Source organism: Micrasema longulum, unplaced genomic scaffold (genome assembly GCF_059751315.1).
Source record: "Micrasema longulum isolate JH-2025_06_02 unplaced genomic scaffold, ASM5975131v1 h1tg000948l, whole genome shotgun sequence".
In the NCBI taxonomy this organism is placed as follows: domain Eukaryota; kingdom Metazoa; phylum Arthropoda; class Insecta; order Trichoptera; family Brachycentridae; genus Micrasema; species Micrasema longulum.
Window position 1 is genome coordinate 99 of NW_028278139.1, and position 144,179 is coordinate 144,277.

The 144,179-nt window shown below is 32.6% G+C and overlaps 2 protein-coding genes across 2 annotated transcripts in view; one reads left to right on the forward strand and one right to left on the reverse strand.

Annotated features, from left to right (window-relative positions):
- Positions 1-2,601: 2,601 nt before the first annotated feature.
- Positions 2,602-86,761, forward strand: LOC148277964 (uncharacterized). The gene is made up of 37 exons (XM_088232108.1): positions 2,602-2,916; positions 6,292-6,455; positions 10,718-10,858; positions 10,941-11,146; positions 11,527-11,734; positions 11,835-12,056; positions 13,020-13,120; positions 13,915-14,083; positions 17,616-17,785; positions 25,553-25,773; positions 25,974-26,137; positions 27,371-27,502; positions 27,588-27,793; positions 35,612-35,837; positions 36,636-36,854; positions 38,142-38,239; positions 40,377-40,545; positions 44,809-44,984; positions 53,532-53,758; positions 54,961-55,124; positions 55,411-55,542; positions 55,654-55,859; positions 56,206-56,431; positions 57,072-57,293; positions 58,533-58,630; positions 59,582-59,750; positions 61,707-61,873; positions 69,230-69,471; positions 72,481-72,644; positions 73,737-73,880; positions 74,603-74,802; positions 77,468-77,702; positions 80,119-80,340; positions 81,090-81,190; positions 83,070-83,238; positions 85,227-85,408; positions 86,104-86,761. Exons 1-36 carry the CDS (start codon positions 2,699-2,701, stop codon positions 85,394-85,396), a joined length of 6,468 nt encoding a protein of 2,155 aa, XP_088088234.1. The 5' UTR covers positions 2,602-2,698; the 3' UTR covers positions 85,397-85,408; positions 86,104-86,761.
- A 1,797-nt stretch (positions 86,762-88,558) lies between these two features.
- Positions 88,559-144,179, reverse strand: part of LOC148277965 (cytochrome P450 9e2-like) — a 133,307-nt gene continuing 77,686 nt past the window's right edge. Inside the window, exons 2-9 of the mRNA XM_088232103.1 lie at positions 109,454-109,617; positions 105,920-106,054; positions 99,729-99,937; positions 99,340-99,562; positions 96,436-96,657; positions 95,164-95,264; positions 92,538-92,706; positions 88,559-89,032 (exon numbers count right to left, since the gene is read on the reverse strand). Of these exons, the coding sequence (XP_088088229.1) occupies positions 88,854-89,032; positions 92,538-92,706; positions 95,164-95,264; positions 96,436-96,657; positions 99,340-99,562; positions 99,729-99,937; positions 105,920-106,054; positions 109,454-109,617 (1,402 nt within the window). The 3' untranslated portion in view covers positions 88,559-88,853. The remainder of the gene's footprint in view (positions 89,033-92,537; positions 92,707-95,163; positions 95,265-96,435; positions 96,658-99,339; positions 99,563-99,728; positions 99,938-105,919; positions 106,055-109,453; positions 109,618-144,179) is intronic.

Consider the following 144,179-nt stretch of genomic DNA (forward strand, 5'->3'; position numbering starts at 1 on the left):
TCTCTGGAGTTGAAAAATTGATATCGTCGTGTTGATGATGAAAATAACTGAGCCACTAAAATATATTTTGGTAAAAGTGACTTTTAATATTCATGTTTTTTGTAGGTATTTCTTGACAAAACTCTGTTGTAAATGATTTTAATTAAAACGTCAATAAATTCCTCGATTTCCAAGTTCTTTGTTGTATTTGACCAAAGACTTTACATAGTATTTGACGTCCATGTATACAGCGGAACTATAGAACAATTATACGCAAGCAGCATATAATAAATTAAGGGTCACGTATAATAATTCATAAAGGCAATTATTCGGACTGCCTAGGTACTGCAGTGCCTCCGAAATGTCCACAACTGGACGGGTAAACATCTTCGCTGCCCTACTTCGCCAAAGTGCCTGGAGCCTGTGGTAACGCCTGAAAAGCTCCAATAACGCGCTTCTCCAAGCCACTGCAGGGTGGATCCATTCACCTTGTTTGAGCGATGGCGTGATATGTGAAGACCACCATAAGTGATTTAAATATATCATTCTGTTTTATATGGTAGAATTGGCTATGCATTGGCAGAATTGGTAGAATTGGCTAGCCATTTTTATGAAATAATAAAAATAGTACTTTCGTTTAAATAGGCATCTTAAACTGGTAAATTGCGAACAAAAATTTTCAGCTTTCGCACATTTTTTTACAAGGTTTCTGGAAGGTAGGAACATTTATATATTTATTTATATAAAAAATCACATAAGCAAAATTCCAGACAAATATCATAATATTTCTTTGAAATGTCGATTTACAATACAAAAAAGAAATAAGTACATTTTTAAGTCGAATTAAATTCTGACATAACTGACAGTATTTAATCCGAACGGCTAGATGAAGTAGCTAAATGCTGCCCTATTAACATATAAGAGCATCGAGCCGTAAAAGCATTGCCACCATAAAAGATGAATTTAGTTATTATATTTTTCCAAGTTTTTTTACTAGTTTTTTCTGGAGCGTACGTATCGAGATGTCAAAAGAGCCGACTTTGTAATACCTCGGTAGATAAATACATACGAAAGTTTAGCATACCGTATTGGTAATTTTCAAAAGTCATCTGAAAATCATGTTAGGACAAGCATTTTTTTCTTTGATTGGTTTTTTTATTATTTTATAATCACTTTGAAGATATGATTTTTATCACATTAGCTTATTCAACATATGAATGAGGAAATTTAAATTGAGTGAGGAACGAAGAGATTTTTTTAAATTATGACGTCGAAATGACCGAGGTAGATAGAGATGGTAGAAAATTAGTATACCGTCTCGGTATGTACCGATGGTGATAGCTTTTGTAATTGCCCCCTGACCCCAGACATTCTTATCTACCAAAACCTTGTAAAAAAATATGTAAATGTTGTTAACAATTTATTAGTCTTGAAAATGCCTACTTAGGCGAAAGCGTTATATGGATGAATAAAACAAATAAAAATTCATTCTTCGGCCTCGTGGTGTAATGGTCAGCGCGTTTGCCGACCATGCAAGAGATCTCGGGTTCGATTCGCGACATGGTTGATATTAAATATGTATTTTAAATGTTGTTTTTCTTCTTCTTTCTTCTTATTTTCATCATCCGCTCCGAAGTGGAGCATGTGGACATCACCAGTTACCTCCAGGAAAACCTATCGCCCGCAAACATTTTCGTCTCTTTCCACGTCAGTCCAGCGCCTCTTAATTCCGCCGAATAAAGTCAAAAGATCATTATCGACGACCTTCCAGGACGGCGTGAGCCGCACGTTTAAAGAAGAGGCAACTTGCGGTTAGGTTCTCCCGAGGCATGCGCAGTACGTGTCCAAGCCAAGTCCACCGCCGCATCCTCAAGACGCTCGTTATAGGAGGCTGCTGCGTCCGTTCTCGGACTTCAATGTTAGTTTTAAAATCGAACCACCTTATATCTAATATTCTTCTCAAGCACTTACTCTCAAAATTCAGAAGTTTGGGCTTTGGTAAGGATGTTTTTACCCTAGAATATTTCATAGTCCCTGGACTGGTACCTGAAGCGTAAGGCTGATCCTCTTAACCTTCATGTAATAAAAATGATCAAGATACGCTGCAATTAGTGTACCGATGCAGTGCCTTATGCACCATTAGGTGCAGAAAGGTAATGATGAGGAGGAAAAAACTCAATCAAGAAATGTTACCGATATGTTTATCACAATCCTAAATGATTTTTTAGTTGATAAGTTACAAAAAAAATATTTTTACGTTTTAGTATCGACATTTTAGTCAGCACGGTTAATCAAACATTTCAAAAGATTCATTTGAAACATTACCAATATATTTTACATTGTTTATTAATTTAAAACTTAAATACGAGTTCAAACATGTTTAACGAAAAACATATTTTTTGATATTACAGCTTATTAAAGTAAGGTTTTTCTTTAAAAATATGTCATATTTTTTTTATACGTACTAATATAAATATGCTAAAATTTCACAATTAATCGATGGTTTAAAGCTTCAGTATTTAATTGATTGAATATATATCGATCAAATACCTGTTTAGTAAATAAACCGCTAATCTGTCAGACAGATTATGACGCAAATGATACTGGATAAAAACGTAATTTTAGACGTGAACAGTCGTCCCAGAAAAGCGGTTTCAGCGCCTCGGTAGTTGATTGGCAGTCCTGAATACAAACAGTTTGATTAAGGATAGCTGTGAAGATGGTTTCATTTGGATTTTGGGATTTTGCAATATTACTAGTTTCTCTTCTGTGCATCGTTACCTATTATTTTTCGAGGAAACATGATTATTTCAAAAATTTAGGATTGAAATATGCGAAAGGATATCCCATAGTGGGTAATATGTTGTGGGTTTACCTTCAAAAACAACATATGATGGATTTATTGCAAAACGTGTACGACGAGTTCCCCGAAGAAAGGTTGGTGCTTTTTTTAATTTTATTCAATAAATATGACTCGGGGTGCAAAGCCAATTTAAAAAGAATAAAAATATCTTTTTATTTATTCGGAAAAATAGCAGCGATTTTTACAGAAAGTGCAAACAGAATATTTCTTTATTGTTTATTTTTAAAAAACACACCTATGTACATTAGTTGATTACAAAGATACTATTTCTAGTGACACAACCAATAATATAACAATATTTGAAACATAAATTATAAAAAAAAGTTTTTCCATGATGGATGATATGAATTCTTTATTTATTACTAGATACTATTATCTTTGTACCCAGTAACTAAAATTAGTTATGATTAAATATATTTTATCGAAACATAATAAATCGCAATGAATACAATGACAAGTGGTATAATGAAATGCACATTTATAAATTTTACATTATAAGAATAACAGCTTTTTTAAAATCAATGAATTAAGGGAAAATAACAATTAAAAATATTTTAAAAATTAATATTGATACCAAGAAAATAATTAAAAAACAGCAAAACAAAAAAAAAAATACAAATTAAGCACACAAAAACGAAGGAGTTTAGTGCTACAAGAAATTTGGTATAATTGTTTTTCTTACATGCGCGTGGTAAAAATTAGAGCGTTTACTGTACTGGTTTATGATACTTTATTGTACTGCGAAATTTCTCAAAAATGTATAAAAAAATAATGAAAATGTTTTTCATATAAATGAACTACTTTGAAACGTCACAAGCTCGTATAGACAATAAACATTCACAGCGTTGTTACGTGTAATAGATTTTCGGTTTCTGAACTTTGTTTAACCAAAGACAATTCGCGGCGTCACACAGTGGTTGGGACGCCAAATCTGGCTAGAAATCGCTTGTGTGTTTAAGAAATGTGACTTTTCGTAGGAATTAAATTCAATTTTTTGCCTAACGAGAAGTTTATATTAAAACCAACTTATTTTAAATGTTTAGCTGCTTGTTTTGTCTTTTTTTTTGACGTCAACATACGATTTTTTTTTTGCCTTGAATGTCATCCTTTTTTAAATGCTCTAAAATTAATATAATTTCCTTAGCTTTTTGTAAAACCGTTGTCTTTTAATTAAAATTTAATTTTACACATACAATTAAAGTAAATACTTATCTTACTTATAAGTCACAATTAAAAAAATCATGAATCAAAAATATTTTCAGTCCCTTATTTTTTTTCTACAGAAACCGAATGATTTCATAATGAAATTTAAATTATAGTATCAAAAATTATGGGATTTTCTTAAAAACTTTATTAGAATCCATAAAGGGAAATTCGTACTATATTTAATGGAAACAATTCCTAGAAAATTTAAACCATCTATAATGATCATTAGGCGTGCGGTTCAGATATGAGTAATCAGTGTATAATAAGACAAACAAAGGATTCATAAGGAAAAAAAATATATATATGAATAAAAATAGATTAACAATTATGCATTCATTTTAACAAACACATAACTGGTAACAAGACAGATATAACAAAAATACAAAGACAACAAAATAAAATTCTAAACTAACATACAACCTATATAACACCAGACAACAACAACACTATCATATTGAAGAAGCAAAGACAAACACAGGACAGTCAAAAATACTACAAAATGGACTTAAACACTACAACGACTTACCTTACTACTTGAAAACTTTTACCGGAGACAAATTTAAAATCAATCTGAAAAAGCACACGATGACTGGACTAACTAGAATAGACGAGACATAAAATGACTAGACAATATAAAATTTCTAATGTAACCGTAACGGGTTTTTTAAAATTGTAAATAAATAAAAAAAAATAAAAAAATATGCCATTATTGCTCTCAGAATTATGTGTAATTAGGGGTAAGAGTTAATAACCAATCGAACGACCGATTCACGGAATCACATTAGGAATTTCTCCTAGTTAAAAATGCGCATTTATATTTATTAAACAGTTATTATGCGTTTTTCAATAAAATTTGATAAAATAAAACAATAAATGAAATCAACCGAGTTAATTTAAATTATAAAAATCAACAAAAAACAAAGTAAAAAACACATTTGTTGCAACAAGGAGAAAAAAAAAATTGAGAAGGGACATGCAAGTCTAGGCATTTACTTTTCCATTTTTTACTTTAAAAAAGTGAACAGATGGAAGAGTTGAGGAAACGTGAATGTTTGAAGATAGGCAGAATAGTGAGTGTTACACAGTGTGTAAATTGGCCTCTGAAACTAACCAATGACAGGCTATAAGCCCTGTAAATGCCAAGACTTCCATGTTCTCTTTTCAAAATGTTTTGCAACAGTGTAACAATTTTAGATCTCAATAACTCCCTAGGGAGGATATCCAGCCTGTCTACAAACATTTGGACATATTCAAAACATTGTAAAAAAAAAATACATTTCAACTGCACACAATTCAAATCGATCTTTTTTGGTTTCTTGAAACACCTCTAAAACTTGGGCTAAAACATTGTTGTTTCTTGCTGTAACCGGACTAGAGAGCCAAACGTCGAACAAAATCCTTTAGAGATTGAGTAGTCTGACAGGAAAACAAGAAATATCAACCGCCGTGGCGCATAGTGGCAGTTTTTTTTAATAGTTGTCAGATTAAAAAACCTTGGAAAATAATATTTGATAAAAATAAACGCGGAGTCTTGCGGAGAAAAAACTGCAGGTCAAAGAAAACTTTATGAACAATTTTTCTTTATTATAAAAATAGTACTTCTGGTTTTAATGACTTTATTTTTTTAAGTATTGTAAAATTGCTATAAAAATCTGAAATTATTAATATCATACCTTCATTTGACATATCCATTTTAAAATTTAGCTGTTTTTATCTATACTTTTGATATAAAAGCGTTATGAACTCGGGTTAGCGAACGCGACCAAAACAACATAGAAAAATTCGTGAATTTTAAAGCAACTTTGGTACTGCCCCTACAGATAAATAGTACTGTTAAGTAAATTTTTTATTTGTTTTCTGGAGGTCTGGACATTTTTTAATAGGTTTTTTTTAACATAATATGTATTTTTTAAATATTTTGAAAATTTATGAACGTCTAGTCAGATTTGACTTTCCAACCACTGTGCGCCCGTGACGCGTCACGGGCGGAGTAATTTCAAATTTACAAAACTTAATTAATTTTGTAATGTTTATGTCTAATTGTCGATTTGCGCTATAACAATACAGAGTCGTTTCGTAATTTGGCTAGCCATTCTAGTCAGTACGTACATATTCTAGCTAAAATGACAATACGGCTGCGCCATTTATATTCAGGACATTGGGATTAAATCCAATAAAATAAATAAATACATACGAGTACGTTATCAAAATGATATCGTTTGAACAAATATTTTTTATTTTAGATACGCGGGAATGTTCAATTTAGTTTCGCCAGCTCTGATGATTAGGGACCCAGAATTACTAAGAAAAATAATGGTAAAAGACTTCGATCACTTTGTGGATCATATCCCGTTTGCTGATGAAGAAGCTGATCCCCTGTCAGCCAAAATGGTATTTGCCATGCAAGGTATATTTAAAATTTCGATTTTATGAAAAAAGTTAAATAATTTGACCAAGAATGCATTGTCAGATACGGAATGACATTAAATATGTACAAAATGTTCAAAACGCACTTGTCAAATCGATTGCACCAACTTTTGTATACAATCAGAGACATAATACTTCAGTTGTGTGTACAGAACGATATGTTTTACCAGTTAAAGGTATTTTACGGAGTAAAATTATTTTCCAACCAATGTTCTGTTAATTGCATTAAAATTAATTTAAACACAATTATATAACATGATTTTCATCTGTTGAAAATCTCTTTGTTCCAAAATTAAAAAAAACATATAGACAGCAAACGTTAGATTATACTGCTTTTAAATTTTTCATATGCAGTAACTTGAAAACATGTCTTAATTAAAATAAAAATATGCTTTAATTACGAAAGTGGTTAGAAAACAGACTGTTTCTTTATTGATTCAATATTTTTTATAGATCGTTAAGTACATTTTCCCCCCTTTATCTTTATGTATTTTAGATTTTAATTAGGTAATTTTAATTTTATTTTTTTAATTCAAAAATTCAAATTTTTTTTTTGTTCTGTTTTATTTTTCTTGATTTGGTTGCATTTACGAGAACCCAATATCATTCTCATAAAGTGTTGAAATCATTATATTTATGTGTGTTTATTAATCAATTTAATTGCATTTCTTTTATCTCTCTTATTTTATTTTTTAAATTTATTTTAAAACATTTTATCTGGTTTTGTTGAGTTTTTTGTTTTTCTTAAAACTGTTTTTTTTTTCAAAGCATCAAGTTAATGCAAATTAAATATGTGTACATTATTTGACGTGTAATTAATATTATTTTAACTCTTTTATACAAAAAAAAAATAAAGGTAGTGTCAGAGCACCCGATGATAAACAATTTTTAAATAGTTAATCGGGAAAAATATGTTTAATACTTTTTGTATTGTGTTAATATTGTAATAACATATTCATTTTATTGATTAAAGACTCTCTATACCATAGACTCTTTACTACGAGTAATAAAAACTCTATTTAAAAATACATGTAAAGGCATCTCAAAACCTAATTGAATTTTGAATTTCGAATAATTTTCGTTGTGTCAAACGTGGAACGCGATAGTTGTCATCGGCAAAGTTTAAGGTTAAGTCATGCAGAATTTTTAATTTGAGCAACGCATAGGAATTTTAAAAATCAATCCCAAAATGGTGAGAACATTAGAGAAACGTTTCGAAAATGTGGCACATTTTTTGGTCATCATTATCCACCACCTCGAGCCGCTGGCTGTGGAGAATTTAATTCATAAATTTGAAAATGTTGACTCCGTTCAGAATGTTAAAGTCATAGAATTAAGAATAGTCCAGAAACTGCATACGCACATCAAACAGAAGGTGACTCAACTACTCATAAATGAGTAGGTTTACGTTTTGACCCATTTGTTTCTTTGTAGACGTCGCTCAGTACGCAACTCCTGATTCGAATTTAACCATGTCGTGTTGTGTCCTTTTAAAGTGTAGAAATACTGCTAGGATCTTAAAGAAACATGATTCAATCACATTTCATGTGTATTTATCAAATGAATGTGTTTGTCACAAATGCATCACTTAAAAATTGAATTATTTTTCCATCTGTCAGACTGTCGAAGAAACAAAATGAACATTTCGTTAGTGTTGCCAGGATAGTAAAAATTTGAACCCTACTTTGCTTATATAATAAGAGAAATAATAAAAATTGAACCTCGGATTAAACAACGCCGTGGTGGACATTTGGCCGACATTATCTTTAAAACATAAATTATTATTTAACATGATATAATAATATCCGTTTTATGTAAAATAAAATTTGTTTTATATTTTAAGTTCAACGTTCATTAATTCGACTAGTCTTACTAAATGACACTTTACTTATCTACTCTGTTGTGTCAATCAATGTTTCCGAGAGCACAATACAATTTTAGAAAAATTAACAAATTGTTTTATTTTTACCTTACATTTGTGTTATGGTTATATTCTTCGCGATCTGGCAATATTACTCGGTGACTTCAAGTATGCACGCGGGGAAATTGTGTCTAAGTGGGGGAATTATTGGACACAGTCCGATGTATTCAAATATAATTCTACGTTCCTTCTGGACTATTCTTAATTCTATGGTTAAAGTAGGTGGCCGTCCTTGTTTGGGTCGATCGCTTGAAAACATTCCGGCAGTTAGAGAAAGTGTACACGAACACCCATCCACTTCCATTCATCGTCATTGTCTAAAATTAAACGTCTCCAGAAGCTCTTTGCAACTAATATTGGCTAAAGATCTGCACATGCAGGCTCACAAGATTCAATTGACACAACATCTAAAGTCAACAGACCATGCGCAGTGTCAAACATTTGTCAATTGGATAATGGAGCAACAACAAGTCGCACGTCGATGCGCACTTCCAACTGATGGGTTCGTCAATAAACATAACTCTAAAATTTGGGGGGCCGGAAACCCAAGAGAGATCCATTAATAGCCTAAGCATCCACTTAATCTTTAATATTTAAAACGAATTTTGGAAAAACCTTAAATTTTATCTCAAAATTGAAAAATATTTTGCCTTAAAAGGAATATAAATTTATTATTTAAATAACAACACATTATCTCTCATAAATCATTTTTTTAAATAGGCGAAAATTACCTTAAAATGGATTGTTTTTTATATCTCACCACATTATACGAGCAACATAGGGTAATAAGTAAAAAGAGTCAGGAAACCTTTTAAAATATTCAATAGAAGTCCCGTCGTTTTTGATTTGAACATTTATTTAAATATCTGTTATTACAGTTTTAGCTTACGGGGCTTACAGTTTAAGCTCGGATTAAATTACTTGGAAAGCAATTCGCCAAATTAGGTAACATAGTTCAGCTGGATACTGGATACATATCATCATCATTCCATGTTCACTCTCTAGTTGGAGCATGCGGTGTCCTCAAAGAGCCGCCATGCTTTTTTATTAGCTGCTAGCTCCTATGTGTCCTAAGTAGGCAGAAAAGTGAATGTTACACAGTGTGTAAAGTGGCCACTTAAACTAGCCGATGACAAATCATAAGTTCTTTAAAGACCTCCAAAAAAGGCTTCCATATTCTCTACAGCTTAATATTTAATATATTGACCGCCTACACAACTGATATGTTAAATTACTTAGGTTGTAATACACGTTTTTATTTTTATTTCATCATTATATTGGGTAGTTGCCTTTAAGTCGGCCTCGTGAAGTAATCGTCAGTACGTTTACCTTCCATGCAAGAGTTTTCGGGTTCGATTCCTGACATGGTTGATATGAAATCTTTATTTTAAAGGGTGTTTTCACATTAGAAAATTTCATAGTCCCTGGACTGGTACCTTAAATTTCATAGTTCCCTCCGGAAGACAGACAAAGCAAAAGCAGACCAAAATTAAGATGGCTGGATAATGTGGAATGTGACATTAGAGTGATTGGCCTGACGAACTGGATTGGAAGAGCCGCGGGGTGCAGGGACGAATGGAGACGAATTCTGGAGAAGGCCAGGGCCCACAACGGGCTATAGCACCACTGATGATGATGGACTGGTACCTGAAGCGTAAGACTGATCATCTTACCTTCATGCAACAAAAATGATCAAAATACTCTACGATTGGTGTACCAATTCAGTGCTCTATGCACCATCAGGTGCGGAAAGAGAGGGATGATGTAGAGTTTGCCTTTAATCGTTTTTATTTGAGATTTTTTAAAAGATGGCCAAGTATTTACGAAACAATTCTTCTCTACAATTTTTACTTAATGCGGGATTTTTTTTTTTTAAAGAAATATTAACGTTCTTATGATTTACCCAAATATTTAATTTTGAGGGCCAATTTCAACGAGTTGTAAATAACTCACTATTAGAAAATGGAATCAAGTTGGGGTAAAGTGAGATTCGAACCACGGAACTTTAGTTCGTGAGTCCTAGACATTAGCCACAGGACCACAACCCGATCGGTAAATCATAACTTTGTCTAGTAGTCGACTCATGCCACCTACGAGGTGTTCGAGATATTTTGCTCCATGGAAAAATCAAACGAATTGACTAGAACAGGCGAAGGGTCGGATGCTATTAAGAATCACAAGTAATGCTCATTACTAGTTTATATATTTTTAATAGCTTATTGGTAGTTTTTTAGACCTGCATTTCAAATGTGATATTTTGTTTTCCATGTGGACTTTCTGATGTGTAAACTGATAACTTAACAATTCTATAAAATTTTTAGGAGAAACGTGGAAAGCAATGAGAAGTACATTATCTCCAGCATTTACCAGTTCCAAAATGCGTGCCATGTTACCTTTTATGCAAGAATGTGTTGACAACTTAGTAGCAGATTTCAACACCCAAATTGACAATTTAAACAACGGTACTGAACACAACTTTTAATAAATTATAACTACAAATTAATGCGAACGGTTTTTTTTAACAATTGTACGTTTTTTTTAAAGGTAAAGACTACTTGGAAATAGAAGTAAAGGATCCGTATACAAGGTACACGAATGACGTGATTGCGTCCTGCGCATTTGGAATCAAAATTAATTCATTGGCGGAAAAGGATAATACATTTTACATGATGGCCAAAGACACCACAATTTTTAGTGCTTTGGATTTCTTAAAATTCGTCATGTTTCTTGTATCTCCAGCTTTCATGAGAGTAATGTATTTTTCTTATTACATTTTTTGATCATTTTACACCCTACGTTAATTACACCAAAAAATAACTTAAATATTATCTGCTGATATTGTCTTAAAACGCATTCGACTAGGTGTAATAAATTTAAAAAAAGTTATTTTGTCTAATTTCAGCTATGTATGCAGTATTATTTTTGATTAGTTACATATATGAAATAATAACGCAAAATTTTTGGATTAGTTTTTATTTTTTGTCCTAAAAGCAGGTAGATTATCTCGAAACCGATGGATATGACAATTTTATGCAGCGGTGATAACTTGAAACTTGCATCATAAAAACACCCGTTATTTCATCTTCATGAACACAGTTTGCATATTTTACGACAGTATGTTAATTTTCAGCTTTTCAAGATTCAACTAGGCCGATCCAATGTGACTAACTTCTTTAGAAACCTTTTTAATAGCAACATGAAAGAAAGGATAGATCACAATATTATAAGACAAGACATGATACATATTCTGATGTTGGCTAAGCAAGGTAAACTAGAAGATGATTCCAACTCCAATGACTTGGAGAAGTCCGATTTAGGTAGAAAGGTGAAGAAAACAGGTAAATTGGGATGATAAATTATGTAACAAATGAAGTTTAAAAAAGATTTTGTTTTCTTTGAAAATGTCTCGGTACAGAATATTTTAGCTTTTTTTTTTAGAATGGAATGATGATGACATAATGGCTCAAGCACTTGTTTTCTTATTTGCTGGGTTTGAGTCTTCTGCTAATCTTATAAGTTTTATGAGTTATGAATTGGCAGTGAATCCCGATGTACAGCGGAGACTCCAAGAAGAAATCGATGAATCATTAAAATCGACCAATGGTGTTGTTGATTATCACGAAATACACAATTTGAAGTACCTGGACATGGTTATTTCAGGTGAGATACTGATTATAAACGTTTACAATTTACCCAAGAAGTGAACTCAATCGCCCTTTTTAAATCGGTGGCGCGTAAACTTTTAATCCCCCTCAATTATTTTTTAGAACCAGTGCGCACCAAAATATCTTTCAGAGGACTTTATTATCCTTACTGATCATAGTAAATCGTTTTGCTCTTTCAGGAGAAAACATTTTTGATTTCCATTCCTCGTCATACGAGTACTACATCCCTCTTTAGCAATTATTTTTCTGTTGCTTTAAACCTGGCGCCTTTGCCAGACTTACAAATGTGCTATCTCTTCATTGTTCGTCTTTAAGAAACGCCTTATACACATTTCCTTAAAACCTGTAATTTCCCTTTGTCTGTTCCTTTCTCTCTAGGATCCTCTATTAATTGCTCTATGCATTAATTTTCCTTTTATGTAAAAAATAACAATATCAGTTAAATCAATAATCAGGGATGATTGAACACTAACAGTCAAAAATCCTCATTTTCGTCTAGTTGACATTCTGAAGGCTTGTGATCAAACAAAAAAATGGTTATAAGGTAAAAACAAACACGGTATCTTACAGAGTAATTTTTTTCTTTCAGATGACGTATGTATTATAACCTTAACCATTTTGTTTTACCTTAGATGCTCTTTTTTAAATTTGAATATAAACAGGCAAAACTTACAACACTCAATATTTAAATTGTTTTGTTAATAGATCTTCATGTACATAAAAAAATATGAATATACACTCGTTTATTTACATACCAAATAAAAAATAATCTTAAAAACGAACAAATTTTTCACTCATCTGTTTTTGGTTTGCATAAAGATATTGTTTTTAGTTAAGAGTCCGCAATAGTTATTACGAGTTTATTCTTTACTAAAATTTTAAACAAATGAAACCTAGGATATTATGAATTTCATTGTGTTCTTCGAATCTTATGATAATTTTCATTTTCATGTTTTAGAAACGTTGCGACTTTGGCCCGGAGTTAGTAATCTAGACCGAATTTGTGTAAAACCATACGAATTTCCTCCCCAGAATGACAGTGAGGGCAAAACCTATAAGGTAAAAATTAAAATCGAAAATGATGTAAAATACTTAGAGAACAACAAAAAGAAGCCGGAGAATACATTATTTTTCAATTAAGTCTGTAATTATATTGACTCTCACTAGCCTTATATTTGAGTTACGGTGTAACTAGCCTCAGACTTTGAAACAAAACAACAATATTATTTATTCAATCAGTTTTATTTTCATACCATCAAATAGATACAATAAATTTGAAATTAACCTACACGGTGCAACTACTGCACATAAGAACTGTGTTCGTCACAAATGGCTCTATTGCAGCCCTTGCCGAAGTATTTCGTCATGCGACGTTTTTGGCAGGGCAATAGCTCCAAAATTTTCGTTTGTTCAGTAGTTCTACTTGTAAGTTGACTACAGCCTTCTTGAAAATCTTCAATTATATTAATAAAAAAGGATTAAAATTTAAAGAAGTTAAAACCTTTCGTCGGTCAGACGATGATTCCGTGATATATCACAATCTAATTAGCGTACGTTCGCAATCAATGCTCGCGGGCGACTAATTTCACTATTAAGGACGGTACTACAAGTGGGCAGTGGGTAAAACAGCAAAAGCGCGGGGTGCTCGTAGTCTATTGGACGAATGGTTTGTGGTCCAGGGTTATGAGTGGATTAATGAAAACCAAAACAGCGGAAGGTCTAAATTTGTGTAACACTAATGGTGCATGAGAATCACCTCAGGTCATGATTGTTCAAACTGAAAAAGACATCAAAGAACAATAAAATAGAAAAATGCGTCATTAAATGTTGTTTGAGCGTTATTTTTATTGCAGGTACAAGTTGGAGATCAAATATTTATCCCAACAAATCAAATCCACCGAGATCCTCAGTACCACGAAAATCCAGATAAATTTGATCCAGAAAGATTCTCGGATGCTAATAAACCGCTGATGAAGCCGTTTACGTATTTTCCCTTTGGTGCTGGACCCAGGCAATGTCTTGGTTAGTATAAATAAACTATTGAAAATTGTTTTACTCCTTTTTTGCCAGTCACAAGCGCCGCGCCGCACAGTGTTTTGACCCATACAAGCTACAAGATAAAAAGTCACTTTTGAATTCTTAAACGATGACGTCATGGGGGCATTACCAGATAGTTAGTGTGACGATTGTAAACCTAATTGGGGTGATTAATGCTTAGGGTGATTCATACCAGAATATGAAAATCGGATAATTGGTTTTTGAAAGCCTAATTACATTTATTTGCATTTTGGCGTCCGACGTGTAAAGGTTGTTTATCAAGTTTAAAGTTTTTTATTTCGATTTTTAAAAAAATGGAAGCTATTTAGGAAGGTATGTTGTATAGTTTTTTTTCTAATATTTTAATGTATTTCATTTAGGTATTTAAAAAAAACAATAATTTAACTTATGTATTTTTCAGTAGTTAAAAAAATATCAATTTCTAACTTCTCGAGAATTTATCTCGGAGAGTATATCAAAGTAGCAAAATATTATTTTTATTTTTCAATAGACTAATTTATTTTTAATTCATTACAGTTTCGATATTTTACCGCACGAAGTTGCATCTATCTTATTTTGTTATTTTACAGGTACCAGATACGAGATTTCCAGGCAAGAATTGTACGTGATGTGGAAGAGTTTGACGAAGAAAGAAAGGCTTCAAGAAGTGTTAAATATTATTATTAGTAAATTCGAAGTCGGTGAACTTGGTGCAAGTGGTGAAAAACTGTTAAAAAATCAAATTAAGCTCATTTGTTTAAATATAAGCAGAAAATGGACCGAATCTGGCTATAAACTAGATAGATTTGTTAAAAAAAAAAATTAGTGGCTCGACGGTAGTGAAAATATTTTGATATGTGAAAACTTTCGACAAAGTCCTTCAGTAGACATTAATGAACCATCTACGTCTACTGGAAGGCCCGCAAAGGATTTTGGGGCATGCAGTGATCTGTGCAAAAGGACAAAAGTGCGTGATTTAGTGAGTACGAAGACATCTGAAGAACTTTCGTTTGCCACGCAGGTATTTATTCGAGCATCAGGAAAACGCACAGTTGCCGATCTCCTAAAGAAAATTTTGAAAACTACTCCCAATGAAGTAGCAAAAATACGTAGGGAACGTCAACAAGTAAACAAACAGCGGGCATTGACAATTGAGGAAGCGCTAAGTTTATACGTTGACTGTAAATTATCTTCGTATTCCTATAAAGTTATGCGTAAAAATGCCATTAAAACCGGCCACAACATATATCCGGCATTTTATAGTTTAAGAAAAGCAAAAGAAGCATGTTGCCTGAGCGAGGAATTTGTCAAAATAACGGAAACTAGTGCAGAAATCCAGCTACAAGCGATTTTAAATCATACGGTGTAACGATTGCTAAATGTAGAATCAGAAGTCTTAAAAGAAAGAGTTCCTTCAGGTTCTGTACTGACTCTTATATGCAAGTGCGGTGGAGATGGAAGCTCGGGACATAGTAATTATAAACAGAAATTTTACACAGAGCATGCAAAAGATGAATTTTTATTTATTATGTCATTCGTTCCAATACAACTAAGGCTTAATGATGACCCTAATATAGTAATTTGGCAAAATTTAAGCCCTTCCTCAACCTCTTATTGTCGTCCTATTAAATTGATTTTCGCCAAAGAAACTGATATTCTTACTAAGTCTGAAATCGAAAAACTTCAAGATGCAATTGAAAAACTTGAAAATTTTAATGTTAATATTGGAGGTGTAGTATTGTCCATAAAATTTAAAATGCTTTTAACAATGGTAGATGGTACAATTTGCAACGTTTTGGCTAAAAATAAGTCAACCATGTCCTGTTATATTTGTGGCGCCAAACCCAGTGAAATGAACTCTATTAGTATTAATAGAGTTTCTTGGCAAGAATTTTATTCCTTTGGCTTATCTACATTACATGCTCTTTTTATATTTCTCAAAATACATCTATTTGAAAATCACTTATAACAAATGTTTTATTTAAAAACCTTTAAGTTTTATCATCATCATACCATATCCGCTCCCTATGTGGGGCATATGGATTCCATAATCTGCCTCCGGCCAAGCGATCGACCTCCCGTACATCCTCCCAAGTCAAGTCCACATACCGCAACTCTGACGCAAACTGCCCACAAATTGTCAACAGTGGACGACCAGGACGCCGAGAACCTGATGCCTTGTAACATAGGCAAGCATGGTTAAGGCTCTCGGAAGGCATACGTAGTACATGGCCTTGCCAGCCAAAACGCCTTGGATGGCAGTAGATACCAAGGGTTGCTGTGTCCGTTGCCTCCCTTCTTCTTGTTCCTTACAATGTCAAACTTATAAGTTTATTTAAACCCTTTGAGTTTTCATGTTTAACATAATAAGATCAGCTGTAAAATAGTTATTCTGACAAAACAAGTGAAGGCAGATTAGTTCTCTCGGGTGAAATCTTTATTTTATGCCTAAGTATCTAATATAATTTTCAATGATTTATTTTATAGGTTGACCGATTTATCAGTCAATAGAATTAAAGTAATAATTTCAATTATTTATGATCCTTAAATACATTATTGGATGCAGAAAATTTATTTCTTTTATTAACGTATATTAACAAAATGTGACATGTTTTTTTTAAAACGAATTATTATTACATATTTAATAAAAAAAAACTCTTTTTAGGATTAAATGAATCGCATACGTGAGTTAAAAGTACATTCAGAATTTTTAGTTTCTAGCTTGTATGAAACGAAACACTGTGCGCCGTCGCGTAGTTTGTTATTATTATTATTATAGATAACTTATTTGTTATTATTATTATTATAGATAACATACGGCGCCATTTTCGTAATATTATTATATGGGCGCTTTACATAGTGATTCAAGAGTAAATGTATTTTTTATTGAAGGTTTTAAATTTGTAACTCAATTAAAACAATTTATTTTGTTGCACATGCTACGGATTTATTCAAATGATTTAGAGAACAAGTGGGCTTATAGTTTTTTTCCAAATCATCACTTCACTTTTACAGCCTCGCACCTCTGCTGAGAGAGCATTCTATGCCATAGGGCCTGCGACCGCAAATGCGCGTTCACAAAATTTAGTGCGCTGTTTGCGTAGAGGTATAATAACTTTTCGTTCCGCCGTAAACGTAGCTGATCTAAGCGTGAGACGCCTGTCAACTAGTTCATCTGGAATGCATAGTTCCCTTAGATATTCCAGAGCAGAGTTGTTCAGTGATTTATACATAAGTCAACAGAGTTTGTATTCGAAACTGTGGAAAACGGAGCTAGTGTAGTTCCCGAAGTAGTGGATTGATATGACTGAACTTAAATATTCCAAAAATAAGTCTCGCTGTAAATCGCTAAACTCGCTAAACTCGCTGCTTCAATACAGATTGTAGGCGAGTCATTTGGTTAGACGGCCAAGGACCTGATATTGGTCTATTTCTGTTCTTATAAATTACAGTATTTACTATCGCATTTTATATTTAAAAAAAACAATATCCCCACAATCTATTTTATCTGTTTTAGCCTCAAGATTTGCATTGATGGAATCCAAAGTATTGATGGTGAATCTACTATCAAAGTTTGATTTTATCCGCATTCCCAAAACGCCCGTTCCAATGAAATTAGAAATTCATGTTTTTAACATGATAGCAGAAGGTGGATTTTGGGTTGGCCTACAGAAAAGGAATAACCACGCTAAATGAATTTACCGACCTTAAAAATATGTTTAAATAATTAGGTAGGTCATTGCTATAAATACATATATACTGTCACTTTGACTAAGAATGTACATAAAAATTATTACAAAAATAAAATCAAAATAAAACCCAATAAATGTCATTTCACATATTTTGTGTAGTTCCTCAATTGAATATACAGGGCGTTCTTTAAACCCTATCACATCCGAAACCACGATGATCAGTATGGGCAAGAAGACATATTGGCACATAAAAATATTTTTTTAGAACGACTAAAAACCAATGGTTGCTTACTCCTGCAAGGGAGAAACGGGGAGGGAGGAGTGGGGAGCCTGATACACTGTCAACCGCACGGCCGTGCTCCCCTCGCTTCTCCCCTGCAGAAGTAAGCAACCATTTGGTTTTTTTTTATTTTTTATTTTTTTTAAATTATTTTTTTCTAAATATTTTTTTAAATATGCTAATATGTCTTTTGGCCCATACTGATCATCGTGGTTTCAGATGTGACAGGGTTTAAAGAACACTCTGTATACTCATGTAAAAATATATGTTTTCTAGTATTTTTCTTTGCTGAATTACCTTATGAAATAAAATAAAATAAAATAAATAATTATTTTCATTTATAATATACTTACATTAAATTTTATATCGAGTAATAACATTTTTTGTTTTATTTATACTATTGACAGATACCATGTACTTAGTTCAACGTACATAAACAATACATTTTAGGATTATATTATGAGTATGTTCAAAAGTTTGTAGACTAATATGGAAATTTCATAATCTTAAGGTATCATCCAAAGACACTTTTATCTCAACCTAAATGGAGTAATTTTCGGGTAATTAGGATATCTAGGCATTTAAAGACATTTTGGCCTGACATCGGATGGTATAAGTCAGTGTTTCTTAACCGTATTGAAAGAATCTACCCCTTTACCACAGTAAAATTATCCAGCGCCGTAAAATTATCAAACTTTCGATCGTGTTAATTAAATCTACATACGGTCGGCGATTACCAAGACGGTATGCTTAATGATTGTCTGTAATTTTCTAACCAAGGATCACAAAGCCGGCTCCTTTAACGTCTCGATAAGTACACTCAGGAAGATAGTAAAACAGATGAAAAAAATAGGAATCAGGTAATTAAAGGAAAAATTGCTGAGTGGAATATTTTTTTTGTCATTTTTAATGCGTACATATAATTTACAATTTGTCGGCCTCGTGGTGTAATGGTCAGCGCGTTTGCCTACCACGCAAGAGATCTCGGGTTCGATCCTCAACATGGTAAACATGAAACATTGATTAAAAAAGGTGTTTTTACACTAGAATATTTCATAGTTGCTGGACTGGGACCTCATGTAACAAAAATGATCAAGATACACTGCGATTGGGGTACCAATGCAGTGTCCTATGCTCTATTACGTGCGGAAAGAGAATGATGATGAAATTTACATACGAGGATACGCTCAAATTTAAGCAATTGCAAAGCATTGCTGGGGCCAACTTGTATTAAATAATACTAACGCAAGGCGAATCAAAGTTAGTAGGACAATGATATAATTTTTAGGTTACACATTGAACTTGACTGCGTTGATAATTGACCTCGACCGTACGATGCTTGGCACATAATATTTCTCAAAGGTTTTGAAATAAACTAAACAATATTTAAGGGCGCAAAAACACAAACAAGGCACACTGTGGGCGTTACTACTGGCGTATCGTAAAGTATTCATCATCATTCCCTTTCCGCACCTTATAGTGCATAAGGCACTGCAGCGGTAAACTAATCGCAGTGAATTTTGATAATTATTTTTTTTGTTACATGAAGGTGATGATCAGTCTTACGCTTCAGGTACCAGTCCAGGGACTATACAATATTGTGGTGTGATAAATATTTCATTTTAACCATGTTGGGAAACGAACCCGAGACCTCTTGCATGGTAGGCAAACGCGCTGACCATTACACCATGAGGCCGACAAATTATAAATTATATGTACGCATTAAAAATGACAATAAATTTATTCCACTGAGCAATTTTTTCTTTAATTACCTAATTCCTAATTTTTTTATCTTTCTGAGATTTGCATTTTTTTTTTTGTTAATATGAGAAAGAAATAAGTAAAATTTGAAGTCGAATTGAATTCTGACATAAATGCCAGTGTTGTCAGTGATGCACAGATAATGTTGCCACTCTCAACATATTAATTATTATATTTTTTCCATCCGTTTTACTATCTTCCTGAGTGTACTTATCGAGACGTTAAAGGAGCCAGCTTTGTTATCCTTCGTTAGAAAAATACAGACAATCGTTAAGCATACCGTCTTGGTAATCGTCTGAAGTCATATGAAAATCATGTCAAGCGAGCATTTTTTACTTGAATTGGGATTCAATATGTCCATGAACTTGTGATTTTCTCAAACTGAACAGTTTGGGTTTGTAGGAAGAAATTGCCTTAAGGCAATAATGCTAGCTGTTATATCTATATAAATTGTATATGTATATGAATTGTAAAATAAATAAACAGATTTACTTGAGTTTATAACCGCTTTGAAGTGGATACTTTTCATCACAGAAGCCTTACTTTAACTATATATGAATGACAACCATTTTAAATTTAAATGAATTAAGGAACGCGGACCAAATTTTTGGGGTCATTTATTGGTTGGATTTGATCATATGACGTCAAGATGACAAGTCGGTAGAACATACTGAGGTAAGTAGAGATAGTACAGAAGTTGAGTGTGTAGAAATAAGTAGTTGAAGGTTTGGTTGGAGTACCTACCCCAGTTAGGGATTGACAGAGAAGACACGAGGTTGCTGTTTAATGCGTATTTATTACATGGCGAATAAGATACAGCACTTGGTTGTGTAGCGCGAGCGTAGCGGCGATGATGGGTTGAAGTAACTGCACTTAAACTACATGATGGAGCTGAGCAAACTGCACTTATCTTGTTGGTCTGACTGAACGAGCTGACTGACGTTGGCTGCGTCCTGTGGTCTCTTTGTTGACCATATTCCTTTGTAGTTCATTTCTTCATAGTAGGGACGATGTAAATGTACTGCAAGGTGATGATCCCGTCTTTATGTGCAATATTGCTAGAGTTGCAATATAAGTTGAATTGGATTCGAGTTATTGTTTATCATTTGTCAAACTCAAAAATATTCCAACCGTTGTGTAAATTTGATTATTCACTCTTTTCAAAAACGTGCTCTACAAAAATCTCAGTTTCACTTTTCTATGGCTGGCTGCTTTTTGCAAACTGCATAAAATTTATCTACAATGTAAAATTAAGTTTTCTGTATGAAAAATAGAAGATGTTTACATTTTTTTTTGTAAATATGTTCAATTACAGGTTACAAAAATATATATATATATTACAAAAAATAACATACCCCAAACTCTATGAGGCCAAGAGCCGTATGTTGAGTTGGGATACAACAAAATAGAAAGTAAAAGCATGTGAATTAATCAATAAAATAAAAAAATATAAATTAATACAGAAATATATCTTTCAATAAACATACATTGAAGTATATAACTAGAGTAATCATGAGCGTTTAAAATGTGTTCCTCAACGTACGGTCAGTTGGCATATGTTTAATAGAACGGACTTAAGTCTGTTGCGAGTGTTCACCGGCTACTTTTCTCCTCGATATTACTAAAATGCCCATATGTACGCTAAGATACTGCGCAAATCGATCTGGAAAAGCGTATAACCTTTCACCGGCAAGTAATGTTTTTATTTTAATCAATACTTGTTTGAAATAGCTATTTTAAGGTCAGAAAACGTCTTATTAATATGTTACAATTCATGAGTTATGAGAATGTGTATTTGACTTCAATTTTTTATCGATTGTTGCGTGGTATGGTCGATAATTCTAAGAATCTGAGGAGCATTGGTTTGCATGTTCCTGTTTAGATGTAGTTAAGTCTATTAGGAACCTCGGAGTTATTATGTACTGTAAACTTTTTGTTAACTTACCTTAAATGAACACATTGTTACTATGATTAACAATTCATTAAAACTCTTGGGTTTTGTTAGCAGGACATCTAGTGACTTTACTAATATGTTTATGGTAAAAACACTATGTTGATCACTTGTTCGTCTTCTTTTAGAATATGCATCTGTGATCTGGTCTCCCTTCTATAAAGGCCAGATAAATCATATCAAATCGGTGCAACATCGTTTGCTAAGGAATGTAGCATGGATGATTGGCCTCGAGAGGGGAGACTACACTTACGGAGAAATGGAGTCAATGTTAAAAATCTCAACTCTACAAAAACGTAGAAATAACATTGACTCCTTATTTATGTTAAATTTGCTGAATGGCTTAATTGATGTACCATCGTTACTGGAACAAGTGGCATTCAATGTTCCAATCCGCCGGTTGCAAAATAATAATGTGCTGTTCTTTGATCAACACAGCACAAACTATAGCTTGCATGCACCAATGTCCCGATTGTGTCGTATTGTAAACTCAAGACAAGATTTGGACTTTTCAAGAAAATCACCAAGATAGACCGAACCATGTCTTGAGGTAGTATTTTTTTAAAATTTTTATCCTAACTTCAATTTTATTTAGTTTTGTTTGATTTTTTTAGTGCCTGTATTTATTTAAAAAAAATGTATTTACCACCGTTAAAATGGACTGCATAAGTCCGTCAAATATATAAATAAATAATAATAAATAATTACCTAAGACAGCGTCAGCATAGATTGTTTCATATTCTGATATACAGGAGCACCCTGCCTATTTGGAAGGACTACCGCTATGCTGAACAACATCGCTCTGGACGTTGATCTGTTCCATGTATCCGAAAGGGTTTACTGGAGCAGGATTCTCCTACTATTTTGACAAGAGTCTCTTTTTGTATTTTTTGTCTTTTTATAATATGCACGTCTTCAATTTTAGTTTGTAATGTATGTATTATTTCAAATAAAATTATTTAAAAACCACCAGAGAGATGGGATATTGCAAAAATATTATCAGATTGTTGTTCGGGCGTTCAAGCTATAACTGATACTCGGTCGGTAAATCCATTAATTGTTGATATCCAGAGTGAAATTAAACATCTAAAAATAAGAGGGATGATCATTCAAATATGCTAGATAAGAGGACATGCTGGTATCGTAGGAAATGAGAGAGCGGATGAACGAGCAAGAGCCGCAACTTGTAAAAGAACGGCACCTTTCTTCTCGGAATTTCCCCTTAGCTTTGCTAAACGCTGTATAAAACAAAACACGCAGCAGCGTTGGGAGGATCATTACCCCACTTCTTCTACAGGTAAAATCACTAAAATGTTTTTCCCAACGCTGGCTGATGCAGCAAACTTCCGCCATCATCACCAAAGTACTTTCGAAACGACTCAAATTTTTACCGGACACGGAGCTATGAAAATTAATCTATATAGGCTTAAGTTAAGGAATGATGACTATTGTCCATGTGATGATATGTATTTCTTCACAGAGTATCGAACATTAGTTATTTCCGTGCCCATTTTTCAGTTAGCATCGCCATAATCTTGAAGCAGAATGCAGGAAAGATGGAATATCCTTAACAGATATCCACACTGTAGTTAAAAGTAGTTATCACGCGCCATTGTTCTTGAACTTTGCAACAATGGTGATTGGACTCATAAAGGTAATAAACCAAAATCAGTGATCGGACATCCCATTTCCAAGCAAACAAAAACGATTTTTTTCTTGTACATGACATGTAAGGCTACTAAATACAGGGGTCCAAATATATATAAAATTTTATTTTAAATGAATTGAATCGAAAAAAATATTGAATATTGTATACACGCAATATTTGATCTACTAAAATTTGATCGCACTCCAAAATCTTTTTTTTTTAATCTTTGAGAGCCATTGAACGATTGCGTAATCTTTCTAGATCGTTGTAAGTGTAGGTACCAAATGCATGTGTATATACGGAACATGGGAGTGGCCATGTATGTATATTACAAGTATTAGTATTAGTCATTCCGTGTTTGTCGGATCTAATCGTTGTGTTAGTGTTTTGTAAAGAAATATTATTATTTATTTTTGCTATTCTAAACTAAACATAGGAAATATAATGTGAGTATCCAGTGATATTAACCTAGTTTCAAAAATAATTTATAAAATCTTTATCAAACTTTTGTTTAGTTTATAAAGTTTGGAATTAATTCGGCGCATTAACATGTATATATTAACATCCATATTGCTGTTGTATTTATTGTAAAACTTATACACTTAATGACATCTTGCTTAAAACAAATTGTTTTTTTTTTAAATATTTAATCAGAATACACAGTCAAACATAATAAGAACAATATTTTGAATTTGTCCAAATTTTTGTATACAAGGACTGGATTCAACTCCCTGGGGAGCTGTTTATATTAACATATTACAACGTGCAGCTAAAAATATCTCCATTAATACTGAGTCAATTATAATTTTTGCAAGTATATTTTATAAATAAATTTGAGGTATGGTTTTTTTAACAAGTTGGCATATAAAAAAGGAATTTTATTTGGTAAGGCGAAGAGAACAACGGAAACCAATATTTTGTAAAAGGTACACGGCAAATCAACCATATTATTTAGAATTTAAAAAAAAAAAAAAATCACATGGAAGCATTAAGATATAATAAAGAGATAACACTCCATAGAAATCCGAGCTAAAAAGTCGTCCCCAAAGGACAGGGATTTACCAGCGGAGATAGCAAATATCGTCACGCCATATCACGTCGACTTTGGCAAGCAAAATAAGTAGTACAGTAAAAAGCACGGACTGTTTACATCGGCCTACTGTAAGTTCTATTCAGTATTCAGTATGTCACTCCCTTCCGCATACGCGTCATCTTTGTTTGTCGTTTCGCTTTTCTCCAGACTAACTGAGCAGGACGGAGACAGCAGATAACTCACAAATTGTAACATATTAAAAAGACGTTTTTTGATTTTAAAATACCTATTTTAAACAAGTATTGATTAAGACAAGAACATTACTGGCCGGTGAAAAGTTAAACCATCGCTTTTCCAGATCAATTTGTGCAGTATCTTAGCGTATCTAATATATGCATTTTAGTAATTTCGAAGAGAAAAGAAGCCGGCGAACGCTCGCACAGACTAAAGTCCGTTCTATTAAAAATAGACCGAAGCCGGACTATTGACAGAGATCAACAGACATTCCGTCCTACTTTGAGAGCGTTCGGCATGTTCTTTGGGTTTGATATACTTAATTTAATCTCCAAAGTTAAAAATTGAAGGAATATAGATGAATTATTGATAAAATTGAAGGAATATAGATGTTTAAATATGAGCGGAATGGTGAATGTTACACAGTGTGTAAAGTGGAAACTTATACCAGCCAATGACAGATCATAAGCCCTTTTTAGTTTACAACGCCATAATCTTGAAGCAGAATGAAGGAAAGATGGAATATCCTTAACATATATCCACACTGTAGTTAAAAGTAGTTATCACGCGCCATTTTTCTTGAACTTTGCAACAATGGTGATTAGACTCATAAAGGTAATAAATTAAAATCAGATATCGAACATCCCATTTTCAAAACAATCAAAACTACTTTTTCCGAGTACCTTAGCCTTGTACACGACACGTAAGGCTACTAAATACCAAATATATATATTTTTTAAAAGAAGCCCTGTAGACGCCTAGACTTCTATAGTACCTTCTCTAAAATGTTCTTCATCTCTGTTGTTTTATGTTAATATCTTTTTAAGTATATATTTTTTTCTTTTTTAGAAATGAGAGATGGCTTTTTGCTGTATGGGAGTCGGATGTTTGCTGCTTGGCATTTTGGTAGCATTATTTGTCTATGGAAAATGGCAAAATCGACATTTCAAACGTAAAGGAGTTCCCAATGTGGAACCAGCATTGCCATTCTTTGGTATTGGAGTATCTTGTTTGTTTCAAATAGAACATGTTACCGATCTTATGCAACGACTGTATAACCAATTCCCCAATGAAAAGTAAATAATTTTACGATATTTGCTTTTTAATTGTCTATTTTTTTTAGTAAAATGACAAGTTAAAGTTAAGTGCACCTTCTTTTTCTTCAGCTTTATTCTCTCCACTGCTGGATTAAGGCCTCTTCCAAACGTCTCCATTCATTCCTATCAAATCCGTATTTTATGTAATAACCGTATTGAATCTTTGATTTCAATTACAGGTATTTTGGATCATTTGATGGACCTATACCGGTGATTATTCTAAAGGATTTAGAATTAATTAAACAACTTTTAGCTAAGGAATTCGACACATTTCATTCACACAGATCATTTGTTGATGAAGACACTGATCCTATGTACGGAAGAATGCTACTATCTTTAACAGGTAAATGATCAAAGATTTCACTATAGTTTTCTTGAACGTACTTAAATTAATTCGTTAACCCTACAATGCCCGATGTAGGCGATCTGCTGCATACCAATAATCGGTGTAAAAAAGTAATTCCAAAGATGTTTGTTACTCGGCGACTGGTTTATTATATTGTATACCTACTAGCCATTATAATTTATTTTTAAAAGTCGCCACCGAGGGCCCTGATTACAATGGAAGGTTAACATTTATCTTGAATTTTATGAACACAGTTAAATTAAGTTTTCTGTATGAGAAATAAAGCGTGTATACAGATTTTTTTCTAACCATGTTCAATTATAAAGATGTTTCTTTTTTGGGTGATACCGTGTGTGTTGGATTTGGTATGACGTTTCGGCTACCAGTGCAGAAGCCACCTTCAGGGTAAACTGAGTGTTTTGTATAAAAAAGTATATGTTTAAGTACTAGTAATTTGTACCGTGTCACAGTCGGCAGTAGACACATTTCTATTAGATTTTGATGTAGTACTGAGAACCATGTTGAGTTTAATTTAAGCACGTCGTCATTGTTTATGTTATTTGGGTGTCTGTGTATTTCAATTGCCCCTTTTATTCTTCGTACACTGTACTTACTGGGTTTATATCAAAATTTTGGATCGAAGGTGAAAAAATATCTGGTGTTTATATCCGCTATTGCGGATTTGTCAGGGTACCCAAGTTTACACGCTCTGTTGTGTTCGTTAATCCTTTTCTTTGCTGTGCGCCCTGTTTGACGTATGTACACTTTATCACATCCTTGGCAACTTAGTTTATAAACAGCTTCCGTTTCCAGGGGATTCTTATCTTTTGGGTTTAATAAATGGTTCTTAATTTTTCCAACAAACGATGTCCCAATATTATGTTTCTTCAGCACTTTGGCTATCCTGTCAGCTGTCAGTAACATTCTGTACATATGGGAGGTATGCAGTTCCTCTGGTAATATCTTCTTCCTTGTTCTTCTTTCTAACACACACGATATAACCCAATATAAAAGTGACCGTGAAAACTTTCGCTTCTACGTATGATCAATTATAGTTTACCGAAGGAGATACTTTGAATTTTCCTACGGTTTTTTACATAAATAAAGTTTTTAAATTATGCCGTTAGTAATCGCGGCGCAGATATGCACTGCGGGGTACGAATAGAAAAATGATAATGGAGATTAAATGGTGAAAACGTCGCATTTTAATTTCTTTATTAATGCTTTTAGATGACAAATGGAGAGATATGAGACCAACGTTAAGTCCTGCATTTACTGGTTCCAAGATGAAAAACATGTTTGGATTTGTAGAGGAATGTGCACAACAAATGGCCAATCATTACATTTTAAAATGCGCCTCAGGTTTCTAAACAAATACATATATTTTGGTTTTCTATTTAGAGGAGATTGCGTTGATTGAAACAGACTAAAGGTACTTATTTTTCAGGTAATCTGAATGTGGATATTGAAGCGAAGGATGTATTTTCCCACTACACTAACGATGTCATTGCAACAGCTGTTTTCGGACTAAAAGTTGATTCCCTAGAAAACCCTGATTGCGAATTCTACAAAATGAGCAAAAATGCAACAGACTTTAGTGGAACACAACTTCTCAAGTTCTTTGGTTATGCTCTTTGCCCCAAACTTATGACAGTATGTATTTAAACTCTTAAAAGACTGTGGTAAATAATTCCTTTACGCCCAGTAATGTAACGTTGTATATTTATTTATTTATCAATTTACATGGCACGTAGGGCATTTTACTTTACAAAAAAATACAAATTGTGTTGAAATAAACACTTCAAATAATATACTCATAATAAAAAAAAGCATAAAAAGTTTATATATACATATTAAAACACAATGGTTACATTCAATGAACACGCTTACATGATATTATGTTTAAAAAATTCATTAAAAGGAACATAAAAATTATAAATCACGAAAAATGTTTTTTTTTTAAATTTATTTAAAAAAAAAGACAAGTAGGTTTATCTTTAATCATTAGTACATTAAACAAAAAAACTTAAAAGATTACAAAATGTAATAATACTAAGTTTAAGAAAAAAATGTTCGTTTAAAAGTTAAAAATAAGAACCCAAAAAACATATAAAATATATTACACACATAACGACGTTAAAGACTACATAAATATGCTTAAAAGCAAAAACCTAAAAATTATCAACCGAAAAACTGACAAAGAATACACCAGAAAAAACCAACGAGGACAAAATTCAATAATAGATCATGTAATAACAAATATAAAACCAAAAGAGAAAATAGAAGTTTACCTTACCGACACCCCACTAAGTGACCACAGACAAATAGACATACAATTGAAAATACCACCAAACAATCCTAAAAAAAGCCTACAAAAGTATGCCTCTAAAAAAATTGACTATGCAAAACTTAAAGAAAACATAACAAAAATAACAAATCATCTCAACATTGAAAGTTTTAAGGAACTACAAGAAATAATTCAAGAAGAAACGAGAAAAAACACAAAAATCACCATTAAAAACTATACAACTTCAACTAAAGAAGGCTGGATGACAAAATTAAAACAAGAGACCAACTGTATAAAAAAATGCAATACTTTCCATCATTTACCCAACAATTTAAAATTCTGCAAGCAGAAGTTAGAAACAACATAAAAAGAACAAAAAAAAAACACTTTGCTAGTCGCATAAATGAAACTAATGGGAACAGTTACAAAATATAGAAAAGAAATTAAAAACATTACCCAAAAAAATGATACCAAAAAAACTAACATATCTAAATTAAAAAAAGAAAATGGTGAAGAGACTCAGAATGCAAAAGAAATAGCCGATATAATAAACAACTATTACACAAACATCGGAAAAGAACTAGCAAGCGCTATAGTAAATCAAAATACAACCAAAACAAATTTTAGAAAAATAGAATATGACGCAGAAATTTACTTAAGATATACGAGCAACAAAGAAATCAGCAAAATAATAAACGGGCTCAAAGACAACACATCACCTGGCCATGACGAAATAAAAGTTGTTACAGTCAAAAAAATAAAGGAAGAAATAACCACGACAATTGTGAAATTAATAAATAAACATATAGCAAACGGAAGCTTTCCAGAAGTAATGAAATTAGCAAGAATAACACCAATTTACAAAGGAGGAGAAAAAAACTTAGCTTCTAACTACAGACCCATTGCAAACTTAACCATTCTAAGTAAAATATTTGAAAAAGTGCTACACAATCGATTATACCAACACCTCGAAAACCTTAATTTTATTGCAAAAGACCAACATGGATTTCAAAAAAGAAAGGGTACCTCCACAGCAATGACATCAGTTTGCAACTTTATACAAACCAAAATTGATAAAGGAAATACAGTGACTGCACTCATACTTGACTTCAAGAAGGCATTTGATACAGTCCACATAGATACCCTTCTAGATAAACTACAACATACAGGAGTTAAGGGACAAGCTCTCAAAATATTTAAAAACTATCTACAAGGAAGAAAACAGTTTACGAAAATTGAAGAACACAAAAGTGAAATAACAACAATGCAATTTGGAGTACCTCAGGGATCAATATTAGGACCATTGTTTTATATAATATACATTAACGACATAATACACAGTGACATAATGGGAAAAAAAACAATCTATTCGGACGACTTAGGAATTTTATATGAAAACAAAAATGACATTGAAACCACTAAAACCATCAACAATGACGTGCATTAGAATGGACAAACAAAAACTTCTTAACACTAAATGCCAAGAAATGCAATATAATACATTTCTAAACACAAAAGAAGAACCATAACATGAACATAAAAATAAACAACGAAACTCTTAAAGAACTAGAACATGTGACTTACCTAGGACTCACAATGGACAGACAATTAAAATGGACAAAACACATAGACGGACTCACTAAAGTAATGGCATCACTACATAGCCTCTTCTACAAAATTATAGATTTTATATCAAGAAAGGAAAAAATTATGATGTACGAAGCCTATGTCAAAAGTAAATTGAGTTACATGATCGCCTTTTGGGGAACTGGTAACAAGACAGCCATAACAAGAATACAAAGACAACAAAATAAAATTCTTAAACTAACATACAACCTACCCTACCTGACCTCTACGACTGAACTGTACAAAAAAACACACCAGTTTGACATAAACTACTTGACCAAAATTGAGACCTTAAAAATTGTGCACAAAATAACACTGGGAAACATACAAGACGACGACATAATATTAGCCAAAAATGCTGACATACACAAATATAACACCAGACAACAACAACACTATCATATTGAAAAAGCAAAGAGAAACACGGGACAGTCAAAAATACTACATAATGGACTGAAACACTACTACGTCTTACCTTACTACTTGAAAACTTTTAATGGAGACAAATTTAAAATCAATCTGAAAAAGCACATGATGACTGAACTAACTAGACTAGACGAGACATAAAATGACTAGACAATATTAAATTTCTAATGTAACCCTAACGGGTTTTTTAAAATTGTAAATAAATAAATAAAAAATTCACAAAAATATACAAAAGGTAAGTAAGTAGAATATTTTAAAGTTCAGATATTTGAACAAAAAATATGGAGGTTTACTGTTTAATAATTCCTTTCCCATAATATGTAAAAATAAACGGATAATTTAACCCTGTTGTAGCAAAATAAATTAAAAATCTTAAATTCGCCGGTTATCTCAAATGCGTACTCCCCCAATCACTGTCAATAACCGACTGAATTTAAAAACTTTAAATATCACAGCGCTGTTATTACGATTTATATATTTTTTTTTTAATTGCCCTAGTTAAATACTCAAATAACAAATAAAAAAAATCAAAATCACTAAACTTCTTTATTGACCTTACTGCACCCGATAACACCGGTATATATATATTTTTTAAATTGTAGACAGGGTGTTTACATAACTACTTTCACTTCATTCAACAAATATATAATATAGCGTGACAAGTAAAATGTAATGTAAAATTTAATACGTGTGACGTCTTTTTTTATTTTATATCTGGCGAATCTATTATTAAAACCGTTCATAAAAATTATCAGCTCGTCTTTTTTGTAAAAAATGCTGGCTCAAATGGCTAATATATAATGTGAGTAAACCATTCAATTTATACATAATATTATGTCATCGACGGCATAATAAAACAACTTGTATGAAAATTTTAAGCAAATTACTAATCCCAAAGCAATATTTTATAAATACGATTATTTTTTTCTACGTTTATTTTACATAAAACGAAGTTTTTGGAAAATTTAATCGAAATTCAACTTTTCAGATATTTTACTTTATCGTAAATAGTAAAAAATTAATTTAATATTGATAATGTATTAATTAAATATTTAGTATTTAATAATTTGCCAAAATCTTATTTTTCTTATTCATGGCATTCGCTCTTTCGTGAGCAAAATTTTCTTTGTATTTCATATAAAATATTATTAGCCTGTTACGATCCCCGGAGAACACCTAAAGTACTAACATTTGATTTAGTATACGGTATGTAAATATTTTTTTATAGTTATCGTAATCAGAAAATAATAATTTTATGAAGAGTTGTAATTAATTTACAAAGAACTTTCGTCATTTTCTGTTAACAACCGTGTAAGAAAAGTATACTAAGAAAATAATAAATGCTGAATAGGTTTCCTTGAATAAAAATTAATTATGAATTTAAAAAAAAAAGTAAGAAAGTAAGTAAGTAAGTAAAGTAAGAAAAAGGTTAAGCAGGGTGTATGTGAACGGAAGAAAAAATTGAAGGATGAAGAAGGAATGAAAATGACACACAATTTCCATGAAAACATTAAAGTTTTCTGGAAAGCTGTGAAAAACTCCAGGAGTAGCAGTGAAAGCGGAGGCATGACAGTTGTTAAAGATAAGGATGGAAAAATGGTGACTAGTGAGAGTGGAATAAAAGAGAGATGGAAGGAATACTTTGAGGAAGTTTATGAATCGCACTCTGGTAACTCGGGCGGTGCCGATGTATCGACATTATCCGAGGTGTGTCTGAACGCAAATGATGAGGTAAGTCAGATTAGTATGAAAGAAATTATCAGCGTTGTCAAATGTATGCGGAATGGTAAAGCGCAAGGGTATGACTGTATTGCAGCAGAGTTTATTAAGTCGGGTGGCAAATTAATTCTCACATGGCTACATAAACTTTTTAACTTGTGTCTCAAGGAGGAAAGGACTCCACCTGATTGGAGGAGGGCAGTTGTTATGCCGTTATACAAGGGAAAGGGTTCTAAGGTGGAGTGTGGGAATTACAGAGCTATCAGTCTTCTGAGCGCTGTCGGCAAAATGTATGGAAGAATACTGATAGAAAGAGTAAGAAACGTGACCAAGGAGAAAGTATGGGATGTACAGAGTGGATTTATGAATGGTAGAGGATGTATGGATCAAATATTTGCATTACGCAATATGACAGAAAAGTTTTTGGCGAAAAACCAGAAGCTTTTTTGCGCTTTTGTTGATTTGCAAAAAGCATTTGATCGAGTTGATAGGAAAAAATTATGGATGGTTCTATCGGAGTATGGAGTGAGTGACAACCTTGTCCGCGCTATTGCTTCCTTGTACAAAGATAGTGTAGCGTGTGTAAGGGTAAATGGGTCATTAACTTCCTGGTTTGACATCCCTAAAGGAGTCAAACAGGGATGTGTTATGTCACCGTGGTTATTCAACATATACATGGATAAATGTATGAGAGAATTGAAAAGTATGGATGTGGGAGCGAAAATGAGTAATCTTACTGTCAGTTGCCTTCTGTACGCCGATGACGCAGTCCTCCTAGCTGACAGCGAAGAGGAACTGCAATCCTTGGTTACAAAGGTTTACGAAGTGTGCAAGGAGAGTGATTTGCTAATGAATGTGCAAAAGTCGAACGTCATGGTCTTTGAAAGAAATGTAACTATGACTGAATGTAAGATTGTAGTAAATGGAGATAGTTTGAAACAGGTCGAAGAATTTGTATATCTGGGTAGTATGTTTACTAGAGATGGAAATATGGACAAGGATATTGAAAGGAGGGTTAGTGCCGGTAACAGAGTTAATGGTGCCTTAAAGTCTGTCGTAGCAAATAAGTGTCTATCGCAAGAGGCTAAATTAGCAGTTCATAATGGAGTTCTGGTACCAACCCTAATGTATGGAAGCGAAGCATGGAGTTGGAAAAAAAGGGACGAAAGTAGACTGAATGCTGTTGAAATGCGATCCCTCAGGCGAATGTGCGGAAAAACAATGTATGATAGGTGCCCTAATGTCGAAATTAGAGCAGAATGCAAGGCTGAGTTAAGCATTATCGACAAAATTAAGAAAGGTCTTTTGCGATGGTTCGGTCATGTGGAGCGAATGAATGATGAAAGAACGGCTAAAAAGATTTATGATGCGAATGTGTCTGGTTGTAGAAGTCGAGAAAGGCCGAGAAAGACATGGCATGATCAAGTACAACAAATTCTTGAAAGTGGTCATGTGAAAAGTCGGAATAATCGACGTGCGTGCATGAGAAGATGTATGAATGTGAAGGAAGCAAAGGAAGTGTGCCAGGACAGAGTGGTGTGGCGTTCTATCCTCTCTGCCTACCCCTCTGGGGAAATGGCGTGATGGTTAGTTAGTTAGTTAGTTAGTTAGTTAAAAAAAAACCGTTTACTCGATACTTCTTCTAGCGTTGCCTTATCAGGTTTCCCCGACGTTGGCGATCACCACAGCAAAAACATCTCGGTCCTGAGCTATTTCGCAGCCAGGATAACTGCTTATTGGATGTATTCGCCATAGTGATTCCTGGGACAAGATGACCAGAGAGGTTTTCCGTTGCGTTCTCTGATGGATTTTTTTGTCAGGGTTGCCTTCCCTTAGCTAGTTGGTTCTGGTTTGGAGGCACCAGAAACTCGTCTTTCATCCCCTCGTTATCTGCTGTGATCATATCTTGTGAGTGTGATCCCATTGCCCATTGTCCGCGACGTGGACGCTAACGAGTTGGACTAATCAGTAGTGTTGCCGGTGAAATGCAACTGGGCGTTCGCAGCATTTTATAGAATCACACCTCCCAGCAAGACGTAACTCATTGCGACCCTACTGACGCATGACGGTTCGAACCCCTCAAGGCATTAAAATACTTTGAAAAATCGTATCGCAGATTGTTTACTAGCATATAATATTATACAAGTAAAAGAGCGATGTAGGGAAATGTAAAAACGGATAGTATATCTTCTTCGACGTTCTGGCGAATGTCGGTAAGCCTAAAATAGTCAGGTTTGAGTTTAATAAGCCATTCATAGAATAAAATCATGCTCTTTGAAATGGTAAAAGTCACCAAGGTATTGTTAAAAAAAAGTTGTTGAATTCGAAATTATTTTTTGTTAGTAAAAACAGTGGTATTACTTTCAATACAATATCAACGTGTCACTAAAGGCAAACAGAATTTATTGACAGTTAAGGTAGATTTAATATGTTTTTAAGTATAACAGTTTTATTTGTATAATAAAACATGAAACAATAAAAACGTTAAAAAATATTTATTTTTATAAAATTTATTTTTAACCAGAAAATTTAATAATTATTAAAATATTCCTGATCGCGCCACTTGCCCGTTAGCAGTTGCACGCTCAAAAATTGCTGATTCGCGGGATGCGTTATCCTTTGTTCACTTTGCTACAGAACCCTAAATACAATGATTGAAATTCCTACCTTATTCTGGGTTCTGGCACCTCTATTGCTGGTACTTCTGTCGCGGCAGTCAGGATCAGATCCTACCTTGATGTCAGAGAGAAGGAGCACTTGACGAGTTATACACACAGTAGATTTAATACTGATTGATGGCAAAATATATTTTTGCAATCGCGATGACAAAATGAGAAATCACTTGTACACACGGTCGGTTTAATCGTTGTTCTGGCGCTGGAACAATATAGGTACCCACGGTAGGAAAAATGCAACATCTTAACCAGGGTCCCGTAGGTAGTAAACAAATCCAAACGCCTCATCTTAGCAAATGTGCTATATATATCAATGTGTGCACATAGATTCAATGTGGCGTAACCAATTTCTATTCTGTCAAAAACTCTTTATAGCTTTCATTGTCCAGATAATAAACAAGAAAAAGTCACTTTATTTTTTTTTAGCCCCCTTGCCACATTAAAAACCTTACAGATATTTCTAAATGTATCCGAAAGAAAAAAATACTAAGGGAATTTACTAAAAATACATGCACACATTATGTTTTAGAAATAAAACCTGCAAAATGCAAAATTCTGATTTATCCATGGTATTCAAATTTTAAAATTGCGATTTCTTAAAGTTTTTTGGGTTAGTGACTTACCTGATTAAAGCATAAAAGAAATACATGTATTATATTCTTTACCAATGGTAAAAAGAGCTTACGGTGTATGTGAAATTGAAAACGGTCTATTGATTTGTTTTTTTGTCTATTTAAGTGGGCAGAGATACCTCTAATCCGTAAAGAAGTGAGAACATATTTCTCTGATATAGTCCTGGGAGCAATGTCGGAGAGGGATAAGCACGGAATAGTCCGCCACGATATGATCCATCTTCTGATGGAAGCCAAGAAAGGTTCCTTGAAGCACGAATCTCCAGTGGGAGAGCATGCTGGCTTCGCCACTGTGGAAGAATCCAAAATTGGGACAAGGAAAGTGGAAAGAAGTAAGTGCCATTTTCCATTGTATTTGCTTTGAAATGTGTAGAACTGATTTGAAAAGATCTGTAAACAAAAACCTAAAATCGATTAAAATTAGTACTAAAAAAACTAATTCAACAACATAAAAAAAAATTTGCGACCACGATATATAATATTTCATTAGAAATATAATCAAACATAATGACGTACATAGGTATACATAGGATTAAAGTATTTATTAGTTGTTAACGTAAGTTGTTTCTGTTTTTATCCAAATTTTAATTCGAGCACCAAAACTAAAAAAAAACTGGTAACGGTTATACGTCGTTAGAAAAAAAAAGAAGATATTGTTTTTTTTTTTACGTTACATGTTTTATTTTATTCGATAACAAGCCTTCAAATGGAATGTCAAGTAGACGTGATGAAGCATTTTCGACAGCTTATTCTGTTCGCGTTCAATTAAGAAAATAAAGTTGCTAAAGATGCTCGAGGGAGAAGATGCTGTGAATTATCGACTAATTTGTTGGAATGAAATAGAATACATTTTTGACATTTTTTTTGGCGTTGACATAAGTTGCGTCTTTTAGTTTTCAAATGATGATGACAAGATGACACAAAAAAAATACTTCAACGGCAACTCAAAAATATAAAATTTCATGGCGGATTGTAATTTTTAGTGAATAAATTATTTAGGATTGCTATTAATCAGCTCTCATGAAAGTCGGTGAGCATGTACATTTCCATTGACTATTTTTAATATTATTTTTGAATATTCCATATGTATTTTCTTTATATTTGTAGTTTCCCCCTTATTTTTCTTTCAGAATGGACTGATGATGACCTAGTAGCACAAACGGTAGTATTTTTGATCGGCGGAGTCGAAACAACATCTAGCATGCTTACCTTTCTAATATACGAGCTGGCCAGGAATCCCGATGTTCAGCAAAAATTGCACGAAGAGATAGACAACTTCCAAAGCAAAACTGGGGCTCTCACGTATCATGATTTGCCCAAGCTAAAGTATCTCGACATGGTTGTTTCTGGTAAGAAAATATATTGCCGATTCCTTACAGTCGTCAAATTATAAATTATTTAACAATATCTTGAACAATAAACAAAACATCGGAATATTTACCTTGTATGTTGACTTTTTTCAATTCAACATCATTGCCACATTGTAAATTTTTCATAAACATTTTTTATTGAGGTGATGTTTAACAATTTGTTAGTCCTCATTAAACAGTTCTTGACCCTGGCCCATGAGCGCAAAGAGTGGAAGATTTATTATGCGCAAAGAGATCTTAAGAGACCACGGAGCTCGATTAGCTAGATGAGCTAGATTTTTAAGAAGAGAAAAACAACAATTTATATTTAATACTTTTTTTTTACATTTTTTCTGATTGTTTGTTATTTTTAGTACTATTTTGAAACAAATTCCTTATCCGGGCGGACAAAAAATACAGTTGTATGTACGAAATAGAACCTGATTCCGGTACTCGTGTTTAAATTTGGGATACATCCGCCTTGTAGTGAAGAAATTGGCGCATTCGCCTACCGTACCTAAGGTCCCGAGTTCAATTTCTGGGAAGGTTGGCATGAAATATTGACTTTTAGGGTGATTTTACGGTATAATTTTCACTGTCCCTAGACAATTAGAAGCATACAATCATTCATGTAACATATTATCAATATACACAGCATTTGGTTTACACAATGCAACGTAGACGATGTGTTAGGTGTATTGTCGTAGAAAACAGGCCATTTAAAATTCAAAATGAACTTTTTCAAGGTACACTTAACCAATGAAAAAAAGAAGCTTGTGAAAGCTTAGAAACTGGTTGGTAGAAAAAAATTAAAATAAGTGGTTAAAATCAAAGTTTTTTTTATTTAATTTTTTATAATGAACAACTACGAAATTAGTGCTTCAAATATAAAATTTATATCAAAATAAAGTTTTTTTTTTAAGTCGAGCATTACAACATGCAAACAATTAGATGTCATGGTTCTTAAAAAATACGTTTCTGTCCATTTTCTTTTAAACTGTCGGGATTCGATTCCGCTAAAAAAAAAACATATATATTTGGGGTTCCAAAGCCAAAAAAAAATTAGAAATACCGCCGTAGACTGTGAAACGGCAATAGCAATGACTGTGACACAAAAACACATGACGATGCACATATATATACAAAAATTAGTCGTATCTTGATGATGGACACTGAAATGCGATCATCGGTAAAAAGTAATACAACACAAAGCATAAATAACTCCTAAACTAATCGTGCATCTGGACGACCGTCTAAATCTAAGAAATTTAAACGTTTATTTTTCAGAATCTTTAAGACTGTGGCCATCTGTAGGAATCATAGATAGAGTGGCTTCCAAAAACTATACATTACCACCTTCTTCAGAATCCAATCCAATTTATGAGGTATTTACATAAAAAAATATTACCTTTATAGCTTGAATGTCACCATGATTAAATTTATTTATCTTTTATACATTTTTAACTTTGGAGATTAAATTAAGTATATCAAACCCAAAGAATATGCCGAACGCTCTCAAAGTGGAATGGAAAATCTGTTAATGCCTGTCAATATAGTCCGGCTTCTCGTGAATGAGTTTTCTGTGGATTCCTCTTATTAAAGCAAATGCGGAAATCCTTAACAAGGCCACAGCCGATTATTCTACCAGATCCTCACACTATAGTTAGAGAAATTAGAAGGAACATACCTTTTGCAGTTAACATAAGCCTTGTACAAATTAAGCAAGGAAAAAAATAAGCAACTCCTTTTTTTTTAAATAAAGAAAAACCCGAAGAGCAATAAAGAGAAATGGTATAAGAATGAATGAGGAAGTTCAGCCCTAAGGGAAATTGGATTCGAAAAATGTTTTCTTAAGGGCAGTAAAAATTCATTCAGAGCATTCAACTCTACTGCAAAGTTTCTTAGAAAAGCATGAAAAAAATAATAAAAAATATTTTGATGAAATCGCACTACTTTGAACAACGTCATTATTTCATGTGAATCAACCAATATAAAGGGAGTTGTGAAAAATTTCCGGTTTACGGTGCGTCAACGGACCAATCGCCAGAACTGACCGAGAAGAAGTGGAAGAGAACTTGAAACGTCACACGCTGGTAATTTCAGAAATACGAAACTTTAAAAAACCATAGCGCTGATAATACGTCTATTAATAAATAATAATATATATAAAAAGCCACCGAACTTTCTCATTGTTTTTATAACACCTAAAAAATGCGATCATCCCAATGAGAAAATGGCATTTTGCGATGTTACAATGTGCGAGTATAAACACCATAATAATTGAAATTACAAACATATTTTTATGCTCTTAAGACTTTTAAATATAAATTAAATAAAACATGAGTACATAAACAACATGCAATTAAAGAATAACAATAAATGGAATTAAAAGAGTCTAAACTTGTTGCAACAGAGAGAGAAACATTTAAAGGGTGGAAACACTGGGTAAAATTCACCATTCCGTCTATGTTTAAACATTCACGTTTCCTCAACTCTTCCATCTGTTGACTTTCATTTTTCTTCTTCTTTCTGCTGATTCATCCAGCTGAACCAATTCACCTACAAGGCAACGCCTGAAAACAATTTTTCTATATTTATAGTTCTTGTTATACCAGTTAGCATTTGGACATACTCAATACATTTTTGATTAAACTAACTGGTAATATTTATTTATTTATTTATTTCAGTTACAAACAGTCAACAATTATTAAATAACATAATAAAGATCAGGTTCAAAGACAGACCAGCGAAGTTTCTAAATAAAAATCATACATATAAAATTGTGGTAGAACAAAAGGGTGTGTTAGTGTGTATTTGAATGAGAGTAAGTGTAGAGTTGTGAGGGTGCTTATTTGTCTGGAAGTGTGTTCAGGTGTGTGTAAGCGTAAGCACCAATAAATAGCAAGTGGGAGCGTATCGCAGTCAGAAAGAATGAGTCTTAATTTATTTTCAATTAAATTAAGGGTCATGTTAAATAATACATCAATAGATTAAAATAATAATAGTTTGAGCAAGAACGATAGAGAAAAGAGTGTGTTGCATAGTTAGTGCTACAAACTGGCACATGGAATTAATACTTATTTCTTGTCACGCGAAAGGGGATAACAAAATTAATTTTGGAGAGTAGGTTAAGAGAGTTTACTTTATTATTTAGATAAAGTGCGTCTATTTTCAAGGGAGAAAAATCCATTTTGTTAAGAAGTTTGGTATAAGAAGAATAGTATAAAAATTAAATTATTGTTGTTATTAATTTACATATTATATTTTATTCCTTGCTTTACTGTGAGCAATAAAATTAATTTGTGCATTTTTTCTACATACGAATATCAAATTCTTTCGAATAAAATCATCATCGCCTAATTTTGAGGAATTTGTATATTTTATATTTCCCTTTCATCATAAAAATAATAATGGAAGACGTGTGTGGCGGTTCGTCCTCTCTGCTTACAATTACAAGGAAACAGCATGATGGTGGTAGTAGTAGTAGCAATATTTATAATATACAGTTTTTTTATTTTTCAGATTCAACGCAATGAATCAGTGTGGGTCCCAATATTTAATATCCACCGTGACCCCAGGTATTTCCCTAACCCTACGAAGTTCGACCCCGAAAGGTTTTCAGAGGAGAACAAAGCATCGATACAGCCAACGTCATATCTTCCTTTTGGGATTGGACCGCGAAATTGCATTGGTATATTTTTAATGTAAATTATAATATTTTCGCGGTTTTGAAAAATACATATTTGCTTAACATATTACAACAGAGATGAAGAACATTTAAGAGAAGGTAATATAGAAGTCCAGGCATCTACAGGGCTTATGACCTGTCAATGGCTGGTTTAAGTGGTAACTTTACACACTGTGTAACATTCACCATTCTGCCTATATTTGAACATCCATATTCCTTCAATTCTTTCATTTGTTGATGTTTGTGAAGTTTAAGAGCTGAAACCTTTATTTATGCAGGTGAGATTCATCTAATTGAATTATTTCACCTGCATACTAGGCAACGTCTGAAAATGTTATTTTTTCAATTTCTATACTTCTTCATGGACCAGGTAATTTATCAACAATATTTTGAGTTTGTCCAAATTTGTGTAGACAAGAACTGGATTCAACTCCCTGGGGAGCTGTTTATATTAACATATTACAACAGAGATGAAGAACATTTAAAAGAAGGTAATATAGAAGTCTAGGCATCTACAGGGCCTATGACCTGTCAATGGCTGGTTTAAGTGGCCACTTTACACACTGTGTAACATTCACCATTCTGCCTATATTTGAACATCTATATTCCTTCAATTCTTTCATCTGTTGATGTTTGTGAAGCTAAAGAGCTGAAACCTTTATTTATGCAGGTGAGATTCATCTAATTGAATTATTTCACCTACATACTAGGCAACGCCTGAAAATGTTATTTCCCACTTAAACCAGCCATTGACAGGTCATAAGCCCTGTAGATGCCTGGACTTCTATATTACCTTCTCTTAAATGTTCTTCATCTCTGTTGTAATATGTTAATATAAACAGCTCCCCAGGGAGTTGAATCCAGTCCTAGTCTACAAAAATTTGGACAAACTCAAAACATTGTTGATACTTATTTGCGTTTATTGACAAAAGAAGTTTCGGTTTTGACCAGTTTCGATGAATATCTGAAACGAGTTTTTTGTCAGAATTTTCAGTTTGGCTGAAACCTGCAGTCGGGATGAATCAAATCACGTTCGGCTGTTTGGGTGGAAAATAAACACAATTAGAGATATTGGATTGTTGTCTATTTAAATAAGTAGTTTTATTTTATTTTATTTTATTTTATTTTATTTTATTTTATTTTTATTTTGCACCACAACAGGCCAGGAGGCCCAATTACAGTGGTGAATTACATCACAGAACACCCAGGCTTGAGAAAAATCCCATTTTAATTATTGTGTTCTCACCGGGAATCGAACCCGGAACCTTCCGTGCGTGAGTCAAGCGTCTTGACCACTACACTACGGAGGCCGCCGAGTTATTGTAATTGCCAGCGTTATGCTCTGGCAAAATGTACCTGGTCAGCACCGTGCGAAGGAACTGATAAAAGGGAACTTCCAAGGGTTTGCCTTCGACCTAATAAAGCTCGGCCAAAATCAAGTGAGGGTTATCACCGGAGCCCGCCCAGGACACTGCAGATCAAACAAACACCTTGCTAGAATGAACGTTTCCGAAACTTCTAGATGTAGGTTCTGCAGTGCAGATGAGGAAACACCTACACTCATTCTATGTAAATGTGATGCTTTACATCATAAAAAGAGCCTCATCCGCGGGGGACCACCGGTTAAACCTGAGGATATTAGAGAGCTCGCTTTCTACCTAATAGCCCGATACTTTACGGGGAGATTTAACAAAATATAAACTCGTCTTCCAGACATTAGCCAGGCTCTTTATAGACCTGGGCTAAGAGGGCGAGAACTATTCACGGAGACCCGTCACAATAAATCTTTACAGGTCACAGTGACGTCAGGAGCTTGAACAGCACTGACTCCCACGTCTAATAATAAGAATAATAATATAGTAAAGCCTTTGTTTATTACAAAAAAAGACTTATTTTGTGATTTGTTGACTATAGTTTGTAGTTCTTAGATCTTTCACATTTATATTTTTGTAATTCCTTTATAGTTAATAAGTAAATGTTTATATAACATACATTGAAGAACTGTAACATATGTAGATATTAGGTTGCTGAGAGTTGAAGCTCCTACACCAGTTAGATATTGAGAGAGAAGACACGAGGTTGCTGTTTGATGGTTATTCCTTACATGGCAAATAAATAATGAATTATATCGAACGAGTGTTACGTCGAGTTGAAGAGACTGAAATCGAACTACATGCTGGAATCGAGGGACTTCGTCGAACTAGTCTGACTGACTGAACTGAAGTTGTTAGGCTGACTGACTGGTGTTCAAACGCCCTGTAGTCTCTTTAAAGGCGACGTTCCTTTGTAGTTTATTTCTTTATGGTAGGAACAATGTGAATGTACTGCAGAACGATGCTCCCGATTTATGTGTAATAATACTGTAATACTGTTAGAGTTGCATTATAATGTTGCATTGAATTCTATAGAAAATGATGACTTTGCTTTTTTTGATCATCACACTATATCAAGTAAAACGTTTTAGGACATGTGTTTCATTGATAATGAACTATAAATCCAGCACAGAACCCCCAGACTTAAAAAAATTAGATTTAAAAGTTTTCATCGGGAATCGAACCCGGAACCTTTTGTGCGTGAGTCAAGCATCTTAACATACATATAAAACATAAGTACACATATCTGTACTTTACAGGATAAACCACATAATGTCCAGGAAACGACATTTTGTTATTTTGCAATTTCTAAAACATCATAACCTTTGAACCAAATGAAATAATTTCAATCTATAATTCTTTCAATGTAAAATAATAATTATTATACACGGTTTTTCAGAGTCAGACTACAAAAGTTAAGAGGAACATTCCTCATAGTCAGCTTAAAAAAAAACCTTTTTTTTTTTTTCCAAAAAGTCATTTAAAAAAAATAAAAATTCGTAATCTCAAAATGGAGTAAATCTTTAATTTTTTGGACTAGCATCCCTTCCGCAAACCCCTACCCCTCCCCGATAAAAAAAGAGAAAACAACGTATTTGACCAACGAAGTAATACGCGCCAGACGCGGACAAGAAAAGCGGCTGGGTAGGGGTTTGTGGAGGGACTGCTTCTCCGAGAAATTAAGGATATACTACATTTTGAGATTACATTTATTTTTTTTCTGAAATGATTTTTTGGAAAATTTTATTGGATTTTTTTAAAGCTTACCATGAGGAATGTTCCTCTGAAGTTTGGCGGTCTGGCCCTGGAAAACCATGTATTTAAATAGCGTATCTGGGACTATTGTTTTTTATGCACTAAAACCAAGTAGACCCATTTCAACTTAAATAATTATTTTTACGATGAAAGCGGACTTCGGTGTTCCATTTCAACTGAAATAATTATTTTTACGATGAAAGCAGACTTCGGTGTTTTATTCACGTATAAAATAGGTTATTGTAATTATTTTTGCATTTTTAACTTCAAAACGGCAACAAATGGCCTCCTGTGTTTTATCATCTAAGGTACAGATGTATAAACAACAAAAAATAAAAAAAATACAATATTTAAAAAATATATCATAAAAAAATTATGAAGAAATAGAGATCAAAAAAGATCTCTTTCAAATATCGTAAAAAAAAATCAAATTAAAAACTCAAAATTGAGACTGTGCATAATTTGAGACATGTATAATGAAGAAATATTCAAATGCATACACTATCTTCACAGTCTGTACTTTTCGGCAATAAAATAACTACTGCAGTCATACCTACCTAATAAAAAAATATTTGAGTTTTCTCCTAATTATTAAACATAACTATCAGGGCTGGTATTCCTAACGCTCTCGTGGCCGTATTAACCTCTGTTGTTTTTGTATGTAAATACACAAGAAAACCTGTTTTCTTGTGCCGCGAAAGTGGTTCAGAATAGCACCCCAGTAGAGATTTAAGACAATTCGCGCCTTAATAATTGAGACTTATGCACCTAATTCAAGACATAGTCTCAATTTACCTTCCAAAAAAAATGCTTTCATTTCTGGGAAACTGCCAGTGCTGCCTGAGTAGCAATGACATTATTGCATCATCGTTCCCTTTCCGCACGTAATGGTGCATAGGGCACTGCATTGGTACACCAATCACAGCGTATCTTGAACATTTTTGTTACATGAAGGTAAGATGAGGAGTAGCAATGACACCACATGTGCCGCGGAAGTTTCGTCTCACATTACATTCAAGTCTCATATTGTATGCTTTTAGGGCAGTCAGTCAGTCATTCATAGGCGTATATGTCTAGACTTCCATATTCCCTACAAAAATGTTCCCTTCACTGTTGCCATAAATTAATTTTGTTTCAGGTTCCAGATTTGCCCTGATGGTCATCAAGGCAATTGCGTTTAACATGTTGGCCAACTTTGAGATCGTCGTGACGGCTAAGACGCAAATTCCAATAAAACTTGCCAAAAATACTTTCAACATGCATTCTGAAAAGGGGGTGTGGGTTGGATTAAAATTGAGGGAAAATAAGAAGAACTAGAATAGAAGATTGATAGATTTAATGGGGATGCATGCGCTACCGATATATCGGCGATATGTTGCTGTTTCCAATATATCGGACGCCGATACACCGAAACATTTATAATTCTCACCCTTCTCGTATAGAGGTTACAAGTCTAAATGCATCAAACTGAGAAAACCGACTTTGAAGATTTTGACATTCGCAATATTGGACCACAGATCATTGTACAAGTATTACAATGCTTTCAATGACAGCAATTCTTTATTGAAAAAAATATCATAAATAGTTCATTTTGACACTAAGAAATATGTTATATTATTATATCTTGACGATTATAAACTATTTTACATACATATCATGTTAGAGTCTTATTATGCACTCTCAAGAACTTTTTGATTATGGTAGTTCGGCACAATGCACTTCATCTCAAATCCTATTATTATGTCATTTTTCTTCTTGCGGTGCCTTATCAGGTCCCCCTAATGCTGGCAATCACTACAGCACCAGCGAAAGCATCTCAGTGAAAATACCCAACTCTTGAGGGGAAAGAGAAAATTCAAAATACCACCCCGGGCCCGGTTAAATTATGATGACTGGATACTTGTTTATTATTTTCATTTTCTATTTTATTTCATAAGTTTCTACTCGCGGGGGAAAATGTTGCTAAAGGAAATCGATTTGAGATTAGTCGGCCTCATGGTGTACTGATTCCTGCGTTTACCTGTCAATTAAAAAATAAAATGAATGAAAAAATAATCATTGTAGTATATAGGTCAATCCACTCTATGTTATTTGATTGGACCGAGTGGGTTTTTGCTGTGGTCGAAAGTCATAATTCGCCAATACCAAAAGCACAAAATTATTAAATGGTCGTGCTGCTTCTGCAGCAAAATTTGTGATTGACACATTGTTTCTTGTTTAGCATATCATTTATTTTTATTTTTATTAAAATATAAAATAAAACACAAAATAATAACGTGAGAGAATAAGAAAAAACCTATATTGGGACCAGAGTGCTATTATTAAATTGGGAAATGGAAATACTTCACAAGGTATTCCTATTCAGCGAGGGGTCCCACAGGGTTGTGTTCTCTCGCCTACTTTGTTTAACCTGTACTCTATATCGGTCTTCAAAGAAGCGCTGATTGGTACAAATATCGGTGTGAAGGTAAACGGTGTAGCCATCAATAATATTAGATATGCAGATGACACCGTTCTAATTGCAGACAATATACAAGACTTTTAAGAACTGCTTGATAAGATTAATTCTGTCGGTGAACGTTTTGGTTTGAATATTAATGGAAACAAAACTAAACTTATGGTTTTTAGCCGAGAGAGTCATCTAAATGTGAATCTCCAACTTTAAGGTGTCAATATTGAGAGAGTGAAACAGTTTAAGTACTTAGTATCATTACAAAAATCTAGACCCCGACATTGAGATAAAATGCAGAATAGAAGCAGCCTGAACAGGATTTAACCAAATGAAAAATCTTCTTTGTGACGATAATATAAACCCTAAGCTCAGACAACGAATCGCCAAATGTTACAAATGGTCTCTCTTACTGTGCGGTGTAGAGCCGTGGACTTTTAAAGTTAATATTATAAAACGCCTTGAAGCATTTGAAATGTGAATTCACCGTAGAATGTTAAGAATATTTTGGACTTATATGATAACCACATGACTTCATGAACTCGGCAATAGTTGTTCCCACATATCGGATATATTTAATGTGGGGTATTGTTCTTATAGAACAAACCTTATAAACTTTTTCAAAGATGAGCAGTAATCATATTTAATGTAGTTACTTCATATATGATTTTCTGTTTTTTTTTTCTTTTATATATATTTTTATTATAAACCTTATTATGTTTAAAATTTGATTTACTTTTTATATTAATTTTTAAAGTTCTCGTATACTTTTTATTTCAAACTTTTGTTTTATTTAAACTTTTTTTTTTTTTTTAATATTTTGTTATATAATTTTTAGGCTTGATTATTGTTCCTTAGTTTTGAGTGCAAATATGTAGTTTAAAAAATATCTAACCTTATATGTTTATATTATAAATTTGTAAAAGGCAATTATGCCGTGTATGTTAATAAAAAAAAAAAAAAAAAAAAAAAAAAATAACCAACAATGAAGTATTACGTAGAGCTAATACTAATAGCGAACTATTCACCACTGTTAAGCTCCGTAAAATGTTATATTTTGGCCATGCGTTGAGAGGTGATAAATATGCCATACTTCAGCTTGTCATTAAGAGGAAGACCGAGGGACGTAGAAGGGTCGGAAGAAAACAGCTTTTCTGACTTCGAAACATCCGACCATGGATCAGGATTAGAACTGTGGACGAGCTATTTCGCACTGCTCAGAAGCTTTCTCCCAAGTGATCGTCAAAGTCGGGCAGATCTGATATGACACGCGAAGAAGAAGAAGAAGAAATAATAACGTATCCCAAACTCTATGAGGCCAAGGGCTCTGTACTTTTCATGTTAATTATTTAACTACATATTGTCAAACATAAGACTCTTTTTGACTAATAAATATTGTCTTAAAAAGTATTAAAATTCCATTTCCTCAGTTCGTCTGTCAAATGTTAGGTGACACTGTCACTTGAAAATATGTTTATATAATATAATATTCAAATAGTTATGTAGATGACACATTAACAGTAAGCTTCTTCTGTTTACAATTTCATAGATACCTACTTTTTGTTAATAAAAAAAGTTGGACCATAAAAAAAATTAAAAACATTTATTCGAAAATTCAGTCAAATACAGTCAATCTTGCTATTTGATAAATGATTCAAAATTCAAACAAAGTATAATAAATACATATTTTTTTTAAACCTTTTTTATGTATACACATTTAAACAAACCAAAAACAATTTAATCTGATAGAGTGTAACTGTTTCATTGAAAATATTATATGAATAATAAAAAATTTGAACATGATTAAAAAAACTCATTTCAAATAGACGGGATTTTCAATTGAGGTGGAAAAGTTCTATAGTTGTTTTTTTATTTATTTATAACGTATTGTGATTCAAATAATTTTAACTGCAATAAATTAATTTGTGAAAATATGTTTTTTTCGAATAATTAAAAAATCTCTTCTTTCTATTTTAACCTAAATGCACAGAGCATTGCATAAATACACCAATTGTTGCATATTCTGAAAGATGACATATGAAATATTTGACAGAAAAAAAACACAGTTTTAAGATATTGTTGACACAATTTCGAACTTGAGATGCATCGTTGTAATCCTCCACGGGCTTTCCACTCCATTACATGGTTTATAAATACTGATAATAAATAAAAAAAACTCCATTTGTTTGTTTGAAGTGTTAATAAAAACAAATGAACAATGGTGATTATCATGTTTTTTACAACATTAAACATTTGCAAACATCATTGTTGTCAAACTTTAAAGATAAAAATGAGGATGTTTAGGTCTACGGGAAATTGTATATACATTTTTTGTTAAAGTATTTAATTATATTTATAAGATTAATTAACAGCTTGCTCACCACCTACCGCACACCGCATCTGAGGACATAAGTCTTCTTGGCGGTGCCCACATACACGGAAAATTTGCTCATTGTCAAACGAGAAAAACTGCCCGAAGGAGCTCTCTGAAATCTGGTAGCCTTAGCATCTTTGTGCTGAAAGAAGGTAATCCAGAAGTACATAATATATTCTTCATTGGATTGAGAAAAGAGGGAAGTGAATTCTTCACTGACTGGGATTAAATTGATTGGAAATTATTACAAAACTTTTTAAATGCCTTGAAATTCTTTTTAGAAGCCACCAGATCTGTATATCCGACAGGACTTATAACAGGGCCACGGATAGTAGCGAGAAGCTCCATTCGGGAATCATAGAGAAGAGGAAAGGGATAAGACCACAGGATGTGTTCAGAAGATTGGTTGGGATATCCGCAGCAGCACAAAGGGGAGTCAACAATATTAAAAATAAATAAATTTGTTTAAATTTACCATGACCTGATAAAAACTGCGTAGTCCAGTGATCGATGATAACCCAAGAAGATTCTAAGCGCTGACGGATTGAAAGGAAACCCTCCCTGAAGGGAAAGATTCTCATCGCGATTTCCAAGCATTAAGAAAAGAATTTAAAGTCATTGTTTCAATAGTCGTCTGAGACATTCCTTAAGTTGGGAGTAAACGGACGCTACCAATAACAGAGGAACGCCTTCTTTTTAGGTGGGAATTTGCAGATCGTCGCTAAACCTCCAGATCCAGATCCAAAGGAAACAAGCCCGTTAGAACCGGGAGTGCATCCGTCGAGCAAAATTAATTAACAGCGAAGTTTCTCCAGAATGTGTGAAAAAGAAAAAACGGCTTTAATAAAAATGAACTACTTTAAAACGGTATGGGTCAAAAACCAATCTATTATAGCGTTGTTATGTGTTGTAAATTCTGATAGATTTCTGGATTCTAGTTTTAAATGTCAACACAACTTAACGACGACAATTTGTGAAGTTACAGGCGGAGAAATTTTAAAATTACAAAATCATAGCGACGATAATGGGATACATATACTTTTTTAACCACTGAACCTTCTCATTAAAAAAATCCAGATGGATGAGAGATGGCGACATGATGACAGCTGTTGGTTGCAATTGTCCCATGCACAGTTTTATATAGTGACGTCATGCGCAGAACTGTCAAATTTAGAACTTTTGTACCAGCAGACGTTTTTACGATCATACCATGGCTGTTTTAACATTGAACATGACATTTTTGGAGTTGACCTTGCTTACAACTGCGCAGCGCTTCTTTTTTAACATTAATGACAACTAAAATTAAAAATTCGCTTTTATATATTGCTTACGAAACTATTTATTTTATTAAGTCAATCTATGATACATGTCAAAAAATGTGTTTTGCCTAATATTATTGCTCTTTACAAAAATTGCTTACATGATAGTATCTCACATGTAATTGTGAACTCATAGAATTTGTGGAGGAGACAAGCATTAAGGTATTTTTATTGATCATAATTTTAAATGGGATCGTCATATATTTAAACTTTGTGATCGATTGCGGACTCTTGTAAGTACTTCTTATTAGTTATCTTTTATTTTGCCTAAAATTACTCTTAAAATTATTTACTTTTTTTTAGTAGAATCAATAATAAGATATGGTATAAAGTCGTGGGGACATTCGACTATTACTAGTATTAAAATGATCCAGGGTCTACAGTACTCTATAGTTAAGCAAATTGTACCAGCAGACATTTACGAACAAAGAAGTAATAATGATCTGTACAAAACAATCAAAACTCTGCCTGTTCGAGGACTACTGTGGCTTTGCATCATTTTGGAATAAAAATGCAATCTCAAATTGTAGTAAATCCTTAATTTCTTGGACAAGCAGTCCATCGACAAACCCCTACCCCTCTCCTACCCAGCCGCTTCCCTTGCCGCGTCTGGTGCGTATCGCTTCGTAGGTCAAATACGTTTTTATCGCAATTTTTGTTGGGGAGGGGAAGGGGTTTGCACAAGGGATGCTAGTCCGAGAAATTAAAGATTTCCTCCATTTTGAGATCATAATTTTTTTTTTTTTTTTTTTAAATGATTCTTTTTAAAGATTACCATGAGAAATGTTCCTTTGAACTTGATGAATCTCACCCACATGTAAAGGTTTCAGCTCCTTTGCTTCACAAAAGTCGACAGATGGAAAAGTTAAGGAACTGTGGATGTTTAAACATGGGCAGAATGGTGAATGTTAGACAGTTAAACCAGCCAATGACATGTCATAAGCCCTGTACATGCCTTGGCTTCCATATAGCTTTCTCAAAAAAATAATATCTTTCTGTTGCAATAAATTTAAATCGGAACAACTCCCTATGAAGAAAATCCAGCCTGTCTGCAAACATTTGGAAATACTCAAAAGATTGTTGAATTTTATTTAAAATTAAATTTTGGTAAAAAAATCATTAATATAAAACACGTGTAAACACGAATAAAATACACATTTAAATTAAATTGTCAATGTATACAATCAAGGTTAAATAACAGTTAAAATTAAACATTCATTTACTTAAATACTATAAAACACATCCAGTATACACATCGCTGCTTAAAAACTAAATGGCCAAAAATAAAAAAAACCGAAATTTTGCTTTATTGCAAAAATGAGATTTAAATCAGTCATATTTTTCTATAAGAAAAAGACTCCCATGGATTTAACATTATAAATTACCCAAATCCCTCAACAGCCCTTTTGATCTTTGTGTTCTGGTGGCAAACTTCAGAGAGAAATCGCCATCACCACCGCTCTTTGGATAATAGTTGAAACTCCATAATTAGACAGATACAGCTTTTAAAAACGCATCTAACGATGTTAAAATCATTTTTAAAAAACAAAAGCTCATTTTTGCTAAAAACTTTGATTGCGTCTTCTATAAAATGAGCAATTTCAATTTGTGGCCCTTTTGAATTTAAGCATCGACATGTCAACACTAATAAAATACACTCTTAATTTGATTAATTAAAAATGAAAAAAATATTCCCGGATCACATAAACGTTTGAGCACCGGAGACTGGTTGAGCAATCGCGCTGGATTCAATAATAGTTTGTATTTTGTATTTCAAAGCATTGATGGGAGTGGTCGAGTGTCAATCTTCCTACGTGCGTGTATTCCAGCTACCGTCTGTGTCGTTTCAAGGCAGTGTCATAATTTGTTATTATTAGATTCCATACACAAATACACGTTTGCATTGTAAGTATACCTGTAACTACAATTACATTCAAACATAATACAATAACAAGCAATAACAATCAACCGGTGTGTAGATAAGATTTTTGTTGCAATCCATCAAAATAAATATCTGTACCTCAGAGGCAGACAGATGCAAATCCGAACGCCAAATGTTCAACACAAGCCTAAAGAATCTACTTTCTCTAAGTGGTTTCTAATACTTTATAAAATTAATTTGTATTTTATGTTAGTATCTTAATAATAATAATATTGTTTGGATAATTTATTTAGCGCCAATTCTGTGAAAATCACCCCAAGGGCGCTGTACAATAAATAAATATCCTAACACGTCTTGCAGCTACAGAGCGCATGGACGGTTGGGATTCTAGTTCCTCGTATCCAATTATGATATATAACAATTATGATATATATGAGCTAGATAACAGAACGTCTTGTAGCTACAGAGCGCATGGACAATAAGAAATCTAGCCCCTATTTACATTTTTTTTTTATTTTAAATATTTGACAATTAAGTTTAGAGTTTAAGTGATATTTCAAAAACGAAATAAAAAGCAAATGTATAAAATTGTAAGTTGGATAGCAACAAGTCTTGCAGCTACTGAGCGCATGGACGGTTGAAATTCTAGACCCCATTTACTAAATTTAGATATTTGATAGTTGATAACATTTACCTGATATGATAGTTAACATTACAAAAAGTCTTGCAGCTTCAAAACGCATCGACAAATGGAATTTCAACAACATAAGAATGATTTTAAAAAGTTTATTATAAAAAATAATTTTAAAAAACGCAATAATAATACATTGAGCAAAGAACTTGTAAGTTTGGCAATTAAGTGAACATGTAATAGCACAAAAAGTAAAGTATAAAAAACTAAACAGAGATAACATTCCTTAACTTATTATTAAGGTTAACAAGACAATAGACGATACTCAAACTCAAACTTGTCCCTGCTTTATTTTGGTATGCAGTAAACAGGATCTATTGTCTTTTTCCTAATATAACATTTTCATAGTAGTAATAACTGTAAAAACACTTGGTTCACATTTGGCTGTTCCCTGGAAGATGATAGTAGAAACGCATCTGTGTGCGTAGTGTAGAGTGTAGGTACCAAGGAATATATCCGATTGTTAATTTTGTTTGTTATTATTATACACATTGTTCTTTCATTATAAGACTTCTCTTCTAAATCAATGAACATGATCATAAACTGGATACAAAAATCAAAATGTCATTTCATCAAATTCTGGATTTGCATCCGTGTGCCTCTGAGGTACAGATATATTCCTTAGTAGAAAGGAAAATTATTAATTTTATGGTGCAGCACAATTTGTTGTAGGTATTTATATAATTAAACATTAGTTTAGGCCTAAACAACTACTAATTGGTTTAATATTTTTGGTATAGTTATTTACTAACAATATTGTTAGTTTGTCCAAATTTTTGTAGATAATAACTGGATTAAACTCCCTGGGGAGCTGTTAATCATTACTTCGATTATTTCATCTGTTGATGTTGAGGAATTTAGAAGTTCAAATAGGGACAGAATGGTGAATGTTACACAGTGTGTAAAGTGGCAACTTAAACTAGCTAATGACAGGTCATAAGCCCTGTTGATGCCAAGACTTCTACATCACCTTCTCTAAAATGATCTTTATCTTAGTTTTAATATGGCAATATTAACAGCTCCCCAGGGAGTTGAATCCAGACCTTGTCTACAAAAATTAGGATAAATTAAAAATATTGTTAATATTAACAAGTAAGGACAAGCTGATGTCGAATGATTTAATTTCTCCTGTTCATACTTTTATAGGAATTTACTATGGCGTTTTGGTCTGTGGAAGTAGGATTATTGCTGGTTGGTATTTTAGCAGCGATATTCGCCTATGGAAAATGGCTAAATCAGCATTTTACGCGGAAAGGAATTCAACATGTCAAGCCACCATTTCCATTCTTTGGAGAAGGAATCTCTTGCATTCTTCAAACCGAACACGTAACCGATTTGTTAAAAAGAGTGTACGACAAATTCCCCGATGAAAAGTAAAAACCTTAATTATTCAAATAATTTATATACATAACCAAGTTTCAACTGTGTATTTGAAACACTTGCTTTGTTTTTATTCTTTATTAGAGTAAATATGAACGACTTCTGACAAAAACAGAAAGATGAATGAATATTTTTTTAAATAAAACATATATCCGATAACTATCCGGTATCCGGCTTTTCCGGCCGAATATCCGGCTCAATACCGGATAGTAGATCAATATCCGGCGGATACCAAATATCAATTTTCCTGTGAGAAATTCATGAAATCAATTCCACTAAATTGATTTATTGATGTCAATTGTGTTTGGAAAAATTGAAGTAAGCTTCGATATTTGAGAAAACAACTTTTTTTCATAAAAACGCCAGTCAGTGCTCAGTACAGGTACATCCGTACAGGAAATAAAATGTTTTTTTTAAATATATGGTAGTTTTTTATTAAAAATATGTAATTAATAAGAGGTGAAACTACCCAAAACCATTATGTTTATTAAATTAATAAACTTGAAAAACCGAATCAGTATTCGGTTTTTCAAGTTTATTGATTTAATGATCAATAAAGTGCATATCAGTATATGCACTTTATTGATCGATAAATGAGCCTTAAAAATATTTTTTTGTTTCACGGACATTTTTCTTTTTATTTTTAACTAAGAAAGAAATTCAAATATATTGATATTTTTATTGTTTATTAGACAATAAGCTAGATATCTGGCTATCCGGCTTGGGGTCTTGTCGGATATCCGGTATCCGACCCAACCACGATCTGTTTCATTACTAATAACTAGCCCATCCATTGCCTACAAAAATACTAAATGTTTTTGTGTAATACAAAATACTAAGTTTTAAAATTATTTTAATCTATTTAGCGATGTTTTAAGTCGATGATAAGTCTCAAAATTGACCGTAATTAATTGCGGACGATAACATATTTTAAGACTCAAAATTGGGATGATGTTTTGTGGAAAAAAATATTTCTCCATCTTTCTATTTTTGTCATAACTTGTTTCAGTTAATGAGCATCTAAATGACTGTTTTCTTTGAATTCATTTTTACCTCCTTTGACAAGAAAATGGTTTCTTGTTTAAAATTATTATAAGACTTAGTATAAGTAACTTATTTAATTTGTCTAACTTTGCAGATTTACGATTTTCGTCGTTAATTCCATTTTCATTTAATAAAAGTATTTCATTTATAGATATTTTGGAATTTTCGAAGGACCTAAGCCGCTGATTGTTATAAAAGATTTGGATTTAATCAAACAACTTGGAATCAAGGAGTTTGATACATTTAACTCACACAAGTTTTTAGTTGACGAAGATACGGATCCTATCTATGGAAGAATGTTATTGAATTTGAAAGGTGGTCATTTTTTAACGAACAGAGTTTTTATACATCAATTTGCAAATTATAAGACACGAAGAGTGATTAGGTAAAAAAGAATGATTAAGGTTCTAATGAAACCATAGATGTTAATTTCATTTTCAAAAATATTGCAAAGTAATGTGCGTCATCCGCATAAAAGCAAATAAGCTCATTATAAATTAGTATATTTATATTGTATTCATTTAAATACTGATGTGCTGCATTGTACCATTTATATTTTTTTCTCAACTCAATGTTATTCATTTAAAGTAATTCTTTCTAGGTGAGAAGTGGCAAGACATGAGACCAACAATAAGTCCTGCGTTTACTGGCTCCAAAATGAAAAAGATGTTTGGTTTTGTCGAAGAATGCTCTCGACAGATGGCAAATCACTATTCTTCACAAATTAACGCAGGTTACCAAATCAATGTCTTTTTGATAGTGTTATTTATTTGATTTATTTATTGTTATTTAATGTTCCAACAAAATACCGTGAAATTATTGGAATAGAATTTTTTATTTCCAGAAAATCCAATGGTTGAAATCGAAGCAAAGAATATGTTTTCACACTACACAAACGATGTCATGGCAACAGCTGTATTTGGATTGAAAGTTGATTCTCTAGAAAATTCTGATTGTGAATTCTACAAAATGAGTAAAAATGCTTCCGACTTTAGTGGAACACAACTTCTTAAGTTCTTTGGTTATTCTTTCTTTCCAAAACTACTAAAAGTAAGGAGATTATTTATGTTTGCTTTTGTTTTTGTTGTCAACCAATTATGCTTGTATGTTTTTATATATTTTATCTTTTAAGATCTTTCAACATCACAGAAATAAATTTTATTCTTAGCCCTAAATTCGATCCCTGGGGAATGCCCGAAAGTAAAAAAAGGTTGAAAAAGAAAATTCACGTATAATGTTTCACCTACAGATTTCGTCAAAACCATGAAAAAAATATATATAACTAGTTTTTTTATGAACAGCCATACTAAGTTTTTTGGAAAATTTTGTATTTCATAAATTTAAAATCATGCATGTTCGAATACATTGTAAATATAATGATGCTTTTTTGTTTAAGATGATGAATATACCAATAATGCGTACTGAAGTGACAACATACTTCTCTGATCTAGTCCTGGGAACAATGTCGAAGAGGGAGAAGCACGGAATAGTCCGCCATGACATGATCCATCTTCTGATGGAAGCCAAGAAAGGTTCCTTAAAACACGAATCTCTAGCGGAAGAAGATGCTGGATTTGCCACTGTGGAAGAATCTAACATTGGGACTAGAAAAGTGGAAAGAAGTAAGTGTTATTATTTATTAAGTGTTATTTAAGTAAGAATAAAGTTTTAAAAGATGCAAATGGAATTGTAAATGAGAACATTGAAAATAATCACAGTAATGTTTAAAAAGTTTTTGTCGGTTCTAAATCAGCCACATCTTTTTAATTAACATCAAAGATATTTTAGTCTTAATGGGTATTCTCAAGTGAAATTCTCAAAAAAGAAATCAAATGGGGATAAGTACGCCGCGTTTTTAAGTGATTGGTGTGTTTGCTTGCTATGCTTTCGATTTTGGGGTTCGAATCTTCGCAAGGGTTGAAGGCAAAATGTTTATTTCAAAGGTAGATCTACACTGCAATACTTCACTGACCATGGGTCGGAACCTAAAGCATAAGACTAATCATCTTTCCTTCCATGTAACAAAAAAATTCTAGATACGCTGAAACTTTAGTGCAAATGCAGTGCCCAATCCATCACAGGGTGTGGATAGGGAAATAATTGTGATGATTATTTAGTTGCATGGTGGAGCCTCATCACCTTTTTGGTATGACAAGAATGGTATATTTAAACCATATCACTTTGATCTATGCATCCTCATCTTGCTGGTGAATTTTCTACCACGTAGCTGGATCTCTTTATGAAACTATTTTTTTTTTTAAGAATGGACCGACGCCGACTTGGTTGCTCAAGCGGTGGTGTTTTTGCTTGGTGGAGTGGACACAACATCAAATACGCTTGCCTTCTTAACATATGAACTAGCCAGGAATCCCGATATACAAAAAAGGCTGCAGGAAGAAATAGATAACTTCAAACCTGAAACCGGAGGCGTCCTCACATATCAAGATTTGCCCAAGTTGAAGTACCTTGACATGGTCGTTTCAGGTGAGAAAACAAGTGATTTTTCTTTTTGACTTAGACAAAGTATTTAACCGCGTAGATCCTGACTGGACACCAAATCGTGATAACGTGATACTTAGGTTATACGAATTTATTGTCCAATGAGTGGCATGGAGTGTGGCCGACGTGACGGGCGATAAGATGATATTCCGACAGGAAAAATACGATACGCAAGTTTGTAAATTATTTGGTTCGCTTCGATATGTTTAATTATAATTTGAAAAAACATGAGAAATCTCACAAAAAAACTTATGAAATAACATTTCTATATTTTTTCAAATAAAAAAAAAACACCACAAAGCAGGCCTAAAAATCGACCTTTTCCTGGGTTGAGCCACTTCGCCAACCGTGTTATTTTTTTGACCATCGGGCTTTACGTGTAAAGATAAATCAAATTTATGAAAACATTTTGTATGTGCGTAAAAATATATCTCTGTTTCCTAAAAATAGTAGACATAATTATAATAATGGAAACAAATAAAAATTAGTTCTTCCAAAATAAAAACTAAGTAAGGTAAGCACGTCGTTTGTCGGGCACTGTGTACGCTTTTACAACAAATTACCCGGCTACGCCTTAAACCTGACTGATAATAAATTCAAACCCTTTAGCAGATGCGCGCTCGAAATTGCTGGTTCGCGAGATACGTTATCCTTCATTCACTTTGCTACAGAACCCTAAATACAATGATTGCAATTCCTACCTTTTACTGGGTTCTGGCACTTATATTGCTGGTACTTCTGTCGCGTGGCAGTAAGGATCAGATCCGATCTTATTATCAGGAAGGAGGGGCACTTGACGAATTACACAACACATTGGATTTAATCGTTTTTGATCGCAAAATATCTTTTTGCGATCAAAAACGACAAAATGAGAAATCACATGTACACACGGTCGGTTCAGTTATTATTCTGGCGCCGGAACAATATAGGTACCCACGGTAGGAAAAATGCAACATCTTAACCAGGGTCCCGTAGGTAGTAAACAAATCCAAACGCCTCATCGTAGCAAATGTGCTATATATATAATATATACAATGTGTGCACGTAGATTCAATGTGGCGTAATCAACTCACATAAAAAGCCTTCAAAAGGACTTCAGAAAAAAGCCTAAACGAGAAAATGGAAGTCAACTGTGTTCGGAACTGACAATGTATTTATCAGTATGATTATATTCTAAATTATTTAAATTGTAATAAAAAAAATCATAAGTCGCTTTTTTTTCAGAATCGTTAAGACTGTGGCCGTCATTGGCATTAATAGATAGAGTTGCCTGCAAAAACTACACTCTTCCCCCTTCTTCAGAAACATTTCCAAGTTACGAGGTAGGAACGTAATACTCGTATATGAGCGTTTAATAAAAAAACCTTGTTTATTTTTTAGAAATAAATATTAAGTTTATTTTTTAAGATATCACTTTAAATATTTAATTGCTTAATTTTGTATTTATTAATCATCTCACAAAATATTTTCATTTACATTTATTGGTACACAAATCCCAACTCCATGGAACCAAATCCCGCACTGACTCATTGAGATATAATATATTGAGATAATACTCCATACAAATCCATGGGATTCACCAGCGGAGAAAGCAAGTATCGTCACGTCATATCACGTCAACTTTGACAGGCAAAAAAAGTAGTACAGTAAAAAGTGCTGACTATTTTTCATATAATAGAATATTCTCTTAAAGTACACCGCCAACACATGTTTCAATAATTTGTCTCACTCTGTTCCATTAAAATATTGCGTATTGTATATTTTTCAACTTATTTTTAAATGTACCTATACTTAAGATAATATTTAGGTTTATATACATTATCCTAACACTATATAATATTCACCAGTCTGAAGATGCCCATTAGAAGGTGAAAGCGCTAATTGGTCAAATTAAATAAGAGGAAGTGTACCAAGTATTTTTTAAATTTATAATATATATGTAAATATAAGTTATTACATCATCAAAAGTACATTACACATTATTGGATGAGGAATGTGGAATCAGGTAGTAAGTTTGAAAGGAGAGAGAAAAAGGAACCAATAATAATAAAATTAAGGGAAGTTAGGGTTCTAACGATAAATAGTAATGTGCTAGGCTATAGCCTATTTATATAGCCTATATTGTAATGTTTCATCCCTGCATAACACCTGTGAATCGTGGTAACAAGTCTAATTTTGAAATATAAAATAATATTATCAAATATTAGTATTATTAATACACAAATTGTCTGATTATTACAAATTAATCATACTTCCGTTGGTTTTGTTTTCAGGTTCGAAAAAATGAATCAATTTGGTTTCCAATATTCAGCATCCACAGAGACGAGAGGTATTTTCCCAACCCACTAAAGTTCGACCCGGAAAGGTTTTCAGAAGAAAATAAACCTTCCATACATCCATCATCCTACTTCCCTTTTGGAATCGGTCCACGAAATTGCATAGGTTGATATATTTTTTTAATCTATTCTTTATTTAAAAACTTAAATGTGCTTAATGCATTGTGGAGGCTGAGCTAAGATGAAATGTCTTGTGCATTAGTTTTTTTTTTGTTTTATATTTCTGCATAATGAACCTATTCCTACAGCTGCAATAAATTTATTATTTGATTATTATGTCCATGATAGAACTTTAAGAATAATTTATTTATTACTTTCAGAATCAACCATAAGATGCGCTATAAGCTCATGGACTTTCTCCAGAAATAAAAACATAAACCTTGTTTGGAACTTACAAAATTAAACAATCAAATTCAGCGACACGATATTCCAATATTTTTATTGTATAAATCTATAAACATTTTATCCGTTGGAGCTTTATTATGGTCCTAGTTGGTTTCTCAGAATGCGTCTCTATCTGAATATAGAAATAAATTCGAGCATGTATATAACACTCGGTTCACTAGTGTAGATGGACTAGCTCTCCCTAAATTCGATAATAAATACGGGAACAGAACACTAGAGTACAATTTACCAAAAATGTATAATATGCTCTCATTAAATATAAAAATAACAAAAAAACTAATCAGGCTCAGAAGAAAGACGTATGCGGAAAATCTGGCTTTGGAATGTGGTTTTTATATTATTTTTATTTGGACAAATTTTTATTTTTCTACGTCTAACATATTTTCTCTGCACATGGGAATACATATTTCTTTTTTTCCATGGTAATAAGAGTTTTTATTATGTTATGGAATTTAAGAGATAAGATTATGTACATATGTTAGAATTTAACTATAAGCACCTGCTGACGATCTGCATTTTATGCAGTTTAGTAGGAGTTGATAATTTGTATTAAAATTTTTGTATGTTTTTGATTTTAAAAAAAGTTATTAATATTGTATGGTCAGAAGTATAAGTAAAAAGGTACTCATTATAAAAAAATATCACATTTTTGTTAAGTTATCACACAGCACGTTAAACTATTATTGAAGTCTCAGGATCAAAATGATGAAGTCGTATTTTGCTCTGACAGGCCTCAATTATATAAATATTTTTATAAATTATTGAACAGTGTATTAATCTTCTTTTTCTTTCGGTGTCTTGTCGGGTCCTTCCGACGTTGGCGATCACTGCATCGAAAGCATTTCTGTATTGCGCTACTTTTATATTCCGCAGCCAGGACGACTGCTTACTGATGTACTCGCTGTAGTGATTCCTGGGATAAAAATTACCAGAGTGGTTTCCCGTTGCCTTCTCTGGTGGATTTTTCTACCTTCTTTTTTTACCTGGTCGATTCTGGTTTGGAGGCGCGAGAAACTCGCCTTTTATCGTCTCCTTATCTGCTGGGATCACACAGTTATTAGTGTGATCCCATTGCCCAGGGTTCGCGACGTGGACGCTAACGAGTCGGACTAGTCAGTAGTGTCGCCGGTGGAATGTAACTGGGCGTTCGCAGCATTTTATTGAATCACACCCTCCAGCAATATGTGACTCACTGCGACCCTACTTACAGTTTGAACCCCTGTGTATTTTTCAATATGTTAAAGTTTTGTTTTTAAATACCCGAATTTCAAAATATTTCGTCTTTTGCTTAATGTTACACGACATAAGAGCACCGTTGGTAGAGAGATTTTTTAGCATAGTATCATATTGCTAAGCTAGCAATGCTTTATATTTGTAAAAGGTTGTGGTTCCGCAATAGTATCAATGACCCTAGATTAGGAAGTCCGAGGTTTGATTCCCGCTTTACCACAATTATTTTTAAGACGGTGCCGCAAGCAATTACGCTTGAGATCACAAATTAATAGTAATATTCAGAGTCCTCTATCAAAATGACACTTCTTACTAGTTTGTACGCGAACTGTACATTGGATTTAAATTAGAAATTATCCAATATTTAAAATTTTGGGAATTAATTCAATATAAATACAATATATATTCCTTTTTTATTCTGTTTCAGGTTCCAGGTTTGCCTTAATGGTCGTCAAAGCGGTTGTGTTTAACATGTTAACCAACTTCGACATCGTCGTAACGGCTAAAACACAAATCCCCCTGAAAATTGCCAAAAACACATTTTTCATGAACACTGAAAAGGGTGTGTGGGTTGGATTAGAATTGAGAGAAAAATGATCGAACTTGCAAAAAATAATATTTTATTATATATTATCTAATAACGAAGTATAAAATCGATGCACTGTATAATTAATACAATATTATGAATTACTAATAACTGTGATTGTAAAGCTAACCTTAGTATTTAATTAATTTTTAAATCACGATTTTTATATGATTTTAATTAAATGCATTTAATTTTAACATGTTTTCCATCACTCAGATAAGTGGCATGTGTTTCTTTGATTTATTCGACCGTATATAGATTTGTGCCTCAGAGGCAGACGGATGCAAATCCAGAATTTGATGAAATGACATTTCGATTTTCGTATTTAGTTTATGATCATGTCCATTGATTTGAAAGAAATGTAAGTCTTATAATGAAAAAACCAATGTATTTAGATACTGAGAATACAAAAATAATTCCGTAAATAATCAGAAATCACTTTGAAAAAGCAGATTCTTTAGACTCTTGTTGAACATTTATCGTTTGGATTTGCATCCGTTTGTCTGTGAGGTACAAAAATGAGTCCATATCCAGGCAGGTATAAAATATTGTTCTGTGTGTGACAGACCCAGAACTATAGAATTAGGAATAGTCCAGAAATCGCATACGCGCATCAAACTGAAGGCGACTAAACTACTCATAAATTAGTGGTTTAAAGTTTTATTTATTTATTTATTTTATAAATTCGGGCTTTTTTCAGCTATTTCATAAAAAAACAAGTAGAAATATATTGACAATACTAGAGCCAATTAAAAAAATCTACTGTTAATCTAATAATACATAATACATAAGAAAAGAGTTGACAAAATTGTATGTGTGCGACGTTTGTATTTGTGTGTGTGTATGTGAATGTTTTTGAATAAATGGGTCAGGGTGCGTGTGTGTGGGTGCGTAAGTAAAAAAAATGTAATTTAAAACTTTTTTTTTACTAAAAAAGGGTATGGGAGAGAACTTGGTAAGAGGTTTGACTATAAAAAAAATAAAATGCAAAATAGTTTATACCTACTTTCGAAACCTTAAGTTATGATGCTTTAATTGTAACCCTTAACCGTTTGACCATTATTTCTTTTGTAGACGTCGCTTAGTACGCAACTTTCGATATGCCGTGTTGTGTCGTTTTAAAATGCAGAAATACTGCTGGAATCAAAAAGAAATAGGATGGGATCATATTTTTTGTGTAAGTAGCAAATTCGTAAATCATATAACTTAAGAATTTAATTATTCTGCCACCTGTCAGATTTTCAAAGAAAACGAAATGGACATTTTGTTAGTGTTGCCAGGGTAGTCAATTTTTTTACGCTACTTTGCTCATCCAATGAGAGAACTAACAAAAATTTGACCTCTCGGATTAAACAACGCCGTGGTGGACCTTTGACCGTGGTGGTTAAGACACTTGACTTATGTACGGAAGGTTCCGGGTTCAATTCCCGGTTAGAACACAAAAATCAATGTGTGATTTTTCTCAATCCTTGGTGTTCTGTGCTGTAATTTACAGATGTCATTGGGTCTCCTTACCTATTGTTGTGCAAAAAAAAACATGATGGCGTCAAATATTATTTAAATGACATCAAAATATACGCTTTATGTAAAATAAAATTTGTTTTATTTTTCAAGTTTAAATTTCAATTATTATTATTAAATGATCCATAACTTATCTTCTCAATGTTGTGTCAATCAATGTTTCCAAGTGTACAATAAAATAATTAAGAAATGAAAAAAAATGTTTCTTTTTAAAAAATAAAAAAAAGATTTACGAATCTAACGTTAAATCTAAACTATGTTGTATGATTCCATTATGGGTACAGGAAGTCAAGGATATATAAATAGATTAAAACGCTCGCAAAACAAAATTTCATATCTGTCATACGACTTAACTTAACTACAACAGTTGAAGTATGTTAAAAGATAAAACGATTGAATATACACAAATTTCACTTATTAGAGACGCTCAAACAAATTTTAAAATTAATATTGAATTAACTTTCAGACGCGGAATTCGAATAAATATGACAAAAAATATTAGTAGACATTCACATTCACTTGTTTCCAGCCGATCTTGTAATCGACTGGAAACAATCCAAGGACAAAAAGATTCATTAATCAGGGAGTTACGCTTTTGAGAGTTATAGTCTATTGATCGATGACATACAGATGTAACATTATTTTACCTGAAATATAAAGCAACGACTAATGATGCAAGTCGTAATTTTATATTGAATACAATACATTATTTTCTGCAAGACTAACAGTATTACACATCAAACATCCGTCTACATAAGAGCAACGTTCTGCAGTACATTCACGCCATGGAGACATCAAGAACAAAGGAACGTGGCCAATAAAGAGACTATAGGGCGTGGTAACGCCCAGTCAGCTCAACCAAGTAAGCTCAACGCAGTCATTTAGTTCCAGCACGCAGTCCAAGTGCAGTCAGTTCAACACATCGTCACCACTACGCTCGTGCTTCAGCTCCGTATATATGCCATGCAATAAATACACATTTGAATGCCAACCTCATTTTTTCTCCATAAACTTCGGCAGGATCTCCACCACACCAAAATCCTATACTCTTTGCCCGAGGAAATGAAAAATTTATAAATGTCAGTTTTTGCCTTCGAAGCAAAACAGCATTCAATAAATTAAAAAAATAGCGCGTGTAACATTTATGTTAGTACATGTAATTAACAAGTCGATAAACTTTTTAATAATCCGTAAAGGGTTTTTTGTATAATTTCTTCAAAATAAAAATAAAAATATTCGTTGGACAGTACGACAATACCACAGGTTACAACATCCCAGATTTTTTTTTTGATCTATCAATCATGATATTTGCTTCATTAAATACATCCCTTCCACGCCCCATTCTGGATTACGTTGATATTTCCATGACTGATGCTGTGAGCAACTCGATAAACTTGAACGACTTTAAAATACATGCATGAGGTATATTTTTGGTCTGTGGAAATATTACCACATTTCTGATTATCGTAGGGAACTGAGATGGCTCAAGCAGAGAGATCATCACTCTCTCTCACTTCTGTTTACTATACTTTATAGTCCTAACGCTCCTAAATTCCTCCGAAAAATTTCAACCCTAATCAATTCATGGTTAACCTCCTCGTTTTAATTCTCAAAGCACCATCTTAAACCCATCCCTAATTCCTCTTTCTTTTCTAACTTAAATAGTGTCCATGCGGCTCGATTGTGGAATCATCTCCCATCTACTATCAGAGATGTTACTACAGTATCTCTGTTTATATCACGTCTGAAGAAACATTTCCTTTCTCTACCTTAATCTCTCCTCTTTTCCTCTTGTCTGTTTATTCCGTTATCTCATTGAGTAATTGTATTGATTTAAGGTAATTTATATACAAATACATTTTTTTTATATTTTAATTATTTGGTTTTTTTATTTTCTATTAAAAGGTTTTGTGACTTGAATTACAAAAATTAAACTTTGATTTTAATGGTTATTTGGAAAAAATGACATTTGTCAGATTTCCAATTTGCAATCAACATTATGTTAAAAATTTATTATTAAAATTATGCTCGAATAATATGACCTTAAAATGTCCAGCCAAACTTACGTCAGCGATTTGGTCGAAATGATGTTAAGCTAATTTAGTCAGCCATAAAATTCTCGAATATTATTATTGGTAGCTTACAGCTAGCAGAGAAGCGATGAAGGCTAGTAGATATATAATACACTGTGATGAAATAAGTAACATCCTACTTTCGATTTGTCGAATAAATTTTGGTAACATCGTGCCTGATAAATAAAAGTGTACCTAGTCCAGAATAGACGTTTTTGAGTCAAGAAAGTTGCAGAAATAAAAAAAAAACCTTTTTCTATCCACACAAATAATGGCATGATTGTGTAAAATATTTTATTGAATCCATGTTCGCTCCTTGGGTAGAGCATATTATGGTATCCATGAAATCTATCTAGGAAACTCAGTCTGCAGCTATCTCCCGCGTGTCCTCACAATTCAGGTCCGCGTCCCGTAGCTCCGACGTGAACTGCCAACCTACCGCTCAGGATCTCGAGAATTTGCCCTTTATATAGGCAACCGTGATTAAGCCTCTCGGAAGGCATCCGTAAAATATCTATTTGGCCTTAAAAGTAAAAAAAAAAATGAATAAAAGATCGCTCTGTGTGGTATAGAACCAGAATCCTAACGAGTGTTTTTAACCAGATGGCTTTGCAAATCCTGAAAATGAAAATCAAAACGGAACCATTTCGACTTGTTGGTGCGTTCGTTTACCAAATTTGAGGTCATGGGTTCGGATCCTGGTTGGATCTATTTAGAATATTTGTATTAAGGGTGGTTTTACATTGCAAAGTTTCATTAATAGTTAGTGGCCGATCAAAACAAGATTTTTACCCGAAACCGAAACTTAATTTTGGCTATGGTTTTACTTTTCATTAATTGAGTTACATATTACTCCAAAACACCCAAAATAGGGCATTTTTTGCTAAATCTTACGAGTTCATTAAAATAAGTACAACAGTTTTTTAAAATAAGGAATGTTAACTTATTGACAATGAAGGAATTACAAAAATATGAAAGATTTCAGAACTATTGAGTATAGTAAAAAAATCACAAAATCAGTCTAGTTCTAATGTAGCATGCTAAACAACGGCAATACAATAACAGTTTATTTGTATGGACAGCAATCTCTCTAATTGTGCCACTTTTAAAAATATTAATATAAATATATGAGCTAGAGTACAGCCGAACCTAATCCGACACATCCCGACCACAGGTTTCGGCTGTGCCAGAGTCCGATCAACCTTTGGCCGATATCAAAACTGAGGCCGAAACACTTTGCTGGCCGAATCTGGCCAAAACTGAAACCTAAATTATAGTCGGTCACTATTAATAGTTAATAACATTAGAAAAATTGGTGCTAATTGCATAAAAGAGAGATTCCACCATTATTTTTTTACTGTTTTGAATTAACAAGGGTCTTAATGGGTAATTTTGAATTCCTGTAAAAATGGTTCATTGCATTGGCTACGCCCCCAATAGTCACGGTTCGGTTAAATTTCGAACTTTGTGACGGTTTAAATTTAAATAGAACATCGTCACGAATTTCGACGTCACAATTGCCAAGGTCAAACATGTCGCGTTTTCGTTGAGACATATGTTTTAACAATTTGATATTAAAAGTTGTGTTAAATCATTTCTTCATAACATCCATACTGATTTTTAAAATACAACCTTTTTTTTATTTCACATTTTTTTGGTGTTCGCAGTAGGTGATATTTCACAGTCAGAAAATTAATATTTCAATGACTCGTATGAAGGGCAATGGAGTAAATTGATTTTTCAAAATAATGATAAAACAATCTAGATTGATGATGTAATAACTTATATTTCCATATAAGTTATTAATTTTTAAAAATACTTGGTACACTTCCTCTTATTTATTTTGACCAATTAGCGCTTTCACCGTCTAATGGGCATCTTCAGACTGGTGAATATTATACAGTGTAAGGGTAATTTATATAAAACTTAATATTATCTTAAGTGTAGGTACATTTAAAAATAAGTTGGAAAAGATACAATAAGCAATATTGCAATGGAACAGAGTGAGACAAATTATTGAAACATGTCTTGGCGGCGGTGTACTTTAAGAAAATATTCTATTACATGAAATATATTTATTGTTTTATTACAATGTACAGGGTAACTAAGGGGGCTAATAAGTATTTTTTTAAATTAATAACTTATATGGAAATATAAGTTATTACATCATTACAATGGAATTCCATCAAGAATTGTCAATAAATAATTTATTTGAAATAATCTAAATTGATGTTATTAAATTCATATAAAACTTTGTAATGGAAATGGATTTTTTTCGTTTGAATAATTACGCTGATACAAGTAAATTAACACAGTTTTTGCTACGATTAATATAATTACAAAATTGTCAATGAGAAAAATAACAGTATTTTAATTCAGCTTTCGATACAATTAGTCAAAACATTGTGAAAGGGTCAAAAAATCTGTGCAGTTACATTTTTTCTTTTTTAAATAAGTCGTTTGTTGAAAAAACATGTTTTTTTTATTTTGTATGACCGAAACCTGATCCTGGACTGCATAAGTTATCTTACCATCATAAATAAAATTTAAAAATACAGTATAATTATACCCAACAGATTGTAATAAAATAATAATGATTAATGACATTTTACATAACAATATATTAATGATAAGATAAACTTATCAGTATCATGTATATTTTCGATAAGAATAATTTCGATAAAATAATTCAGTGTTTAAAACTTTGGCATATTACAATTTATTCATGTTTTTTTTATTACTTTTATTTCATAAAAAAATTCTGGTTGAAAGTTTTATATTCGTTGATCTGTTCCATTAAACGATGTGTTTACTCTATACCAAAATATTATGGGTTTTAAGAGACAAGGGCGTTAAGTCAAATATCACTCGAGAAATTTTTGTATTTTTGGTACATTTACATAAAAGATAATTTCAAACGAAACTTTTTAACGCAAAAAAATACGAAACATTAAAGCTGTTTATTTTGTAAAATAATGTGTTAAAAGCTACATATTTCGTTTTGTTATGTAGGTACCAATCTGATCATTCAAATTCAATACGAACTGATTACGAAGTTTTAGAACTGATAATAACTAAAACTAATGCGAACAAAGTTTTGAGTATGTCAAAATGTTGGATTTCTTCCGTAGGGAGTTATTTAGATCTAAATTTGTTGCAACAGAGCGGTAAAACATTTTTGCGAAAGGAATATGGAAATCTAGGCATTTAGAGGGCTTATGATCTATCATTGACTGATTTAAGTGGCTTATTTACACACTGTAACATTCACCATTTTTCCCGTGTTTAAACATCCACATTTTCTCAATTCTTCCATCTGTTAACTTTTGTCAAGTAAAGAGCTGAAACTTTTATCATGTGGGTGTGATTTATCCGAATGAACCAATTGCTTTTAATTAATACTTTTTTCTAATGTACACTTTCCGATGTTTTTGTTTTGAAAAATATCAAGTAATTTTTTTTGTCAATTTTTTCACTGCTTTATTATAATAATTTGATTTTGTAATAAAAAAAACACGCCTGTCTACAAGCATTTTGGAAACGGCGGGATGGTTTGTTGTTGTAATATGTTAGACTTAACGCTTTTTTGCAGCACCACGGCCCCCGCATGTTATCGACATTTTCGTTCATTTTCCGGCGTCTGTTTTTATGCCGCTACTTAACTCTTTATTTAGTATTAGTCACTAGTCTCTGGTCACAAGTCAAGCTATGTGCAAATGCGTTGTGGCCCGCTGTATAGCTGCGTTCATCTGTTTACATTTAATCTTTTAGATTCCGTTACTAATTAAGACCGATCGATTTGAAATCATGTTCGTGTGGTTGATGGGACTGTGCCTGATTTTATTTCTTATATATGCGTTTGGGAAATTAAAGTATAATGGGCGTAAAGGAAAAGGAATCAAATTTATAGAACCACGAATTCCCTTCATCGGAGCTGCAATAGATGTGATCTTGCAAAGGAAGCACTTACTGGACGTTGTAAAAGAACATTACAATGAATTCCCTGATCAAAAGTAAGTATAGTTCCTTATGTTTTGCCTGTTTACTCTACTCAATAAAAAAGTCAGTTTAGCAGTGAAGAAATATTACAATTAAAACGCATATATCTTTAGAGGAAAGGAAGCATATTTGGAATACGATTTACATTTTAGAGTGTAAAATGTATTGAATTGTATTGACGATAGTGCTAGTTATCTCGAAATAGGAAAGCATGCTTAAAGGCATAATTTTTGTTTCATAATACATTTCCCTTACAAGAGTATCGTACGGTAGGTGAAACAAATTTCTAATGGTTCTATTCTGAATAACTTGCACCTCCAAATACATAGAATTATGAATAGTCCAGAAACCGCATACGCACATCAAACAGAAGGCGACTCAACTACTCATAAATGAGTGATTTACGTTTTGACCAATTAGTTTTATTGTAGACGTCGCTCAGTACGCAACTCCTGGTTTAAATTCAACTATGTCGTGTTGTGTCTTTTCAAAGTGTAGAAATACTGCTATGACCTTAAAGAAACAGGATACCATCACATTTCATATGTAATTTGTAAATGAATGTGTATAAAACAAATGCATTATTTAAAAATTGAATTCTTTTTCTATCTTGTCAGATTGTCGAAAAAACAAAATGGAAATTTCGTTAGTGTTGCCAGGGTAGATTTTTTTTACCCTACTTTGCTCATCTTATAAAAGAACTAATGAAAATTAGACCTCGGATTAAACAACGCCGTGGGGGACATTTGAACGACATTATCTTTAAAACATAAAATATTATTTATTTAACATGATATAAAAATATCCATTTTATGTCAAATAATGACCCTTTACTTACCTACTCTGTTGTGTCAATCAATGTTTCTGCGTGCACAATAACATTTTAGAGAAATTAACAGATTACTTATTTATTTACCTTACATTTGTGTTATGATTTTTTTTCCCATCAAGCAACATTACCCGGCGACTTCACGAATACGCGCGGCGAAAGTAAGCCAGAGTGGGGGAATTATTGGATACAGTCCCATATATTTAAATATGATTCTACGCTTCTTCTGGACTATTCTTAATTCTATGTCCAAATATAATTATTGCTTCTCTGCATAAAGACAGCGCAGCATGTGTCAGAATAAATAGATCATACACATCGTGGTTTGACATTCGTAAATGAGTTAAACAGGGATGTGTGATGTCAGCATGGTTGTTCAACGTGTACTCGTATATCGATAACTGTATGAAAGAACTGAAAGGCTTAAGAAGGATAACAAAAATAGGTGACTTAACTATCAACTTTCTTTTGTATGCTGATGATGCTTTGTAACAAAGGTCTACAATCTATGCAAGAGAAGCAATTTAATGATGAATAAATAAATTGAATGTGATGGTTTTTTAAAGAAATGAAAGTATGACTAAATGACAGCCATAGACAAGTTAAACTGAGATAATAGCACCTTTGTGAAAAGACTGAATAATCAAATCAACACAACTGTTAGAATTTTTTTGACTTTGAAAAATGATAAACCACGAATACATTAGTTTTTTATATTATATTACAGACAAAAATTTAATTACGTATTTGACCAATTTTAATGATACTAAAACAGGTAGAGGAATTTGTGTATCTGGGAAGTATGTTTACTAGGGATGGTATGACTGAGAAAGATATTGAAAGGAGGGCAAGTGCCGGGAACAGAGTGAACGGTGCACTTACTTGGCAAATAAATGTTGGTCGCAAGAGGCAAAATTAGCAGTTCACTATGGAGTCCTGGTCGCGACCTTGATGTATAGCAGCGAAGTATGGATTTGGAAAACAGGGATGAAAGTGGGCTGAATGCTGTCGAAATGCGATCTCTCAGGCAAATGTGTGGTAAAACTATGTAGGATAGATGCACAAATGTTGAGATCCGTACATTATGCAAGGCTGAGATAAGCATTATCGACAAAATCAAGAAAAGGGCTCTGCGTTGGTTTAGACATGTAAAGCGAATGGACAGCGAAAGAACGGCTAAAAATATTTATGATGCTAATGTTGACGGATGCAGAAATAGAGGAAAACCGAAAAAGACATGGAATGACCAAATCCAACAGATGCTTGAATATGGACATGTTAAAAGTCGGAATAATCGGCGCGAATGCATGAGAAGGTGTATGAATGTAGAGGAAGCGAGATCTGTATGCAAATATTTAATAGTTTAACTATAAATCTTTAATGAAACAGTTAAAATTAATATGAATTAGTGATAGAAGGGAAATTTCAGATTTAGCGCTTCTTTTTAAGATATTAAATAATGTTCTTGACAGTCCCGAACTTTAAAATTTTGTGAATTTTTATGTGAGACAGCGTGGGACCAGACAAAATACTTATTTTGCTGTTGATTTGCATAGTTCAATCTATGCCAAATACTCACCTATTCCACGGTTCCACATGTTAGCAAACAAACATGGAAACTTAGATTTATTTAATTTATGTTTATACAAATTAAAATCAATACTTTTTAATGACTTTTTTTCTAAATTATAAAAATATACTAAGTGTTACACTTGTTTTATTGTTTATGCTATGATACATCACCTCTGTTACTTCAATACATTTTATATTGAAACCCTTCACTTATTGTTAATCTGCTGCATATCTATGTTATAATTTCTTATTTATTTTTTCTTTATTATTTCCGTATTTTCCGCTGAATTTATTTCAGGTATCTATATTTTCTATACTGTGCTTAGGTGTTTTGTTTCATTATAATTGTTTTTCAGTATTATTTAATACTTTGTCAAAGGCGTAATCCGTCGAAATAAACAAATAAATATAAAGTGATGTGGCATTCTACCCTTACGGGGAAACGGCGTGATGGTTTGTTTGTTTTGTCTGTTGTAAAAATACGATCCCGAACATAATTATGTGCGTTTTCGGAACTACAATAGACGCTATTTGCTATCAAGCCGCCATCTTGCTGTCGTTGTCAGTGATGATACGATTTTTGATTTTTACTGTTGATCAATTAATTAATTATTGTTTTCAGGTATTTTGGGATATTTGAAGGAACGAAACTGCTGGTAGTGTTTAAAGATCTACAATTGATAAAACAAGTCGGTGTCAAAGATTTTGATCATTTTCACGACCATAGAAGCTTCATTGATGAAGAAGCTGATCCGATATTCGGGAATATGTTATTTGTATTGAAAGGTAACGGCAAAGAACTTAATTTAAAATTTCAAATAGGTTCCAAAGCTACACAAGCTTGTTTCTAAAATGTTCTTAATCTCTGTTGTAATATGTTGATATTGACAGCTCTCCAGGGAGTTGAATCCAGTCCTTTTCAACGAAAATTTGAACAAACTCAAAATATTGTTGATAAATCCACCGGGTCCATGAAGAAGTATAGAAATTGAAAAAATAAGATTTTTAGGCGTTGCCTAGTATGTAGGTGAAATATTTTAATTTCAATAAAGGTTTCAGCTCTTAAACTTCACTAACATCCACAGATGAAAGAGTTGAAGTAATATAGATGTTAAAATATGGGCAGAATGGTGAATGTTACACAGTGTGTAAAGTGGCCACTTAAATCAGCCAATGACAGGTCATAAGCCCTATAGATGCTTAGGCTTGATTGAGATTTTTGAAAAAAAATTGAGATTTTTTTATAATTATTGTTCAATAAGGCCACTTATATTCACTACACACTCTCGCATGCACACAATACTCACACACCCATACACATATACACACACCCTCACACACCCTAAATATATATACTCACCCTAACTAACATGTACAACAATAATAAAACGGATACACTAAATAAGAGTACGCATTGTTTTTAATTTATGTTATTTTATTGTGACTATTATTACTATAATTTATTGATATACATTAAAAAAAACTAATTACTACTACGAGACTTTATTTATAACCTAATAAAATTATATTCGATTGTATAAATTGCATCTATCTTAAATTAAATTTTATTAAAATGAATCTTATATAAATTCTAATAAACTGCTTTAATAACATATAATGAAAACAAAATTTTGGTCTAAATACAATTTTTAATTTTTCTTTTGTGACTATTGGTGTTCACATATAATTGGTGAAAGATGTTTAATGTTATTATTTTTTATTTTATAAATTGTATTTTACTGTTTGTGAACTGAAAATAAATAAATAACAACATTATTTCTCGATCTAGCTTGATATCAAATTAAATCCACCTTGGCATTAAAATTTTATTTCAAAATAGGCAAACTTGTTTAATTTGATGCGAATATTTTATTTCAGGAGAAAAATGGCGAGACATGAGAGCAACATTGAGTCCGGCGTTCACAAGCTCGAAGATCAAAAATATGTTTTTATTTGTTCAAGAATGCTCTGAAAATGTAATCAAGTATTTGGAAAAAAAGACCGAGGATCCGAACTACAAAGGTTTGTTCATTTCTTGCAAACCAATGTCAGTATCCTATGCACAAATAAATATGAAAGTTTTATCGTTTTTTTTCAAAACACGATATATACTCGTGGAATGGAAGAATTGAAGAAATATAGATGTTCAAACATAGGCAAAATGGTGAATGTTACACAGGGTGTAAAGTGGCCACTTAAACCAGACAAATACAGGTCATAAGCCCTGTAAATGCCTGGACCATATTCCTTTATTTAGGGTATTCTCCATCCCTGTTGTAATTTGTTAATCTTAATGACTCCCGAGGGGGTAAAATCCAGTCTTTTGTCTACAAACGTTTGGACAAACTCAAATATCGTAATATATAATTGTGTTTATTGATTCCTGGTTCCAATTATTTGCATTGTGTGCTATTAAGTATTTACACGGCTCCGGGATACAAAGCACGAAAAAGGGGTAAGAACCTGTATACGTGCGAACAATGTGGCTCTTTATAAAGGCCAATGTTGGCGAAACTATCATACAAAATGACTCATTAAGTTGAATCAAATAAATATGAAAAGTTTTAATTGATTCAACAAAGCATTTTTATAATGATGTCACTTTTAAGTAACCCTTCACAAAGCATGAAATTTTACAAAAATGGGCCGGGCACAAGGTAAATTCTACGTGTTCGGCCGGTAAAGTGTTAAATAGGAGAAAATAGTTCAATATCCATTTTTAGTTTCGGTTTCCTATGTTTCAGACGTTATCCATGTAGATGCTAAGACCATATTTTCCCACTACACAAATGACGTAATAGCGAGCACAGCATTTGGTTTAAACATTGAATCCATATCCGATGAAAAAAACAATTTTTTTAATAATGTGAAGGAAGCCTGTGACTTTGGTGGAGCAAAATTATTCAAAGTATTCATGTACGGATTCTTTCCCAGATTTATGAAGGTATTTTTGATTTTCTGACAATTATACAATTAATTAATAACTAGACGTTTCCCCCTGATGCTGCAAAAACATTCTTAAATTAACAAAACTTTGGGTCAAAGAGGGTAATTCTTATTCCAATTCTCGATTAAAGCGCTATTTCCATTGTTATTTAGGACAATTTTTAAAAACTGTCAGTATAAAAGTGCTTTCAAGAAGTAGGTAATGGAGGTGGGTTGCACATGGATTGAGAAGTGGATCAGACCAAATACTCAACGTTTTTATTTTTAATTTTTTAGAGCATAAATTTTTAAATATTTTTTTTATTAAATTAGGGCATGTTTAAAAACAGAGTTAAGCATTTCGTTCTGCACGGGATACCCAAGTAAGAGAACGTTATTTTAATTTTTATAAAAGCAAAAAATAAAAATGTAGAAAAATGAATTGATTTAAAAATTAATGAAACTTTTTGGTATTAATTGTATATGCATTAAATAAGAAAAATTTCATATTAAGTTTGGTAATGTATCCAAAATAAAACGCTTATTGGATTTTAATTCTACTTTATATTGTGACGCGTTTTGTCTTGTTAGGAATTTTCACAGTTTCCTCATATACTAAAAATAATTGCGGTTTAGTGATTGAGGATTTCTTTATAAGCCAAGGTAAGTAAAGTAATGTAAGATCAATTAGGGTATAATGGGTATATTTAATTAATTTAGTTTAAAAATATCCTATTAAGACAAAACGCGTCACAATATACCCTCTTGTGTCAAAAATAAACACCAACACCTTTTTTTGGGCCATTTTTCCATTACACTTTCGAGGTGAACTGCTAAATGTGAAGAGGCTTGTGAATTATGACTTTTTAACGATTCCTTCCTCATACAAACAAAACACGAACACATCCGTTAACTTCGACTGACCGAAAAATGAGACGAAATATTAAGTTTGCCGTATAATGTATTCGTATGCGTAGTTTTGTGGTTGCGGGTATACTTTTTAAAACCTGGACATAAGAAATATGGCTTGTTGCGTACGGGAATTAATATCGCAACCGTATCACGTACGTATGGGTAGGGCGTTTAAATTAACGTGAGTTATGTTATGTGATGACCAGACTACACATCAAAATTTTAAATAACTACGAACTAATCAATTATAAAAACAAGTTATCGGTGGTACCTTTTTTTAAATTTTTTTTTATTCATAAATTTCATAAAAAAGTAGATGTTTTTGTAAAATTCTAAACATTTCTACTTTTACACATCTAGTAAATGTTATTACAACTCTCCAAAAAAAGAGACCAACTCTTGTGCTTGGAGAGTGACTTACACTGTTTTAGTTGTTTATTTATAAGAGTTTATATAATTTTAAATACGAGTATATGAAAAGAAAAATAGAAACAAAGGATATATAAAGAAAAAACATAAAACAATAATACATTCATCCTAATAAAAATTTAATGTTGTTTTTACGCGAGTTCAAAAAATTTCTTTAGATTAACTTTAAATTTATTTTTTGTCATATTATTTTTAATAGTTTTTAGTTCATTGGGAAGATAATTATAATTTTTTACACCTTTGAAAACAAAGCTATTTTGACCATGACTTGTATGGAATTTAGGAATTTAAATATTATGTTGGTATCTGAGTGACTTATTCATTTCACATTCTTTTATTTTTTCTTTTTTTGTATATTTGAATAAAAGAATTATTTTTATAAATAGTGTCTAATGTATGAATCTTAAATATTTTATCTAGACCTTCCGTAATGTTGAGGGTTTCTTTGAAATTACTTTAATAATTAATCTCTGTACTATTTTAAGAGAGTTTAATATATTGGCATATGCACCACCCCATCCTACAATACCATATTGTAACAAAGATTGTACAATTGAGTAATAAGCTGTTTTTAAATGGTTGATTTTTAAAATATTCCTTAATCTAATAAATATGTATATACATTTTCTAATTCGTTTAACTAGTTTTTTTTTTTTTTTTTAAAAAAAGAAATATTTGCGTTCTTATGATTTACCCAAATATTTAATTTTTAAGGGCCATTTTCAACGAGTTGTAAATAACTCACTATTAGAAAATGGGAATCAAGTTGGGGTAAAGTGGAATTCGAAACACAGACCTTTGGTCCGTGAGTCCGAGACACTAGCCACAGGACCACAACCCGATTCATACATGATGTTCACTGATGATATGGTCTTTCCATTTTAAGTTTTGGTCTATGTATACTCCAAGATATTTAATTTTATCTGTTATATCAAGTACTGAACATGTGAGGTCGCAGTTAGTTTTGTTACAATTGCTTTGGTGAATAATTATTTTTGCTACTGAATCTAAATTTGTTTTAATAATAAAAAATGGGATGATTTTTGTCTTTTCCTTATTTAAAGATAGTATATTTTTGTCAAACCTTAATTTCAATTTATTTATAAAGTCATTAGCTACTAAATTTACTGAGTTCCAGTTATTACATATTTAAAGGGTTTACATAAATTTTAAGTATTAAGGTTTGACTGAGTTTCATATAGTACTCATCGTGTTGAAGGTTGTTCCAGCACTTCCTGGGTGGATTATGAGACGTTTGTGCATGCCATCATCATTTTATAACCCAATGAACTCCCAAGTATTTGAAACGGTTACTTTATACATAAATTTATAACTTCTTGTAGTTTTTAGACATTCCAGTTGTCAATCCAACTATGAAGGCTTTTTTTACTGATATCGTGCAAGGGACAATGAATCGCAGGGAAAAAAACGGCATTGTAAGACATGACATGATCCACCTTTTGATGGAAGCTAAAAAAGGATCCTTGCAGTATGAAGAATCTATGAATAACACCTCTTCTCAAGTTGAATTTGCGACAGTTGAAGAGTCGGCAATCGGAAAAAGAACTGTTAAAAGAGGTGGGAATCTTACTTTTTTGTTGAGTCATTTATTTTTGTTATTTCATTAGACCTAATCGCCTTTTTATATATTTTTGTTCGCACACGAAAGAGCATAGGGCTCGGCATTTCTACATCAAATGCAACGGATCTTGATCATCTGATACAAAATTAGTATTACGTTTTAGGCAGTGATGGGATTCAAAAACTTCAAGAACCGGTCCGCCCTCTCCTACTCCTTTCCCCACCCAAAAAAAATTAAAAGGTTTTTTTTTATTTATTTATTTGTTTTGTATTCTGCACATAAACAGATTTAAAAGTTAATTAATAATAATGGTACAGAGTTGTACAGAGCAACTCCTTTTCTTAACCTCTATGAGCTATGAAAAGGGCACTAAATTTTTTATTGCATTTCTTTATGTACATATTACATTTTTCTTTCTCATTCTGGCCCGTGAGGGATCTGGCAAGTTATGGAAAGGAAAACATTATTTACCTGTACATGTTTTGAAGCGTACATCTCTCACTATATTTTTTTTACTAACTGCAATCACTTAACTGAATTTTTCCTCTATTTTTTTTCTTCTTTATAATGATTTTTTCGCTTCGTGAGGTTCAAATAATTTTACGACACATGATCTCAATCGGAATATTGTGTGACAACAAAGAGTTATAGACCGGTTCGGCAAACTCTGAAAACTGTACTATCGGTTCTAGCGAACCGGTGCGAACCGGTGCGAATCCCAATCTGAATCCCATCTTAGATGCTTCTTCTTCTTTTCCACATCCGCTCTAAGTGGAGCATGTGGACATCATCATTTGCCTCCAGGAGACCCGATCGCCGGCCAGCATTTTCGCCTCTTCCCAGGTCAATCCAGCGCCCCTTAATTCCACCGAATAAAGTCGAAAGATCGTCATCGACGGCATTCAAAGAAGACGGTTTAAAGAAGAGACAACTTGGGTTTAGGTTCTCCTGGGGCATGCGCAGTACGTGTCCAAGCCAGCTCCACCACCGCATGCTCAAGACGCTCGTTAAAGGAGGCTGCTGCGTCCGTTCTCGGAGTTCAATGTTAGTTATAAAATTGAACCACCTTAAACCTAATAAAACATGGAAATTGTGTACGGAACACAATATCGCTCAAAGGACCTACTTGGCTTCTCCGGCATTACACCATCTATTCGGATCAACTCCCAACAATATTTAGTCTGTCTATATTTGTCCCACTCCCCATTTCCTAGCGCACTTCACGTAACAATGTTCATTCAACTAATTACTCGGCCAACCCGAAAACAGCACCAAACTCGCTTCACATTGTGATTACGTATTCTAAAAATTATCGAACATTGCCGTGCAAAACACATAGTAGAGATAAAGGTATAAAGTATAGGGGATAGAATAAAGGACTAACTGTTTATGATGATGATTACTCTAAATTCAAAGATGTACGTCATGCCCTTTCGCACTGCTTTACATTTGCTTTGCGTACACAGCATGCCCACCACAAACCGCACACCGCATTTGTGGACATAAGTCTCCTAAGCGGAGCCCACATACGCGGAAAAATTTCTCGATGCCAAACGAGAAAAGCTGCCCGAAGGAGCTGTCTGTAATCTGGTAACCTTAGCATCATTGAAAGTAATCCAGATGTACATATTATGAACTTCATCGGATTGAGAAAAAAGGAAAGTGAATTCTTCACTGGCTGAGATCAAATTGATTGGACATGATCACTTCGCCAAAACGATTACAAAACTTTTTAAAAGCCTTGATATTCATTTTGGAAGCCACCAGATCTGTATATCCGACAGGACCTACAACAGAGCAAATAGTGTGTATCTTTATATTTTTAGAGTATACAAGGAAAAACACTAGTTCCCACTAAATACTAGATAAACTTCGGAACCTTGTTGAATGGAACACATGTCAGGTGTATATATGTCAATGACCAAACTGGTGCATTTGTTGATACTTAGGTTTATCGACTATCTCTCTTGGATTTTCAGCTGCCCAAATTCGGTAGTTCTGCTTATAAACGAATCCATTGAAGTGAAAATATGCATCATCAGTAAAGATGGTTTTATTCGAAAAATAAGAATTAACTTCGAGTTACGTCAGCATTTAGTTGGTGACTGTAGGGCGCTGTGTATCGATTCATTATTAATATCTCATGCCTCTAATTGTCGTTTGTCAAATATGATGTTTCTAAATTCGACAGACAAAAAGTGACGGGCAGTTCAAATCGTACACCTTCTAATGTGAAAACTTGTATAAACCAATTTATTACTTATTTTTAAATGCGGCGTGCTTTTTTATTTTAGTTTGGACTGACGCGACGCAAAGCAGACGCCCGACGACAAATCGACAGCCAAAGCTTTTCTCTCGAAGCAAAATAATGATTCCTAATTGATTTTAAAGCTAGCATTTCTTTTATTTCAGTTTGGACTGACGATGAATTGACAGCCCAAGCATTTTTATTCTTCCTTGGTGGGTATGAGACGACATCCACAATCTTGTCTTGGCTTATTTACGAGTTGGCACGAAACCCTGACGTACAAAAAAAATTGCAAGACGAAATTGATGACTTCAACTCCGCTAATCAGGGAAAAGTCAGCTTTACTGATTTGCCGAAGCTTAAATACTTGGACATGGTAGTTTCAGGTGAGTACATTTTATTTGTTTTCTAGTGATAATATAAACAGCTCAACAATATTTTGAGTGTGACAAATTTGCCATTTTTGTATTATTAGATAGGTAAAGCAAAGTTAGAAGACGATCCGGATTACTCTGACTTCTGGAGCTCGGAATCTGCCTTATAAAGGCCTAAATTAAGGGGGGGTGACAAATTTAGCGGTCTTGCGGGGCATGGGGTAAGCGCGGGTAGCTGAGGGGATGTCGCGTTGGTATGCGAGAGTCTTTAAACCTACTGCACATGTTAGAGGAGTCGATAATACGTAACTATGTTGTACAAGTATTATAGCAATATGCGAAAAAAAATATAGGGATAAAAGCGCGTGCTTTAGTTATTTTTATTTATTTTCATGTACATATGCTTCATCTTATAACTTTTTTAATTAGCTCAGGCCGTATATACTGTATGGATGGGTGCGCTTGAATTGATTTGAGGTTAAATGAGAAAGGTGGATTAGAATTGAAGTTATTTATTGAGTAGATACACACGAGTTACATCCTTACAATGTTGTACAGAAGGAATTTACAATAGCGAACACTGGCGAGGAGCTGGTGGACGGGCGACACGAAATGCTCAGATTAAATGCGCATATACTTTCGCTGGGTTACGCGTTGCGAGCTAGAACGGTGTTCGGCCCTGCCAACTTTACGGCTTGATGGTGATGACCTCCACAATACATATAATAAATAAATAATTACAACAAATTAATATTTTGTAGAATCATTAAGAATGTGGCCCCCGTTGGTGATCATCGACCGGATGTGTACTAAGCCTTATACCCTTCCACCCTCAACTGATGGCAGTGATATTCAATACACGGTATATTTATTCGTATTTATTTATGTTTGACATACTTTTCAGATAAATGTACGCTGACTAGTTTCTTCAGTCAAATCATGAAATAAATTGTACAGTACTTAACTATCAATACCACTACCACTGCATGACATAACCAATACTATTTTAAATATCATCAACTTTTCTGTTCACTCAAATTTAAAACACACATTTGGTCATAATATTCATAATTACAATACGCGTTATTCAAGGAATCTTCAAGTTTCGCTCAACAAAGTTTGGCAGTAAGTCCTTGGAAAATATTGGCCATTCCGAATATAATAAACTGCCTGATGAGCTAAGACATGAAAAACTTAATAAAAAATCCAGAAGTGTCGCAATTAAAAAATATTTTTTCAATCTTTTAGATATTGATAATTATTAATATAGTTTATGGTGTTTTATGTTTCTTGTACAATAATGTTTTCTTTTTATTTCGGATGTATTAATTTGTATGATATTATGTATTGTCAAAAAAATGTTTTTTCTTATGTACGGTCCCGAATGAGTTTCTAATAAATCCTGGGAGTAAAATATGTATTTTTTGCAGTATATGTTTTATTAATAATAAAAAAATTATTAAAAAATAAAAAAAATACCCAGTTTACATGTATTTTTTCCATTTCAATTTATTTCTTAATTATTAATGTGTTCCTTATATACTTAAATTGAAGGTATATGTATTATTAAAAAAAAACATAAGAAAGGCTCTTGTTGGAGTAGTAGGAGAATCCTGCTCCCGAAAACCTCTTCGGAGACATGGAACAGAATATCCAGGGGTGGTATTTTTAATTTCTCTACTCCCTAGTGTGTCGATAAATTGAGTTTTTTTTCAATGAGACAACACTTTGCTTCAAATAAATGCCACACATCAAATGATGCATAAAACTGTTTGGAAAATTAATAAAGTTTGGTCAAGTCAACCTAATTAAGTGTTTTGGGTATTGCTAAAGTTCGCAATAATGTTCGAAATTAAAATGATCATAAATTTTATATTTTAAGAACTAACTTTGTAGTTATTCATTTTAATAAAATAAAATAAAAAACGTTGTTTTTAACATATACTGATTATTTCACGGAAAAAAATATATCAAAAACAATAAAAAAATTAAATAATTATAATAATAATAATGTAAAAAAAACTAAAAAAATTGTGTTGGGAGAAAATCCAGATTTGTACAAGTACACGTACCAAAAATAATGTTGTGTAATAAGATCTGGTCAAATATAAGTAAAAATAAATTGCAGAGTCATCTGCAGGCGATTACTAGTACTTAATTTAACTCGGAAGAGTCTTAACTACATAAAATAAAGTAATCTGCTTAATTAAAATACTTAAATTCAATATCAATACTTAGATGGCCCTCCAACTCGCTTGTGGATGGTTTCTCAAATTCATAACATAAATACAAAAATCAAAAATGTTACCGGTGTGGATATTTGCTAATAAGCGGAATGGGGAATGTTGTAGTACTTAAAGTGGCCACTTAACCCAGCCAATGACAGGTCATAAGCCCTGTAAACGCTCGAATATCCATAATCCTGAATTTGAAAAAAAATCTACCTCATCTCTGTAGGGATATAAATTTAAAAAAAACAAGTACCTACTTAGGTACCTACTTACCAATGAAAAGTTACACCAACTTTTTTAAGTTTATCCAAACGGTTTTTAAACGCTTTCACGACACAATCAAGCATTTTGGTTTCGAATAAAATGTCAAGCTCACCTCGAAACCCGGCTGGTGGTTAAAGAACAACTAAATACGCGTAGGGCAGGACTGATCGTTTGGGCGAAGGGTTAAAAACTTACTAAAAAATAAATCTTACGATTTAGTTATATGTCGACTTATATTGTTTTCAGATTTCTCGCGGAGATGCAATTTGGTTCCCCATATACGCCATACATCATGATCCCAAATACTATCCCAACCCGGAACGATTTGATCCGGAGAGATTTTCAGATGAAAACAAAAGCAGCATTGATATGAATGCATATTTGCCTTTTGGCATTGGTCCGAGGAACTGTGTTGGTTAGTATTGATAAAATTTAAAAAGTCCAGAAATCGCACACGCGCACCGAACTGAATCCGACTAAACTACTCACAAATGAATAGTTTTACGTTTTGGCCGTTAGGTACTCTATAGACGTCATTTAGTACGCAACTGCCGATTTAAATTCAACTATGCCTGTTGTGTCGTTTGCAAGTGTCAACATACTGCCGGAATTAAAAGGGAATACGGTAGGATCATATTTCATGTGTAAGAAGCGAATTGACAAATATTATTAAAATCTGGTTGTGGTCCTGCGGCTAGTGTCTCGGACTCACGGACCAAAGGTCCGTGGTTTGAATACCACTCTTCCCCAATTTGATTCCCATTTTCTAATAGTGAGTTATTTACAACTCGTTGAATATGGCCGTCAAAATGAAATATTTGGGTAAATCATAAGAACGTAAATATTTATTAAAAAAAAAAAAAAACGATCATTTTATTATTTGTCAGATTGTAAAATAAAATAAGGTGGTCATTTTGTTAATATTGCCAGGGTGGTCGAGTTTTTTACCCGGTTTTCTATTAATAATCCCAAGTGTAATATTAATCGGTATTAATTTACTTAATTACTAAATGATTATTTAATTCTTTTTTTTCACGTTTGCCTAGTAAAAGTATCTTTTTTTTTACAGATTTCTCTCTTTACATATTTTGGTAACATATTTTTAACATAAAATTTTTTTAAATCTTAAATATATCGATAAAATAAAAGTTTGAATAAATAAAATACAAGTAAATCAAGTCTTTTTGATACCGAAATATATGAAAATTATAAACAAACATTTTTTTAACACTGTTTTAAATTGTTTGGTTTCCCTTTTTTTTTACTCACTAAACTTAGAATTTAATAAAAAGATTTTTAAAACAAATTTTACTTTATTTTTATTTATATCACTATTCTTTATTTTGTCCGGGAGCCTATTTACTATGCGTGGGTGTATATACGCCCTGGTCGTTTCTCCATACGCATTTAGAGCATTTTTTTCTATAAAGTTTCCTTTCACTTTTTGGCGCGTTTCATGCTTATGTGATATCGGCGTTTTGTAGAAATCCACGAAGTCCTCTGTTACCAGGCGATAGTATATAATTTTCTGTACCGTCGAAACTTTACACGTCGGGAAGAGATCTTCGTAGTCATTTTAAAAAGTAATCATGTTGGTTTTACTTGCTAACATTTTTAGGAATCTAATTTGTACATTTTTTATCCTATTTGTATACGTTTTGAATGTAAGCCCCATAACAACTCAATCCATATGATATGATTGACTCAACCACCGCATGGTATAAACAATACAGGGTGGCGAGTTGTAACAATGATCAATATAATATTTTTTCTTTTTTCTCTGCTGCATTGGCATGTTTTTATACTTTTAAACTACTTTTCATTACTTATATATTAATTAATATATTGCTGCCCTTACTATAATGTGTCATTAATTTTGAAGATGTTTTTTAAATTGACTTAAATTTATTGTCTTATCACTTAAAGATTCTTCTCATCGTTTCTTTGAATCCCTTAAAATATGTTTGTGTATATTTATGTTTTTCCTTTTTTTTATTTTTTTAAAAATGTTATTACTACTTTATTTCATTTTTACATCTGAGCATGTTTTTCATTCTTTTTTTCTATTCTTAATTTTTAATTTCTCTTACAAATTTTCTTCATTTTTTATATTATTTCCATTTGTAAATACTCACTACTCACTACAAACTACAAATTTTAAAATATCTTTTTTTTACTTAAATTTTAATTTTTAAACAACTTTCATTTATGTTTTTCTTATTCCTTCTCTTCTTTATACTTTCATAATTAACCTTACATATAATTGCTTTATAATATGGAAACTTTACTGGTCCATCAGAGTTAAGTCTAATTGCGTAAAATATGTAACTTTGTAACTGTACTGTATGTTTCCTAAATAAAAGAAAATATAAAAAAAATAACTACGTTCTTTTCATATTTTAGGATCCCGCTTCGCTCTGATGGTCGTTAAGTCCATAGTATTTTATGTCGTTTCCAAGTTTGAAGTTGTTGCGACAGCCGAAACCCAGATCCCTCCAGTTGTCTCGAAAAAGACGGTCAATCTTCACTCCGATAATGGCATAAAAGTCGGACTAAAGCCGAGGTCCATTTAACCCATCGATTTAGTAAGAAACTAGAAAATAAATACTATAAGAATCTCAAATATAAACTTATACTACATGTATATATTTATGATTTGATGAACGGTTTTCATTAAAAAAAATATAACGCAAAAATTGTAATTATTTTTATTATTATAATTATTTATTTTATTTAGTTCTATGATTAACATAGTCTTATTTATATTTACAACACAATATTTACATCTATACATATTCTTACATTATTTATCACTATTATACACTTAATATCCTCATTTATAATACTCACTGTTTCATATGTACATTTTCATTAATTATATTTACTAATATACTTATATTACCTAATATTTTTCACATATATACTTTTTACATTTAATTTTAAATATATTTACATTTAATTCATTTTTTATGCTTTCTGGCATTTCCTTAAATAATTGTATTCAATTGTACATAAGGCAGTTCTGGAACATTGCTTTTGATTTCTTTTAAAGTCTTCTATTTTTAGATCCTCTTGTTGCATAGTTATGAAAGAACTCATTATTTTTTAGTTTATTTTGAAAATATCTCGGAACTATTCCTTTAATAATTTTGTTTATTTCATTAGCAACATTGAATTTGATTCTTTGATCAATTGTTATGATATCTAGAAGTTGAATCATTGATAAAATAAATAAAAACAACTTTGTTTTGAACCAGCTTTTTTTTTCTTCTACCGACAGGTTTCAAAGATATACAAGATTTTTAATCAAGGTATACTTCTTCTTCTTCTTCCGGTGCCTTATCAGGTCTCCCCGACGTTGGCGATCACTACAGCGAAAGCATCTCGGTCTTGCGCTTCTCCAAGGTCAGGACAACTGCTTGTTGGATGTACTCGCCATAGTAATTCCTGGTAAAAGATGACCAGAATGGTTTCCCGTTGCCATCTCTGGTGGATTTTTCTGTCGGGGTTACCTTCCCTTAAATGGTTGGTTTTGGTTTGAAGGCGCCAGAAACTCGCCTTTCATCCTTTTGTTATCTGAGGTGATCACAGCGTCACGAGTGTGATCCCATTGCCCAGGGTTTGCGACGTGGACGCTAACGAGTTGGACTAGTCAAAAGTGTTGCCGGTGGAATGCAACTGGGCATTAGCAGCATTGATTAGAATCACACCCTCCAGCAAGATGTGACTCACTGCGACCCTATTGATGGTTCGAACCCCTAAGATATACTTAACGAATGAATTCTATCTTATTTTATTTAAAAAATGTTTACAAAATATTTCATATAGAACTCATAAATCAAGTCTTGTTGTCTTCTAAGGATGGGAAGCGTAATGTGCAATGGATACGATCTTTAAAATGAGACAGTAGTGGATTAAAATAAATATTGTTTATTCGGTATTTTTTTAATATTTTTATTATGAACAGCTTTTTTTACAAAAACAATTTTCATAATAGGGGTTCAGGCCTAGATTAGAGGTAGGGATTTGTATGAAACTCCTTAAAGGTTTTTCAATTGCTCGAGTTTTTGAGTCTATTATTTTTTACCCCGCGGAAAATGATCATTTAAGCCTCTCTTCTTTTAACAATTCATTTATAAACTGGGTCACAAATATAAATGTCAATGTTTTTTTTTTCCGAGTAAACTTTTTATTTGCTTTCGTATTTGTTTTTAATTATTGTGGCTTGACACGAGCATAGCCTAAAAAGCCTCAATAAGTTCATAAACATTTAATTTTGTAATTTTGAATGAATAAATAAATAAATTTTAAATCGGGTTGTGGTCCTGTGGCTAGTGTCTCGGACTCACGGACCAAAGGTCTGTGGTTCAAATCCCACTCTACCCCAACTTGATTCCATTTTCTAATAGTGAGTTATTTACAACTCGTTGAAAATGGCCATCAAAATTAAATATTTGGATAAATCATAAGAACGCAAATATTTCTTTTTTTAAAAAAAAATAAATTATTAATTAAATTATTTAGCTGTAATTTGATAATTTTTGCCCTTTATCTATTTCTTGTTTTTTCTATTTCATATTTTTCACTTACTCATATTAAAAAAATGGATGGTAATTTTAAATGTTTATTTCATGTGTTTTTTTATGTATTTATAAATGCATCTTCACCATAGATTTCATCATGTATTCTAGATTTAGTATATCCACGCATAGGCCATGGCCTTTTTAACAAAATTATTTTTATTTATTAATTTTTACAACAAAAGTGATATATTATGCAATAAAAAATGTAACAAATGTAAGTAAAAGAGTTGAAGAGACAATCAGAAGATAGAGACTGTGGATGCATGAAGCAAACTGATCGCACAGATTGTGCCCCACGAAGAGATCATCAGTAAGGCTTGATGAGAGATCATAACTATGGCTTAGTAATAAATTCTAAAAAAACTAAAATTGTTCATGTACCCTCACCATTTATCACTAAATGTTAATTTGAAATATAAATACAAGCTCATATAAATTTATGACTTCATTCGAATTTAAATATAGAATCGGATAAATGTAATTGTCCTATTATAGATGTTGTTAATAATCATAATTATTTAGGATTAATTATTGATTCTAAATTAAGCTGGGGTGTTCACATTGATAAAACCTGCGACAGATTAAGGTACTGGCTTAAAGTCACTTATGAAATCAAAAGCATACTACCTTTCAAAACCTTAAGATACATATATACCTCGCTCATTGAATCGGTTATATCTTACGAAGTGCGTGTCTGGGCCTGAGGTCTCACCTTCCAGTCTCATCTGAGTCAAATTTACGATATTCGGATGAAACTGTTGAAGGGGATTGTACCAGATAGCATAATCCGTGAGGCAAAACAAATGGGTGAAGGTGTATATTTTAAATTCTGTAATGTCCTGCCAGTAAAACAACTTTGTGACTACAAATTGATTGTAGATCACTTTGTTGATCCGGAATATAAAATAAAAAATTCTGACACTTACAATACTAGATTAAAAGCTAAGGGCTCCCTGATCGTTCCCCGAATTATAAAATACTTCGGAGAGGGAACATTAAATTGCGTTATTCCAAGGTTGTTCAATGATCTCCCACAAACCAACATCAACATGAAAGATCTTCAAATGAAAAAAAAGAACGGAAGAAATATCTTCTAAATACTTTACAGTGCCTGTTAACAAATAAATCTATGTAATATAAATAAAATAAATTAAAATAAACCAGTTATAGAAAAAAGTCGGTAGACTAAGTGGGTAACTAATTGTAATATGTATTTTAAAACATCAAATAAACGCTGCTCTGTAGCACTGAAATTGAGACTGAGGCCATATGTGAAGCAGAGTGTAGTCGCTTGTAAAAAATAACAATCTACAAATTGACAACTCTTTGAGGGGTAGAGAAGATTCAGAATAGCACCCATGGAGTTGAGACATGTGTCTCGAAAATGTGGAAAAATCAGTTATTTGTGAATGAATAAAATCAAAATTAAAAATTACGAATTTAAATATTATTCGTAAAAATGTTTCCGTTTCTGCACACCGAGCCAATATCCCCCTTCAACTGCCATTGAGATCATGTGATTCGCAATTTTCAAGGGAACTTGTGTTTTAGGAATGCGAAAAAATTCGAACTTTGATAATAAGTTCACTGCTAGTATCTTGGCTTCCACCATAGCAAATCTCTTGGCTGAAAAACAAACAAAATGTATTTAAGAAGAAGTTTATTAATAAGATACGTGACAGGAGAGGATTTTGAGGAATAGGTGTTTGAACATTGTTTTTCTGCCAATCTTTTGCAAATGCCTCCCCGATACTGAAAAAAAAGACAACATCACTTCTTTACAAAAATTGACGTTTCGAGTTCCCGTTTTAGGCACCCCAAAACTGAACAGATTTTACGTTATTTTTTTTAAGAAAGGGTATCAGAATTTGTAAACTAAAAAAACGGAAAATTGGTTATTGCTGCCAAAATAAACTATACATAAAAGCCTACCTACCTAAATAATAGCGTAATTCAAAACCGTCTTTAGATCTTGCAAAAAATGATTTCAATTATACTACTTGACACCGCAAACTACGCATTATCGTAGAGTTGGTGAAGCATAATTAGAAATTTCACAATTTTTTTTTCAAAGTTTTTCACAAATATCTCAGTAACTCCTTCAATGGAAATTTCTAAGTTTGCTTATAATACCCTCATATATTATAAACATTGGTCATACAATCAGACTCAAAATAGAAAACTACACTACAAAGTTGCCTTAAAGAATAGGATTGGGTTGGGCTGCCAACAGCTAATTAAAACTCGTTTTCGAAAACAAACATATTTCAATTTGCGTTAAAAAAAAGGTCTTTTCAACGTGCATACTACCGAGAACAACTTATAAACTATAGACGAAAATCGTTGAGGTTACCATTGCTCTCCACCAGAAGGACAATCGATGATCTCACTCTAATGCGGAAAGTAATATGCACTTTAATAGATTGCCCAAAATTACTGTCTCCGATAAACTTTCACGAGGACAACAAGGACCATCAGACTCCAACACATGTTCCAGTGTAAGTACAACAGGACAAACTGCATCCACCAGTCTCCCCTAGCACCCATCCACAGAACTGTGAATAATTATGCTGAGCTCTTGGAAATGCTCCGCACCACTCCTACAGCAATAATATCAGCTATTCTATCCATCACTTCCTGGAAACCGATCACTTCTTGGTAGTATCAAGAGTAATACTGTTCCAAGGATGGCGGTCCAAAACCCATAAGATACAGGCGCCTTCTAGACTAAAAGTTAAAAAACTTCAAAATGATGATATGAAAGATAAATTTGAAAGCGCGGTTAGTCGTAGATTGATAGGTTAGTGTGGAGAAAATATGAACATTGATGACATGTGGGGTTGTTTGAAAAAAAGTATGTGTGAATCAGCAACGGAAGTATGCGGTGTGGCAAAACAAGGAAGAAAGAAAGGTGATGCATGGTGGGATGATGAAATAAAAAAGCTCGTTCAAGAAAAGAAGAAAGCATGGTTAAACTTGTTAACAGTCAGTCAAAGTGGAAGGTTTTATCGGAGTATGGAGTAAATAGTAACCTGACAAGGGCTATTGCGTCACTGTATAAGGATAGCACAGCATGTGTAAAGGTGAATGGGTCATTCACATCGTGGTTTAATATTCCGAAAGGAGTCAAACAGGGATGTGTAATATCACCATGGTTGTTAAACATATACATCGATAACTGTATGAAAAAACTGAAAGATTTAAGAATGGGAGCAAAAATTAGTGGTATAACTGTTAACTGTCTTCTGTATGCGGATGATGCAGTGCTTCTTGCTAGCAGCAAAGAAGACCTTCAATTCTTGGTAACAAAAGGCTACGATGTATGCAAGAAAAGCGATTTGCTTATGAATGTTGATAAATCGAAAGTGATGGTTTTTGAAAGGGATGAAAATATAACTAAATGTGAGATCAGCGTGAACGGAGATATTCTAAATCAGGTAAAAGAATTTGTGTACCTGGGAAGTATGTTTACTAGGGACGGAAAGGCCGAGAAAGATATTGAAAGGAGGGTGAGTGCTGGGAACAGGGTGAACGGTGCACTAAAATCTACTTTGGCAAACAAATGTTTATCGCAGGAGGCTAAACTAGCAGTTCACAACAGAGTTCTAGTTCAAACTCTAATGTATGGGAGTGAAGTATGGAATTGGAAAAATGATGATGAAAGTAGGTTGAATGCTGTCGAAATGCGATTCCTCAGGCGAATGTGTGGTAAAACGATGTATGATAGATGCACAAATGTCGAGATCCGTGAAGTGTGTAAGGCTGAGACATGCATTATTGACAGAATCAAGAAAGGGGTGCTGCGTTGGTTTGGACATGTAGAGTGAATGGACAGCGAAAGAACGGCTTAAACGATCTACGATGCAAATTTTGATGGATGCAGAAAACGAGGAAGACCGAGAAATACATGGAACGATCAAGTCTATCAAATACTTGAAGATGGACATGTCAAAAGTAGGAATAATCGGCGTTCGTGCATGAGAAGATGTATAAATGTAGAGGAAGCGAGGTATGTATGCCAAGATAGAGTGTTATGGCGTTCTATCCTCTCTGCCTACCCCTACGGGGAAACGGCGTGATGGTTTTTTTGTTTGTTTGTTTATTCTATCCATCAAATAGCCATCTCCTCAATCCGCCTCTTTTTAATGTATTTCTTTACTCATTTTTCACTTTATTTCCGTTTTCTTTCTTTTTTCTTTCTTAACTGTACAGTGTAAGAGCCCCCTCGGCGTTTATTGAATAAATAAAAAAAAACCATTACGGTAAAGAGTGTCCAAAACTTAAAATGCGCGGAACGGTTCATGGAACAGCAGATACTTGTTGTGAATCATCGAGATAGAATAAAAAACGAAGGGCTAATCGGAGAACTTAAATTTAACTCACATTGTAACAAGAGCAAAATAAGAGAGTGGCTACTCGATCAAGAGTTTATATATGAATAGTAGCTTAGGTGTAAATATTTTATTTTTTCATATATTTTCTTGTATTTAAAAAATTTATTTATATATTATTATTTGTATAAACATGTTTATTCTGATCTTTCCGGCTGTTAATTTTTATATGTTATTTATTGTTTTTATAAATGTAAATAATATTATTAAGTCAGTCTGAATATATTCTTCACTAACAAGCTACAAAAAGTGGCTTGGTGGGATTTTAGTTTTAGTAAAAATATAACAAGTGAATTTTTTTTTAAATTGTGAAAATGTATAATTATGCTATTAAATCAAATAAAAAAATAAAAAAATCAAAGTTGCCAATGTCTTGACCGTGTGGAAAAACTAAAGAGGTAATGTGCAGGGCATATGATGGCTCGACTGGAGGACATCAGAAGGGCACCTCAAGCATCAAAGTAAAGGCCTTGGGAAAATAAAGCAAGAACCGAATGGCCACTAAAAGATAAACCGACGACATAGTCCAGATAGCTGGTGGTGCTTGTGTTAATGGACTTGATATTTTTTATATTTGAACGTTAAAAACGTAATTAATTAAATTTATTCGCAGTTGCACAAAGCGGGTTTCGAAGGCAAAGCGACAGCATTTTGATAACTGTAGGAAATTACAGAGATTCATATTACTAGTTCAATTAAGTAACGTAAACCTCAACTAAAATTGGTATGTTATAACTTACCTAAACATTGTCTTGGGCCAATGCCAAATGGAAAATATGTAAAAGGTTTTATTAGGTGTTTGTTTTCTTCAGAAAATCTCTCCGGATTAAATTTGTGTGGGTTCGGATGAAAGTTAGCATCTAAATGAAAAGACCCCGTTGGAATGTATAATTCATCTCCAACTTTCACCTAAAACACAAATATGTTTAACTGCCATTGGACCTGATATTATGTTACCAACTCAACAACAATGATTCGCCAATGCAAGAAAGGAAAACGAAATTGGCGTAGAGCAGTTCTGTAAATACGCAAATGAGGTATTAAAGTGTTCATGGAAAAACTCAATTGCTTTTCTGCTTAGTTAACCACAACGCAATATAAGGAAATTCAGAGATTTTTTTAACGGTACATCTCCAATATAGTACCAGAATCCTGAAAGAGTGTTTTCGACCCGATGGCTACCTGTTGTTAGCGCGTTGACCAACCACTCTTGAGGTCATGTGTTCGGTTCTTGGGAAGGTCGACGAGAAATATTGTTTTGAAAGGTATTTATTTAGTATATTTAGAAAGGTTAGTATTTCATATTCCAGGTCTCTCACCTAAAGCGTAACGCCAATCACCTTACTTTTATGAAACATATGATTTTTCTTTACTGCATTTGGTGTAACAGGGCCTCGATTATGATGGGAAGATAAGGACGTCATACCTTCACCATGATGGTATAGTTGAAGATAAATTCTCTCGAACGATTACGAAGACACACTACCGACCCCCCCCCCCCCCCCCTCCCTTTCAAGTGTTGGGTAGGTACATCGATATGAATTAAGTGGAAGCGTACGTCACAGTACACATATCTACGCACGAAAGTGACATAGCCTCAGTATGACATCAAAGTTAAAGATAAAATTCTCCCGACCAATTATGAAGATTCACTACCGATCCTCCCACCATCAAAATTTTGATGTACATCGGTTTGTACCGACGGGTCTAGTACCCCTCGATATACAAATCTACACATTAAAAGTAACAAAAAAAAATCCAGAAAACAATTTTTCCTTTAATTACTATTTACTTAAATTTTTAAACGTTCTGAGGTTGGCACTTTTTTCTTAAAAGCCTATTAGTAATACGAAACCGAAATAAGTACATTTTTAAGTCGAATTTATATTTTGTCCATCTATTTTATTATCTTTTTAAGTATATATATCGAGACATTAAAGGAGCCGGCCGTGTAATCGCTCAGTGGATAAATACAGACGATCGTTAGGCATATCACAAAAACCGCCCTTGAACCTGTAGCAATTGCACAGAAATCTTTAATCCGAGTCATTTAAAAAAAAACATTTCGTTATCCAAGTGACTTGCTCTTCAAAGAATTCAGAGTACTGAATATTATTCAACAGTATATATTGAGAACGGTAGTACACACATAAAGAGAGACATTTACCCAAGCGTCAACCACAACCATAATACAAGATACTCTAATAGGGTTCTGATACTAAGTGAAGGAGTCAACACTGTTCTGGCATCGAGACAACACTATAACGTAGGCAAAAAGGTCCATAACCTTTTGCCAGAATCGTGGAAAGACGGGAGTGTTGTCAAGTTACGGAAGGTGTTGACCTCGCTCTTTCATGACATTAGTCGTAGGGAGTCGGAAAAGTTGATGCATGCCACGGATTGGAGAACCTTACTGGATGTCAAAAATAAAATATAAAAAATAATTTAAAAAAAATATATTTATAGATGACAACCATGAAGTTTCGCATAATAAACTGTCTATGTTTTTATGAATGTATGTATGTGTATGCGCATGGGTGTATGTACGTGTGTGTGTATGTACATGTGTATATATGTGTATATTTATATATACATGTGTGTATATATGTGTATGTCTGTATGTATATGAATCAAAATGTGTATCCGAATAAGTTTATATTTTGTTTGTCTGTGCTCTATATTAATTTGTTAACTATTATAATATATTAAAATGTAATTGCCTAGCTTGGAACGGGGTATGTACCCTTGTTAGCTGGGCATAGTGAACATGGAATTGTATTTTGATAAAGAGTGTGAATAAATAAATAAATAAAAAATAAATAAAAAATATCGTCTAGGTCATATATAAAGCATGTTCAGGCGAGCATTTTTTGCTTGAATTGGGATTTATTGAAGTTAATAATGGCTTTGAAGTAGGCACTTTTTATCACAGAATCCTTGAAAAAGATTTAAAATAGAGACCTATTTTAACACTTTGTATCCCGGAGCCGTGTAAACACGTAATTATATAACCACGCGTTGTGTCCCGGTCCCGTGTTTTCACGTGATTTACCAGCTGTTCAAAGAAGTGCATTTTACTGACATCTTGTGACTTTAATTAATACTTTTTCGCTGCTGGTTAACTATGTGAAAACGCGGGACCGGGACACAACGCGTGATTATTATAATCACGTGTTTACACGGCTCCGGGACACAAATCACAAAAAAAGAAGTGAGACGCTGTAGGCATATGTGCGAATATTGCAATGCGGTTCTCCATAAAGGCCAATGTTGGAAAAACTTTTATACAAAAATGACTTATTTAATTTTATTACTCGGTCACCAAAGTCATTTTTTTTACAAGTCACAGGTTCAATTACCAATTACCTGGTGCTTCTTTGTCTTGGTGTCATTTTGCGGTGGAAACTCATATGGCTTCACACAAACTCTATCTATGTAAGGAGTACCAGGGTGAAGGCGTAATATTTCTGAAAAATTAATTAAGTCTATGATATTTACTCCAGAATTGAGTGATTGCGTCAGGAGCGTGCGTTGAAGTTTTTGATTAGGGAAGCAGGCACTTGGTATTAGGTACATACATAGGTAAAATTTATGTCTAACTAACAGGGATATTCGAATTAAGTGCTTTGAAATAAACTAAACAGCAATTTCATGCCACAATTTTAGCACAAAAGAGTTAAAATTCATAGTTTGATATTAAATTGCCATCGTGTCAACCGGTTTAAGTGCCACGTTTGTTATAAAACAATTATAATACATAGAAAATAAACCTGGATGTGTTTATTAGATTTGGTTCCACAGATATTAAAGATCTCATTTGCGCATGCGCGGACTTATAAAATTCCGTACTGAAGTCTGCCTTCCAGAATTCGATAAAGCGCGGTGTCTTTAATACCAGTTCGCGCTAGGCAATTGTTTAGCGCGCAGTGAGGAAGGTCGCTGGCAAGCATCGTTATTTTTTTTACTTTCTACGTATTACATAAGGTTCAAATTATTATTTTATTACTAAATAAAATATAAAAAAATCCAGGAAATTAAAATTTAACCCAAAATGTCGGAATACGAAAATAGTTGTGAAGAAATTGATAGTGGAAGTGACATTGTGGTGCGCTCTCACCACGTATTGCAATTTTAAAGTTATAGTGAGGATAACAATTATTTTTCTGACACGGAGCAAATACCGGACTGTGAAAATGACGATGCAACCTTGACCTAATTCACATACTTGCCACCAGATACGCAATACAATAAGCAAACTTCACAATATTCACAACATATATTTCCATATTTTTTTATATTTTATTATTCATGCACAAGTTTTTTTTTAAAAACACCGAAATAATTTTTTAAATTGGGTTATGAATTTTAAAGAATTTTTAAGAGATGCATTTTTTCGAGATAAGGGTAGATGAGATAAAAAACAAGGCATTTTTAATAATATATGGGTAAAAAATTAAGGCATTTTAAGGGATTTTTTGCAGTAGATTCCAGACCAAACTTAAGTAGCGTAGCTTCTTTAAACTTAAATTCTTTGACTGAAAATATAAATATTTTGCAATGATTAAAGAAATAATTTTAATAAAATTTGCTCCTGGCAACAGATAAGAACGGGGGTAAAAAGTAAAACTTAAAATTTACCGCAAATAACCATATCCAGATACTTCAGGTCCTGAATCTTGTTGTAATCTACAACTCCGTTTGTAAACACCAGAGATTTGTCGATTTCTTCATGCAGCTTTCGTTGTACATCAGGATTAATCGCCAACTCGTAAATCAAAATGCCCGTAAGGTTGGATGTGGATTCTAAACCCCCAATAATAAACAGCAATGCTTGAGAAATTACTTCATCCTCACTCCATTCTGGAATACGAAGAAAATTGAAGGATTAAATGACGAGAATGAGGAAGGGAATTCTTAAGCATTTAGAAAAGTATTTTTATATTCATTTATTTATTCAAATACATTAGTATATTATACATTATTTGAGACATGAGTCTCAACTTCATGGGACTTAAAGTCCTGTGTTGAGTTAGGACGAGCAATTAATTGACACAGACACATAAGTATATGACCACAAATATAGGATCAGAAACAAAAAAAATATTTAAAAAACAAATATATGTGGCACATCAATATGGTAAACAGTAAACTCGAACATTCGGAAATCACCAAGGGGTTTCCAACTCAAATCCCTCGCTCTAAAGAAAATCCAGTCCTGAAAATAGTTCATGTATTTATATAAACACCAAGTGAGTCTTTTGAAGGACGATTAAATATATGTGATGTTTATATTTAGACATATTATAGAAAAAGTACAGAATAAAAGATTATCGATATAACATTAAGGATGAGAGGGAGCGAAATAGGACTACGTGGAAATGGAAGAGGGAGTGATATGGTTAAAACTGAATTTGATTCAGTGATTTAAATTTCAATTTCAATTAATTTATTTAAATCGTTTATGTGCATAGCAAAAATATACATCATACATGATACGAGAAAAACAAATTAGCTGTTCAATTTAAATATGATAAAATAGAAAAAAAGATACTCAGTAATTAGAGTAAAAGGAAGCTGGCCTCTCTGAACTTTCTTTGTCAGAAAGTGTCGATATCCGAAAAGAAATGGCTGAGTAAAGACATTGCTCTTCCTACTGGCATTACCATTGGTAGGCTGTAGCTCAATCACAAATAACGATCGACGTGCTAATAAGCGACGTGATAACAATTTCTCACCATGGTTGTTTATCGTATTCGCGATCACAATGGAACATCCGTGAACAGCTAATATTAAATGTCAAAATATTTACGTTTCGCGACATATAATTCACATATTTGAATTTCACCGGTGTAAATATGGAAAATATTGAAAGTCTTAGAGAGAAAGAGCAAAAAAGCTAACTGAACTGAAGCCGACAAGGGACACGGAGATTCTGGCAGGTTTCGACCGGGCTAAATTCGAGCAGTTCCAGTGTGCCTTACGCGGTGTTGTTAGTGGTAAAAATGCAACGTGAGTGCGTGCCTTTAGCAGACCTAAAAATTCTGGGTAAGGCGGAGTAAAAATCATAAAATAGTACAATGGTTTTCAGTAGGAAAAACTTGATTAAAGAGTGAAAATAAAGGATTTTAAATAGAACTTAAACATCGGAATTATTTTGACGATTTTGAAGAAAATTTATAATGTTTAAGTATCTGGTGGAAGCTCTCCAAAGTTTACATTCGGGTTTAAAAGTTTAGTGAAAATACACACAAGGATTGTATTCATGAGTCAAAAAATGGTACAATGTCATTTATACACACATTTGGTGAAATCTGTGGTCAAATTAAATAATATTACAAAAACCTTTTTTTTACAGATATCAGTGCCTCGATTATGAACGCTATCTTCATTTGTATATATCGAGACGGTATACTTAACTTTTGTACTATCTGTATCTTACCTCTGTATATTCTACCTACTTGTCATATCGACATCATATGATCAAAACAAGCCAATGGAATGACCGCAAACAATTAGTCCGCGTTTCTTAAGTCAGTAACATTTAAAATAGTTCTCAATTATAATTTAAATAGGCCTCTGTGATAAAAAGTGCTCACTTATAAACTCCAATAAATCCCAATTCAAGCAAAAATTGCTCGCTTAAGAAGATGAATTTTGTATGACTTTTGGTAATCACCTAGACGGTACGCTTAACGATCGTCTGTATGTATCTACCGATCGACTACAAAGCCGGCTCTTTTAACGTTTCGATACATTCACTCGGAAAGATAGTAAAACAGATGGAAAAAATATAATAACTAAATCATTTTTATGGAGTGGTAACTTTCTAACGCCTAGATACTCTTATTTGTTAATAGGATAGAACCTAGCGACATTATTTTCATAAATAATATGTTGATTGTAAGTTGTCAGTACTAGCATTATGACAAGATAGCTCGTATTTTCAACATCAAAACTGCCTGATATCTATCATGGCACCAAAAACATATACACGCTTTGCTCATGCTTACACGTAATTCTCAATCCCAGAAACTGCCTTGTGTAAAACAGTAAACATCAATTAATTGTATCAAGAATTATTGTACAAGAAACTGCATAAAACCTTGCGCAAGATCTGGTACCATTTCGTGACCTATATAATACGAGGTTAAAATCAAACCGAAAAAGTCTACCGTCTAGTTCATTAGCCAGACAAGTCCGAAAAAACTTAATTTAAGTTAAGTACATATTCGGTCAAATTTTTCCTATTTGATTCACAACTCAGTTTATAATCAGGAGGAATATTGGATTAAACATACTGTATATTAAAAAAAAGGATTTTTCAAACAGTCGTTAAGTGTTTATAAAGGCCCTAACTATTTAATTCATAAATTTAATTTGTAAAATTCGACATCTCAAAAACGTCAGATTCGTGGGTTGGCAATACATTTATTCACGCGAGTCCACCAGCATTTATTATAATGTTGGTAAGATGATACAACTTGTTTTGTTTTACACAAAGTTAAATCGCAATGTTAGTGAAAATAATTTTTACAATCTTACCTCTTTTGACTTTTTCCTTTAGTAACTCGGTTTCAAAGTTTTTCGGAACAGCAATGCCACTGGAACTTTGTTCTTCCTCCAGTTTTCCCTGCTTGGCCAACGTAAGGAGGTGTATCATATCGAGTCTAACGACTTTTTTATCTAACCTTTCCTTCATATTTCTTGAAAAGGTATCGTGGAAAAATTGTTGTACTCTTGTATGGCCCATACGAATTCCAAAAATCTAAATTTTAATTTCTCAAATTAATTTTGCTCAAAAAATATTTCGTGTCAGTAAGCAAAGTAAATATTAATCCGCGTGAAATTTACTGTGTAATGTCGATTTGATGGTTCACACGAAAAGGGTCTTACTTATGCGTCATAAAATGTTTAAAAAAAAAAATAATTACCACCATGACAGTTCTTGGAAATATAAGATAAAGAACATGTTTCAAAAAGTCCCACGTAGTTAAATCAACCCAGCGTAAAGCATTCTTGTAAAATGAGTTATCCTTGTCTTTTAAAGAATTTAATTTGTAACCGAATGCACAGGAAGCTATAACGTCATTGCAACACCTATTTAAAAGATCCTTTATATTTATTTCCAGACTCCCATGATCTGAAACAAATTGTGCAAATTGATATTTTTATTTTTTTGTTTTTTTACAATAAACATTATAATAAAACAAAGTATGAAAAAAATAAAGCATAATTACAAATCAGCGTAATACATATTAATAGAAAAATAGTAAACAAAAAATCCCACAAAGGCATGGCCTATTTGTGGGTATACAAGAAAATGTCAATGAATTTTGGCTCCTATAATAAATAATGGACAGTTATAATATTTTTGTAAAACAAAAGAAAGAAAAAATAAAATATTCTGTAAAAGATAACATGGTATTTTTTTTATAGTAATTAAAAAAGGAAATAAAAAATATTTTAAAAAAACACAAAAATATTCTCTATTAAAGGGCAACAAAATATATCATAGAAAAAAAGAGTTCATATCTTTAGTTTGAATCCAGGATAGTGCTTGTTTTTTAAAAGAAGGAAAATTTTGAAAGTTTGGAATCAATGAAATATTATTAATAAAAAAAGAATCAAAAATATTTGAGCCTATAAAATATGCATGTCTCTGTGCGAGCCTCGTTTTATAATGTGGTATTTCCAACACACGATTCCTTCTTTGACTTGATCTATTTGAATTACTTGTAAATAAATTTTGATTTTTAAACATACATTTTAAACATTGAAAACAATATATTTGTCTTAGATCTAAAAGTTTAGCTTCTTGGAACAATTTGAAAGAGGGAAAAGTGCGATTTCTGTGAAGCATTATTTTTAATATAAATTTTTGAACAGTTTCTAATGGTTTAATATGATTGTTGTATGTTCCCCCCCATTCAATTATTCCATAGGAAAACAATGACTGTACAAGTGCATAATTTACCATTTTAATCGTATTTAGCTGGGCGTAAATACTGTCTTTTGAACACATATGTTAAATATCTTATTTTATTAACAATTACTTCAAGATGATTAGTCCATTTAAGTTGACAGTCAATGAATACTTCCAGGTATTTTATGCACCTTTCAGACTTCATGTTTTCGCAGTTATTACAAATGTCAAGATTACAATATTTATTATGAAACATTACATTAAGGGAAGAAGAAGGGGAAGATGATTTTGAGTTGTAAAATGGAATAAACAGTGTTTTATTACAATTTAGCGAGAGAAGATTTCGATCTAACCACTGCTTGATAATGTTATACATATATTGGCTTTTTTGAAAGTATTATCCCAGGTATCACTTTTTACAATTATTGTGGTATCATCTGCATTAGAAACTTCTTTACGAGGGACAGCTATATTACAAAGATCATTAATATAAATAAGAAACAACAAAGGGCCAAGAACCGTTCCTTGTGGGACTCCGTGTATAACGGTCTTAGTATTACTAACATTAATTCCGATCCTGGTACATTGCAGTCTATTTGCTAAGTAACTTTCAAAAAACAACATGTTGGGTAGTAGATTTACATAACTTTTTTACAGATCTAACCTACCTATATATATATATATAAGTATAGATTTAATATGTAAAATTAAGAAATAGTTAGACTCAAGGAGTATATTATTACAAAAATATTAAAATTATGGTCACCCTATCTATGAAACCAGGGACATGTTTGCTGAGACAGCTTTATGGTCAAAGGAAATAATAACTCACAATGAAATATAGCTGCCAGATGTTCAAATGTACAAGAGTTTACCATAGTGAGGACATATTCCTTTTTGCATTCCGCCAACATCAGGGGCCTCGTAGAATTTCGAGGACTTATGCACACAGATAAAGGAAGTGGGCGTTACCATAACTCAACATATTTTAAAATGGACCGCAAATAGATCTTATTGGCTTACTTAGGGGTAGAATCTTAGCGGCCATTTTAAGTATGTATTATTTTGTCTCTCATTGGACATTTAATGTTACACTAAGACAGTTACAGGTCTAGCTCTTGCTATTGGCCACTCATACTATCAAGCGTAATATGTTATTAATTAAATGCTATAAAAGCGAAAACTTTAATTTTAGAATGCATTCTAGATCATGCTTAATCATTCTGCATCATTCTAAGTGATTCTAAGTCATTCTAGATCTTTCTAATTCGTTCTAAAGCTTTCTAAGGCATTCTAAGTCCTCTTTACTTCGGTTTGTGTTAGTAGATCAATCTTGTCGTATCGCGGACTTATTCCCGCTGAATAGTTCGGATTCCATCATTTTGAAGATGGACAAAATCTTATTCCTCCAAATAATTGCTAAGTGCGGAATGAATTAATTAAATATTATGTTCTCCGCCAGCAATTCTTTGCCGTCAATTTCGTCGCCTAGAGACGGGAGTCAGGGATCTTAGTTATCGCTGTTTAAATAAGAACCCGATCGGTAAATTAATCGTATGGATAATTGCCGGCGCGTAATTGTGCAAAAAGTTACGAGTGGAAGAGCCAGTGCACAGCCGTCCCCAGACCATGGAGACTGCAAAATCGACCTGGAGCCCCACTCCAGTTCTGGCCAGGAAAACTACAGTCAGCCGTGAGTCCTTTTTGTCTTCCAAACAATTTCTTATCAGGGAAATATGATTTGATAGTTTAGATTAGCTGTGGCAATTATTTAGCTCGCAGGGATTGACCTCCCCGGCATGTATTCGTATTTTTATTATAAAAGCTGTAATCTTAAGCCTAATTTTAGTTACAACAACAACAACAAACCATCACGCCGTTTCCCCGTAGGGGTAGGCAGAGAGGATAGAACGCCATAACACTCTATCTTGGCATACAGACCTTGCTTCCTCTACATTCATACATCTTCTTATACACGCACGCCGATTATTCCTACTTTTGACATGTCCATCTTCAAGTATTTGATGGACTTGATCGTGCCATGTCTTTCTCGGTCTTCCTCGTTTTCTGCATCCATCAACATTTGCATCGTAGATCCTTTTAGTTGTTCTTTCGCTGTCCATTCGCTCTACATGTCCAAACCAACGCAGCACCCCTTTCTTAATTCTGTCAATAATGCATGACTCAGCCTTACACACTTCACGGATCTCGACATTTGTGCACCTATCATACATCGTTTTACCACACATTCGCCTGAGGGATCGCATTTCGACAGCATTCAACCTACTTTCATTATTATTTTTCCAATTCCATACTTCGCTCCCATACATTAGAGTTGGAACTAGAACTCCGTTGTGAACTGCTAGTTTAGCCTCCTGCGATAAAGATTTGTTTGCCAAAGTAGATTTTAGTGCACCGTTCACCCTGTTCCCGGCACTCACCCTCCTTTCAATATCTTTATCGGCCTTTCCGTCCCTAGTAAACATACTTCTCAGGTACACAAATTCTTCTACCTGATTCAGAATATCTCCGTTCACGCTGATCTCACATTTAGTTATATTTTCATCCCTTTCAAAAACCATCACTTTCGATTTATCAACATTCATAAGCAAATCGCTTTTCTTGCATACCTCGTAGACTTTTGTTACTAAGAATTGAAGGTCTTCTTTGCTGCTAGCAAGAAGCACGGCATCATCCGCATACAGAAGGAAGTTAACAGTTATACCATTCATTTTTGCTCCCATTCTTAAATCTTTCAGTTCTTTCATACAGTTATCGATGTATATGTTGAACAACCATGGTGACATTACACATCCCTGTTTGACTCCTTTCGGAATATTAAACCACGATGTGAATGACCCATTCACCTTCACACATGCTGTGCTGTCCTTATACAGTGACGCAATAGCCCTTGTCAGGTTACCATTTACTCCATACTCCGATAAAACCTTCCACAATTTCTCTCTGTCAACTCTATCAAATGCCTTTTGCAGATCGACAAATGCGCAGAAAAGTTTCTGATGTTTAGCCAGGAACTTTTCTGTCATATTTCGCAGAGCAAATATTTGATCCATACATCCTCTTCCATTCATAAATCCACTTTGTATATCCCAAACTCTATCTTTAGTCACTTTTCTTACTCTCTCAATCAGTATTCTGCCATAAATCTTTCCAACAGCGCTCAAAAGGCTGATAGCTCTATAGTTTCCGCAGTCCACCCTAGAGCCTTTTTCCTTGTATAGAGGCATAACAACAGCTCTCCTCCAATCAGGGGGAGTGTATTTCTCCCCTAAACATAGGTTAAAGAGCTTATGCAGCCATACAAAAATTATTTCTCCACCCGCCTTTATAAACTCTGTGGCAATGTTATCATAACCTTGCGCTTTCCCATTCTTCATATACTTAGCAGCATTTTTAATTTCTTCCATACTTATCTCTTTCGCATCGTCATCTGCATTTATGTTGGTTGCCTAAATATACATGCTCCACCAGAGCTTATCTTAAATTGGATTTTTATTTCTTATTTACCACCTAAATGTTATACCTCGGACACGTGAAATCAAACCTGTGGGAAAGCAAAGCAGAATATGATGAAGGGGTCAAAAGCCACGCCCGGAGATTTATCCGACGGAGCCTAAAGCCGAGGTCTACCTTTACAAACAAGCACTCATTTTTTATGCCAATTTGACGTAATTTACATATTGAAATTCTATGATTTACTTTATCAAATGTTTTTTTAAGATCTAAAAAAATTGTTAAAGTTTTCATATTTGCATCTAGACCTTTTCATATTTGCATCTAGACCAGAATAAATTTCATGTGTAAGTTTAAATATTGCATCATCTGTACTGCAATTAGGTCTAAATCCAAACTCGTTATTTAACAAATGATAATTAGTTTCCATAAAATTCATAATTCTTTTTTTAATACATTTTTGTAGGATTTTTGCTAATTGTGAAATCAATGTTATTGGTCTTTAATTATCAGTTTTACATTTAGAGCCTAATTTGTGAATTGGTACTATAATCGAAATTTTAAATTTATCAGGAAATACACCCTTTGAGATACAATCATTAAAAATATGTACTAATATTGATAATATAAATACTTAATGGTTAAACTACATATATCATCTGGTCCATTAGAGCTATTAATATTTAGGTCATCTATGTATTTAGAAACTTCATTTTCCCTAATAGGTTTAAATTGGGATGATTCAGGGGTTGAAGTTTGGTTACAGTCTGAGCTGTGTGGTATGGAGTCATTTAGGTGCATTTTAAGTGAAGGAGATGCATTTTAAGTGAAGGATAAACCTGTAATTTATTCATATAAATTTAAAAACCTGTAATTTATTCATATTTGTCGGCCACGTGGTGTAATGTTCAGCGCGTTAGCCTGCCATGCAAGAGGTCTCGGGTTCGATTCCCGACATAGTGGATGTGAAATATTAATTTAAATGGGTGTTTTCACACTAGAATATTTCATAGTCCCTGGACTGGTACCTGAAGCGTAAGACTGATCATCTTACCTTCATGTAACAAAAATGATCAAGATACGCTGCGATTGTAATACCAATGCAGTGGCCTATGCACCATTAGGTACGGAAAGGGAACAATGATGATGATGAATTTATTCATCAAAATCGGTCATTCCCAGGGGTCGATTGTGATCTGCTAGGGGTCCATGTCAGTGGAAAAAAATTAGGGGAGCCTGAGATGTTTTTTATTTATTTATTAAATTTTTTGTACATAATGTTAATTGTACATTGGCGGGCTTATTGCCCAATGACAATTTCGTCCAACCAACCAATAGAATAAAAGTATTCTTTTTATAATTCAAGTTAAAACATATTCAATAGAAAATAAAAAAATTGAAAATCCATAGATATTTAAAAATAAAAATAAAAGCATTTGTGTATAACTTACCTTAAATCAATACCATTACTCAAAGGGAAAAGGGTAAAAAGAGGAGAGAGGAAAGGAAGAGAGATTAAGGAAGAGAAAGGAGATGTTTCTTCAGACGTGATTTACACAGAGATACTGTAATAACATCTTTGATGGTGGATGGGAGATGATTTCAAAGTCGAGCGGCATATACATAACAGTAACGGGAATCATACATAACAGTGCTCGTAAACAAATTTAAGTGCTCTCTTGAATGACAAAGTGATTTATTTAATAATTTTCAATCAAACTTTACCTGCATTGTCGATTCGAGTATTTATATCCTCCACTAAGTTGTCAGAGCACTCTTGAATAAATGGAACCATGCCTCTGATCTTTGAAGTGGAGAATGCTGGACTTAAGGCGCTTCTCAATTCTTTCCATGCTTGTCCTAAAACCAATCCGCAAAGCAAACTGTATCCGAAACATTTAATATTAAAATTTGTATTTGGTGCGTATTTTTATTTTTGTTGAAAGGGGGTTGTGCTATAAAAGCTCCTGTAGCTCAATCACAAATAACTATCGACGTGCTAATAAGCGACGTGATAACAATTTCTCACCATGTTTGTTTATCGTTTTCGCGATCACAATGGAACATCCGTGAAGACCTAATATTTAATGTCAAAATATTTACGTTTCTCGACGTATAATCCTGCTGCGCAGCACACCCGTGTTAATATGGAAAATATTCCAAAACTGCTATTTTTATTTATTTATTTATTAATTATCACGCTTTTCATTGCATTTAGCTGGCGCGGCGGTTGGCAAGCCAAATGTCAAGAAAAGCCATAGTAATTGTAATTTCGTAGTAATTGTATTGTAATTAAATTTTTACTCTTGTGTATTAGACACTCCTTGCTATTTAGCAAATGCAATATATTGTATTATTTTTTATAGTAAACGCCGATTTTTCGCCAGTGGACTGTATTTTTTTACGAGAAAAACAAAATACAAACCGACACGAGTGTTGACTTAAAGATTACACACGCGTTGACTTATGACTGCGATAACTTAAGCATGTTCATTATTGTTTATTGTGATCGCTCAAATTCTTAGCATGTTTTTAAACACGTCGATAGTTATTTGTGATTGAGCTACTGGGGTGCTTCTGAACCGCGACCGTAGAAAAACGCTTTTTTTCGTGTATATTGTATGTAAATACCCGAGATAAATGTTTTTTTTACGGCCAGATTCAAGAAAGGGGTGCTGCGTTGATTTGGACATGTAGAGCGAATGAAATTATGGTGGCTTTGCCGTCTCGGTATAAACTTAACGTATGTAAATGTTTCGCTTCATAGTAAAGGTGGACTGTAAATTCTCATAATTTTTTTTGAACGATGACGTCATGGAAGTATTTCAGGATACTCAGCTTGACAAATACACGCTTAGTTGGTCTGACTTGTTCATTCGTTTACTAATGATTGCATCCCAAAATACATTTATTTATTTGTGATTACTTGGTTGCATTCATTCGCTCATTGTCGCGCTATGGTCAAGGTTGTATTTTGAGTTTAAAGGTACATACTCAGGTTTTTCATTATATTTTATTTTAAAATATGCAGCAACTAATATTCAATAAAAAATATGATCGTTTATTTTTCTCGCGAAACCATTTTTTATTTATTTTTTTCAGACAACGTAGTTACACGGCTTTCGAGCAAGAGGTTTAAAAACCACGAATGAGTTTATCCACGCAAGATAAGTTTGTGGTAGTCTACAACAATGTAATTAATAGATTTCAGCTAAAAAATCATATAAATTACGCTTAAAACACTTACTTTTACGTAGAGTTCAATTTATTGAGAATTTCATTTGTTAGTTTCAGCGAACAAGTTTTTTTTTTGTAATAATTTAAATTAACACAATTTTTCACCACGGCAGGATATAATATATATTGCACATGTGGGTTCCAAGACTTTTTAGAATTTTAAGCATCTGACTTTTATTAAACGATACACTTAGCCGCGCCATATTCGTACCCTGCTGTATACGAGAGAAGGAGGATCCACTTTAATTATTAGAACGACGCGTCGTGCTACTTAGTTTTTGATCAAAATCTTAGAGTAATAATCTATTAGAGTTGCCCATGTGGAGAAAAACTATTCTATGATTATTGACAACGAAGTTAGCGACAGATTACAGGAAATACAGCGGGCCGTAAGTACTTGGGTTGAGAATTGCGACCGCTAACCGAAACCGTCCATTACATGTTTGTTGTTAAGCTAAAAACTAAACCAATAATTTGGAACGCTTTCATTCTATGCCATAGAGCTTAAGGGCTTCTCTAGAGAATTACTACTCTGAGATCTACAAACTTGTGTTTAACTTGCCAATAAAACTATTTACAAATTTAACGTGTTCAATATGATTGCGAAACAGGTTCTCTAGAACGGGCGTCTTTGCATGCTTCTATATGAGAGCCCGCTATACCGTCATTATGTTAAAGTATAATTATTCATTTTTTATTAATATCCCTACAGAGATGAGGTAGAATTTTTTCAAATTCAGATGATACATAGATGGCGCTCCAACACGCTTGTGAATGGTTTCTCATTTAATAACATATATACAAAAATCAAAAAAATGTTACCTGTGTCGATATTCGCTAATAAGCGGAATGGGGAATGTTGTAATACGTAAAGTGGCCACTTAACCCAGCCAATGACAGGTCATAAGCCCTGTAAACGCTCGAATGTCCATAATCCTGAATTTGAAAAAATTCTACCTCATCTCTGTAGGGATATTAATAAAAAATATATACCTACTCTCCCTTGGGAGAAATCCAGATTTGTGTATGTACAAAAATACACGTACCAAAAATAATGTTGTGTAATAAGATCTGGTCAAAATATAAGTATAAATAAATTGCAGAGTCATCTGCAGGTGATTGCTAGTACTTAATTTAACTCTGAAGAGTCTTAAATACATAAAATAAAGTAATATGCTAATTAAAAATACTTAACTTCAATATCAATACATAGATGGCGCTCCAACACGCTTGTGAATGGTTTCTCATTTAATAACATATATACAAAAATCAAAAAAATGTTACCTGTGTCGATATTCGCTAATAAGCGGAATGAGGAATGTTGTAACACGTAAAGTGGCCACTTAACCCAGCCAATGACAGGTCATAAGCCCTGTAAACGCTCGAATATCCATAATCCTGAATTTGAAAAAATTCTACCTCATCTCTGTAGGGATATTAATAAAAAATATATACCTACTCTCCCTTGGGAGAAATCCAGATTTGTGTATGTACAAAAATACACGTACCAAAAATAATGTTGTGTAATAAGATCTGGTCAAAATATAAGTATAAATAAATTGCAGAGTCATCTGCAGGCGATTGCTAGTACTTAATTTAACTCGGAAGAGTCTTAAATACATAAAATAAAGTAATATGCTAATTAAAAATACTTAACTTCAATATCAATACATAGATGGCGCTCCAACACGCTTGTGAATGGTTTCTCATTTAATAACATATATACAAAAATCAAAAAAATGTTACCTGTGTCGATATTCGCTAATAAGCGGAATGGGGAATGTTGTAATACGTAAAGTGGCCACTTAACCCAGCCAATGACAGGTCATAAGCCCTGTAAACGCTCGAATATCCATAATCCTGAATTTGAAAAAATTCTACCTCATCTCTGTAGGGATATTAATAAAAAATATATACCTACTCCCCCTTGGGAGAAATCCAGATTTGTGTATGTACAAAAATACACGTACCAAAAATAATGTTGTATAATTATTCAATTAAAATAAACACAAATAAAATTACCTGTTTTAAAAATTAACATATTGCTTGTAAATTTATCTGATTTCTCATCAAAATAATGAACATGGTCCACAAAATGATCGAAGTCTGTAACGAAGATATTTCTTAGTAGTTCTGGATCTTTGACCAATAAAACGGGAGTAGTTAGCTTAAACATTCCCACGTACCTGTAAAAAAAATAAAAAAATAAAGATATTTATTAATAAAATATGGAACAATGTATTCACCAATACAAAGACTACAAAGGCAGGAAAGCGAATACTTAAAAACACACATAATCTAGACTGCCTTATGCCGACCATAGAACTCTGTAAAAACACCTGGACATAAATGGCCTGAGAAAACTAGAAACACTTAAATTAATCCATAAAATAACAATAGGACACATCAAAGACAATGACATCTCGCTGACAAGAGTAACTGAAATACACAATAACAACACGAGAAGATTACGACACTACCTTATACAAAGAGCCAAAAAAGAACAGGCCAGGCAAAGAAGCTATGAAAAATACACCACAACACCCAGACCAATTGAGAAAAAAATATTTCTTCAGTTTCTTTCTTGCAACTGGCGGGACTCAAACCCGGGACGCCAGTTTCACAGTTAGCCGTCTAACCAACTGCGCCACGGCGTTTGTGAAAAGAGGAATGCTCATCTGCAGTTTCGCGGTCTAGCCCGGAAACACCGTGTGTGCAGTATTTTATCTTAACAGATATAAAGCAAGCTATTTCTTCTTTTCTATTTGATAAGTCTGGAGGCAATCTACAAAAACGGTCAAGTCGGAAAATGAGTTTTATTTTTCAGAATACTTTTGTACATTTATTCTAGAGCATCGCGAAAGAAAAAGAACGTTACAATGGTTGACCATGTGCGCAGAATGAATGATAATACAATAGTACCTCAAAAAATATTATTTATACCACTCCGCAAGGCAAACTAAGCACAGGCAGACCAAAATTAGGATAGCTGAACAATGTGGAAAATGACATAAGATCAATTGGCCTGACGAACTGCAGAAGAACCGCAGGGTGCAGGGAGGAATAGAGACAGATTTTGGCTGAGGTCAGAGCCCACAACGGGCTGTAGCGCCACTGATACTTAGGTACTTGTTTATGATTGAATTCCAAAACTAAAAATTAATAATATTTTCAGATAGAAATCTTTTTGTAAATGTCAAACTCTGCTCTTTTTATCTATAAGGGTGCACTAAATGTAGGAATGCGATTGTCAATAATGTATTAAATGTCAGTTCATATTATTTAGGCATTACCAAAAATCCAGTAAGAAGAAATTAATATGTAGAAATTATACAGAATTTAAGGAAATAATCTGAATGGGATCCACAAAATACTAATGTTTGTAAACATTAAAATACAATCTTTTTTGCATAACTATAAAAATGCCCAGCGCAAAGCTCGTCATTTTTTAAATAACCACACGTAAGTCGGTCCATATTTTTTTCATAACTGTTTCTCAAAACATCCGCATGTTTACACCTAAAATCCGCAGCCGTAGATGTCGAAATAGTCACATCCGTTACATCCCTAATACATATGTACCTATAATTCTTTTTTTACGTTTTTACTTCTTTTCTTTATATTTTGATGCGTTATGTTTTAAACTGATAAATCTATTTCAATTATTGTTAAACACCAATTTATAACTTTTTTATGATTTCCACTCTTAAAGTCTTGTTTTTTATGAATAATGTTACAAGAAACATTAAAGCCTTAATAGAATATGAACTGTATAACAAAAAATACGTGTCTTAAATATTTCATGTTTTACACATTATGTATTTTATAGATAATATATTTATTACTTATTAATTAAATTATTTTATTGGGTAAACAAAGAGTATGTACAAAATTTATTGACAATTTATTTGTATATTAGTGTAGGACACCCGTGTACAAACCAAAAAACTTGTTTACTTGAGAGTAATTGTCTTGGGAGACGATAATTCAAATTATGTTAAATAAAAATATGATAATAAAAATAATTAAATATGCGCTTCTCTCAAAATTTCAATGTCTTTTAACTAATATAGGGTGATAAAGACTTTTGAAGATTGCCTTTCCATTCAACAGAACCTCAATTCTCTAGATGAATGTGGTGTAAAGAAAATAAAAATAAAACACTAAAAAATGTCAGATCATTAGTTTTAATCGAATAAAAAAACCGCTCATTTTATGTGAGAAAATTAAGAGCGCGATTTACTCTAAGCCCTCTAAAATTATGGCACTCAACCCATGGCCAACGTGAATTGAGTCATTCTTTAATCGTCAGCTGTGTTTCGGTCGAAGAAAAAAATAAGATAGACCAGATCTTGTCTTAAGGTAGTATTTTTTTTTGTCCCAGCTTTAATTTTATTTCGTTGTATTGTATTGAGTAAAAGAAAATGTGTTTACCACTGTCAGAATGGACTGTATAAGTCCGTCAATAAACAAATAAATAATAATAAAAGAAAAATGACTGTATCGCGAAGCAAGAAAAAACTTTCCGGATAAAAGGAAAAATACTTTTCATTGATATGTAGGTACCTAAGTACTTGTTTGTGGTTGAATCCCTAAACATGAAATATTTTTTTTTTAAATAAAGAATTCTTTTTGCAAATGTCAAACTCCACGCTACTTACCGGCCGTGGTGCATTCTATGTAAAAGTCCGTTTTTCAAAAATGTTTCAAATGTCAGTTAAAAATTTTAAAGCATTACCAAAAATCTATTAAAAATAAGTTGATATGTAGAATTTAAGAAATCGTAAGGAAATTAATCAATTCAGTGTCCATTAAAAATAATTGTTGTTTGTTACCGTAAATATTCAAACTTTTTTATCATACAAAAAAAACAACATCCTCCAAATTTTTCAAAATATGCATTTCAGTCGAATATAACCCTGGAAAATTGATGAAAACACATATATGCTTGTAAATTTTTTCTACTCAGTATATTGAAGATGTTAAATAACGCAAATCCGTTACCTTGCGAACGTGGATTAGAAAATTTTGCAAAAAACCGCACGTAAATCTGTCAAGCCATTTTAGAGTTTTTGCGAGACACAACACGGCGATTCATTTTTACATAAATAGATTTTGTACTAGGTAAATGTAGATTTTATTTGATGCTAATTAAAGATAGAGTGGACCAAAGCTATTCGGATCAGGTAGATTATTCGGATCAAGCTAAGAAAGTTGGCTAATAGATAAACTACCGGTATTACTGTTTGCGTGATTTGACAGTTAAAAACCTTCAGCAATCAGAATTTTGTTAAGATCGAACAAGTTAGGTATCAAATAAAAGGCTGAAGTAATATTACTCATATTATCTGCGTTCTTGGTGTTTTTCTGCGAAAGTGAGCAATTCAGTTTTATTGAAATATCATGTTTTTATATTTAGAAGCACAGTAAATACAATAAAAGTGGAATTAAAATGGATTTTGCAGGTTTTAATGTTTTTTTTTTGAGAAAATATAAATTTATACCGCAAAGCAGATAAAAAATTATCTCACCATAAACCGCACAAAATCGCAACCCTGAGGAAAACTACCACAGGAAAGTAAAAAAAATCTTCACTTACTACTTTTTCGTTGTCTGGGGCTTCAAGAGAATGGTTTTGCATTTAATGCACTGAAAGCGAAAGCGCTCGTTGGTCAAAATAATAAAAAGTAACACTAAACTAAGAATTTTCATTGATAAGTTTATTTATAATTTTATCATAATCATTAATGCAATGAAGTTTTTGTGCATCCTCTTAAGAAGGATTTATTTGTTTATTTATATTATTTATTTATTTATTTACATACATATGTTAATTGCACATTATTTGAGACATAACTCCCAACTTCATGGGACTAAAAGTCCTGTGTTAAGATGGGACTAGCAATTAGTTGACACAGATACATGAGTATATCACCACAAATATAGGATCAGAAACACAAAAAATAATTTAAAAAAACACATAGATGGCACATCAATATGGTAAACAGTTAATTCAAACATTCGGAAAATCATCAAGGAGTTTCTCACTCAAATCCCTCCCACTGAGGAAAATCCAGTCCTTAACTCCTCTCTTGAAAATAGTTTTTGTCCTTAAGAGCTTAATACGCTCTTCCAAAATATTGAACACTCTCTGTGCGATAAATGAGAGATGCTTCTGAGCAAAAATCGTACGGGTTTTGGGTATGATATAATTCTAATAACTCTGGGAAAACCTCGTATGGACATTTGGCTGAGACCTCTCTTTATTGTTCGACCAGAAGTGTGTAAGTGCTTCTTTTAAGTACAGTTGTCTCATATCTAGCACTTTCATGTATTGGAACAATTGTTCTGACGGGTATGTTGGAGGGCGCTGGAATATTTTTCTCAATTATAATTTCTGTAAAATTACAAGAGGCTTTAAAATGGATACCGCCTAACCCCCCCAGCCAGCTATTCCATAGGTTGCTGTGGATTGAAATATAGCAAAGTACACACTTCTGAGAGTGCCAATATCCAGAATGTCTTTCAGAGAACAGAATAGATGGCACAGCTTTCTCAACCTAGGGTTTAGTCACTGGACCTGAGCCTCCAATCGCAAATTCTTATCAATGATAACACCAAGGTATTTTATGGAATCTACCTGTTGTAGAAGTTGGTATGTTTTATCACAGTCAATTCTTAGATTAAGCGTATTGCTTGGTAGTGAACTAGTATTTATACAAAATGTCAGAGATTTCATTTTATCGATATTAAGTGTAAGAAGGTTATCATCTAACAATTTTTGTACCACAGTTTGCTTTCTGAAAGACGGAGTTCCAGTCACCAGCTGTAAATAACAAAACCGCGTCATCGGCAAACGAAATTTATTTTCCGGTATTATTTCTTTTGCAAAGAGATTGGATTCAGTGTTCTGCTTGTAAAGAGTGGTGCCACAAAAACGTTATGACAAAAACGGTTAAATAATGTTTTCATTTGTGCGATATTTAACCAAGAAAGAGTGTAAATTAGTGTCATAATATGTTCATTAGCCATAGATTCTAATACCTATGATATAATTTTATTTTTTTCTTCACATACTATTTTTTTTATTATTTTATTTATTTTTCACGCCCATTAGGCTTTAACATACATGGAAGTTATATAAAACATGAGTATATTAAAAAAATAAATAAAAAAAAATACAATATAAAGCAATAAAAGATAGAACAGTATTTAGAAGTAAAGTTGGTATAAAAACGAATATGAGTATATAAACAACATAAGTTTAAAAAAATACAATATAAAGAGATTAAATATAGGATCAGTGTTAAGAAACATAGTTGGTATAAAAATAAAAATAAAAAGATGAGTGTATAAACAACACAAAATTCAAAAAATACAATTTAAAGAAATAAAATATAAAACTGTGTTTAGAAGTTTAGTTGGTTTTAAAAGAAATAGAAATAATAAAAAAAAATATTATAATTTCAAAATATTTTTAGCCAACTATTTTATTGGGTTTGATCCTAGTAACTCCACTACTGATCCGAATCTTCACATATATATGTCAGATCAGTGAAGAGGTTTACGGATTTAAAAAAAAATAATTGTGTGCTATACGTGATTAGCAATAGAAACATATAATTTTACAATTTTATTTTATTTTTTTTATTTATTTTTTATTTTCTTTTATTCAGGAAACATACAGTACAGTTACAACGTTTAATATTTTACACAATTAGACTTAATTCTAATGGATCAGTGAAGTTTCCATATTATAAAGCAATTATATGTAAGGTTAATTACGAAAGTATAAAAAAGAGAAGGAAAAAGAAAAACATAAATGAAAGTTGTTTAAAAATTAAAATTTAAGTGAAAAAAAGATATTTTAAAGTTTGTAGTTTGTAGTGAGTATTTACAAATGGAAATAATATTTAAAACGAAGAAAATTTGTAAGAGTAATTAAAAATTAAGAATTGAAATAAAGAATGAAAAATATGCTCAGATGTAAAAATAAAATAAAATAGTAATAACATTTTTAAAAAAAAGGAAAAACATAAATATTCACATATTTATTTTAAGGGATTCAAAGAAACGATGAGAAGAATATTTAAGTGAAATATAAGACAATAAATTTAGGTCAATTTAAAAAACATCTTCAAAATTAATGACACATTATAGTAAAAGCAGCAATATATTGTTTTTATTTACATATATAATAAAAGTAATTAAAAGTTGTTTAAAAGTATAAAAACATTCCAATGCAGCAGAGAAAAGAGAAAAAATAAAGAAGGAATATCAAGTATAGCAAGTAATCTTTAAAATTTGAAAAAGCAATATAAGGAGAAGATTTTAAACCAAGAGAAGTCGATAAAATTTCATTAAAGCGGTTTTAGTAGTAAAACAAATTTCAAAAGAGAAAATTGATTTATAATAATAATATAAATGTATGTAATTTGAGTGATATAAGAGAAAAAGGGACCAACGGGAGTTTTATTCAAAAGTTTTCAATACACTATTTTTAAATAATTGTAATCCTGTATGATATATATCTATATGGTTAAAAAAGCTGTTAAAAGTGACACGATCTGTGTAAAAACGAATTCTGGCAATAGTTCGTATTGACACTAGGTATTCTAAAGGTTGGGTGATTTCGTAGGGCACGTGATGGAGAGTTAATTAGAATTTTATTTAGGAGCTGGGACGAATCAGCTAGACTGTTAATAAGTTTATAGAGGATTGTGAGGTCTATTAATGTCCTCCTTTTTTCAAGGTTAATCAATTTGTGAAAACGTGCAGATAAGTCATGATTTGGAAATATAAGAGAGCATCGGAAATTCAAATGTTTTAAAAATTTGTTTTGTACTTTCTCCAGCCTGTCAATATAAGTAATGTATTGTGGATTCCAAATGATAGCCGCAAATTTAAGATGGGTTCTTACATAACTATAATAAAGATTTTTTATTGTTAGATCATTTTTAAAAGGCTTAGATACGCGTAAAATAAAACCTAACATTTTATATGCTTTTTCAATAATTTTATCAATATGTGATTGAAATGTCATTTTTGAGTCCAGAACTACACCTAGATCTCGTATTTCTTGGACACGGTGCAAGACTGTACCCGATAGAGAATACGAATAATCTATCGGATTTTTTATTCTCGTAAAGGTAATTGTTTTTCATTTAAGCGGATTTAATATGAGCTGATTATTTACACAATGAGTAGAGAAGTTTTCAAGATCTTCTTGCATATCAAGATAATCTTGTAGGGAAGTAACTTTCTTGTATATTTTTGAGTTATCAGCAAATATTTTGTATTCGGAAAATTTAAAGACGTTACCCATATCATTAATATAAAGAATAAACAATAATGGACCCAAGTGGGATCCCTGGGGTACACCGGAATAGCATTGTTTAAATGAAGACTGATAGTTTAATAGCGCAACTGATTGGAGGCGATACCTTAAATAAGATTCAATCAAACGTAGTAGATTACTGTGAAAGCCATAACATTTTAATTTGTAAAGAAGGATTTTGTGATTGATTTTATCAAAAGCCTTGCTAAAATCTGTATACTGAGCGTCGACCTGATGTCGGCTGCCCATTACGTTTAGAACCCTATATGTAAATTCAGCAAAATTAGTAGAAACATTTCGCATTTTAAAAAAACCGTGTTGGTTTGGATCAATGAATTGCTTCACCGCTGGAGAAATTTGTTCAGTGAGAATTTTCTCCATTAATTTGCTAAAAACTGAAATTTTAGATATGGGTCTATAATTTTCAATATTGTGTAGATTACCAGTTTTATTGACAGAAGTAACGTGAGATTTCTTCCAGCACATTGAAAATTTACCTTCTTTTAATGATAGGTTATAAAGATATGACAACGGACATGCCAATTGTGTTGCACATCTTTTTATGAAAAACGTAGGAAATCCGTCAGGTCCTGCTCCTTTTGAAGGATCTAGATCATTTAAATATTTTAGAACTAATTCAGAATTAAATGTTACAGTTTGAATGTCAATGACATTTCTAGAGTCCACGATAGGTAAATCAATGTCGTTATTAATAAAAACAGACTGAAAGAAGGTAGAAAATAACTCGCAACTGCTTTGCACGTTATCACTCTTTGTATCATGAACAAACATTTCAGTTGGAACTTGGAGATTTTTTCAATTTAACGAATGACCAAAATTGTTTACGATTTTTCTGAATAGCTAGTTCAGTTTGATCAATGTATTGGTCATAACAATTTTTGGCTTCTTGTTTCTGGCGTGAACGGAGAAGAGAAAATGTTTTATAGTCTGCAAGGTTTTTATAAGTTTTCCATTTTTTATGGTATTTAAGTTTTTTATTTATTATTTTTATTAGTGATGCGGAATACCAATTTGGAAATTTTTCACAAGATTTCACCGTCTTAGTTGGTACAAGTAAAGTCACTGCATCATTAAAAATTGAGTAAAATACTGATGTCGCTTTTTCTATATCTAGTCCTTCAAATTTATTGTTCCAATTTACTTCCGTTAAACGTTTTACAATATTAAACGTTTAATATTTAGTAATATATTTTATAAAATATCCATAATTTAAACTTTTAATTTCAACTCTTACTTTATACTTATTCATATGAGCATCTACTACCTGCATTTAATTAATTTTTGTTGGTTGTGAATTTTTACAAAGAAATATAAATGTTAATGGAAGCAGAGAGAGAGGGAGAAAAGTAAAGTTGTCTTCTCCCATTTATGTACTTTTTATTTAATAGTCATATTTTAACTTTTTTAGAAACTCTCCTCCTGCATTCATAATAAATTAGTGTAAATCTGTAATTGGTCTTACTTTTTTAATTGTTCTTTTGTACCTTGTATTTATATAAAGACTGTATGAATTCCTTAATAAATAAATAAATAAATAAGTTTTTTATGTTTTTAAAGGAAACATTGAAAGTGATCTGAATAGCCTCGGTATATCAGCCTATTATTATTACAGTTATAGTTACTTTGTCCTCTGGGTGTAGATTTATAGAAATATATTTTTTTAAATGTATGTTACCTATCATTCGGATACAAATCGTACACATCTTGTAGCAAATCTTTAATGTGTCGTTTTTTAATATAAGCCATCCACATACTCCCGACCAGCGGATACACTTCGGAATAGTTTAGTCCTATGGTTTTGAAATACTGAGTTTTCTTCCAAAAATGATACGCCGCATAGCATAGCAGTGCGGCGAGAATCGCAGGCAAATTCGGCAATCCAAACCATAACATCATTTTTACAACTTAAGTACTGAAATAATATAAAGTTATTTACTGAACAAATAACAGGTGTAAAATAACTTGTTGCCGAACTATCACTGAACAACTGATTAATATGAGACAGCTATGATTATCACAACTTAATATGATTTTTCTGGAACTAATTTACATATTACATTAGCATAATACACGCAGATATTTTTTTATAATAACCCTTTCTCTTCCGAATATTTATTTAGATTAATATTATTTTTATTATGTGTATTGTTTGTCTCCAGGTGGATAAAAAAAACAGTTTTGTATGTGAAATAAATTCTTATTGCATCTGACTCAACTTACTTTTGCTATGAAAATGCCAGTTAATCCGATTGATCATCATTTTTTCGAGTACTTTACCAAATACCGAGATGAGTCCGATCGGTTTGTAGGACTTGATGTCTTGAAGGTCATCCTTTCCCGGTTTGGGTATGACAATGACCCTCCCCATTTTCCATTGAGCTGGAAAGTGGCTCACTGTGAGACATGCATTATACATACCCAGTACCAGCGACCTGTCTACGTTGAAGAAGTGAAGGCAGATGTCCGCGGTGAAATGGTCTTCACCGGGCGCCTTTTCCGGATTAATATTTGATATTATATCCTCAATCTCCTCCACCGTAAATATTGGGTCGCTTTCTGTGTAGGGTATGATTTCTGCCATCCGCTTGATTTGGATTTGCTCACGAGTCTCTTGCTGTGTATTGTCGTCCGGAAAAAAACCTTTCCATTAGACGGCTAGCGCTTTCCTTAGCCGAAGCTAAGTATTCGCTGCCATCCTTTAGTGTCGCTAATGTAGTGGTCTTTTTCCGGTTGACCGGCACTCTGTGAATTGCAGACCAGGCGGTTTCTCTGTTCTGAGAGCCCCAGTAATTCTTTCAGGATTCTGTTTTTGCTTTTTTAATGGCAATTTTGTGGGCTTGTTTAGCCTCGAGATACTCAGGAAGTGTCTTAGTCTCTCTACGGAGAGAACCTGAGTTCTGAAGCCTGTGCCTGCATTTCCTAGCTTCTTTCTTTAGTTTATCGAGCTCAGCGTTTTACCAAGGACAGGGTTGCCTTTTGAAGGTTTTCCTGATTGGAAGACTTGCTTTACACGATTTTTCTAAAATTTATATCAACAAAACGATTTTCTTCTCCAAATCCAACGAGTTGCTTACTTCGGAGAAGGAATTCTGTGATACTTTACGTTCCTGTAATTAACGTTGAACTTCTTTCGAAAAATTTTCCCCGTTGGCCTTTTGTTATTTTAAATGGCCGTTTTGGTTTCCATGGGGTTCCATATTTTGGCTGAAATTTCAAAGTAAAAATCACTTAAATGGATATTGTTAGACAGTGTCTATCAGACTTGAAGAGCAGAATGTTATGTCGATAACGCTCTTGAGGTGAAGGTGACCGCGAAAGGCCTCGAAAGTGGGCCGATTATTTTCATTTAAGGTGTGCAGATTTAGTTCAGATGAGAAATGTGCAACTTTTTCGCCCCTTCGCTTCGGTCCGTTTTCGCGCTTCCCCACCACACATTTTTGGCGTTAAGATCACCTCCCATGCGAATGGAAACATCTCCCAGGATTCTAAGTGTATCCAAAGCAGGAGCAACATCCGAGGTTGGTTTCACGTACATTATGATGATGTGTGAGGTTTTTTATTTTTTTAGACATCAAAGTGAAAGTGGCATGAAAGTTGCATTTTGGATCACATTGAACGTAAAAATTATTTAAAAAAATATTCTATACTACTTTTGGCCCTCAACCGAGGTTTGAAGTTTATCACTGTCTGAACATTTTGTTAATTATCTATATTGAAAAAATTATTTTGTGTTAGTAAAGAAATAACTTAATCACATTACAAATTCGAACGCGTTTTAAAACTACCGAAATGGAAAAGTTTACACTACGCGGAACTAATTCCGTCGAGCACCTGGCTAATATTGACGAAAACAATGGCCTATTAAAACAATGCTACCCATTTATTACAAAACAAAATGCAACTCACGCCCTTAGATGCTTATTTAATAAGATTTAATGCACATAATAGCATTTAATTAGACTGATTTTCTTACTTAAATACGAAATGACAGCCGGTTTACTCCAAAAAATCGACTTTTTCGAAAACTTCAAGCTCTGGTTGAGGGCCAAAAGTAGTATCGAATATTTTTTTTGATATTATTTGCATTCTGAGTAATCCAAAGGGCAACTTTTTAGACCCCTTTTATTTCAAAATTCGGAAAAAAAAATTATCGGCCCACGCTAACGTACATGGATCCTTTTACCATGGGTCCGGAGTCGGTTGTAATTTGAACAAGCGTTGTATTAGAGTCAGTGTCTTTGCTCAACAGAATTTTATTTAAATTGCGTTTTCATTTTTTTATTGTTTACTTTTTAGCACAAACACGTTACAAATTTACTATTATGCTCAATGTTTGTTTTTGTAAATTTATTGATAATTTTAAGTTGCCAGAATTTCACTCGTCCATGCACTTTGTAGCTGCAAGACGATTAGTAATCTAGCATCAATAGGTAAATGTTATCAACTATCGAATTTTCTTATTTAGTAAATGAGGTCTAGAATTCCAACCGTCCATGCGCTCAGTAGCTGCAAGACTTGTTGCTATCTAACTTCTATTTTTGTAAATTTGTTTTTTATTTCATTTTTTAAAATATCACTAAAACTCTAAACTCCATAGTCAAATAAAAAAATAGAAATGTAAATAGGGGCTAGATTTCTTACTGTCCATGCGCTCTGTAGCTGCAAGACGTGTAATCTAGCTCCTATATATCATAACTAGAGACGAGAAACAAGAATCCCAACCATCTATGCGCTCTGTAGCTGCAAGACGTGCTGGGATATTTATTTATTGTACAGCGCCCTTGAGGTGATTTTCACAAAAACGGTGCTATATAAATTATCTAAATATAAATAAATGTAATCTTCTGACATTTAGGTGCATATTATTAAGAACACACCAAGTACTTAAGTATTGAGATCTTTTTGGGGCATTTGTTGGTCAGCTATGTTTCAGTTCTACGGAAAGTCTTTAAATCGTCAGTATAAATATTAATAATAAACATAGACATACCCTGAGACCTCAAAAATAATAAAATTTACCTCATGCTCAAAAGCTCAGTCGTGCCCAACGCGTATTTAGTCGTTCTTCCACCGCCAGGCAGGCGTGACGTTTTGGGAATTATTCGAATATAAATATTTTTGTTTTGTAAACGTCAAACTACGCCTAGCGGCAAAATAGCGAAGCTCTTATTAGTTACAGGAATGCACCGATAATATTAGCTTTTTTAAAAATATAATAAACGTGAGTTTTAAAAGAAAATAAATAGGGTCAGTACTTATTTTGAATTTATTTTTTACACGTGTCATAACTTTGGTTGAAATGGGGTTAAAAATTAATTATTGTTTAATGTACGCAACGCACTGTAAAATAAATAAAAAACGAATAACTTAAATGCCTGTGAAATTAATTAATAAAAAAAAATATTTAAGTTACGTAACGATAAATATTATAAGCTTCAATTCAACAAAAAATAACAGTTCAAAGTTTATTTCTCAAAATTTAGCGTCATGCGTGTTTAAACTGCATTAATTAAATTGAAGAACATTTTATTTTATTCTGATGTAGGTGTTGTACGAGTATTATAATTGATGAGGTTTATATTTTACGAGTGGATTTAGTTTCCTGACAATCTTTATATGAGTAATGTCGGAAAGGGGAGAGAATTTCAGCGGGGACCTTTATAGGCACTTCTCCGCATTTGCCCGGAAGAGGAAACCGCAGAAACCTCATTCAAGAGAAGTCGGACTATTGTTAGACATCAGTAGGCCTTCTGTTCCACGTGAAAAGGTGTATTCTGGTATTCTGTTATTTCTGTGTTTATAACCTCAAACCAACAAAAAGAGAACTCCCGTATTTTATCCTTTAAGGTAGAGATATTAATATAAGGTTATTAAACATTCGAACGCACTGTTCGTCTTGTGATGAGTTATTGTGACTTTTTTACGGTATGGATGCCTTAGATCCTCACCGACGCTTCTGCAACTCATAACCCTGAGTTGACTTACGGCGCTGAAGAGAGGGCCATGGGAAACATCTTTTGTAACAATATAGCCACAAAGTGAACAAACGTACAAAAATCAATCCGCATTAAACGTTCAATAACATCAACAATGCTTTGAGTATCTCCAAGTGTTTGTAGACAGGCTGGATTTCCTCCCTAGGGAGTTATTTAGGTCTTAATTGATCGCAACAGCGGGAAAACATTTTGGAGAAGGGAGAACGGCAGTCTAGGCATTGTGACCTGTCATTGGCTGGTAAAAGTGGCCAATTTACACATTATGTAACATTCACCACTACGTATGTTTGAACATCCACATTTCCTTGACTTCTCCATCTGCTGACTTTTGTGAAGTAAAATAACTAAAGCATTTATCATGTGAGTGAGATTCATCCGGCTTTACCGTTTCAACTACTAGGCAAGACCTAAAAACAATTTTTCAATTTCTAATGCTTCTACTTATACCAAATAGTTTAATCAACAATGTTTTAAGTGTGTCCAAATGTTTGTAGACAGGCTGGATTTTTTCCTTAGGGATTTAGATCTTAATTTATCTCAACAGAGGAAAACATTTTTGATAAGGGAATGTAATAAAGGGAAGGGAAAGGGGAAGTCTAAGTCAGCCAAAAACAAATCATCAGCTCTGTAAACGGCTAGATTTCCACATTTCCGTGTCAACAATTTTTTCCTCTGTTAAATAACATTGTTTTAAGCTTATAACGAAAAAATACCGGAAAAACTGTATTCAAATTCCAAATAAAGAATCAACCGACTAGACGAGACTAGGCCAATGCTCGTGAAAACTGTCCTGTTAAGAATGGTCATAAGTTGTTTATAGTAGTGAAACTATAATATAAAATTTTTAAAGTGATGGAATAAATTATGAGAGAGGGAAGAAGTAGTATTATGGTATGACGATGCATGTTCAGAGTAGTGATGGATCTTTACCTATTATGGATGGTACCTTAAATGCAAAAAAATATCTAGAAAACTTCCTAAAACTCTAATTGATTCAAAAATTATTAAAAAACACTTAAGTCAGTTTCAGTTTCAATGACTTTATTTCAGAAATGAACCCCAAATCTTTGGTTTTACAAAAACCATATCGTTTATACAAACAAACAAACAAACAAACCATCATGCCGTTTCCCCGTAAGGGTAGGCAGAGAGGATAGAACGCCACAACACTCTATCTTTGCATACAGATCTCGCTTCCTCTACATTCATACATCTTCTCATGCACGCGCGCCGATTATTCCGACTTTTGACATGTCCATCTTTGAGTATTTGTTGGATTTGGTCATGCCATGTCTTTCTTGGTCTTCCTCTATTTCTGCATCCATCAACATTCGCATTGTAAATATTCTTAGCCGTTCTCTCGTTGTCCATTCGTTCTACATGTCCAAACCAGCGCAGAGCTCCTTTCTTGATTTTGTCGATAATGCTTGTCTCAGCCTTACATAATGTACGGATCTCAACATTTGTGCATCTATCGTACATAGTTTTACCACACATTCGCCTGAGAGATCGCATTTCGACAGCATTCAGCCTACTTTCATCCCTGTTTTTCCAAGTCTTCTACCTACATCGTCTCTCTCCTTTTTTTGTGCTTTGAATCCCGGAGCCGTGTAAACACGTGATTATAATAATCACGCGTTGTGTCCCGGTTCCGTGTTTTCATGTAGTTTACCAGCAGCAGAAAAGTACTAATAAAAGTCACTAGATGTCAATAACATGCACTTTTTTGAACAGCTGGTAAATCACGTGAAAACATCGGACCGGGACATAACGTGTGGTTATATAATCACGTGCTTACACGGCTCCGGGATACAAAGTGTTAATAAAAATTGAATAATTACTGAAGAGAGTGAGTTATAATTCTAATTAAGAGAGAGAGACGTGTTTTTGTGTGTTGTCGGGCGCCAGTTATTCGTAGAGAATAGGGGCGCGTCCTGGCTGCGGGCCTAATGCGGTGGCGACGGCGGTGGCAATCCAACAAGCGATTTCGTGTCCAGCTGGTCAAGCGACAAGCCTAAAGAGCCTATCTAGGGACAAGTAATTCGATACAGGGGTTGTAGACCATTGAAAAGTATTACTTATTGTTATTCGACGGTCAGCTACTGCAATAGCAGAAGTTGAATAAACGGGATGGCTTGCTTAAAATTAACACAAATAGAGAATAAATGGTGAATTATTTACTATGTATGAGAAACGGAGACTAAGCCTTACATTTTTTTTTTAGTATTCAGTATCTAGTATCAGTATGGAATATATTTGAATTTTCCGTACGACAACTCACCGTTTGTAACCACTTTTTTGTTTTCGCGGGGGATTTGTTCGTGTAACATAGTATGTATGTAGATTTCATTATGTAAACCTTATATAAAAACATACTACGTATTACAGAACGCGTATGTACTGTACTTTCATAGGTAACAGAAATAAAAAATATAGAAAAAATAATTAATGTACATAACTATTATTATTTTTTAATGATTAATAAAGATCAATACTAATTAGGTAATCAATAATCATTGTATACTTTTTACAACGTTTTGAGTATGAACAAATGGTTTCAAACAGGCTGGATATCCTCCCCAGGGAGTTTTTTTAGATCTAAATTTGTTGCAACATAGAGAGAAAACATTTTTGAGAAAGAAATGTGGAAGAATTGAGGAAATAAGGATGTTTACATGGGCTGAATAGTGAATGTTACACAGTGTGTAAAGTGACTACTTAAACCAGCCAATGATCTAAGAAATTCAAAATATAAAAACCTTAAATAATTCATAAAAGCTAAAAAACATAGAAAAAACAAAAAAAAGAACTAAGTAAAATACATAATAAGAAACGTAGTAAAAAACATTGTAAAAAACATAGTAAATTAAAAGCAGTAAAAAATGTAGAAATTCGTAGTAAAAAAAACATAGTCAAAAAAACTTAGTAAAACACGTTAAAAAGCAAAGCAAAAAACAAATTTAAATACGTTATAAAAAAAACATGGTTAAAAAACGTTGGCAAAGACGTTTTACAAAAGACAGAAAAAAACAGTAGAAAACGTTGTAAAATACTTAAATTAAAGACGCATTTAAAAACAAAGTAAATTGAAAACAGTAAAAAAATATATTAAAATACGTAGAAAAAGGCATAGTAAAAAACATAGTTAAAAACGTAGTAAAACACATTAAAAAACAAAGCAAAAAAATGAACTTAAATACGTGTTAATAAACATTAAACAAACGTGGTAAAAGGTATAGTAAAATACTAAGTAAAAACAACACAGTAAAAAACGTAGCAAAATACGTAGTAAAAGACGAAGTTATAGACGTATTAACAGTACGTATAAACACAGTTAAAAGAAAACAGCAGAAAAAGTAGTAAATAGGTAGTAAACAAACATAGTAAAAAGTATGTAAAAGACGTATTGAAGAACATAGTAAATTAAAAATAGTAAAAAATCTTTTAAAATACCTAGGAAAAAAAACATAGAAAATAACGTAGTAAAAGATGTTAAAAAAACATTGTAAAATGTAGATGTAAATGTAGACATGGTGAAAAAACATAGTAAAAAACGTAGTAAAACACAGTAAAAAACAAAGCAAAAAAGAGAGCAATAAAAAGCGAATTCAAATGGGTAATAAAATACATATTAAAAATCATAGCAAAAACGTAGTAAAAGACGTATTAAAACCGGAAAAAACAGAAAAATCAGTGCGTGTATTATACATTTTACAATTTTTTTTATTTTTTTTACATTTTTTGTTGCACCACAACAGGCCAGGAGGCCTAATTACAGTGGTGAATTACATCACAGAGCACCCAGGCTTGAGAAAAATCACATTTTAATTTTTGTGTTCTCACCGGGAATTGAACCCGGAACCTTCCGTGCGTGAGTCAAGCGTCTTGACCACTACACCACGGAGGCCGCCAATAATACAATTATTAACTAACATTTAATAAAATGTTTGGCCACAAAGTTAATTACTTTTAACACATTTTCAAACAATCAAACTCTAAAAACAATCTCAGCCCAATAAATATATATTTTTTACCCTTCATAAACAATAACCTTAAAATTACATTACGCTCTGGTGCGCGGAGCGGCATGGTGTCGCAAAGATGTGTGGGTCACAGACATGAGCGGCGGCGTGGTTTCCTTTCCCTCGGTGGGGCACGAGGAATGACGTCGCACGACATGGGCGGCTCGTCATGAGCAGCGGCGTGGGCGCGTGGGTCGCATCTCGTGGTGCGGCGACGCGAGGGCGGCCGTCTTGCCAGCGTGGTGGCTTCTCTTCTGGGCTGCTGACTGGGCCGCGGGATGGCAAGGCACCCGCCCGTGACCCTCGCATACCAAACTCACCCGCAGAGAGAAAACACGGTGGCGCAGAGAAGAGGTCTACGAAAAGGCCGGCTCGAAGGGAGGAGAGACCCAACCAAGACGCCGGCGCACGGAGAAGAGAGAGCGTAGAAGAGAGATCGGAGAAGAGAGATCGGGGAAGAGTGATCGGGGATGAGAGAGCTCTGTTAGCGGGTGTCGCGGTTTTTTTCACCATCTGGATGTCCCCACCCCCGGATTGGGCTGACGCCTCCAGCTTCTCGGTTTCGACTCCCTGATTGGGGCACGCTTTGGTTGGGGGTATGTCCACCTTTTTCGACAAATTCGTTCCTTCTCGTATCCACTGTTCTTTTGTTCAAAATCGAACTTATTTTAATAAATATAAAATTAACCTAACCTTATAATTAAAGTTACTCGTATATAAACAATTAACTTTAATTACTATGTTACACTAAGATATACGATCTTCTCAATACAAAATATAATAGAGAAATATTTTAAATAATCCCACTTCTGTTTATCTGAGAGAGCTTATTCAACCTCTTTCAAAACAACGGCTATCTCTTCGTTCTAGTAACGATAGAACCCTTTTAAATCCTTCCATATCCCTTTTATCCCACCTGCTGACAAGCCTCAATATAGAGGCTAAGCGGGTTATTCCTTTTAAAAAAAAAATATCCTATCTTAGCTCTAATTTTCTTGCCTTCCCTTTCACAGTAGTAGCCGCTCGATTGTGGAATAATCTACCCACTAATGCAAGAGACGCCCCTTCTTTATTTACATTTAAGTCAGATTGAAATGTCACTCTCTAAATATTTAAATTGTTCCCTTATCCTTCTTCTTTCCTTCCCATCCCCTCTCCTTTCTTCATAGTTTAGTGTTATTTTTATTTTTTTATATATTTTTATTTTGTTAATCTTTGTTTTTAATTTTTGTACAAAATTGTAAGATTCAATATGTCCGTGTATTTATAATTTTCTCAAACTGAACGGTTTGGGTAGGTACGAAGAAACTGCCTTATAGATATAAATTCATGGTGACCTACGAAAAGCGTTAGCTCTATAAAGACAATGAGCTTTGCCACTTCACGAGAACAGAAAGTTATTTTCTCTTATTTCATAAATGAAGTTGGATTGCTAACTTTCCCCTGGAGCAGTTATCACTCGCCAATTTATAGTAGGACAAACTGGGAAGATTCTGTTTTTAATGTCTATGACAAAAGCATGTTTACTAGGACAAGTTCCAAAAAACCATAAAATATACTTAAATCTTAATCAAGTGTATCGAGCCACCCTCGCTAGATTTTCATAATCGAATGATAAATTGCGTGACTAATGATTCTAGAAATTCACCAAAAATTGGAGTTGTTATAAAAAAAACTAAGGGTACCATTTTTATCAATAAAAAACTTATTTCCTTGGTCAATCTTGTGTTGATTTTTAAATCAACCTAATTCCGCTATATTTTTTTTTTACAGGAAATTCTAAAAATAAATTGATGTTTCAATGACCAACAGCTGTGTTTCATCATAGTTTTAAATGGCAATACGAAAAATGCTCTCTTTTTAGCATATATCCGGTGGGATACAGTTTTTTCTATTACCTCTGAACTCACATTTGTGGACGAAGGTTGATTCGATTGCTGACATTAATAGGAAATTTGTTACCAGAAAAATTTATCGAGGTGCATATTCAGACAAAATTATTATTTTTTCAGTTTTCCGAAACTTTGATAAAATCTTTTTGAGACCATAAAACAAAAAAATGTATATATTAAGAATCTAAATCTTGTTGAAATATTATTTTTCAGCTTAGTAAAAATAGTCGGCGCAAAAAACCCTTTGAATAAAGAATAACTTTTTAAAGCTACTATTAATTTATGTAATACCTATATTTGTAATTTAAAGTGATAAGTAAGGAAAATTTATAAACATTATATTACTCTGTTCCAAGAACAATACAAATTGCAATTTAATTACGTTTTACATTAAAATATCTATTTATAACTCGGTTTTTCTTGTTTCTTGAAAACAACAACAATTTTTACTTAAGTACATATATTTTATTTTAAATAAAATGTAAATAACTTTAGAAAACATTTCATTTTTTTCATTAAATAAATACAAAATAAGCTAAAAGATTTCAAAAGTAGACAGAAAATGGATTAATGTAAATGTGAAAAAAAATGTCCACACTTTTGGCCACAACGTATGTCCAAAATTTTTAATGTTTGTATTCTATTTCTCCAATACTAAACTTCATTACTGTATTTTACTGTATGTTTTACACAATGTTTCAGGGCTAGACCACTAAACTTCAAAAGAACATTCCTCAAGGTAAACTTTAAAAATATATAACAATTTTTTTAGACTCATTTTTTTATGTCTAAAACTACCTCTTTTATCGCTCCTTTAAAATCAAATGATAGTTTGTGATGTAATTGTTTAAAGATCGCGCTCTTAATAAAAAACAAATGAATCTAATACCTGAAGGAATTTTATTTTATAAAAAATATTTTGATTGTAATTTCGTATATTACTAGCAAGTTTAATATACTGTAAAAAAAATTGTAAAAAATAAATTTCATCGAAATTTTTAGTGTCTGACTCAGCATGCCTCACTTACAATTTTAATAAGGTTGTGTAATATTCATATAATGGAAAATGGAAAAAATGGCAATTTTTACGGTTTTAAAAATAAACTAACTTTTTGAAAAATACGTTTAATTTTTAATCGTTACTTTGATCAGGAGAAATTTTATTAATATTTTTTTTTTGCAGGATTCATTGCGAGGTATTCGATTTCAATAAGACGAGAGTTATAATATGATATTTTGAGGAAAATAGGCCAATAGAACATACAATAGCCGATGCCAGTTTAAAACGAAATATTTAATTAAATTATCGAATTGCCCGAAACGTGCAGAGCGTTGCATCTAGGACAAAATTTGCCCTATTAATTTCATATTTAAATTGGAATGGTCAAAGAAAATAAAAATTCTTTCACGAAAACATAAATGCTGGCCACAATTGATTTTTGAATTGAAGTGTGCAATTTAGATTCAGAAACATATAGATCGCCCGACTACTGCACATTTTGGAAGCAGTGAGCGATCGAAGAGGAGTAAAACTAAAATAGTCAGGGGCCGCATAATATACTTTTTTGCAACCGTCCTTCTTCCACGCGAAAACTTTAATAAAACGGTAGCACAAGTGGATTTAATTTGGCTTCGTGTCAGTGCACGAAATTCCGGAAAAATCGGTCAAAAACACATATTTTTCTATGGATTTCGTTAACTGATCATTTGTTGAAGTTCTGTAAACATCGGAAGCCGGTCGTTTCTTAAGGTGAGTTAATAATATTTTTTTTTTAAATACATAAATATATTTGAAATACGACTGATTACCATACCTTCATGCGGCAGATGATCAATATACGCTGCATTTATTTTATTGAAATAAACGGCATTAGTGCCTTTTACATATTAGTTACAAATACAATTAAATAAACATATGTGTAAGCACAATTATAACTAATACAGAGCATTTAAAACAATATTATTAATTAACAAATTAAGAAAGTTTAAAAAAGATAAACTATATAAAAGAATAAAATATTACCAGTTATAGAATTATCGATAAAAAAAAGATAATTTGGTATTCGAAATACTTTGAATCAGTTAAAAAAAAACTAAGAAAACAATTTTGAATAACATTAAACGAAAAAAAAAAAAATATTCATGTATTATTATTTAAAACTAATACTTAGGTAAATAGTATATATGAATGTATAAAATATATACTAATGTGAAAAAAAATAAGAGGAGAAATATTTCGTACTTATAAATTAATTCAAGAAAAGAAACGAAAAAAGAAAAAAAAACACTAATAAAAAAGTTTAAACAATTCTTAACAATCGTAGCAAATAGTTACCTATTTGGTGTATCAATGCACTGCCCAATGCACCACAGGGCGTGGATAAAGATTTGCTGATATTCAATGAATGTTCAAAATTATTAGTTGTTTTAACTCTAACCTTTATTTAATTCTAGTACTAATTTGTAATCTTTTAATTTCAGTACGTGAAAAATCCAATTTTGATTAAAATTACGCATGAAGTACCACTATCAAGTTGCACACACAACCCAGGCCATTTGGAAGCGAAACTGCACCGCCACTGACCATTATCGAGACACCGATCAACAAAACAAAACAATTAAGTTTGTAAGTGAAAAATCTTGATGGAAGTTCATTGTAATTTATTATATAAATAAAAGACGAGTGATACTTTAATCCACAAATTTGGAATATCCAGTGACCGGTTTTATCGCTTTCGCGACATCTTCGAGACTGGTATCTTTATTAAGGAGTTCAATGTATTTATACAAAATAGAGGTTAGGATAGATAATTCAAAGTTATATGAAACTATACGAAAAAGTTATATGAATGTTATTTGTACCGCTTAACAGACATAATTATAACAATGAGTTAAACATAATTAAATCTATCCCGATAAATAATGGATATAATAATACTTTAGTTGATAACCTAATAATAAATAAACAACAGCGTCTCATAAATCATAAATTAACCCAAAGTTTGACAACAAATAATAACATTCAAGACCAAAACCGTTGGGCAAAACTTTCGTATATTGGAAAAACTACTGATAAAATTGGACAAATAATAAATAAAAATAAATGCACCGCAGTCTTTTACAATAATAATTCCTTGGCTAATTTATTGGTAAATACTAAAGACAAAAAAGAAACGTTTTCCATCTCAGGAACTTACCTTCTTAATTGTAACGACTGTAAAAATACATGATACGTAGGCTAAACGGGTAGAGCCTTTAACCCTACACTGCATGATTTTCTGTAAATGAAATTAAAAATAGTATTTGTCTACATGTTAATACACAGAGTGTGGGAAAAATAATAATACTAATAAAAAATAAACAATTGTATGCTTTATTACGAAAAATTCAAATGTAACATATATGTTAACTTGTACGTAAAGGAGTGATTTAGTTTTCGGTGAGTATCATTTGTTTCTTTTTATTTTTTCAAATAATCTGAGCAATAATGAATTAGACATTATACTCGTACATTTTAAAATTACAGTTTGGAAATTTGAGATATTTTTTTATTGAGAAAACTTGTAGATTTTTATTTTTAAGGGGTGTGGAAAATATAAAAACAATTGTTTTTCTTATTCGCACATAAATTTAATTCACATTTTGAGCATTCGATGAATGATAGTAACTAGCAACCAGGTAACTTGCACCATTCTTGCACAATTCTACACATTGTTACCCTACGTTATCCATTCTTACATCTTCAGGAGGCACATGAGCAGTCGTTGCTGATCTCTGCTTTTTCTTGGAAATCTCTGTTTCCACAGCATATGTGCTCGGTCTCCTTAGTTTATTAGTCACGTAAAACCTGAATGGAAAAAGCTATTTGCTCTTTCAGCCCAGAAATTGGCCAGGGCTGATTCTTTGTCATCTTTTCATACTTGCTTATGGAGTAGCCAACTGTTTATTACTGTCGTATCCAAGAGATGATAGAATAATCGCATGTACCACTTCTCGGTTCTTATTCTTATTTACCATCCCAATTTATCGACCAATCAATCCATCCATGAGATCTAGATAAATATTTGAAAAAAGTTGATGGAGAGTAAAATTTGTAATTGACAGACGAAATTATGAATCACCTCTAAATTTTTTGAGTTTTTTTGTCTTCGCATAATTCTTGAATATGTTTTTTTAAGCTTCTTATACCCGTATGCAGAGACAAAACTTAAGGTGAGGAAAGTACATTCTAATCTCAAACGCGGAAAATAACCCGAAGGTGAAAACAATGGAATGTACTTTCCTCACCTTAAGTTTTGTCTCTGCATACGGGTATTAGCTTCTTATTTAGAATTCCCATTGGTGTTAGATAAGTTTTCTAGAAAACATTTAGCATCATCATTTACATTATAAATCGGAAAAACGGGCTTTTTTCGGTCATCATTTGAAAGTTAAATACATAGGTATAATGTTTAGGTACTTATTTTTTTTTTTTTTTTTAAATAAATATTCTACGTTAATCGGTAGTAAGAAATAAATAAAAGCTAATATAGTAGTAAGAAATAAACAAATAAGTGTTTTACCATCATAAAAAATAATTGGCATAGTCCATATGCCATAAACCTCATTATGTATAATAGGCTGCATTGTTTCGCCAACCCTATCAACATCATCAGATTCGTCTTTATCATCTTCACTGTCGGAAAAGACTGCAAGTATGTCGTTGTATTCATTATCTGTGATAAATTCACGATGAATCCAGTTCGACATTATTTCTGTAGGCAAGTCAAAACACGCGATCAGTCACAAGTTATCAGATATGTTACAATTAAAGTAATTATGATATTATAACTTATGTAAAGAAGTTGGATTGATAAAATTTATTTAAAACACGAACATTGGTGTAGTTAAAAACAATACTTTATGAAACTTTTACTGAGAAATTAAATTTATTTCAATATAAGAACCAGCAGCATAAACATAACACATTTGCAAGTTGGGAGCAGCAGTCAAACTAATTTTAATAATATTACCTACCAGACTACTGCATCCGGGTGTTTATTATGTTCTTACGCCTAAAGATGTAACAGATCTGTTAACTTGAGCTTTAAAGCTATTCGACGTATTTTAACATACTTAAATTTACCTTTTAGAGAGATGTATCATATATGATACAAAATGCAGTGTAGGGTTAAAACACGTATAAAAGAGCACATACAATCATGGTCTGATAATAAAGATAATTCAAATTTTGCCAATCATTTAATAGAAAATAAACATTCCTTTGAATTAAAAAATAATGAAAAAATAAATCATATTGCACCTAAAGGCCATTAACTTGACAAACTAGAAATTCTCGAAATTAATATAATACAAAATAAACCCGACGTAGAATTACTTAATGAGCATATAACACACGTGCATTCTCCATTACTTTACCCATTGTAATATATTTTTACTAATGACTTTTTATCCTTTGTTTTTCAGAAATCACAATTTACAAAAATCACACTCACGAAGGATGGGACACTAAAAATAAAATAAAATACTTAAACTCATTAAAATAGCATTATACCAACTCATTAGTTAACCCGAAAAAAAAAACATTTTGAAGATGATCCTTAAGATAAAAATAACTTTATTAAATTTACTTTCATATAACTTTGAGTTATCTATCCTTACCTCTGTTTTGTATAAATACATTGAACTCCTTAATAAAGATACCAGTCTCGAAGATGTCGCGAAAGCGATGAAAACAGTCACTGGATATTCCAAATTTGTGGATTAAAGTATCACTCGTCTTTTATTTATATAATAAAAAACAACTCAAATTTTATTTCATCGGAAGACGCCAACCAAGCGTCCAACTAGATTATGGTAAAAATAATAGGAATCAGCATCTGCCACCCGAAATAAGGAAACTTTTCTTGCCTTAAAATTATGATTTGTAGATTATCATTAGCAAAATTAATGAGTAGACTAGCTAATACCTTGTCTCTTTGTCTTTGTTTATGTTCATTATCGATTATTTTAAGCTAAACTAATATTATAATATTACAACAGAGATGAAGAACAAGAGAGAAGGTAGTATAGAAGTATTGGTATCTACAGAGCTTATGATCTGTCATTGGCTGGTTTAAGTGGCCACTTTACACACTGTGTAACATTCACCACTCTTCCCATATTTGAAAATCCATATTCCTTCAACTCCTTCATCTGTTGATGTTTGTGAAGTTAACTTGTATAGTACCTTCTATAAAATGTTTTTCAATTCTGTTGTAATATGGTAATATTAACAGCTACCCAGGGAGTTTAATCCAGTCCATGTCGACAAAAATTTGGACAAACTCAAAAGTATTGTTGATAAATTAATGTTAACTTTATATTTTACTATGGTTTAACCTTCATTACTCTACTAAGTAACACTTTTCCTAACTAACAATATTATATATGGTATTTTTATTTGCTATTGTGATTCCTTTGATGACCTAAAAACATTAGTTTTTTTTCTGAAAAAGCTTGTATTTAGGAATTACAGAATCAGTACCACTGTTAAAATATCTATTAACGACAAACATGATAAGAGATTGAATGAACTTTTATATTTGAATGTTTCTTTAAAACATTTGGGTAAGATATTGTATTTTTGAAGGAAATGTACACCCAGTCTTAATTTACATTTATCATTATACTAAAAATGTCTTTAAGAAATTGATGAAATCATTTCGAATTGACTGACATATTCTATTTTTATTTGTTTAACTTTGGGAAACCAATGCACCAATTCTATTAAAAAGCAGTAAAAAATATTGCATGGATTCAAAACTAATCACAGGCTTCTAAATAATAATATTATTTGAAATTTGAAAGTCTTCGTTAAGAAATATAGATACATAAAGTAAGTAAAAAAACAAAGGATAAAAAAGAGGATTTTTCTGCTATTGCATTAATTATTTTAGCTAAACTGTTGGAATCAGGAAAGATTTTCTAATTCGGGCTAATCAGATACTTCTCAGCATTTGCTCATTTGCTCAAACTCTTCAGGAGAAGCCGGCCGTTGACAGCTGTTAACCAGCCTTCCGTTCACCGAGAAGTGTTCGGCATTTTATTCCCTACTTTGGTTTATTTTACCAATCGCCTGCACTATATTTATCATGTATGATACTACCTCTCGTGTGAGTTTTTTATTACCTATCACCGATGGGATGTTGCAAAGATCTTTACCCAGGCTTCTGCATCGCGCCTTCAGCTGTTGTCTTTAAAAACTGAAAAAGGGGCAATGCATCGTGATGGAAAAAAAACATTTACGCTCCTAACTTTGTTTGTAAAAAATAAATTGAAGACACGAAAAAGGTTATAAGCTCATAAAGAGCTCATAAAGAGCTTATAACCTTTTTCGTGGCAAAGATGTACATTTATCTACAAACCGCATGCAAATCGGTCCAGTAGTTATTTAGTCCATCGAGGACAACCATTCAGACATTGCCTTATATATATATATATATATATATATATATGGATTATATATATATTCCATTGATTATATATATATATATATATATTATATATATATATATATATGTATATATATATACATATATATATATATAGACTAGCGGACCCGAGAGACGTTGTCCTGCCCGACCGTTGGCTCGCATGCTATTAGCTGGTTAAACAAACAATTTTTCTTAATTAATTACACACGTTATTTCTTTCGAACTTTTTTGAGCTATTTATATATTCGTAGTATAGTGAGTTTTTCGTTTTATCTCCTCAGATTAGCGGCCTCGTTGCTCAAATCAAAGATTAGCTTAGAGGCCTCGTTGAGCTCAAATCAAAATTGTGCAAAAATCACTGATCTAGTGCCATAATCCAGGGAGAAAATACGGGAATACGTGTTAATGAAAAACAGTCTGACCACGATGTACCTGAGTCTCTAAAATTATGACACTCAACTCATGCTCAACGCTAATTCTTTAACCGCCAGCTAGATTTTACGATATATTACGTGTTAATGAAGAAAAGTCAGACGACGTTTTACCTTGAGCCTTCTAAACTTATGATACTCGACTATTGCTAAAAGCAAATTTAGTCATTCCTTAACAGTCAGCCGTGTTTTGACGTGAGCTTGACATTTGATTCGATACCAAAGTAAATATAAAGGAAAATGCTTGATTGTGTCGTAAAAGCGTGCAAAAACTGTCCGTTTAAAAGGAAAATGACTTTTTATTGATAAGTAGGTTCTTAGATACTTGTTAATGATTGGATTCTAAAACTAAAAATTATTAATATTCTCGAATATTGGCTTGCCTACTATAAGCTGGTTTAGCAATAGTTTTTACGTTTATTTGATTGATTAAGAAGCCTCGTTGTGCTCAAATTAAAATTGTGCAAAATTCACTACTATAATGCAATAATCCATGGAGAAAATACGGGAATATGTGTTAACGAATAAAATGCAGACGACTATTTATCCTGAGCTTTCTAAAATTATGACACTTAACTCATGACCAACGCATTTCAGGTCATTTTTTAATCGCCAGCTAGATTTTGACGCGACATTGACATTTAATTTGAAACCAAAAAAAAAAATAGAAAAAATAACCAATTGTGTCGCCAAAGCGTGCGAAAACGGTCCGTATAAAAGAAAAAGGACTTTTCATTGATAAGTAGGTACTTAGGTAACTGTTTATCAGTATTAATATTCCTGAACGTTGGTTTGCCTGCTATAAGCTTCAGCAAACGTTTTTTCGTAAATACGGACACACCATAGAATTAAGAATATTCCAGAAGGAGCGTAGAATCATATTTGAATACATCAGACTGTGTCGTAAAATCCCCCCACTTTGCCCCACTTCCACCGCACGCATTTGTGAAGTCACCGCGTCATGTTGCCAGATGGGAAAAAATATAATCACAACATAAATGTAAGGTTAAAAAAAGCAATTTATCAATTTCTCTAAAATTTTATTGTGCACGCGGAAACATTAATTGACACAACACATTAAATAAGTAAAGAGTCATTTGATAAGACTAATTAAATTAATGAACTTTGAACTTAAAATATAACTTTGAACTTAAAATATAATAAAATTAAAATATAATTAATGAACTTTGAACTTAGATGTCTCTGGCGCTCTGTAGCGGCCTGACGTGTTTTTACTCGCTCCTCAAAAAACCATATTTTTTCTAAAGAAATCTGACTTTAAATCTGACTAAAATCCGTATTCTGTATCAAATAGTTTATTTTGTTTGTACATCCGCGTATTTTGACTAAATTATAAAGTAATTTTCTATCGCTAGTGTTAGTTCAGTTGAGTTTTGTGCGTACTAAACCATCGGACTCGTGAGCCACCGGAACCTAAGACGAGCACGTGGACGGGGATAGCGGAGAGAGAACTGCCACATGTTCATCACTCCGCACCCTTGAGGGAAGTTACAAATACCCTTACTTGATTTATGATATGTCGACAAAATTGTTAACAATTTGTCGATTCTCTAAAGTTAAGGCATGTGCAAAGGAGTCTCTTCATTACCTTACATTACCTACACAACAGACTCATTGCTTCAGTTTAAAAATGTAAAAGAACGCTTAGATCAGCATGTTATCGATATAGTATATAAATATAATTTAATTTCTTCAGGACAAGTTTCAAATCTATTTAAGAAATATAGAGGATGTCGTGGGGGAAGAAAAATAAAAAATAAAAATAAAACAAACACAGTTGATAACACAAATAACACTTTTATTAATCAGATCTCTAAGTCACAAGTCACATATTTAAATAAAGATAAAAATCAACCAAAAACAATTAAACACGTAAAAATAAATAGAAACGCAAACACACCTTGTCCTCTTTCACTTGGTACATGGAATGTACGTTCAATCAGAAATAAAATTGATGATATCCCCAACATAATTAACGATAATAATCTAGACGTTCTTGCATTAACGGAAACTTGGCATGAAGACCATAATTCTGTTACCATTAATCTACTTCGTAGTAAGGGTTTTAATGTTATTGAAGAGGCACGGAAACCATCCATTGAAACCGTTCATAAGAAAAATAATATAACATGGACGAACCACGGTGGAATTATTGTACTAACAAAAAATCAGCTTAAATTAACAAAAATTAAAATACCACTCTACACAACTTTTGAATGCATTGGCTGTAGGGTTAGCGCAGGCAGCAACCATTTTACCTTAATCACAATTTATAGACCAGGTTCTAAAGCACCATCTCGGAAATTTTATTCGGAAATAAAATCTTTACTTGAATGGGCCATCACTCGTACAGAAGTAACATACGTAACTGGAGATCTGAACATTCGTTTCGACCGCAAGACGGATTCAGAATCGGTTTGTTTTAATGCACTTTTAAGTGATTTCAATTGTTCACAAGAAGTAAATACCCCTACACATGATGCGGGAGGTACACTTGATGTTATAATACGACGGAATTGTGATAAAAAAATCACAGTTTTTGTAACAGACATCGGACTTTCAGACCACAGATTAGTGCACTGTAAAATTAATATCCAAAAACCAACACCAACTTACAAAACACTCGCATCAAGGCCATGGAGAAAATTAAATTTAGAACATTTTAAATCCGAACTTCTGACATCGTTGATTGGTCCGGACATTATGAAAAGGCGTGTAAATTATCAGCGTTTAAGTTGAATCTCATGAAATAATTAAGTAAATAAAAATAATATACTTTAATTCCACATAAAACAAAAATTATTCTTCTAATTATTGTTAACCAAAAAATGGAATTTTAATATAAAGTCAAAAATTACAATTAAAATATAAATCAAGTTTAAAATTGAAAAATATTATGACGAATAAAAAAAATGTATTAATGAAATATTTCAAATAATTGATAAAGATAAAATAATATACCTTGCTTTCTGATTGAATATAATTATCAGTTAATAAATGTATTATTGTGTATAAGAATTTGTTTATTGGCTGACATTATTATCGAAACAGAATGAGAGGTTGTTGTGTTTTTTTTATTTGATGAAAACTTATCTTTCACAGCTTTTGAAAACATTTTACCGAATAACTTAGAATCCATTACTTTATTCCAGGAAAGCAATTATTGTATCTGTTAATTTGTTTCTTACAAAGACGTGAAACATATTTGGGAAATTAATATTGGCCATATTCAACAGTGTTCGACAAAATTTCACAAGAAGTTTAATTGAAGTGTATGAGGGTTTTTACAAGCATTTCGTTACAATTATCTGATTTACTAGATAAATCACTTCACCATCATCGTTCGAGGACGAAGCTTCACATTTATTTTCTCACCTATAAAAGAAAATCTTTAAGACTCGCTCATTTGAGTCATTATATTTTTTATTTATATTCTGAAATCCCGTATGTTAAAGGGAAATCCCCAGTCCCAACATTTTACTATCACTTGGGAAATAAAATTTTCCTTTCATTCTGGAAAACTGGCTTAAAATGCTTTTAAGGATGTTTAACTTTATATTATTCATTGTATAGTGTTTCAAATAATATTTTGTAATGGTTGGAAGCAGCCCGAATTTTCATAACAGCTTTTCCTAGTATTTTAACAAAATATTTTTTTGTAGGCCCTGTCTCAAAACTTTCATTAATAAGTTCGAATCATGTCACTCGCAATAAAAGATGTATATAAAATGATCAATTTCAGCTCATTTTAGAAAACTTCTTATTATTCGTTAAAAAAAATTAAAATATGAAAAAATCATAATAATGGACACTCAGTAATATAAATACCAGTGATGTCAAGATAATGCCAACTACACGAACTTACTTTTATCATTAAATAAACAGTATATCCCCATATTAAAAAAAAAAATAGACGATTCCATTTCAAACTTCTTGAAATCTTACTTGAAATAAAGTTATATAACAATTGCATTTAAAGCGTATTCCGTGTTACCATAAAAAAAACAGTTAAAATTTACCGAAATGTATTGATGATCAGAAGTTATAGAGATTAATATAAACAATATATCCACTGATCAAAGTCGCCATACGATTTAAATGTCGCCCCATTTTACGGTCGCCATTTATTTCAAGGTTGGCTAGAGACTATGCAAAAAACCGCACTGAAATCTGTCTAGCCATTTCGAGTTTTTGCGAGACACAACACGGCGAATTATTTTCTTTATATATATAATTCCTCTGTACCTGTGATGTCACCGTACTCCTCCTAAACGGCTTAACCGATTTACGTGCTGTTTTCTGAGAAATGTAGATCTTTGCGCTGTGCGTGTTCGTAGATATTAAAATCTTCAATCGAATATGTAAAAAAAGAAGTTAGGAGCATAAATGTTTTATTCATCGATCTACCAGAGTTTCATTCAAGGAGAATGCATTTACAAAAAAATGGAAAGATGTTGTTATTTTATGTGTTTAAAAAGTTTGTTTTTGAATGTTTACAAACAGCATTTGTTTTTTGTGGATCTCAATCAGATTCTTTTCTTAAATTCCTTATAGTTTCTACCCGTTTATTTATTTAGATTCTGTTTGATTTTGGTAATACTAAAATAATATTATATTCAATTCATTAAAAAAATCGTATTCCTGCATAAGTACACCCCTTTGTTGGTGAGACGACTGGAGTTTGACGTTTGCAAAAAGATTGCCATTATGAAAAAATATTTATTTTATGTTTTGGAATTCAACCATAAACAAGTACCTACTTAAATTCAATATTTTTTTAATATTGACAATTTTTAGTTTTGGAATCCAACCACAAACAAGTACCTAGGTACCTAATTATCAATGAAAAGTCGTTTTCCAAACTAATAGCAGGCAAGCCAACGTTCGGGCAGGACAACCACTGTCGGGTCTGCTAGTTATATATATAGAAGATAAAAGTTAGAACATAGATCGCTTTAATGAAATTTTATCGACTTCTCTTGGTTTAAAATCTTCTCCTTATATTGCTTTTTCAAATTTTAAATGATTACTTGCCATACTTGTTATTCCTTCTTTATTTTTTCTTTTTTCTCTGCTGCCATTGGCATGTTTTTATACTTGTTATACTTTTAAACTACTTTTAATTACTTATATTATATATGTTAATAAAATCAATATATTGCTGCTCTTACTATAATGTGTCATTAATTTTGAAGATGTTTTTTAAATTGACCTAAATTTAAATTTACTGTCTTATATTTCACTAAAAGATTCTTCTCATCGTTTCTTTGATTCCCTTAAAATAAATATGTGTTTATGTTTTTCCTTTTTTAAAAAAAAATGTTATTACTATTTTATTTTATTTTTACATCTGAGTATGTTTTTCATTCTTTATTTCCGTTCTTAATTCTTAATTACTCTTACAAGTTTTCTTCATTTTTAATATTATTTCCATTTGTAAATACTCACTACAAACTACAAACCTTAAAATATTATTTTTTTTCACTTAAATTTAAATTTTTAAACAACTTTCATTTATGTTTTCTTTTTCCTTCTCTTTTTTATACTTTCATAATTAACATTAGATTCAATTGCTTTTTAATATGGAAACTTCACTGGTCCATTAGAATTAAGTCCAATTGTGTAAAATATTAAACTTTGTAACTGTACTGTATGTTTCCTGAATAAAAGAAAATAAAAAAAATAAAATAAAATAAAAATAGATAGATAGATAATATTATCATAGCATAATTTACTTTAAAAAACCATGAATATACTTTTGGCCAGGTTTAGTTGAATCCTGCCCCGCTGTGCGCTGTTTGTTATTCAGAATCAAAGTTTTTACTAAAATTAACATGATCTCCAGAATTAATTATTTTTTTACTCATTTAATTAAGTTTTTTCGTTTCAATATGTAACGTTTTCCTCGTGTTCCGTGTTGTATTATCACTAATTATATACATGACTAGTAACTTCAGATTGTTATGATATATTTTTTTTTGTAGTAACTTATCTCTAATTTTCCGTTTTGTTTTTTCTCTCATGATGTGGTGGTTGTTAGTACTTTGGTCTATTCAAATGGGGTGTATCTTGGACCGGTTCAAAGTTAAAGACCATATATATTTTTTTCCCGTGGATACATTTCTTTTTCATAATCGATGACTTTTTAAGGGATTATTTTTTCGAGGGAAATTAAGCCTCGTCTACAAACATTTGCACATTCAAAAAAGCCATTGTGGCCTGATATTCTCCGAAGAAAAAGGCGTAATGTTGCCATTACCGGGGCAGTACGTAAAAGTACGGCGAATAAAGATTTAATGGACAAATTTAAAGGATTGGATAGAAAACAGCTTGTAGAAATTACAATATTTGAGTCTGTCCAAATGTTTGTAGAGTTCATAGTCCATAGTCGATGACACACACGTGTTAAACTAGTTCAGCTGAAGTAGACTAATGACCGACGATGCAATTTCATCATTTTCTATCGAACCCAATACAACTTATATCACAACTCAATAAACAAGCAAACTCACAAAGCAATATTGCACATAAAGACGGGATCGTCGCCCTGCAGTACATTCACATCGTCCCTACCATGAAGAAATTAACTACAAAGGAATATGGTCTACAAAGAGACCACAGGACGCAGCCAACGTCAGTCAGCCCGTACAGTTAATCAGCCCAATAAGATCAGTGCAATTCACTTAGTTCCAGCATGTAGTTCTAGTGCAGTCTTTTCAACCCATCATCGCCGCTACGCTCGCGCTACACAACCAAGTGCTGTATCTTATTCGCCATATAATAAATACGTATTAAACATCAACCTCGTGTCTTCTCTGTCAATCTCTAACTGGGGTAGGAACTCCAACCAAACCCTCAACAACCTAAATCCTACACGTTCGTAGACATAAGACTGGATTTCACCCTCTCGGGAGTCATTTAGATTAACAAATTACAACAGGGATGGAGAATACCTTAAAGTTCAAACATATGCAAAATGGTGAATGTTACACAGTGTAATAAGTGGCCACTTAAACCAGTCATTGACAGGTCGTAAGCCCTGTAAATGCCAAGACTTCCATATTCCCTTCTTTAAGGTATTTTCCATCCCTGTTGTAATTTGTTAATCTTAACGACTCCCAAAGGGGGTGAAGTCCAGTCTTTTGTTTTCAAACGCTTAGTCCTGGCTGACGCTTATTTAGTCGTTCTTTAACCGCAAGCCGGTTTTGAGGTGAGCTTGATATTTTTCATTTAAAACATAAAAACCTGACTGTGGGTGAAAGCGTAAGCAAACTGTTCGGAAAAAAGAAAAAAAAATGGTGTGACTTTTCAATTTTTTTTTTAAATATAATAATCTTCCCAATGAACTAAAAACTATTAAAAATAATACTTCAGTTAGTAAATTTAAAGTTAATCTCAAGAAGTTTTTCGTGTAAAAACAACATTAAATTTTAATTGGTATGAATGTATTGTTGTTTTATGTTTTTTCTTTGTATATCCTATGTTTTTATTTTTTCTCGTGTACTTTAATTACTTGAAATTAGACTTACTTAGAGTATTTAAAACTATATAAA

Coding starts and splice junctions, on each gene's coding strand:
- LOC148277964 (XM_088232108.1), top strand. CDS start 2,699: ATGGTTTCATTTGGATTTTGGGATTTTGCAATATTACTAGTTTCTCTT. Junction 2,917..6,291: donor GACGAGTTCCCCGAAGAAAG/GTTGGTGCTTTT, acceptor TTTTTATTTTAG/ATACGCGGGAATGTTCAATT. Junction 11,735..11,834: donor TAGAAAGGTGAAGAAAACAG/GTAAATTGGGAT, acceptor TTTTTTTTTTAG/AATGGAATGATGATGACATA.